The sequence below is a fragment of the Falco biarmicus genome, chromosome W (genome assembly GCF_023638135.1).
Source record: "Falco biarmicus isolate bFalBia1 chromosome W, bFalBia1.pri, whole genome shotgun sequence".
In the NCBI taxonomy this organism is placed as follows: domain Eukaryota; kingdom Metazoa; phylum Chordata; class Aves; order Falconiformes; family Falconidae; genus Falco; species Falco biarmicus.
The window spans coordinates 5,021,486-5,165,664 of NC_079310.1; the positions used below are offsets into that span (position 1 = coordinate 5,021,486).

Below are 144,179 nucleotides of genomic sequence, written 5' to 3' on the forward strand. Positions count from 1 at the left end.
TAACATTTTCCAATTCCAAACATACAATATTGTAGATAAAACAAAACCGACTAGAACTAATATCGAAAGAACAACAATGGGGTGACATAACTTATTTGGGATACCAGTAGTAGTAGGTGACTATCCAAAAAGTGCATCCCACCAGTTATGTTCTGCATCTTTCTTTATACTTTTCAGGATCCTGTGAATTTCCTTTATGTCATGGTGGACAGTTATCAGGGGGTTTTGTCCATTTTCTTGGACTTCCTTCAAAATTTTGAAGTCTTGATGTTTCACTAATTGTTTTACCAATATAAGATTCATTCCAATAGGTGCAGGTGTCAATCTGTGAAACATTGTATATTTGGACTGTATCAACTGGTGAGATATGATTGGTGCTAAATAAGAAAAGTCACACCCAACTATCTTAACAAAATTACAAATGCAGAAATAAGAATGGTTGTGATTATTCACAACTGTCTTGTCTATTGTTAGAGCTACAAGCAGTTCTCAAACACACATAACCTTGGCCAGTATATATGTGTTGTTTTCTGATCAGCGTCTGAATTGATTTCAAGATGACAGATATTTTGTTCAGTATCGAGACAAATGTCTTGAGTGTCAATTGTACTACTTTCACAAATAAATCCCTTTTGTTCTTTCATAATGCAGGATTCTAAATTTACAGTTTGCCATTTCTCATCTACTATCCGTGCCAGTGTTCTGTGTTCAAAAGGATAGAGTACAGTTCCATTGAGGTTCAATCCTAATGCAGTGATGGGGTGGACTTCCTGTATTGAAGTGTTACGAATGCTCAGCACAAAAGTCGTGTCTATCAGTGATGGGGCCATATGTAAAATTCGTTAGAGTCCACCAATACTGGAGTTCTTTTTCAAAGTCAGTGGCACTATCCCAAACAATTTTCCAAATTTTGGTAGGAAAAGTGCCTTCTTCACCTTCTCTTATAATTGAGGCAGCCACTGATTGCATCCATAATTGGGCCTATATGCACCTAAGGGCTAAAGAAATGTTATCTTGGACTTTACCAAGTGCATCTATTATCAATTCATGATCCTGTTCATTCACCTTCTTCCACTTGGGTAACACTTCTGATAACTATTGACTGGTTCCTAAAGCTAGTAGAGAAGGCTGTAAAGGTTGTTGTAGTTTTTCCAAATCATTAGTTGCAGCAACCATCTTATTAATATTTCTGAGTCAATTCCATTTAAAATACCTAATCCTGTTCCTAACACACCAGTTGGGTCTCTTTGTGTTCACCTTTTAAAGGGCACCTGTTTTCTCAGCCAGGTTGTCCATCCCTCGAAGGATGTTTTCAGGAAAGGAGAACAAGCTGGTTGAATTTCAGAGACATTGGTTTGTATTAACAATTCAACATGTCTGAGAGACCATTCTGGGTTGAACATCTGTTGTCCTGTTTTTCTGATCACATAGGGTCCAATTTCAAAAATTTTTAGGATTAAGCATTAATGGGGTCGATGGAATTGTGGTGGTGGGAGAAACGGTGGTTGGCATGATTGTTATTTTAATCTTATAAGTCAGAGCCGTTCTTGGTGATTCCTGTCCTAGGCATACTATAAAGACGGGCTCGGTTAAGGTAAAAGTATGCCAACATTCCCGTGAATTAAAGCATGAAGGTAAAAGTATGCCAACATTCCCGTGAATTAAAGCATGTGGCCGTATTTAGAAGGGTAAATTCTTTATCTACCTTTCTGATATTAATCAGAGTGTCTCCTGAAATTTTGGTGTTATCCCTTTTATTATATATTTGACACCCTACTTTTATCACCTAATTTTCCCCACAATCGGGCAACTCTGTCCTCATCATTCCGGTCCCACTGATTCCTTTGGTACACCTCATTTCCAGAAAAAATTACCATAGCTAGTTTTGTCTTTGGATCTATACTTCCCATTATTCCAGTGTGGGTTTTTTGAGCATGATTCCAAGGCCAGTTATCAGGCTCTTGGTTGTAGGCAAGAGGGAGGATACAAAAAAGCACTAACGGTCCAAACCTGTTATTGAACATTCTAAGAATCTAGATGTCCTGTCATCCTGACCCCATCCCCGCCCCCCCACACCCCATCGGTTGTCGGTTCTTGTTATGTAAAACCTGTCTTGATCAAGAATGTCTTTGTCTCAGTCGGAGTTTTAAAGGTCCAGTTTCCATTAGCTCCCAGTTGTTTAGAGGCTTTCTTCACCCTGGAACAATGTATCCATGACGGCTGTTCCTGTATTTTAACAGCTGTGTGTGTTGTCAGTAAGACCTGGAATGGTCCATTCCATTTTGGTTCCAAAGGTGAGTCTGAAAGAGATCTAACATATACATAATCACGTGGCTTTATGTAATGTATTGGTCTATCCAGACCCCGAGCACAAGTTCCCAAGACCAGTTTCTCTATTTTCCTAGGTTGTTTCTGTAAACTTAGCACATAATCAGTTAATACTTCAGTACCTACTTGTGTTGATATTCCTGCTTGGACCATATAAGGCAGGGGTCCTCAAATTTTTAAACAGGGGGCCGGTGCGTGGATTAAGTGGAAGGCAGTCATCTGCGGCTGCTTGGTTTCCCCCCCCAACCCCCGGTGGGGGGGGGGGGCGGGGGGGTTCTGTAAATATGGGGGGCCGGATTGAGGACCCTGGGGGGCCGTATCCGGCCCGCGGGCCATAGTTTGAGGACACCTAATATAAGGTCTTCCACATAGCATTTCAAAGGGGCTCAATTCCTCTTTAGTTCTTAGTTTTGTCCTGACTCGCCACAAGGCTAGGGATAGTGACTGAGGCCAGGTTAATCCAGCTTCCTGACCCAATTTTAAAATTTGTAATTTAAGAAGGTGGTTCATTTTTTCCACTTGACTGCTCGCCTGTGGCCTAAAAGGAGTGTGTAATTGCCAATCTATTCCCAGAAGTCTACTAACTTGTGTGACTTTGGCTACAAAATGAGGGCCTCTGTCTGAGGATATTATTGCTGGAATCCCAAATCTTGGTATAATTTCATGTAATAAGGTCTTAGTCACTTCCCTGGCTTTGTTTGTTCAGCAAGGAATGCTTCTGGCTGTCCTGAAAAGGTATCAGTTCATACCAACAGATATCAAAATCCCCTTTTCCTTGGGAGTTCCAAAAAATCAATCTGCCACCACTGCCCAGGGAGATTACCTTTCCCTATTTGCCCTACTTCAACCTTTTGGGTTATTTGAGGGTTATTTTGCAAACAAATGTCACACTGTTGTGTCACTTGTCTGATTGTTGTATACACATTATGGGCAACAATGTATTTTCTCAGGTGTTTATACAAGGCTTCAGCTCCCCAGTGAGTCTTTCTATGCTCAGCCATTATTATAGCCCAGAGTAATGTGCTAGGCACTATTACTTTCCCTTGTGGTGTTTTAACCCAACCATTTTTCTCTGCTATTCCCCTTAAGTCTCTAATCAGTTTTTGATCTTCTTTTGAATATTTAGGGGTTTGATCAGTTTGAATTTTACCATCTGGGATTAAAGACTGCAATTCCACTAGGCCTTCTTCAGCCACTTTTCTGGCTTCGCGGTCTGCCATGGAATTACCTACTTCCTGATCTGTAGTCCCCTTCTGATGAGCCCTGCAGTGTGAAATTACTACCTTTTCCAGTAGTTGGATTGCATCTAACAATTTAAGGATCTCTTCAGCATGTTTTATATGTTTTCCTTGGGTGGATGAAAGTCCTCTTTCCTTCCATACCGCTCCATGAACATGGACCACCCCAAATGCATACTTAGAATCAGTCCAAATGTTGATCTTCCCTTTTGCTAACTGCAAAGCTCAAGTTAGAGCTATGACTTCTGCCTTTTGAGCTGAAGTGTTAGGAGGGAGAGCCTTGGCTTCTATTACCTGGTCAGTAGTGGTTACAGCATACCTGGCCTTACGTTGACCTTGGTGGACAAAGCTACTGCCATCTGTATACTACGTATCTTCGGCATCCTCCAACGCTTGCTCTTTTAGATCTGGCCAACTGGAATACACTGCTTCGATGGTCTCCAGGCAATCATGGGTCACAGACTCCCCTATTGCTCCACTGAGGAAAAATGCTGGATTAACGATATTAGCAACCATTATTTGAATGTCATCTTGTTCCACCATAATGGCTTGGTATTTGAGGAATCTTTGTGGGGATAGCCAATGTCCCCTTTTGCCTCTAATACGGCAGAAACAGTATGTGACACTAGTACAGTCATCTTCTGGCCCATGGTGAATTTATGGGCCTCTTGGATGTTGGTCACTACTACAGCTACTGCTCTTAGGCAGCTAGGCCAGCCTTTGCTTACTTCATCCAATTGTTTAGAGAATTATGCCACTGCTCTTCGATCTGGCCCGAGGTTCTGGGTTAAAATTCCCAATGCAATGCCCTGCTTTTCATGGGAGAACAGCCAAAAGGGTTTTGTAGGGTCTGGTAACCCTAAGGCAGGTGCCTGCATGAGTTCTCGTTTTAAATTGTGGAAAGCCTGCTCGGCTTCTCCATTCCAAGTGAGATCCCTTGAGTTTGTTTTAATAAGTTCATAAAGCGGTCTTATCAAGAGTCTGTAGTTGTGTCACCGAAATCGGGAATCAAACCTCTTAACACCAATGCAGTGTTAAGCAGCAGGCACTCCTTTATTGCAGCGCTGGGTGCTCGGTGACATCTCCACAAATCAAGCACACCTGTGTAGATTTTACTGTTACATTTATACACAAAATTACAAGGTCGTACACTCCCAGTTAAAATAATTGGTTAGCAATTTGCATATAATTGTAATATTTGCTGTGTCATCCTTTTCTGTTACTACGCTTGTGCAGGGGAAGGGTCTTCACCTGGGCAAGGGTCTTCTTGACCTGTGGGCGTGATTTTTAGTATTATAATGAAGGTAGTTCACTTCAGGACACCTTAAAAGTAAGTTTTGTTGCCAAGTTGGACGGCTGGATATCGGCCTTGCCAAGCTGTCCAATAACTCATCCTATACACAATAGAACCAGGGTGCTCTGGTTATGGTCTAGAGAATAAGGACCTTATAAGGGTATGATGATCTATAGCATAGGGACTTCAAGTAACAGTCTCGAATAACAAGCAGCACAGTGATTCATACGTCATTGGTTAATAAGTGCTAACATAAGTCTAACATGGAGGTTAACTCCTTAAAATCAAAAGGCTCTTATAACTAACTGTTGCATAAACACAAAATATAGAAAGATTCAGTAAAATCTTAAAATAATCTGCAACAGCTGTAGATCCACAAATGACACCAACCTGTCATTCCCAAGAAGGTTCTAAGTTCCTTAACCGTTTGTGGCTTGTGAGTCTGGCAGATGGCTTCTTTCCTTGCTTTTCCCATGGTCCATTCACCAGCTGTGATTTCATATCCTAGATAAGTCACCTTCTGTTAGGCTATTTGAGCTTTCTGCGGAGAGACTCAATAACCGCTTAGTCCAAGAAAGTTCAGTAAACTCACTGTCCATGTTATATTCTGTTCTTTTGTTTCAGTGGCTATGAGAAGGTCATCCACATATTGCAACACAGTTTCATTTCCAGATGGTGATTCCCATTGCTCTAGATCCTTTGCTAGCTGGTTGCCAAAAAGAGTGGGGCTATTCTTCAAACCTTGTGGAAGTACAGTCCATTAGCTGCGTTTTCCTCCCAGAATCTGGATTTTCCCACTCCAAGGCAAATAACAACTGGCTTTCTGGGCTCAAGGGTAGGCAGAAAAAAGCATCCTTTAAGTCCAAGCTGGTAAACCAGGCCAATTCGTGTTTTAATTTGGTTAACAAAGTATACAAGTTGGCCACCACAGGGTATAAATCCTCAGTTATTTTGTTAATGGCCCTAAGATCCTGGACTATCCTGTATTTTCCATCTGTCTTTTTCACTGGTAATATAGGAGTGCTATATTCAGATTCACACTCCGCCAGCAGTCCATACCTTAAAAATTGTTCTATGATCGGGCAAATTCCTTTTCTGCCTTCCATCCTCAAGGGATATTGTTTCACCCTTACCAGTCTGGTTCCTGGTTTCATTTTGACTGTTATTGGTAAAACTGTTCTTGCTTTGCCAGGTATTTCAGTGGCCCATACCCCTGGAAATACTTGGTCCTGAATCTCCTTTGGTAATTCTCTCTTTTCAGAGGGACTTATCAAAGCTAAACTTAAAAGCTCAGTTAGCTGGTCATTCCCTACCTTAAATTCTATTCCTTCCTTTACAAATTTTATTTCTGCTCCCAGTTTTTCCAATAAATCTCATCCCAATAAGGGCTTTGGTGAATTTGGCATATAGAGGAATTTGTGTATTCCTAATTGTTTACCTAATTTGAATTTCAGGGGCTGGAGGAAATATGCCTTTTCATTTTGACCGGTAGCTCCCTTTACCATCACAAAACCATTATCAATAGGTGTTAAAGCCTGGTTTAAGACCGAAAACGTCGCCCCAGTATCCACTAAAAATTCTAACCCCCATTGTTGTTTCCCTAGCTTTAATATAACCAGTGGATCCGCCAGGGTAGATTCCTCAGGTTTCCGTCAATCATCACAGTCTCCTGCCACAGGGGCCTGGGTTCTAGGGGTGTTCATGATTTTCCTGCCTCCTTGTCTCCTTTGAGGACAATCCCTCTTCCAGTGTCCTGTTTGTTTACACCATGCACACTGATTCATCCCCAACGGGGGTCTCCAAGAGTCTCCACCTTCCAGGGTCATCACTGTTTTCTCTCTTGTCAGGACCCCCCTTGTAAGGCTGCTATCAAAGTTCTCCTCTCCCTTCTTCCTTCCTTCTCCATGGCTTTACAGTCTTTTTTTTCTTTTCTTCCTTTTCCCTATTATTAAATACTTTCCAAGCCTCGTTGAGAAGTTTTTCTAAGTTTTGCCCCTCGGGCATGCCCAGTTTCTGTAGTTTTTTCCATATGTCTCTGGCCAATTGGCCTATAAAAAGCAAGACTTAACTGCTGAATTACCACCTCTGATTCAGGATCTAAAAGAATTTTTCGCCTCATCGTGTCCCGAAGTTTTTCCAAGAACTCTGATGGAGATTTGTTTGGCCCCTGTCTAGTTATGTATAATGTTGACCATTTTATTATTTTGGGGATAGCTCTCTATATTCCTTGTGCTACCCAATCTCGATATTGTTCCAATAGTTGCGTCTGTGCAGCTCTATTGGGATCCCAGCTGGGGTCTTGTAGGGGAAAATGATCTTTTGTATCTTCCCCTGACCCTTTAAGTTGTTCCTCAGCCAGCTCGTGGGCCTTCTTCAGTATCAATTGTTTCTCGGTTTCAGTTACATGATGTAACATTAATTGAATATCCTTCCAATCAGGGTTATGTTGTCTGACTAAGTACTGGAAATGTTTTGCCACCCCTACAGGATCCGTTCTATAGCCCCTTGCCTTTTTTTCCCAGGACTCTAAATCCAGCGAGGTAAAGGGTACCCTTATTACAGCACCTCCCAACCACCTCCCAACCACTTCCAGTGCCTGGATGGGTTTAGATTCAGGTTTTAACTCTTTCCTGGCCCGAGTACGGGAAGCCACAGGCATTTCAGGGGCACTATCAGAGTCTGACTCCCCGGAGGTTTCCTGGCTTTCCCGTGCTGTTACAGGGGGTGGCCTCTCATATTCAGGTAAACTTTTATTCTGTGCCTTTTGAGTCTTGTCTGGGTTCGTACATCTCTGTCCGATACTACATGAGGAACAACGCCTCTTCAATTTACCTTTTCTTCCTTTTAGGTTTTCCTTTTCTAATGCTAACACCATGGGGTCCTGTGGGGTTTCATGCCACAAACTTTCTGGTACTCTGGGTGATTACGGAGAGTAAAGAATAGGTTGGCATATGAATACCCTTCGCATTTTCACTCCCTCCTTAAAAATAATGCTAATTGCAAAAAGGGTATTATAGTTTAAAGTACCATTTATCAGCCACTTCATCCTCTAATTTATAGAGGGGCCACCACTGATTACAGTATTTTATCAATATCCTTTTACTCATTGAGCCTCCATGCTCTACCCCTGTCTTTTTCCAGTGTTTTAATATGCAACCCAAAGGGCTGGCTTCCGGACACTCTTTACTTGATTTGGCACCCATTATTAGACTTATATTCTAGACTTCCTTCTTATAATTTCCACAAAAACAGTCCCTAACACTTGCTTATTTCACTAATCCTTGGGAATGTCCCATAAATCAGGTAACAGTGATTCTCACCCACAGAGTAAAGTTATAATATCAGTCTGATCCCGATGGGGTTAAGGGGGAGTGTGACAACAGGCAGATAACAAGCATAGGAGCAGCTATATAAAACCTTTCCACACCCTAAGCATCTAAGTCCATGTTCTGTGTCTGGTATTTAAGTCTTAAATTCCTGTTTGATTCCCTACCATACATTAAACAACAAGAAAGACAGATTGCATTTATAACACTAGACAACGACCTCTCGCTTCGTTCGTCTCTGGCTGTTTCCCTCGCAGGAGAACAGAATCACGGATCAGAACTCCACAATCACTTTGTGCTTAATTGCACATCTCAATCACGCTATCACACACTCTCACACAAAAGCGCTTTCACTGTTCAGTTTGGTTTTGGATTTATGATATTAAGACACATTCTCACTGATGTTAAAATACACACAGTACCGAACACTTAGAGCTATCCCACACAGCACTCCAGCTATCCCAGCAAGGAGTGCACAAGTTACTATTCCACCACAACTTACAGGATCTTGGGTGCTCCCTCACCCCGCGTGGTTCTTTTTCTGTTGGGCCCAACAAAACCAAGGGGCGAGCAATGTTGCTTCCTCACCCTGCGTGGGATACCTCCTCACGTCTTACAGGGTCTTGGTGAGCGTTATTACTCCTCACCTCACGTGGGACATCTCCACAAGGCTTACAGGTTCTTCCCCTGCCCCCCTGCAGGTATTTTAAATTCACATACCTTATCCGCTGCTTGCTGCTTGCTGATGGTCCTTGTCTACCCCTGCAGCAGCCGGAGGAGCAGGGAAGTTCCTCCAAGAATCCCCCAGGGCACGCCTAGGACCGTCCCCCTCAACCAACTATGCAATCAGGCAAAGAGGCGTCCCATCTGGATTGCCAAATTGACGTGTGGAATTAAACTTTGTAACTCAGGATAGATTATAAAGCAGGTATGTTTAATTCACTGGCGGGCATCAGGGTGGATAATTCAAAAAGCACCTGCTGCCCTGACTTCTTTGTGCATGTGTGATTTAAAGTATACATTCATACATATTCAACAGATGCCCGAGAATAGGTTGGGTTAGGATAATTAGTCTACCAAGAAGTCATTAACATAAGTTTCCTCCCATTTGCGCTTGCGCTCTATCTCCTTGCTGGTGGTTGTGGGGGTCGTTGGGGATGAAGGCTTAGCAGTCTCCCTTGCTGTGAACTTTTCACCTTCACTTTTCACGCAGACTCAGTCGTGTCTTGAGTTTCTTCCAAACCATAAAACAGGATAGATCCAGTTTTCCTATCTAAAGGCACAGATGTTCGCATACCGGTGTCTTCTTTTTGGCACACAGAGCATCCCAGGTCCACCTTATTAGTACAAAGGGCCCCAGGACCGGGCCTAATTTGCAAAGTTGTACTCTGAAGCTCCTTGCCTAATTTGCAAAGTCACACTGTGAAGCTCCTCTTTATACATATAATGAGAATTTTAATTATTCTAAGTTTTCCATATCCTATTAATCTAGTTATTTCTAAGCTTTCTATCAGTTGCAGGTCCCTTCCAACTGAAATATTATATTCCTATTCCTGCCTGTATCCCTATTCTTTCAGCCAGTCCTTGAGGTTTTTGCACATAAACACTGGTAACTTTTTCCGGTTTGATCCTTCTTGTGCTGTTTTAGGTGAGAATTGTCACTGGAAGCTTGAAGCTTATTGTTTATATTATTTGCCTGTGAGTTTTGTTTAGCATTATGAAACCACTTGCAGAAGTGAAGGTAGCAAAAAGAAGATGCTGAGTTGTAGGTCTAGAATTTAAATTTTCGTAGAGCTTTAGTGTTACTGGAATCTCGGAATGAAGAACTTATCGACACCAATGTGATGTAGATAAGCAGACACTTCTTTATTAACGGCCGGGTGCGTGAGCGAGTCCTCTCACGATCAACGCACACCAGGTCTCAAAATCAGACACCATATATAAAACTTATTCATACATATTCATTAAATATTCATGTGTAATCATAATATTTCCCGTAAATCATTAACATATTCTCCTCCCATATCCGATTCTGCGCAGTAAAGGTTAGAAAGGTCCAGAAATGGGTCTGGGGTACGATTTGGGTAGGTGGTATATGAGTCGGTGGTCGCGATCTCCCCCTGCCGGAATTACCTTTTACTAAAGTTCACGGTTTCTTGGCAGGTAACTACAAGCTGTTCCAGTCGACTCTCCCCAGTTTCCATTAATCTCATATTCTGACATCTCAATACACTTTCTACATACAGAAGACTGGTCAAATACAAAGAAACCTTTCAAACCCTAAATTTATTACCTAAGTTTTAACAATGGTTCTAGCCCCTTCTTCTGGCCTTGGTACAGGGTGTACAGAAGATCTCATAGCAGCTTTTACTGTGCAACTATAAGTTTCATTAAAATATTTCTTATCCTTCTATATTTCAATTTTATAAAATGATTTTATAAAATCAATTAATCAATCAAAGTCAATCAATCTTAACTTATTAACAAATCGATAACATTAGCATTCAAAATTTAAAAATGCAGAGATACGCTGTATGATACTTCAAGTTGAACTTTCTGAAGGCCTCATTTTCAGCAAAATCACAGTAGCAGTGGTTAGGAAGACTAAAGCCCTAATAGAATTACAACTGGCCGGGGACATCAGGGGCAACAAGAAAAGCTTCTGTAGATACATTAGTAATAAAAGGAAAACTAGGGAAAACATGGGCCCTTTCTGGAAGGAAACAGGAGACCTGGTTACCCAGGACATGGAGAAGGCTGGGGTACTCAATTACGTTTTTGCCTCAGTCTTCACTGGCAAGTGCTCCAGCCATACTGCCCAAATCGCAGAAGGTAAAGGCAGGAACTGGGAGAACGAAGAACTGCCCACTGTAGGAGATGATCAGGTTCAAGACTGTCTAAGGAACCTGAAGGTGCACAAGTCCATGGGACCTGATGAGATAGATACATCTGTAGGTCCTGAGGGAACAGGTGGATGAAGTGGCTAAGCCTTCCATCATGTTTGAGAAGTCGTGGCAGTCTAGTCTGGAAAAGGGGACATGTAATCCCCATTTTTAAAAAGGGAAAAAAGAAAGACCCAGGAAGCTACAGGGAAGTCAGTCTCACCTCTGGGCCCACAAGATCATGGAGCAGATCCTCCTGGCTAAGGCACATGGAAAATAAGGAAGTGATTGGTGACAGCCAACATGGCTTCACTAAGGGAAAATTGTGCCTGACAAATTTGGTGGCCTTCTATGATGGGGTTACAGGACTGACAAGGGAGGGAAGAGCAACTGATGTCATCTACCTGGACATGTGCAAAGCTTTTGACACTGTCCTGCATGGCATCCTTGTCTCTAAACTGGAGAGGTGTGGATTTGAGGGGTAGACCACTCAATGGATGAAGAATTGGCTGGATGGACACGTCAAAGAGTTGTGGTCAATGGCTTGATGTCCAAGTGGAGACTGGTGGTGAGTGGTGTTCCTCAGGGGTCTGTATTGGGACCGGTGCTCTTCAACATCTTTGTCAGTGACATGGACAATGGGATCAAGTTCACCCTCAACAAGTTTGCTGATGATGCTAAGCTGTGTGGTGCAGTCAACATGCTGGACAGAAAGGATGCCATCCAGAGGGACCTTTACAGGCTTAAGAGGTGGGCCTGTGTGAACCTCATGAAGTTCAACAAGGCCAAGTGCAAGGTCCTGCATGTGGGTCAGGGAAACCTCCAGTATCAACACAGGCTAGGCTGAGAATGGATTGAAAGCAGCCCTGAGGAGAAGGACTTGGGGGTGCTAGTGGCTGAAAAGCTCAGCATAGCCCAATGATGTGTGCTTGCAGCCCAGAAAGCCAACTGAATCTTGGGCTGCATCAAAAGAAGCGTGGCCAGCAGGTTGAAGGAGGTGGTTCTCCACCTCTGCTTGGCTTTTGTGAGACCCCACCTGGACTACTGTGTTCAGCTCTGGAGCCCCCAGCATAAGAAAGACGTGGACCTGTTGCAGTGAGTGCAGAGGAGGGCCACGAAGATGATCAGAGGGCTGGAGCACCTCTCCTATGAAGACAGGCTGAGAGTTGGAGTTGTTCAGCCTGGAGAAGAGAAGGCTCTGGAGAGACCTTACAAGTGGCCTTTCAGAATTTAAAGAGGGCCTATAAGAAAGATGGGGACAAACTTTTTAGTAGGGCCTACAGTGATAGGACAAGAGGTAATGGTTTTAAACTGAAAGAGTGTAGATTTAGACTAGACATTATCTTTCCTGTGAGGGTGGTGAGGCACTGGCACAGGTTGCCCAGAGAAGCTGTGGATGCCCCATCCCTGGCAGTGTTCAAGGCCAGGCTGGATGGGGCTTTGAGCAACCTGGGCTAGTGGAAGGTGTCCCTGCCCATGGCAGGGGGGTTGGAACTAGATGGTCTTTCAGGTTCCTTCCAACCCAAACCATTCTATGATTCTATGAATCGTATTTGTGGTAATGCTGAACGGTTGTAGGTACCCACATTTATCACTCATTATTTTGCTGGGGTTTTTTTTCCTCATGCAGATTATATTAACAACAAATTTCAAAAGAATGAATCAAGGTCATGATAAAGTTTAGAAGACCATCCTGTGAAAGCGAGTGTTTGAAGAGAAGTGTGTTGGACCTAGGCTTGTAAAGAATGGAAGAATACAAAGTGTTGAAAATACTAGGAGAGGGATCCTTTGGCCGAGCTCTCCTAGTTCATCATAGAATCAGTGACCAGAAGTATGCAATGAAGGAAATAAGACTTCCCATGGTAAGTGTGACACATACATCACATCATCCACCACTTTAAAAACAAAAAACAAACCAATATAATTCTGGATCTATTTTTGAAATGCTGAACATTTTTGCTTAGAGTTTTGTGTATTAGACAGGTGTATGGTATGGCTACTATGTAACTATGTCTGAATCAATGTTGATAATAAGTAAGGTAGCAAAATCTGATCTGTTTCAGAAAGCATGTGGCTACATTTTGGGAAGTGTAGCACATAGGAAGACACTTAGAATGAAACCCCTGTTCTGCTGATGCCCTTGGCTGCATTCCCATTGATTTCACTGGATAGACATCATCTGCAACACCTAATGAGGAAATTAGCCTCATATTATTGCTGGTAATCAGTTATTCAGGTTACCTTCTCTGCACTTAGCTAAGCAAAAAAAAAATAATCACAAAATGAGAGGCACTGGCTTTATTGAGGCTGAAGCTCAGTTAATACCTGAGCACTTGGCTTTATACTGAGTTCATGAAGTATAGACTGTCATCTGTTCCAAAGTCTTTGTGCTGCTTTGTTACATAGTTCTGCATTTTCAAAACATAAAAAGTAACTAAATAAAGTAGCAAAATATCCTCTCAAATTAATAAGAAACAAAACCCCACACACCTCCCCCAAAATGAAGAAGTCTTCAGCTAGTAATAAACCATAGATTAAAAAATGATGGGGTTTTCAAGTTTATGAATGTCTTATTAAAATAACTGAAGAATAATTCTTAAAAATGCTTTCCTTTTGGAAAGTGAGGTGCATCATCTATGTATGAAAATTTGTTAGTGTGACATTTATATGAGCATACTTACATTTTCAGTCTTCATCTGATGTAGAGAACTCTAGGAAGGAAGCAGTCCTTTTGGCTAAAATGAAACATCCAAATATCATTGCCTATAAAGAATCATTTGAAGGTAAATATAAAAACTTAAAATACCTTTGTTTATAGTTGCATACTCTCAAGAGATCAAGATTACTTTTATTGTTGTTTATAATACATTATAAACAAAGTACATGTTTATTGTAATATTTAATACATAGCATGTAGTCGGAGCTTTATAGTAAAAATAACATACTTACTCCGCTAACGAAAATACTAATTATTCTTAAATTACCTAAAATTTAGCTGGTGGACATCTGTATATAGTGATGGAATATTGTGATGATGGAGTTCTAATGCAAAAGATAAAACACCAAAGAGGAAATTTGTTCCCTGAAGAAAAGGTAAGACATTGTTTTGAACCAAGGACCTAGGAATCCTTTTTCATGTAAACTGAAGCATGCTGCATTGCATAACACAAATTATAGATATACAAACACCTTAAATGAAACAAGGACACTTATAGAAACATTTTTGATTTGATAATTTCCAGCAGAACAGCTGGACTGAAAGGAATAAAAGACAAATTGCTGTCTATATCTGAGAATTGTGCAGGCAGTGTGAAAAAACAGAGTTGGGTTTGCATGCATAAATTTATGCAATTAAGTAAGGATTTAACACAAACTTCAGCCATAATTTCAAGCATGGGAAGAGGTACTGCAAATGGAAAGTAAATAAAGCATTCTGGTAAGATAAATGAAACTAGCCAGGAGACTAAATACTTGCATTTTATGTATCAGTTAAATGTTTGAACCATTCAGCAGGCATTAACTCCTTTTATCAGATAGGATATAATATTACTTAGGAGAAGGTCCAAAGTGGCATTGTAGTGATTGAAAACTGCTTCCTGCCACAGTTAGAAGCATCATCTTAATCAAAATGAAAAGACCAGTATCCTCCCCTAATATAATATTTAGGTTGGCCAAACATCTCCAAGAACTTTATTTTGTACTTTTAAAAAGAATACATTTCCTTTTAGAAACAGTATGTTATCTCAGTGTGGATTTTTTTAATTTGCTAATTTACTATAAAATTGTAATTCACTTGCTTATAAAATGACCGTCAGGTAAAGTGCCATGTAGTGACTCCCTAGCTTCATTATTTTTATGTATTATTAGTTTTCTAGACACAGGTAGTAAACATTTCTTCTGGCATGTTAAAATATACTTTATCTTGAAGAATTCAGTCTTTCATGCTAACTGGGGGCCATTATGCTACAGTTACTTTTAACTGCCAAGTATTCTGAACATGCTTTTTTTTCTTAATGGTTTTTTATCTATTAGTAAAGCATTCATTATATGCAGCATTGAGCTGTTATAACTCTTACTCTTTTCAGATCCTTCATTGGTTTGTGCAGATGTGCCTGGGTGTGAAGCACATTCATGATAAAAGTGTGTTGCACAGGGATATCAAATCCAAGGTGAACAGAGCAAGTTTTGTTGCCATTAATAAACTCTCTTCTGCATGCAAAAGTTCAAATCCCTCTTTCACAATTTCCTGTTACTGCTGCATGCTGTGTTTTTCATTTAGGCTTAAGAATATTAAGTAAATGAAATTGTGGAGTGTATGGGATGACATAATATTGTGGGTGTAAACATCGTCTAAGTATACCTGTACCCTTCATGTCCACACTGCACCAATTGCTTGTGACAGACTGCATATAATTTAAATCAATAATAGATGTAGAAAATGTGTATGAAATATGCAGTTTGTAAATAACTTGCCTCTCACTTTTTCTTTGTTACTCTTTCCTAGCAGAAAGAGACACATTCAGAAGAAAGTGTGACCTTAGTGATTCGAGTACAGCATAGAGATAAGGCATTTCTAAACTCTGATTCTTCTCTGTTCCTGATGCTGGAGCTTTAGGCCCATATAACCTTTCTATTTCCCTTTAAACATAGTTCTTAACTTTTTTTTTTTTTTTCTTTTGGTGGAAATGTTAGGAGAAGCAAGGAAAAGGAAATATAAGGATAAAATATCAGAAGTGATAGTTGCGACGAGCGAGGGAAAGCAAGCAGCCGACTCAATATGAGTGATAAAGCAAGCTTCGATTTATTACAGCGCGATTATGTCTTATATACAGTTCCAGTTAATTATGCCTACTAGTCATCTGCTGATTGGCTAAGCTCTAAAGGGTTACATTTTCATACGTCCTCCTACTTGCGGTTTCTGCGGATAGCTAGCTACATATTTTTTTTTCCTCTCTTGTCTACGTGAATTCCTCAAAGTTATTTACAACATTAGGCACAAGGTCAGTGTTTTTCTCAGCTTCCTTATCAGCATGCCTCAGCATAGCTGCAAGGCCTGCTCCAGCTAACTTACGCTAACTTTGTTTCACAAAGATCTTTAAGGGAGTCATGGCCGTGATCACACAGCCATTCTGCAACAGATAGTCACTGTTTTCTGTATATACAAACTGCAGAAATGTTTCCTAGAATAATGTTTAACTGTGTTAATCTATGCTCTTGAAATGCAGAGCATCTTCCTCACTCAAAATGGAAAAGTCAAATTAGGAGATTTTGGATCTGCATGCCTTCTTGCACAGTATGTGGATATCTCCACTGATCTCAGTGGTGTAAAGTTTTATTTTACCACTGATAAATAGTACAGAGTTGTTAAATAATTACTTTTCATCTGGCATTTCTTCTTTGTCATTTCAATAGTCCGGTGTCATATGCTTGCACATATGTGGGAACTCCTTATTATGTACCTCCAGAAATATGGGAAAATATGCCATACAACAACAAAAGGTATTAGTGTTTTCAGTGGTCACAAATAATGCCTGACTAATGTATGTCTTTTTATTGTTGACTCATTCTGGTTTTGTTTCCCTAGCTTTAATATAACCAGTGGATCCGCCAGGGTAGATTCCTCAGGTTTCCGTCAATCATCACAGTCTCCTGCCACAGGGGCCTGGGTTCTAGGGGTGTTCATGATTTTCCTGCCTCCTTGTCTCCTTTGAGGACAATCCCTCTTCCAGTGTCCTGTTTGTTTACACCATGCACACTGATTCATCCCCAACGGGGGTCTCCAAGAGTCTCCACCTTCCAGGGTCATCACTGTTTTCTCTCTTGTCAGGACCCCCCTTGTAAGGCTGCTATCAAAGTTCTCCTCTCCCTTCTTCCTTCCTTCTCCATGGCTTTACAGTCTTTTTTTTCTTTTCTTCCTTTTCCCTATTATTAAATACTTTCCAAGCCTCGTTGAGAAGTTTTTCTAAGTTTTGCCCCTCGGGCATGCCCAGTTTCTGTAGTTTTTTCCATATGTCTCTGGCCAATTGGCCTATAAAAAGCAAGACTTAACTGCTGAATTACCACCTCTGATTCAGGATCTAAAAGAATTTTTCGCCTCATCGTGTCCCGAAGTTTTTCCAAGAACTCTGATGGAGATTTGTTTGGCCCCTGTCTAGTTATGTATAATGTTGACCATTTTATTATTTTGGGGATAGCTCTCTATATTCCTTGTGCTACCCAATCTCGATATTGTTCCAATAGTTGCGTCTGTGCAGCTCTATTGGGATCCCAGCTGGGGTCTTGTAGGGGAAAATGATCTTTTGTATCTTCCCCTGACCCTTTAAGTTGTTCCTCAGCCAGCTCGTGGGCCTTCTTCAGTATCAATTGTTTCTCGGTTTCAGTTACATGATGTAACATTAATTGAATATCCTTCCAATCAGGGTTATGTTGTCTGACTAAGTACTGGAAATGTTTTGCCACCCCTACAGGATCCGTTCTATAGCCCCTTGCCTTTTTTTCCCAGGACTCTAAATCCAGCGAGGTAAAGGGTACCCTTATTACAGCACCTCCCAACCACCTCCCAACCACTTCCAGTGCCTGGATGGGTTTAGATTCAGGTTTTAACTCTTTCCTGGCCCGAGTACGGGAAGCCACAGGCATTTCAGGGGCACTATCAGAGTCTGACTCCCCGGAGGTTTCCTGGCTTTCCCGTGCTGTTACAGGGGGTGGCCTCTCATATTCAGGTAAACTTTTATTCTGTGCCTTTTGAGTCTTGTCTGGGTTCGTACATCTCTGTCCGATACTACATGAGGAACAACGCCTCTTCAATTTACCTTTTCTTCCTTTTAGGTTTTCCTTTTCTAATGCTAACACCATGGGGTCCTGTGGGGTTTCATGCCACAAACTTTCTGGTACTCTGGGTGATTACGGAGAGTAAAGAATAGGTTGGCATATGAATACCCTTCGCATTTTCACTCCCTCCTTAAAAATAATGCTAATTGCAAAAAGGGTATTATAGTTTAAAGTACCATTTATCAGCCACTTCATCCTCTAATTTATAGAGGGGCCACCACTGATTACAGTATTTTATCAATATCCTTTTACTCATTGAGCCTCCATGCTCTACCCCTGTCTTTTTCCAGTGTTTTAATATGCAACCCAAAGGGCTGGCTTCCGGACACTCTTTACTTGATTTGGCACCCATTATTAGACTTATATTCTAGACTTCCTTCTTATAATTTCCACAAAAACAGTCCCTAACACTTGCTTATTTCACTAATCCTTGGGAATGTCCCATAAATCAGGTAACAGTGATTCTCACCCACAGAGTAAAGTTATAATATCAGTCTGATCCCGATGGGGTTAAGGGGGAGTGTGACAACAGGCAGATAACAAGCATAGGAGCAGCTATATAAAACCTTTCCACACCCTAAGCATCTAAGTCCATGTTCTGTGTCTGGTATTTAAGTCTTAAATTCCTGTTTGATTCCCTACCATACATTAAACAACAAGAAAGACAGATTGCATTTATAACACTAGACAACGACCTCTCGCTTCGTTCGTCTCTGGCTGTTTCCCTCGCAGGAGAACAGAATCACGGATCAGAACTCCACAATCACTTTGTGCTTAATTGCACATCTCAATCACGCTATCACACACTCTCACACAAAAGCGCTTTCACTGTTCAGTTTGGTTTTGGATTTATGATATTAAGACACATTCTCACTGATGTTAAAATACACACAGTACCGAACACTTAGAGCTATCCCACACAGCACTCCAGCTATCCCAGCAAGGAGTGCACAAGTTACTATTCCACCACAACTTACAGGATCTTGGGTGCTCCCTCACCCCGCGTGGTTCTTTTTCTGTTGGGCCCAACAAAACCAAGGGGCGAGCAATGTTGCTTCCTCACCCTGCGTGGGATACCTCCTCACGTCTTACAGGGTCTTGGTGAGCGTTATTACTCCTCACCTCACGTGGGACATCTCCACAAGGCTTACAGGTTCTTCCCCTGCCCCCCTGCAGGTATTTTAAATTCACATACCTTATCCGCTGCTTGCTGCTTGCTGATGGTCCTTGTCTACCCCTGCAGCAGCCGGAGGAGCAGGGAAGTTCCTCCAAGAATCCCCCAGGGCACGCCTAGGACCGTCCCCCTCAACCAACTATGCAATCAGGCAAAGAGGCGTCCCATCTGGATTGCCAAATTGACGTGTGGAATTAAACTTTGTAACTCAGGATAGATTATAAAGCAGGTATGTTTAATTCACTGGCGGGCATCAGGGTGGATAATTCAAAAAGCACCTGCTGCCCTGACTTCTTTGTGCATGTGTGATTTAAAGTATACATTCATACATATTCAACAGATGCCCGAGAATAGGTTGGGTTAGGATAATTAGTCTACCAAGAAGTCATTAACATAAGTTTCCTCCCATTTGCGCTTGCGCTCTATCTCCTTGCTGGTGGTTGTGGGGGTCGTTGGGGATGAAGGCTTAGCAGTCTCCCTTGCTGTGAACTTTTCACCTTCACTTTTCACGCAGACTCAGTCGTGTCTTGAGTTTCTTCCAAACCATAAAACAGGATAGATCCAGTTTTCCTATCTAAAGGCACAGATGTTCGCATACCGGTGTCTTCTTTTTGGCACACAGAGCATCCCAGGTCCACCTTATTAGTACAAAGGGCCCCAGGACCGGGCCTAATTTGCAAAGTTGTACTCTGAAGCTCCTTGCCTAATTTGCAAAGTCACACTGTGAAGCTCCTCTTTATACATATAATGAGAATTTTAATTATTCTAAGTTTTCCATATCCTATTAATCTAGTTATTTCTAAGCTTTCTATCAGTTGCAGGTCCCTTCCAACTGAAATATTATATTCCTATTCCTGCCTGTATCCCTATTCTTTCAGCCAGTCCTTGAGGTTTTTGCACATAAACACTGGTAACTTTTTCCGGTTTGATCCTTCTTGTGCTGTTTTAGGTGAGAATTGTCACTGGAAGCTTGAAGCTTATTGTTTATATTATTTGCCTGTGAGTTTTGTTTAGCATTATGAAACCACTTGCAGAAGTGAAGGTAGCAAAAAGAAGATGCTGAGTTGTAGGTCTAGAATTTAAATTTTCGTAGAGCTTTAGTGTTACTGGAATCTCGGAATGAAGAACTTATCGACACCAATGTGATGTAGATAAGCAGACACTTCTTTATTAACGGCCGGGTGCGTGAGCGAGTCCTCTCACGATCAACGCACACCAGGTCTCAAAATCAGACACCATATATAAAACTTATTCATACATATTCATTAAATATTCATGTGTAATCATAATATTTCCCGTAAATCATTAACATATTCTCCTCCCATATCCGATTCTGCGCAGTAAAGGTTAGAAAGGTCCAGAAATGGGTCTGGGGTACGATTTGGGTAGGTGGTATATGAGTCGGTGGTCGCGATCTCCCCCTGCCGGAATTACCTTTTACTAAAGTTCACGGTTTCTTGGCAGGTAACTACAAGCTGTTCCAGTCGACTCTCCCCAGTTTCCATTAATCTCATATTCTGACATCTCAATACACTTTCTACATACAGAAGACTGGTCAAATACAAAGAAACCTTTCAAACCCTAAATTTATTACCTAAGTTTTAACAATGGTTCTAGCCCCTTCTTCTGGCCTTGGTACAGGGTGTACAGAAGATCTCATAGCAGCTTTTACTGTGCAACTATAAGTTTCATTAAAATATTTCTTATCCTTCTATATTTCAATTTTATAAAATGATTTTATAAAATCAATTAATCAATCAAAGTCAATCAATCTTAACTTATTAACAAATCGATAACATTAGCATTCAAAATTTAAAAATGCAGAGATACGCTGTATGATACTTCAAGTTGAACTTTCTGAAGGCCTCATTTTCAGCAAAATCACAGTAGCAGTGGTTAGGAAGACTAAAGCCCTAATAGAATTACAACTGGCCGGGGACATCAGGGGCAACAAGAAAAGCTTCTGTAGATACATTAGTAATAAAAGGAAAACTAGGGAAAACATGGGCCCTTTCTGGAAGGAAACAGGAGACCTGGTTACCCAGGACATGGAGAAGGCTGGGGTACTCAATTACGTTTTTGCCTCAGTCTTCACTGGCAAGTGCTCCAGCCATACTGCCCAAATCGCAGAAGGTAAAGGCAGGAACTGGGAGAACGAAGAACTGCCCACTGTAGGAGATGATCAGGTTCAAGACTGTCTAAGGAACCTGAAGGTGCACAAGTCCATGGGACCTGATGAGATAGATACATCTGTAGGTCCTGAGGGAACAGGTGGATGAAGTGGCTAAGCCTTCCATCATGTTTGAGAAGTCGTGGCAGTCTAGTCTGGAAAAGGGGACATGTAATCCCCATTTTTAAAAAGGGAAAAAAGAAAGACCCAGGAAGCTACAGGGAAGTCAGTCTCACCTCTGGGCCCACAAGATCATGGAGCAGATCCTCCTGGCTAAGGCACATGGAAAATAAGGAAGTGATTGGTGACAGCCAACATGGCTTCACTAAGGGAAAATTGTGCCTGACAAATTTGGTGGCCTTCTATGATGGGGTTACAGGACTGACAAGGGAGGGAAGAGCAACTGATGTCATCTACCTGGACATGTGCAAAGCTTTTGACACTGTCCTGCATGGCATCCTTGTCTCTAAACTGGAGAGGTGTGGATTTGAGGGGTAGACCACTCAATGGATGAAGAATTGGCTGGATGGACACGTCAAAGAGTTGTGGTCAATGGCTTGATGTCCAAGTGGAGACTGGTGGTGAGTGGTGTTCCTCAGGGGTCTGTATTGGGACCGGTGCTCTTCAACATCTTTGTCAGTGACATGGACAATGGGATCAAGTTCACCCTCAACAAGTTTGCTGATGATGCTAAGCTGTGTGGTGCAGTCAACATGCTGGACAGAAAGGATGCCATCCAGAGGGACCTTTACAGGCTTAAGAGGTGGGCCTGTGTGAACCTCATGAAGTTCAACAAGGCCAAGTGCAAGGTCCTGCATGTGGGTCAGGGAAACCTCCAGTATCAACACAGGCTAGGCTGAGAATGGATTGAAAGCAGCCCTGAGGAGAAGGACTTGGGGGTGCTAGTGGCTGAAAAGCTCAGCATAGCCCAATGATGTGTGCTTGCAGCCCAGAAAGCCAACTGAATCTTGGGCTGCATCAAAAGAAGCGTGGCCAGCAGGTTGAAGGAGGTGGTTCTCCACCTCTGCTTGGCTTTTGTGAGACCCCACCTGGACTACTGTGTTCAGCTCTGGAGCCCCCAGCATAAGAAAGACGTGGACCTGTTGCAGTGAGTGCAGAGGAGGGCCACGAAGATGATCAGAGGGCTGGAGCACCTCTCCTATGAAGACAGGCTGAGAGTTGGAGTTGTTCAGCCTGGAGAAGAGAAGGCTCTGGAGAGACCTTACAAGTGGCCTTTCAGAATTTAAAGAGGGCCTATAAGAAAGATGGGGACAAACTTTTTAGTAGGGCCTACAGTGATAGGACAAGAGGTAATGGTTTTAAACTGAAAGAGTGTAGATTTAGACTAGACATTATCTTTCCTGTGAGGGTGGTGAGGCACTGGCACAGGTTGCCCAGAGAAGCTGTGGATGCCCCATCCCTGGCAGTGTTCAAGGCCAGGCTGGATGGGGCTTTGAGCAACCTGGGCTAGTGGAAGGTGTCCCTGCCCATGGCAGGGGGGTTGGAACTAGATGGTCTTTCAGGTTCCTTCCAACCCAAACCATTCTATGATTCTATGAATCGTATTTGTGGTAATGCTGAACGGTTGTAGGTACCCACATTTATCACTCATTATTTTGCTGGGGTTTTTTTTCCTCATGCAGATTATATTAACAACAAATTTCAAAAGAATGAATCAAGGTCATGATAAAGTTTAGAAGACCATCCTGTGAAAGCGAGTGTTTGAAGAGAAGTGTGTTGGACCTAGGCTTGTAAAGAATGGAAGAATACAAAGTGTTGAAAATACTAGGAGAGGGATCCTTTGGCCGAGCTCTCCTAGTTCATCATAGAATCAGTGACCAGAAGTATGCAATGAAGGAAATAAGACTTCCCATGGTAAGTGTGACACATACATCACATCATCCACCACTTTAAAAACAAAAAACAAACCAATATAATTCTGGATCTATTTTTGAAATGCTGAACATTTTTGCTTAGAGTTTTGTGTATTAGACAGGTGTATGGTATGGCTACTATGTAACTATGTCTGAATCAATGTTGATAATAAGTAAGGTAGCAAAATCTGATCTGTTTCAGAAAGCATGTGGCTACATTTTGGGAAGTGTAGCACATAGGAAGACACTTAGAATGAAACCCCTGTTCTGCTGATGCCCTTGGCTGCATTCCCATTGATTTCACTGGATAGACATCATCTGCAACACCTAATGAGGAAATTAGCCTCATATTATTGCTGGTAATCAGTTATTCAGGTTACCTTCTCTGCACTTAGCTAAGCAAAAAAAAAATAATCACAAAATGAGAGGCACTGGCTTTATTGAGGCTGAAGCTCAGTTAATACCTGAGCACTTGGCTTTATACTGAGTTCATGAAGTATAGACTGTCATCTGTTCCAAAGTCTTTGTGCTGCTTTGTTACATAGTTCTGCATTTTCAAAACATAAAAAGTAACTAAATAAAGTAGCAAAATATCCTCTCAAATTAATAAGAAACAAAACCCCACACACCTCCCCCAAAATGAAGAAGTCTTCAGCTAGTAATAAACCATAGATTAAAAAATGATGGGGTTTTCAAGTTTATGAATGTCTTATTAAAATAACTGAAGAATAATTCTTAAAAATGCTTTCCTTTTGGAAAGTGAGGTGCATCATCTATGTATGAAAATTTGTTAGTGTGACATTTATATGAGCATACTTACATTTTCAGTCTTCATCTGATGTAGAGAACTCTAGGAAGGAAGCAGTCCTTTTGGCTAAAATGAAACATCCAAATATCATTGCCTATAAAGAATCATTTGAAGGTAAATATAAAAACTTAAAATACCTTTGTTTATAGTTGCATACTCTCAAGAGATCAAGATTACTTTTATTGTTGTTTATAATACATTATAAACAAAGTACATGTTTATTGTAATATTTAATACATAGCATGTAGTCGGAGCTTTATAGTAAAAATAACATACTTACTCCGCTAACGAAAATACTAATTATTCTTAAATTACCTAAAATTTAGCTGGTGGACATCTGTATATAGTGATGGAATATTGTGATGATGGAGTTCTAATGCAAAAGATAAAACACCAAAGAGGAAATTTGTTCCCTGAAGAAAAGGTAAGACATTGTTTTGAACCAAGGACCTAGGAATCCTTTTTCATGTAAACTGAAGCATGCTGCATTGCATAACACAAATTATAGATATACAAACACCTTAAATGAAACAAGGACACTTATAGAAACATTTTTGATTTGATAATTTCCAGCAGAACAGCTGGACTGAAAGGAATAAAAGACAAATTGCTGTCTATATCTGAGAATTGTGCAGGCAGTGTGAAAAAACAGAGTTGGGTTTGCATGCATAAATTTATGCAATTAAGTAAGGATTTAACACAAACTTCAGCCATAATTTCAAGCATGGGAAGAGGTACTGCAAATGGAAAGTAAATAAAGCATTCTGGTAAGATAAATGAAACTAGCCAGGAGACTAAATACTTGCATTTTATGTATCAGTTAAATGTTTGAACCATTCAGCAGGCATTAACTCCTTTTATCAGATAGGATATAATATTACTTAGGAGAAGGTCCAAAGTGGCATTGTAGTGATTGAAAACTGCTTCCTGCCACAGTTAGAAGCATCATCTTAATCAAAATGAAAAGACCAGTATCCTCCCCTAATATAATATTTAGGTTGGCCAAACATCTCCAAGAACTTTATTTTGTACTTTTAAAAAGAATACATTTCCTTTTAGAAACAGTATGTTATCTCAGTGTGGATTTTTTTAATTTGCTAATTTACTATAAAATTGTAATTCACTTGCTTATAAAATGACCGTCAGGTAAAGTGCCATGTAGTGACTCCCTAGCTTCATTATTTTTATGTATTATTAGTTTTCTAGACACAGGTAGTAAACATTTCTTCTGGCATGTTAAAATATACTTTATCTTGAAGAATTCAGTCTTTCATGCTAACTGGGGGCCATTATGCTACAGTTACTTTTAACTGCCAAGTATTCTGAACATGCTTTTTTTTCTTAATGGTTTTTTATCTATTAGTAAAGCATTCATTATATGCAGCATTGAGCTGTTATAACTCTTACTCTTTTCAGATCCTTCATTGGTTTGTGCAGATGTGCCTGGGTGTGAAGCACATTCATGATAAAAGTGTGTTGCACAGGGATATCAAATCCAAGGTGAACAGAGCAAGTTTTGTTGCCATTAATAAACTCTCTTCTGCATGCAAAAGTTCAAATCCCTCTTTCACAATTTCCTGTTACTGCTGCATGCTGTGTTTTTCATTTAGGCTTAAGAATATTAAGTAAATGAAATTGTGGAGTGTATGGGATGACATAATATTGTGGGTGTAAACATCGTCTAAGTATACCTGTACCCTTCATGTCCACACTGCACCAATTGCTTGTGACAGACTGCATATAATTTAAATCAATAATAGATGTAGAAAATGTGTATGAAATATGCAGTTTGTAAATAACTTGCCTCTCACTTTTTCTTTGTTACTCTTTCCTAGCAGAAAGAGACACATTCAGAAGAAAGTGTGACCTTAGTGATTCGAGTACAGCATAGAGATAAGGCATTTCTAAACTCTGATTCTTCTCTGTTCCTGATGCTGGAGCTTTAGGCCCATATAACCTTTCTATTTCCCTTTAAACATAGTTCTTAACTTTTTTTTTTTTTTTCTTTTGGTGGAAATGTTAGGAGAAGCAAGGAAAAGGAAATATAAGGATAAAATATCAGAAGTGATAGTTGCGACGAGCGAGGGAAAGCAAGCAGCCGACTCAATATGAGTGATAAAGCAAGCTTCGATTTATTACAGCGCGATTATGTCTTATATACAGTTCCAGTTAATTATGCCTACTAGTCATCTGCTGATTGGCTAAGCTCTAAAGGGTTACATTTTCATACGTCCTCCTACTTGCGGTTTCTGCGGATAGCTAGCTACATATTTTTTTTTCCTCTCTTGTCTACGTGAATTCCTCAAAGTTATTTACAACATTAGGCACAAGGTCAGTGTTTTTCTCAGCTTCCTTATCAGCATGCCTCAGCATAGCTGCAAGGCCTGCTCCAGCTAACTTACGCTAACTTTGTTTCACAAAGATCTTTAAGGGAGTCATGGCCGTGATCACACAGCCATTCTGCAACAGATAGTCACTGTTTTCTGTATATACAAACTGCAGAAATGTTTCCTAGAATAATGTTTAACTGTGTTAATCTATGCTCTTGAAATGCAGAGCATCTTCCTCACTCAAAATGGAAAAGTCAAATTAGGAGATTTTGGATCTGCATGCCTTCTTGCACAGTATGTGGATATCTCCACTGATCTCAGTGGTGTAAAGTTTTATTTTACCACTGATAAATAGTACAGAGTTGTTAAATAATTACTTTTCATCTGGCATTTCTTCTTTGTCATTTCAATAGTCCGGTGTCATATGCTTGCACATATGTGGGAACTCCTTATTATGTACCTCCAGAAATATGGGAAAATATGCCATACAACAACAAAAGGTATTAGTGTTTTCAGTGGTCACAAATAATGCCTGACTAATGTATGTCTTTTTATTGTTGACTCATTCTGGTTTTGTGGCTTATCCATATTTGGTTTAGAGAAGATATTGAGCTGAAGAATATTTAGAAAGAGGTAATTACAGGTTTTTTAAGATGAAGAGGCATAAATTCCTCCTTACTTGGGTAACTAAGAGTACAGTGTCTTTAGTCTTACAAGTTTGAAAACTGGTGTGCAGACCTCTCTCTGTGTTTGGGAGAGTAAATATATACATAAAAACATACACACGTATGTATGTATGCACGCACACATATATATATGTATGTGTTTGTGTCTTTTTTGCTGGTCTTACTTTTTTGGCTGGTCATATTTTTTTAAGCTCTCCTTGCCAGTCCTGATAATGCAGGGATAATGGCTACAGGACTGATGAGATTTATACAGCCCAGTTGTTCTGGTCTTTATGCAAGAACTTCTGAGAGCGTCTTGATAGTATGGTGTTTACATCTTCCTCCTAGACTCCCAAAATCCTAAGTCACTTTACATTCCCTCCCCTAGATGTGTTCTGTGACCCTACTTGTACCTGAACCAAGTGATTTATTTTCCAGAGGAGGGAAGAAACCTTCTAGCACTTAAGTTTTTTTCTGCTCCTCTTGCAAGAAAGGCATCAGTTGCTTCTTGTGCAGGTGGCACTTTTGATGGAAGACGAAGTTTTTTTTCTCAGTAGGAGAACTCTTAATGACAAGGCCAGAATTCCAGCTCTCAGGATTAGGATTGTGTGCCTGCCTTCTGATGTTAAGGGCCAAGGTATACAAAGGCTTTCAAGTGTGGAAGGATAAATATTTTTGCATCAAATCATTGAAGAGGTATTCTAGGAATAAAAAGCCAACTACCACTGTATGATAGTCATCCTTTTTTACATCTGGGTAGGATAAAATAAGCAAGATAATTTCCACTGGAGAGGTTAAACCCATAATTGTATTGTTTTTTATGGTTGCTTACATTTCTTTTTAGTTTATTCAATTCAGTTATGTACACATATTAATTTCATTTTTTCTAGGCAGGATATTAAATTGTAATTTTTGGCTCAAAATTTCTCATCTTTCTCTATACCTACAGTAATATATGGTCTCTGGGATGTATTCTATATGAGCTGTGCACTCTTAGACATCCGGTAAGTATAGTTTTCTTGCTATCAAAAAAGGTTTGGAATTCCTTAAAACTTAATTAGCAGTTAGGTGTAGTTTGGTGGATACACGGTCAATTATATATTTGACTGACATGTTTGCTTGCTGCTTCTGAAAGAGGGAAGTATTGCTCCACCCTTCCCACCCCTCTTCCACTACATCTTCTGTTTTTCAGCAGCTCTTGGGACCTATTGGACCCTTCTGTAAAACACTCCATTTTCTACACTGTTAGAAAGCAATTATTTTTTTCTTTCTTGGTTAATTTTCCTCAGTATCAGTGAGGTGATATGGGGCTTATTAAGGAGTCTAGCAGCTGCCAGACTGGTTCCAGATATCTGCAGGGGTATTGCAATGAGCACTGTGTTTTACAAGATCGGGATGATCACAGAAGGTGGAGGCAAGGACACTCAAAATCTTTGCTAGTGAGAATATATTGTGTGCAAGTATAGCAAAATGTAGTGAGCTATAAGCAGTTTTGTACCTTGCATCAGTGATATATCTGTTTGCTTATTTTTCAAATCAAATAAGTCACTGTCCAAGCACTATCCTGCTATTGGGACAGTGGGAGCCTTGATGGATGGTTCTGCCTTTCTGTTATTTCTGGGACACTGTCTTTTACAGTGTTGATGCTATGCTTCTTATTTGATAACTTCCTCTGGCTTCTATATACAGACACATGGCTAACATGAGAGCCCTTATCAGGGTGTTTTGCAAGACAATGAGATCATCCTAACTTAAGGTTATTTCATCTTAGTTTTTTTAATCATCAGTTTCCTTTCATTGAGCTAATCCTATCCTATGAAATCCTGTGTATCAGCAAAAGATTCTCTACAGCTGCAACTACTAGCAGTGCAAGAGTTTAGTTTACACTGTACGTAACTGAGTGATAAAGGAGTCTGTGCATAGATGTGTGTTGACCTAAGTAGGTCTGTGGCAAGATGTTGGCAGTGTCATAGCTATTCAGGAAGTGCTCAGAGCTAAGATACCAAGGAGTGGAGTATTTTTCCCTTTTCAGCAGCAGTGAAACATTATGTGTCTGGTTTTATGTGATGGTCATGTGTTCTTGCATAATCTATCAGAGGTGATATAAAAGGATGCCACACACCACGGATGCTTGGCACTCTGCAGCCAAGCCAGTGGGGTGTGCCACGAGAAAACTTTCTTCATGGGGATAGAAGTTCTCAGCTGTTTTCTCTCAGGCTGTTGCCATCCATAGTTATAGCTGTCCCTGCTGATACTGCAGTTGACCAATGACTTATACTTGGAAGCAGTAATTCCTGACTGAAGACGGGTTAACAGTTAGCTGAGGAAAGTAAAAACTTCAGCCATTTCATGTAGATTTGCAAGAGGAAATTTGTACCTTTACAGGCTACTTTTGATGATTATTCTTTTTTAATCAAAGTCTGCATCTTTCCTGGCTTATAGTTTCACTCTTGCAGTTCGCTTCTGATCTCAAGTATACAAAGTAAAGCACACCAAGATGATCCAAATTTCCTCCAAATTCCTATAAAAATAAAATTTGAACAATCCTAAATTTATTGGAGTAACTCCCGCCTGGTTTCCAGTTGTACAGGTTAGTTTGCAATGTCTGTTATGATCTGGTTTTAGACAAACTTTGTATGCAAACTATGACATTTTCATTCTCAGCAAATTTCTGTCAGTGTTAACATAATCAAAAGCCTATGTAATAGCCCTACAAAATGTAAAGCTACTGATGTATTGATTCAGGGTCATCATTCCCCACCTCTGAATTAGAGCCCTGAAACTGTCAGACTGCGTTCCAAATCAGTATGGTAATAGGCAGCCTACATAAATACATACCAAGCATTTTTATATAATAGGTGTTAAGGTTGGTCTTAAATTGTATCAGCTTTTTTCTACCTTATGCTTAAGCTCCGTGCTCTAATGTTTGTTTGTTTTTAATGCAGTTTCAAGCCAACAGCTGGAAACAGCTCATCCTTAAGATATGCAAAGGGTCCTATAATCCACTACCATCTCATTATTCCTATGAACTTCATTATTTAATAAAACAGATGTTTAAGAGAAATCCCCAGAATCGTCCATCAGCCAGTACTATTCTTGCAAGAGGTTCCTTAACCAAACTTGTAAAAAATTGTTTGCCTTCTGAGGTATGGTATATTCTTTATCTCTAGATTTAAGCAACAGTATGTACATTTTAGATACTAAATCAGTTTCTTTTGTAGTTTGTTAGTGTATCACAATATGAAAAGTAGTGTTGTGTAGGTCCTACTCTAAAAGCCATAAATATAGCTGTAGACTTCTCAGAAAACAGTTTTTAGAAGGGTTTGTTTTGAAAATAAAAGTTGAATATTGACATGATGCTGCTAAAATTAAATATTGTTAGCTGTTATCCATTACAATGCTTTTGTATAGCGAGTTTATTTTTAACAAATAGCATATACTGTAATTTAAGAAAGTTTAAAATGGTACAATACTTGCATCTCTTCATACACATTCCAGATGGCAAATGAATTTGACCAGGTATTAAAGGAAACCAAGAAACTTGAAGGCAATGCAGCAAGGCCAAAGGGTAAATCAGCAACATTTTTATTTATGTAAGAAATTATAAAATGGCTAGGAATTGTAAGATCTTAAACACAGCTAGAAACAGTATTATATGTTCAAATCTACTTTTAATTATTTCAAAATCTAATATTATTGAATCTATATGGAAAAATGCTTGAAGGGCATAAATTATATTCCCACATGAGAAGTACAGTGCAAAGCTGCAATGCATACATTGTAGGTCTTAAGATTTGTGTTAGAATTAAACTTTTCAATTTTAAAATAGGCAAACCTTTCAGCTGTTGCATATATGTTAAATATGATGGTGCTTTCTTTCCCAGAACACAGTGAAGCAAGTTATTTTCATTATTTAATTTTTAGAGAGAATGTTGGATTTTTTCTTGTGCATAAATTTAGTTACACCAAAATTTGTACACATTTGGAACTCAGTAGAGGGACTCCCTGTTGAGAATGAGCTACGTTGACTGAATTGTGAAGAAGCTTTCACATAATTTTCATTGCTTGGTTCAGTGGTGTTGCTGTCATACCTCTAGAATACCACTGTACCACAAATGCTTGCTAAAGGCATTAACTCTTGAATCTGTTCCTTAACGTATCAGGTAATGTCATGGCTGCTGGAAGCTCAAATAATAAGAAAGAAAATAGGGTAAGTATTCAAATATACATATAATATTTGTATTTTAGTAATTTAGAATGTTCTGTATTACAGAAAAGTTCACATGGAAATTTATTAGTATGCTGAATCATAGATCAGCCTACTAGGTCAGCTGTCATCTGTGTTCAAATTACAGAGTTTTCCTGTGCATTTCCCATGTAACTTTTTTATGCTTCACATTAGTTTAGTTTCAAAGAGGATTTCCTTATAGCCCTGTCAAACCCTGTGCCCCCCAAAAAACCCTCTCCTATTTTTCTAAGTTTTGGGATACTGCAAAAATTGATGCATTTTCTTTGCTTTAGGGACACATTTTGAACATGCTGCTGTGAAAATGGTCTAATCTGGACATAATCTTCAGTGGGTTTTAGGGCCCATGTGAGATTTCAGGTGAGGAGAATTAAGTCACAGGTGGCCAAGAAGTCATCCATGGGTACATTACAGCACAGCCTAGTGCAGCCTTATTGAGTATATTTTTCAAAACATGTTGCCAGCAGCACTTCTTTTTTTTCTTTTGATAAACCTGTCAGTCTGAGGAGCTTAATATTTGGGTGCATCTTCCTTTCCCTGGGAGTATGACTCATTTGTCTTTATATTGCTGCTGTTCTTAAATGTAAAAAAAACTAACTACAAACTGCATCAAGTAACTACATATGTGTAACTTGAAACATGTCAAAAAATGGCATGCAGTGTGAAATGCAGTGCAATAATACATACAGTGCAATTGCAATTGGCTTCATGGTGTCAGTGGATTCATTTTCAGACCTTTAGACCACCCATTTTACAGCAAAACTCAAATAATGCCATGTTAATGTTACGGCTTTGTTTTTCTTGACGACAAGGATAATGATTAATACAGTCTTTATTCTTTTAAAGCAAAGTAAAGATGAAAGTAGCAAGCATAGCCCCTTAGAAAGGAAAAATATTACTAAGGATTTGAGTGAAGGCATAAAGGAACAAAGGAAGTCCAATGAAAAGGGTAAGTTGTACAGTTTTAAGACTGATGCATTTCCATCTGTGTGGTGATATCTAAATGTCAGCAATCCAGCTGTTTAAACAGGTAGAGCATACAAGTCTGCACCTATAGAAAACCATGCCACTGTTACTTATGTGATGATATTGATTCTTACTGCTTATCTGAGATCTAAAAGAAAAATTAAAAAAAAAAAACAATCTTGGCCAAAGGATTAGAAAATGACTGAAAACATTTGGTGTAGAGTAAATGTATGGTGAACTCTTACCAAGTTCAGATTTGTGCCCATAGAATCAGATATCACTGTCAGCGAAGTGCTGTATGCTTAGTAAGAGTTTGCATGGACAGAGAATGAAGTTAGATACTGTTTATCATCCTTTTTTTGTTGTTGTTGCAATTGCAGTAGAAACTTCTGATGTCCTCCCAGGAATTACTGATGTGTCACATCCCCACAGGAGGCAATGGGAAAAGAAGATATCCAATACTGTAGTGGATATCCTGGAAAATGCATCCTTGCTTTCCTCCAGTTTTACATCTGAAGAGGCTAAAAGTAAGATTTATTTAAATATGGGTTTAATTCAAGTAATATCAGTGATTCTTTACAGATTTCAAAAGCCAAAACTTTACAGGACATATTTAAAATGATGCCAAAATAATTTTAAAATATTTAGTAACAAACACTCAACAAGTCCACTGTGCTGAAGAGAATTTCTTAGTGGTTTTGTGTGACAAGAGGACTGCAAAGAGCAAGAAAGCCACAGATAACATTAGCAACCCTAGAATTACAATCATTGCTAAGAAACTGTCCTATCAACCCTCCTCTTAGTATACCATTTGTGGGTGTAACACTGAGGAATTAATCTGATGCAGAATGCCGCTGCCTGTCTTTCATTAGGAGCATATAACATCCATACCTCTACTTCTGTTGTCATTTAACATACAGATAATGCCAATGACAAGAACTATTAATGATATACTTCAGATGTGAGGCAGAGATTTTGCTTCCACATCAACAGCTTTTAATTAGAACATATAACATGGGGTTTCTCCTGAAAAATGATTTGGTTTTGAAATGCCCTACACTGTATGCAATTATTATAATTATTTTATGTGATTATGGATAGGTATTCTAAGTAAATGTGAATAGATGCTATTGAAATAAATAATCAAGATATGAGTAGTTAGAAAATTCCCAAGCTGTGGTAGGAACATTACATGATAATTATATGCAGGGCAAGGGAAGAGGACAGAAGAATGCATGTATTCAGATGTTCTGCTATTAAAAGGCACTCCCTGATAGCAGAAGGTTCCACTGTGGCCTTCTGACATTTTCTTTCCTCTTAATGTTGGTAATGTCAGCCTCAGTGTGTTGAGAGGTCAGTGGTGCTGCAGACAGAAACATCTAGACTCTTTTCTTCCTGTATTTCTCTTTTGAATATGGTCTTTGTAATCCATGCTGCTAATGCGATTTTATGTAAGTAGTATTTATTAATGATTTTATACCTAGGTGGCTGCGTTATAAACTACAGTGAAAACAAGCCACGTAAGCAGTGGAACAAGGAAACTCCTCAGACCCTGATGGACATTCTCAGTAACGCAGATGTCAGCTTAGCATTTAAAACATACACAATTTATAAACCAGGTAAATCCCCAGTTTGTGAGCAAACATTTTTGCAAACAGGTTTATTAATAAAGACTGGTGGGGGTTTTTTTACACGCATAGCCCCTATGTATAGAGATTGTGCATTTGAATTCATGTCACAACAGGCTATTTCAGGTTTTTTTGTTTACCAAATGAAACGTGGGCTCACAAAAAGCCAGGTTTAGAATTCACAAGTGACTGTACATCTCTACTACATCTCTTTATGATGGACTTTCACTTGCAGCTCAATAGCTGAATGAGGTTGTGGCAAAAATGCAGCCACTGTAGAGCTCTATGTTCCCCATCCTGCTAAGCAGCCTGGTGTATGTGTTAGGGAGGTGCAATAAATACACGGTAGTCCCATCAGGTAAACCCACCTTCACAAAGTCAGTAGTGTCTTATCTTGATGACAGGATGGTAAGATGGCACAGCTAAACATAACTGTCATCTATAGATGTGCACAGCCACAGTTGTAAATACTTGTTCTGCACATCAGCTGCACTATTAATTTATCTCCCCACTTAGAATAGGTAACAGCTTGTACTGGGATCTGCTAAGAACCGCAGGCAAATTAGAAAGACTATATCATATTCATATTCTTAATAATTTTATTTTGAAAATTATTTTGGTAACATTTTCTAACATTTTCATTTTTGTGTTTTAAAAGCTTCTGAAAATATATTAAAAGGTCCACTTTCTGATGAAACTGAAGCATCTGATGAAGTAGATGGTGAACATGAAGCTATTGTCATAGATTCTGAGAGACTTGAGCCTAGATCTGATGATGATGACACGTATGTCCAAATGACATCCTTGCATTTTTGTTTTCTTTGGTTCCTCAAAGTGATTCTTCCAAAAAGACATTCCCCTGAGAAAAATCAGTATTTTTCTCAGCATCTAAATCCATCCCTCTCCTACGTAATGATACTAAAATTTGGTGGTATTTGATATCTTACAGGTTTTCTTTGCTATATTTATGGTTATTGATGATGTTGAGATTAAACAAGTTGCTTGTTATTAGCAGATTGCTAATAATTTGCTGATGACTTTGCAAAAATGAAAGCACGAGATGCAATTAGATCCACAGGAAAGTGCAAAACCTTCTTGCGTGAAACATCTTTGCACTCTGACCTTGGAATCATAACCAGTGGCAAAACCACTTGCCTAGCAGTATGTTTGCTGTATGTGTGTGCTCTTTCATGCACAGTGAAATAAAATCACTTTGGTACCTTATTACTGAGGCATGTTTGTAGAAACTTTTTAATGTTGGTGACCTAGCTTTGAAAGAGCAGAGTGTACATCAACACACTCTGAACAGAAATACTGTATTTTACAGATGTGTGTATGATTTGGGGGGGTTCTTGGGTTCTCAGAATCTCAATTTATGTCATTGTTTATTTCTGTGGCACTTGGAGATAAACTTCTTAGGCATGTATTACTGCAGTTCAGCTGCCAGCTATTAATATCAACACATTTGCAGTCTCCTAGATGCATTTGCTTTTGCTTTTGATAAAACTTATTTGGGTAAATTCAAAAGAGAATGTCTATTGGGTCCTTAATCACCATGCTTCAGGAAATAAGTCTCTCATGTTGATATTTTTAACATAATTGCTCCTAGTTGTAGGGTAATTTTTTGGGGGGGAAAGCAAATACAGATTTATAAATTTGTATTTTGTTTTGCAAAATAACATTCTGAAATCTATTTTTAGGGACTTTGAGGAAGATGACCCAGACTGAGTGTCAGAACTGAAAATGATATTGAAACACAGTGACTGAAAACTTGAATTTACCTACAATAACTGAGGTTAGGCTTGCCAGTATTTATAATCCAAGTTATTGTTGTTAATAGTTGTAGTTATAAATAAAATTATTTCAGTCAAAAAAATCTGAGTGGGCATGTTTTCTGCATCACAAAACGGAGGGTGGAAAATGCATGACAAACTTTTTTAGCTGGAACACTTTCAAATAACTAAATAAGCCTAGATATTAAATGTATTTTGAGTTGGTAATAGCTTTGCAGAAATGTTTAGTCAAAAGCATTAGCACTAATAGCATTGTTCAGATCCCCTCCTTGTCATGTTTCAAAGAGATGGTGTAACACTGTGAGAATGTGTAAAGTTTTAATCCTTGACCACATACAGAAATATTACATTGTGGTGGGTTGACCCTGGTTGGATACCAGGTGCCCACCAAAGCCGGTCTGTCACTTCCCTCCTCAGCTGCACAGGGGAGAGAAAATACAACAAAAGGCTCACAGGTCCAGATAAGGACAAGGAGAGATCACTCATCCAGTAGCGTCATGGGCAGAGCAGACATGACTTGGGGAAATTAGTTTTATTTATTACCAATCAATATTAGATTGAGATAATGAGAAATAAAACCAAATCTTAAAACACCTTCTCCCCACTCCTCCCTTCTTCCTGGGCTTAACTTTACTCGCGATTTTCTCTACCTTCTCCCCCTACAGCAGCACGGAAGGACAGGGAATGGGGCTGCGGTCAGTTCATCACATGTTGTCTCTGCCACTCCTTCTTCCTCAGAGGAGAACTCCTCACACTCTTCCCCTGCTCCAGAGCGGGGTCCCTCCCATGGGAGACAGTCTTCTGTGAATTTCTCCAACGTGGGTCCTCCCCACGTGCTGCATTTCTCACACCTTGCCCCAGCCGGGTCCCCCCACGGGTGCCGTCCTTCAGGCACAGCCGGCTCCAGCCTGGGTCCCCCCGGGGTCCCCAGCCCCGCCAGCAAACCTGCCCCAGCCCGGGCTCCTCTCCCCGCGGGGCCACAGGCCCTGCCAGGAGCTGCTCCAGCGGGTCACAACCTCTTTTGGGCACCCGCCTGCTCCACCATGGACCTCCACAGGCTGCAGGGGCACAGGCTGCCTCACCGTGGTCTTCAGCATGGGCTGCAGGGGAATCTGCTCCAGCGCCTGGAGCACCTCCTGTCCTCCTGCACTGACCTGTGGGGGGGTGTCTGCAGGGCTGTTTCTTTCATGTATTCTTGTTACCGATTAGTTAATAAGTTAAAATTGATTGATTCTATTTGATTAATTAATTGATTTTATAAAATCATTTAATAGAATTAAAATGTAGAAGGCTAAGAAAAAAAAATTTATAGGAAACTTGCATCTACGCAATAAGAGACGTTATGGAATCTTTTGTACGTCTTGTACCAAGGCTAGAAGAAGGGCCTGGAACTATTGTAATAACTCTAGGGTTGGAAGGTTCCATTGTATTTAACCAGTCTTCTGTACGCAGAGGTGTATTGAAATGTCAGAATATGAGATTAATGGGAACTGGGGAGAGTCGACTGGAACAGCTTGTAGGTGCCTGCCAAGAAACTGTGAACTTTAGTAAAAGGTAATTCCGGCAGGGGGAGATCGCGACCACCGACTCATATACCACCTACCCAAATCGTACCCCAGACCCATTTCTAGACCTTTCTAAGCTTTGCTGCGCATAATCGGATATAGGAGGAGAGTATGTAAATGATTTACGGGAAATGTTATGATTATGTATGAATAATTAATGAATATGTATGAATAAGTTCTATATATGGAATCTGATTTTGGGACCTGGTGTGCGTTGATCGTGAGAGGACTCGCTCACGCACCCAGCCGTCAATAAAGAAGTGTCTGCTTATCTACATCACATTGGTGTCGATAAGTTCTTCATTCCGAGATTTCGGTAACAGTTTTGGCGACCCAGGTGGGACCTCGCTGAAGGAGACCGGAGGAGTCGGGGACCTGATCGGTTCTGGCCGGCACCGAGGATTTCTCGGGGACACCCATCGATCCCCCATCCGTAAGGCTCTTCGCGACGTTCCCTGGATATTTGGTAAGACACTTCTTTTTTTAATTGTAGTAAGTGGGTGGGAGTCCCACTAAAGTAAGTAAGTGCGTGCACTGGAGAAAGTGGGGGGGAGTCCCACTATAATAATTGTATGGGAAAGAGTGGGATGGAGTCCCACCAGTGGGTTGGAGTCCCACTGAGTAAGTCTACCTGTCAGACGCGGTGAAAGAGCTGCGCAGGGTAGGACTAGGAGTCTGCCCGTAAGACATAAGCAAAAGCTATTGCAGGGTTGGACTAAAAGGATCCTTGTGGAAGTGGAAGCCTAGGCGTCTGCCCGTAAGACATAAGCGAAAGCTATTGCAGGGTTGGACAAAAGTGTAGACAAGAGAAACTATATGCTATAGTGTTCTCTAAGGTAGTGCCTCTAACAAGAAGTTAGAAGAAGTTTTTGGTGTTCCTTGTTGTTTTGTGAGTTTGTTTATTAAGAAGAAAATTAAGAGGTATAATATTGTGTTATATGTTTGTTTAAAGTAACTGTGGGAAAGTGTGAGCGTGGCTGTAAGGGTGAAACGTATAATTGAGAACGAAAGCGAGTGTGGAGTGTGGATCCGCGGATCGGAGTGACAGAGTTGAATAATTGTGTATTGTACTGTGAGTAATTACACCATGGCAACTAAGTTAACTCGGTTGTTTAAAAGTAAAAGCATGGGTAATCTTGCTGTAAATGATAAAATCCCGAAAAATTCTCCATTGGGATGTTTACTGGCGCATTGGGGGGATTTATATGAGGATTTGCCAAAGAGCCAGATGATTGAATATTGTAATAATTGGTGGCCACTATATATATATTAGAAGATCAGGAAAAGTGGCCCACGAATGGGACACTGAATTATAACACTATTTTGCAGTTAATGCTGTATTGTAAAAGAGAAGGGAAATGGAATAAAATGCCAGATGTGGATTTGGTTTTTTTTTCTTAAGACAAAGAAAGGATTGGCAGGATGAATGTAAGCTAACTATTAGAGATAATTTGGTAATAGCTATAACTTCTGATAATAAGAAAGTGGAAAAAAAAAATGTTGTTTAAATTGTGAGGTTGGGAGTGGATACAGGAGCGACATTTTTTTATTAAATACCTGTAAAGGAGAAACTGGAACAAAAACAGGCCATTCCTGCAACCCCTGGATTTGAAATTTGGAAATAAGATAATTACACATGATTTTTTGTATGTATCAGAATGTCCGATACCCTTCTTAGGAAGAGATTTGTTATCCAAATTAAATGCACAAATTGTTTTTGACGAAGGAGAACTTTTCTTGAAAATACCTGAGTGAAAAACGGGAGAAATCCTGATGATACAAGAAAAAGTAAAGGAACAAGAAATTCCACCGGAGGTGGATTTGGCAGTGATCCCTACTGTATGGGAAACAGATATTCCTGGTAAATCGAAACTAGCAGAGCCTGTTAAAATAGATTTGAAGGAAGGCGCAGGAACAGTGAGAATTAAACAATATCCAATCAAACCGGAAGTGAGACAGGAACTGAAGAAATTGATTGATAAATTTTTGGAGTATAAAATTTTGGAAGAATGTGAATCTGAGTATAATACTCCTATTTTACCAGTCAGAAAACCATCGGGTGAATATAGACTGGTACAAGATTTGAGAGCAGTAAATCAAATAGTTAAGGACATTTATCCTGTAGTAGCAAACCCTTATACACTGTCAAGAGCGTTAAGGGAGACTTATCAATGGTTTACAGTGCTTGATCTAAAAGATGCTTTCTTTTGTATACCTTTGGAAAAGGAAAGCAGAAAACTGTTTGCTTTTGAATGGGAAAATCCTCAAACCGGGCAAAAGATGCAGCTGACATGGACTAGATTACCCCAAGGATTTAAAAACAGTCCAACTATTTTTGGAAATCATTTAGCTAAGGAACTTGAAATCTGGAAACAGGACAAACCAAGATCTGGACATTTATTTTTATAATATGTGGATGATATATTGATTGCTATAGAAGAAAGATTTATTTGTATACAGGTGACTATTGACCTCTTGAATTTCCTGGGACTAAATGGATACAAAGTGTCCAGGAAGAAAGCCCAAATAGCCTGCCAGACTGTGATATATCTCGGCTTTGAGATTTAAAAGGACAACGACAATTAGGAAAAAATCGCAAAGAAGCTATTTGTAGTATACCTGAGCTGAGAAATATTCATGAACTCAGAACATTTTTGGGAATGACTGGGTGGTGTCGCCTTTGGATCATGAACTATGGGCTAATAGCTAAACCGCTGTACGAGGCCCAAAAGAACTCTCCCTTTGTATGGGGCCCACAACAACAAAAGGCTTTTGTAGAGTTGAAACGTGCCTTAATGTCTGCACCTGCCTTGGGACTGCCGGATCTAACCAAAGATTTCCAGCTGTTTATACATGAAAGACAACACCTTGCACTGGGCGTGTTAACCCAGAGGATAGGAAGCTGGAAACGACCAGTCGGATATTTCTCTAAACAACTGGACACAGTGAGTAAAGGGTGGCCAAACTGCCTTCGAGCAGTGGCAGCAACAGTGATGCTCATACAAGAAGCTCGGAAATTGACTTTGGGAAGAACAATAACAGTCTATGTTCCACACATGGTGATAACTGTCCTAGAACAGAAGGGGGGACATTGGCTGTCCCTCAGCCGAATGATGAAGTACCAGGTGGCATTGACTGAACAAGATGATGTGATTCTAAAGACAACTAACCTGGTAAATCCTGCAGTGTTTTTAAGCTCCATACAGGAAGAAGGACGACTGGAACATGATTGCTTGGCTGCCATCGAGTATGTTTATTCCAGTCGTGAAGACTGAAGGATGTGCCCTGGGAGCGACCAGACTGGGAATTGTATACTGATGGAAGCAGCTTTATGGAGCAAGGAGTCCGATACGCTGGATATGCGGTAACAACAGAGACTACAGTTATAGAAGCAGGAGCATTGGCGAGTACCACATCAGCACAAAAGGCAGAACTCATTGCTTTAATTCGAGCCTTAGAACTAAGCAAAGACAAGAGAGTAAATATCTGGACTGATTCGAAATATGCTTTTGGGGTAGTGCATGTCCATGGAGCTTTGTGGGAAGAGAGGGGGTTATTGTCCTCTCAAGGATCAAACATTAAGCATCAAACAGAGATTTTACTATTATTGCAAGCAGTTCAAAAGCCAGATCAAGTAGCAATCATGCACTGTAAGGCACATCAGAGTGGGAATACAAAATAATAGCTGGGAATAATTTAGCTGATAAGACTGCAAAAAGGGTAGCAAAGAAACAAGCATTGCAAATGGCAATAATTCCTTCTAAAACAGTAACCCTTCCTAGGGAAAAACCGAGATATTCAGAGGAAGATGACAAATTGGGTCAGTTATTAAATGCTAAGAAAAACTTAGCGGGATGGTGGATAACTCCTAATGGACAGGTAGTAATTCCACCTCTTGTGATGAGAGAGATAATTCAAATGAGACATCAAGAATGTCATTGGGGGGCAGAAGCCTTAGTAACATTTTTACGAAAGCAAGTAATATCAGTTAAGATGTTGGGAATAGCCAAAATGGTAACTGCAAAGTGTGAAGTATGTTTGAAAAATAATCCAGTGATTAAGAAAAAGGTTCAAATGGGTAGACTGAAATCTGGTACAGAACCTGGAGATTATTGGCAAGTAGATTTTTCAGAGCTGCCTAGACAAAATGGGTACTGGTACATCTTGGTAGGGGTTGATACTTTTACAGGATGGCCAGAAGCCCTTCCCTGTCGCACTACACAAGCAAAAGAGGTTGTAAAATGGTTATTACAAGTAATAATTCCGAGATTTGGAGTTCCTATTGGAATTTCCTCTGACAGAGGTCCACACTTTGTTGCTGAAGTAGTCCAAAGTGTTAGCAAAGCATTGGGTATTAATTGGGATTTATATTCATCTTGGAGGCCACAATCTAGTGGAAAAGTGGAGAGGATGAATCAAACTTTGAAACGACAAATAAGTAAAATTTGTCAAGAAACCAGTCTAAAGTGGCCTCAGGCACTTTCATTGGCATTATTATGAATCAGGGTACAGCCAAAGAGTGGAACCTCAGTCAGTCCTTATGAATTATTATATGGAAAACCATATGAGTCTCTAGAACCAAATCTAAACATACATGTAAAAGGAAAACAAGATGTGTATAACTATTTGCTTTTTCTAAGGAAAACTTTGGCTGCAATTCGGAGTGCAGTAATTTGGAATAGACCTTTACCCCTGGAAAATTCAGTGCATGATTTCCAACCAGGAGATTATGTCTATGTGAAGACCTGGACCTCCGAACCTTTGCAGGAGCACTGGAGAGGACCCTTCCAGATACTGCTAACCACTTTTACAGCTATCAAAATTGCAGAATCGGATGCTTGGATACATTATACTCGAGTGAAGAAAGCATCTACTCCGTGGAAGATTGTGAAACGTAACTCAGAGACTTAAAAATTGACTTTGAATCATGTTTAATTTTGCATATCAGGTTATGATTGGTTTTTGGATTTTCTTTTGGTTGGTAGTGTTGGTGGGATCATGGGCTGACTTGGTGGACAGGAACAAAAGACAAATAGAAACAGAACAAGTGATTGACATTCCCAAACAAATGGCTGAGGAAAATTTGATGGTAGGATTGATTAAAGAATTTGCCAATTTACAAAACATCACGCAGATCACTGCTTGTTTGCAGTAGGTGAATCTATTCCATGGGGAATTTTAACTATGAATTTGACTAACCTGGAACATAAAAATGAAACCAATTATTGTGAACAGAGGCCAGTGACTCAATGGTATGAGCAAGTAAAAGTCACTAGAAAACAGTGGAAAACTCCAGGTAATCTGGCGGATTGTGAAAAATTGTTAAATTATGTTTTTACCAAAATAGGAAGATTTAAGACTGTGGGATGGTGTTCTTATGATGAACAATTTAAAATCAACGTGAGCAAAAGTGTTATGGAATGGAAGTGTAACGAAACTGGCCAGAGCACCCAATTAGTAGAACAACGGGACTCTATATGGTCTATGTCCATATTTTCTCATTTTTAGTATATGGCAAGAACTTCTTGGTGTTTTACCTGGGACGGGAAAGTTTTTTTCAGTATTACCCTGGGTCAATGATAGGTCAACTACATCGGGAGAGAAGGAAAATAAAATAGTGCCATGGTGGAAATGTGAAAAAGTGTATGATTGTAGTAATGCAGACTTAGTAATCCAAAGAATTCCTCCGTAGGCCACTGTTTTAAAATATGGTTATTTTTGTCGAGGTCTTAAGAACACTCTCAATTTAACCAGCACTTTTATAGTTAGAAAAGGAACTTTGTTTAGTTGTAGTAAAACTACTATTTGAAGTCCAGGACATTTAGTTTGGGCATTAAGTGATGGAACCTGGACCACACATTTACCATTAGATGGTAAGGTGAAACAAATTACTTTAGGCATGCCAACATTGTGTCCAATTTGAAAGAAATCACCATTTAAAGGATCCTTAGAGAATTTAGAATTGAAACGAATAAAGAGATCTGAGACAAATGATGATATTTGGAATGAGCCATCTACAGGAGTGAAAATTGGCTGGGCACTTGAATCACTTTTAATCCTATAGCTTCATATAGAAACAGAGCATGGCTCTATCATTTAACTGGTCAAGTGGAAAAATTAGCAAACGTTACCAAGAAGGGGTTTAAGGAATTGAATATATAATTACAGGCGACCTCCAGAATGACTTTATAAATAGAATGGCACTAGATATGCTCCTACTTAAAGAACATGGAGTATGTGGATATCTCAAGGATAAACTGGACCACTGTTGCATCCACATTCCAAATGTCACTCAGGATGTGGAACATGATCTAGATCTATTGGGAAAAACTGAAAAAGAAACTGAAACAATTCAAAAGGATATGTCAGAAGATTGGCTTGGGAAAATTTTTAACAAACTGGGATGGAATTTGAGCTCTTGGATACAATCTATAATTAAGACTTTGTTTCTGTTACTAGTTGTCTTTTTGATGAGCATGCTGATATATGCATGTCTGAAGAAACAGTTTACCAATAGAATTGCGGTGAGTCGTATGATTATGAGAGAAGTACCAACTATTTCACCAAGACATGATCCATTACCCAAATATGTTGAAACAAAAGATATATGAATAAAGTGAAAGTATTGAAATAATGATTTTCAACACTTTCAAAGGGGGGAAATGTTACCGATTAGTTAATAAGTTAAAATTGATTGATTCTATTTGATTAATTAATTGATTTTATAAAATCATTTAATAGAATTAAAATGTAGAAGGCTAAGAAAAAAAAATTTATAGGAAACTTGCATCTACGCAATAAGAGACATTATGGAATCTTTTGTACGTCTTGTACCAAGGCTAGAAGAAGGGCCTGGAACTATTGTAATAACTCTAGGGTTGGAAGGTTCCCATTTGACCAGTCTTCTGTACGCAGAGGTGTATTGAAATGTCAGAATATGAGATTAATGGGAACTGGGGAGAGTCGACTGGAACAGCTTGTAGGTGCCTGCCAAGAAACCGTGAACTTTAGTAAAAGGTAATTCCGGCAGGGGGAGATCGCGACCACCGACTCATATACCACCTACCCAAATCGTACCCCAGACCCATTTCTAGACCTTTCTAAGCTTTGCTGCGCATAATCGGATATAGGAGGAGAGTATGTAAATGATTTACGGGAAATGTTATGATTATGTATGAATAATTAATGAATATGTATGAATAAGTTCTATATATGGAATCTGATTTTGGGACCTGGTGTGCGTTGATCGTGAGAGGACTCGCTCACGCACCCGGCCGTCAATAAAGAAGTGTCTGCTTATCTACATCACATTGGTGTCGATAAGTTCTTCATTCCGAGATTTCGGTAACATTCTCACTCCTCTCTTTGGCCTCAGTTGCAGTTTTCCCCTTCTTCTTAATACGCTATCCCAGAGGGGCTACCACTGTCACTGATGGGCTCGGCCTTGGCCAGCGGTGGGTCCATCTCGGAGCCGGCTGGCACTGGCTCTGTGGGACAAGGGAGAAGCTTCTGGCATCTTCTCACAGAAGCCGCCCCTGTAGCCCGCCCCCCTGCCTCGCCATGCAAACCCGATATGTACATAGTAGGAATAACTGATCTTGTCTGAAGGGCATACTATGGAAAACATTTAGCTATACTACATATCTGAGCCTTGAGTTCATGCAATTATAAATCCTGTGAAAACTCTTTGAGGCTGAGCTGTTACCTTAATGACTTCAGTCGAGATTTTTATATATGCCATTGCATGTGTGGAAGGAGGCTAATTGTTGGTAAATAAGGATGACTTTTCCAATTTTGATGAGGAGACACAGTCCTGCTGCCAGAAAGCATTATTGGCCGTGTGGGGTTTGTGCTCTGTGCTGGCTGCTGCATACTGGATAGTCGTTTCTTGAGAGAAGCACAGCAGGGGAGAGCAGAAACACTCTCAGCAGAGTTCTGGGGAAGCTGTTCCAGTCTGTGTCCACGTAATAGAGAGTAACACACCAGCAAAGCTGTAGGAAATCTGTGGATCTGGTACAGCGACATTTCATAGCGCACCTGCCGCGCTGCCCGTGGGCAGGTTACGTGAGGCTCCGCCGCGGGTGCCAGACCTTGCGGCAGCCGAGATCTTCCTTCGGGCCGCCCCAGTCCCGTTACGGGCCACCCGCGGCGACAGCCGCTCGTCGCGGGGGGAAGGCGCGGTCTGGCTGAGGGGACTAATGCTCCCGCTGCTCCCGGCGGGGCCCCACCGCCCCAGGGCCGGCCGCGGGCGCTGCCGCCGCACCTCCGCCGCGGGGGCTCCTCCTCCCCTGGCCCTCGGCGGCTCCGGAGCGGCGGAGCGCTCGCAGGTACCGCGTCCCCCGGCGGCGGGCCGGGCCGGGCCGCAGTCGCGGGAGGCCCCGGTAAGGGCTGCCCGCTCGGCGCCATGGCGACGGCGGCACGGCCGGGGAGGGAAGGGCGGCGGAGGCGGGCAGAGAGAGGCCGCCAGAGGCGCCTGTCCCAGCCCCCGGGCGGGAGGCTGCGGACCGACACGCGTGGCTCTGTGTAGGCCCTGCTGCGAGGTGGTCCCCCGCGGCGGGTGGTGACCGTCGAGCCCCGCCGCCCTGCCCGAGGCCTGGCCCTGCCGGCCGCACCTCTCCGGCGCCCCGCTTCCATCGGGGTGCCCGCAGGGGCAAGGCCCAGGGCGGTGAGGGGCCTGGCGGTGCCGCGGGCCGAGGGCAGCCGGGGGTGCGGGGGCAGCGCACCCCCGTCCCGGGGCAGCCCCTCACGCCTGTGCGAGCACGGCCGCCCGGTGTGGCACCTTCCCGGCAGCGGCTGCGAGCAGGAGCTGGCGCTGCCCCGAGCGCCCGAACCGTGAGTGCCTGGGGGTCACCCAGCGCCTCGGGAGCTGCCAGCACCGAGCCCCCCGGCTCCCGGGGCAGCTACACGGCTTGCCTGGCCTGCCTGGGGGGGAAAGCCTGGCAGTAACTTAGCAAATCTCCCTTCCTACAGCTCAGGCCAACGAAGAACAGGTTTATACCGGCTGCTCATATTTATGTGTGCAAGGTTGCTTATGGATACGCTGCAAGTACCCGGTGACATTCCCGCTTCTGCCAGAGGCTTCCAGACGGCTGCTGATGCCCGACGGCTCTTGGCAGTGGGCTCCTGCAAAATGCAGCAGCTTTGCATTTTGCTGCCAACATTAGGTCACGTTAGTTGAAACTAAATCAACATGAAATAGATTATAATTTTATTTTTTTCCATTAAAAGAACAATTCTGCAGTATTGTTAACTTCAGGAAACAATGAGCCAGACTTTGCAAAATCACATCATGGTCTTACATAGTACTTTCTACTGGTTTAACTTCATGGTGTGTCAGGACTAAGCTTCAAACTTTTCTTTATGACACACTCATAAACTTGCTGCTTGTTCAAAGTGTAGATCAGCAATAAATTGCAGACTTCCAGGAGGTGGCATTCAGGAATAATCAACATCAGAAATAAAAACGTGATAAAATGTAACCAAAATGTGACGAAAATGACAGTCTTAAAAGGTAGTGTCCATTTCAGTAGTACAAACTCAGATGTTACAGCATTGACTACATGCAATATTCATTTGGGGACCTTTTTGTTTTAGCCACTGCTTTAAGACGAAGACACCATGGATAAATATGAAATCATTAAAAAAATTGGAGAAGGATCTTTTGGCAAAATATTCCTGGCAAAGGGAAAACTGGATAATGAGCAGTGTGTTATCAAAGAGATCGATTTAACTAAGGTAAACCAGCAAAACCTGGATGGTAATGGTAGCTATTTACCTGATTGTGCTACTTACATTTAGCTAGGGTATGAACTTGGGTTATGTTTTGTCTCCTTTAGAGTTCCATCTTGATTATATAGAGTTAAACTTTCCAAAGACTGTATGCTTTGCTAATTTAGTGATTTTGCAAGCATAGGCAAAGCAGGTATTTTGGTATTAACAGTCTTTACTTTTTACTGCATTTTTGTTCTTTTCAAAACTTCTCTCTACTTACATGTGACACTACCTAATTCAAATTTTATAACAGATGATTCAACTACGATGAAACTATTGCCGCTGAAATAACAGATCACAATTTTGTGATACATTTCCTTAAGCTTTTTCATTTCCTTTTTTTCCCTCTCATCCATATTTTCAGACATGAGTAATTCACAACGGAGTATTTTCAGTTCTCACTTCTGTTTATGGCACTTTGATTCATCTCAAGAGTTAGGGTAAGAAACTTTCTATAAATACAAGAGAATGTTCTGATGGATGGGTACTTAGAGACATGAATTTTTTAGAAGTAATGTCGATGAAAGTGTGATCACAATGAACCAAATAGAAGTTTTCCATTTAATGTAACAGGGCAAAGAGTTTGTCCGAAAAATTGCAAGAACTAACAACACTGTAAAATGAAGGACTTCTTTTCTTTTTACTTCATTCTTTTGAGATCACCTATATTAGGAATAAAGAATCATCTAGACCCTTATTTTTTTATACTTAAGGGAAGTTTAACTTTAGAGTTTAACTATTCATCAGGTAGCTTAGCAATAGCATTTGTGTAAAAAGTTTAAAGGTATACATTTGCCTGTTTGTAAAATATCATAAGTTGTTCTAACTTTGGTAATATTCTGATATATTTCCGAGCAAGCACTGCAAACTGCTATTTTACATCTTATTTTATAATATTTCTGCATCCCCTTGGTACACAGTCTTTTTGTATTTGTGGGACTGGTTTGAAAACAATATAACTATTTTGTAAAAGAGTTAAATATATTATTGCTAGCATATAGTTACTTCATTCCTTGTAGATGCCTGTGAAAGAAAAAGACCCCTCTCAGAAAGAAGTTATTCTTCTGGCCAAGATGAAGCATGCAAATATTGTAACCTTCTATGCTTCTTTGCAAGGTTTACTTTTAAACATTTTTCTTTTATTTGTGATTATAGGCAGCAAAACTTACCTTGTTAATATTGTCCAACATTAAGCCTGTCCCTAGCCCCTTACTCACCAGTGGGAACATGTCCCAACTCCTAAAAATGAACATAAGGAATCAAATTCAGTCATCACTTGCCCTCTCCATATGTGTGGGTGGGACCTAAGGTATTGTGGCATGAATGCTAAATCCTGGCGTGTCTGCATTGCTTAAGTTGGACTTTAGTCTTGATCTTCAATAGAAGTCCAGAGTTTAATGAGACTTTTCTAGGAGGTTCAATGGAAGAAGAGAGCTTTTGAGTATAGCAAGAAACAGGCCCTGTTGGTCTTTTGTTGTGAGCCATATTTTGAGGTATCACTCAAGGATACAGAATTCTTCAGGACCGAGAGAGAAGGAAGTCTGTTCTCCATAAAGCTAAATCCCTATATTTATTTTTCCTGCTGACATCTGTCATAAGCAATGCCTTATGTAACAAATGCTATAGTTACAGCTTGTGTTCAAATTGTTTTCTGTGATCAGAACTGTAAATGTTTTAAGGGACACATAAATCTGGTAGTCTTCTGGACCCCAGAGAGTTAAGAATAGGGTGAGTTTCCATACTAAGTGGCCCCTGCTGTTTATTTCTGCTGTTTGGACGCTGTCTACTTTTAACCTTTTCCCTAAGCCTAACTGTATATTTGGTAATTATTGGGGAACAACCTCAGCTGTGAGGCATTCTACTAAGCATTGCCTGTAAGAACATTTGTCTTTCTATCAGTGTGGTCTTTTGAGGATTTTCTCATGTATTTAAGATTTTGGTGAATCTCCATTTAAATATATTTTCACATCTTAGTTTTGCATCAGGTTTCACTGGAAGTGTCCATTTTTTCTTGATTACTCTTTGAAATGGAGGCATAGGTAGAGGTTTAACTACTCCCTTTTGAAAGAAGGACTGTATAGAATAAACAGAATTTATTGCTGTATTAACGAGTAATAAAGGAATAAAGGAAAAATTATACTTTTCTGTCGGGGAGAAGGGTTCGCCGGAGTCAAGAAGACGCTCAATATGAGTTATGCATCTTGCTCAGCTTTATTAGTTTCTAACACTACTTATATAGAACCGATACACATGCATATTTGTAAAGCAGAAATATAATTGGTTAGTAGTCTCTAAACGCGAGCGGTTCCCACACCCCTAATTATCATGACTAAAATAAGCATTCTATCCATGTAGCTAATTGTGTTGCTGTGCTTCAGCCTTGTAGTTTGTTACTCCCTATATTCCCATACCGCTCCCTATCCCTATCTGTAGCTTGTTACAGCCACGGCCTGTTGGCACAACATAATTACTTGGTCTCAGGATTCAAGAATAGCTCAAGGCTACCTTTCTTGTTAACTTCAGCACAGCAACTTCAGCACAATTCTGGTTACAGGCCTATTCTAATACCAGGCCTGGATTGTGCAGATCTTCAGAGATTCTAAGGCCATGCTTCTGCAGCCATTCTTCTACACTTTTCCTTTCAGAAAAGAACAAGCTATATATTGTGATGGAATACTGTGATGGTGGAGACTTAATGAAGCGGATAAATATGCAGCATGGAGTGCTCTTTGATGAGGACCAGGTGAAAGAAGATATATTTAGAGGAAAGAACATATCATGTAAAACATATGGTTTGAATTGTCCGGTACTAGCTACTGTTTCTTTTCTGGCCTATTAAAATTATTGAATGTTTAAAAGAAACTTCGGTAATTTTAATGGGAGTTTAGAGTTTGCGTTTCACACTGCTGTGAGACCTTAAATTAATTCATTAGCAGTATTTTGATGCCGTTTTTATCCACCCTCCCTCCCACTGCTGCTTCCATTGTGGATGTACTTTTTCTTCGTATTAGTAGTACACCTACTAAGCCATACTTTCTTTTAAATGGTATTTTAGAATTACTGGGTGATATATTGCATATGAATTCTTCATTTTATGCTATTTGCATCATGACATATCCTGCTTTATATTGAAATCAGTGGTAAATCTCTCATTCTTTTCATTTGGGTCAAGATTTCTCTGATGCCATTTAAATTGTTAAACCAGCACAGAGAAACAAGCCCATACATCTGATTGCTTTTGAACCATGTTCACTTACATTTTATTTTGTAAATAGGTGAGTAAGATAAGTACTGCAATTCACAGAAACAGAATTTCCCACTATTCCTTACTTACTCATCTTTTTTTACTAACTCTTAAGCTTTCTGAAGGAAATTTTCTCTTACATATTGGACTTAGTGTAATGAGCTCTGAGGTTATTTAATCATGCATAGTCTTCTACTTTTGCAGGTACAATGAAAATTTACCTACAAACTAGACAGGTAGTATCAAACCTGTTAGTGGAAATATACTCTAGAGCGTAAGAGGGGGGGGAAAAGAAGTGTTGTGACTTTTTTGTTTGTTTGTTTTAGTAAAAGAAGAACTCCTTAGTGTAGAAGTTAGTTGGAAGTGAATTACTGGTTCAGTAATAATGAATTTTAAGATCCTATTGTGAGCCATACTAGAGGTAGAGAGAACATGAGAGCAAATAGAGGACAAAACCACATATCATGAAAACACAAAAGAGAGAACTGACATACAAAACCCCTTGACAATGAGACAGAATAATACATATCCAAAGAAATGGAAAGGAAGTACAGACAGAAGAATGGATTATAGAACATGTAAATATATAAATATATATAGAACATATAAAGATACATCTGCCAGTCAAGAAAGGAAAGAAAATTGCTCAGTGTAACATCATGTTAAAATATCTATATTTTCAAATGTATACCTAAGAAAGTATCGTTTGTGGCATCAGCCCTATTCAGGAAATTATCTGCTTAATGTGAAGCATTAACTAAGTAGAAGATTATTACTTGAATCACAGTCTTTCATGGCCATCAATTTTCCTAAATAGAGAAGCATATAAACACATTGTATTTTTGTTTCTGAATTGAGTCCAAAAGTCCTTATTCAATAAAACACATGTATAGTTGAAGTTAAATATATGCTTAAGAGCTGTACTGGGTCAAGGATAAACCTGTGTGCTTACTTATTATGCAGGTTTTTTCATACCTGCATTTCACCACATTTCAGTCCTTCACCCTTTTTTTCTGTTTTTTTCTGGACCACATTCAGTAAGAGTACTAATATTATACCTAGGTGGTTTGACTTCCGCCACTGAGGATTAAGAAGCACTTCCCAGTTCTGTCTTGGTTGTTATTTGAACTCACTCATTTCTAAATAAAGGTCTAGTATTCTTAGTGTCCTTTGATGTGATTCTTCAGTCCCTGTTCAAGTACTTGTCCTGTCACAGTCAGTGAAAACTTGATGGGGATAAGGGAAGTAGAGCCAATATCTGTTTTCATTTAGTTTTGTGATAGCACTAAAAAAGGAAAGAAAAAGTCTATGACATTAACTAAAAAAGTATTAATTTCTACATTTTACATTGCATATGCTCTACATATTTTAGATTTTGTTGTTGTCTTAATTTTATGTATTTCAGTAATATGCCCCATTGGACATTAGTCACACAAATTTATAGGTATCTGTTCCCTTTAACTTTCACTGCAGATTCTGAGTTGGTTTGTGCAGGTCTCCTTGGGCTTGAAGCACATTCATGACCAGAAGATTTTACACAGAGATGTAAAAGCAGAGGTAGTAAAATTAGTATCAGAAAGGGGGTGATTTTGTCTTGTAAAAAATATGCTTAAGAAGCTCTGCTGTGTTTTCTTTTCACATACCAGTTTTGGTTTTATTTGCAGAACATTTTTCTTAGCAATAATGGAAAGGTAGCAAAACTTGGAGACTTTGGCATAGCAAGACAGTTGAACAGGTAAGCGCCTTTTTTAATTAGTCTGTGACCTACACCAAATAGGACTGTTTATGAATGTTCAAAATGCAACCTGAACGTGCGCAACTGCTTGTGGATTGTGCTTGTTCAGGAGGTTGGGATACAAAGTTTCTGACGCTACATTTTTTTCTGTTACCCTAGAACATGCCATTCTGCATGAAACCACAGTCATATCTAGCTTAGTAACAGGACTTCTGTGAGGTATACGAATGAGGTAGGGTGGGGAAGCCCCAGGCTTTCCCTGTTTGTGGAACTCACTTAAAGAGATTCTGGAGGCACAGCTCCTGTTCTTGCAGCCATTGATAATCATTTCTAGCACCTCATAGAAAAGAAAGCGAAGAGCACTACAAACTTTGGAAAGAGTGTAAGAAGAGTTTGTACATATTTTCTTTGTATGTCCTCCAAGACTGTGCCTATATTAATTTTTTTAAAAGGGCCAGAACTGACTCTCTGGGCCTGAGAGGGAGTGGCATGGGACAGCATGGCATGCATCCATACAGCCAAAATGTGTTCTCCCAAAGAGGGTGGCCTTATCTTTACTGACTTTGGGGGCAAGGTTGGCCTGTCTTGCATAGTGGCTAGATGTTGTCTAGGAAGAACGCTTTTTGGTGTGGCCAAAACATGCCAGAGGGCATGCTGACAATGGGACAGTTCTTGAATTTGATCTGTTTTTCAGCTGCTTGATTATCTTTGACCTTGGCAGGATATTGTGGCAAAGAAGGTCCACCATTTAGGTTTTCTGTGGAAAGGTAATTTCCTCTGCAGATTCTCCTTTAGCATCAGTCCTTCTCAGTTGCTTTGTACTCCATGTGCTGCAAGTCACTTGTTAAAACTTTTTCTATCCCTAAATTAGGTCAGTGTAAGTTTAACCACATTTCTGTCTACACAGCATCAGTAAAGAGAACAGATAACTTTAACCAACATAGGCGATTTGCTCATTTTCTTCAGATGTACCTAACTGTGTACGTGTATTAAGTACACAGGTGGTTTTGGATATCTGCTGCACCATGGACCTCCACGGGCTGCAGGGGGACAGCCTGCCTCACTGTGCTCTTCACCACAGGGTGCAGGGGAATCTGCTCTGGCATCTGGAGCACCTCCTGTCCTCCTTCTGCACTGACCTGGGTGTCTGCAGGGCTGTTTCTCTCACATATTCTCACTCCTCTGTTCTGGCTGCAGCTTCTATTGTGCAGTTTTTACCCCCTCTTCTTAAATATGCTATCCCAGAGATGCTACCACCATCACTGACAGGCTTAGCCTTGGCTAAGTGGTGGATCTGTCTTGGAGCCAGCTGCCATCAGCTCTATGGGACATGGGGGAGGAAGCTTCTAGCAGCTTCTCAAAGAAGCCACTCCTGTAGCCCCCCTGCTACCAAAACCTTGCCACACAAACCCAAAAAGTTTCTTAGACTGTCTTTTCCTCCTCCTCTGGGGTATAAAAAGGCATTTTCATTGCAGTTCTCCAATATGTAAGATAGTGTCCAATACTTTTACTTGCAGTGTCTGTGGCACCTCTGGTACTCAGACTTCACATACTCTGTAAAAAGTGTAACTTACAACTTTATTGACATCTAGTATAGAGTGAGAGGAATCACACTCTGTGAGTACCTGTTTCTCTCCACTGACTTCCCAGTGACTCTTGATGACATCCACAGAGTAGATACCTGAAAGCAAGTGAAATTAATCCAACTGGTGTTATTTGGCTACACCTTTACAAGTTCCAGAGATGGAACTAGAATTCATTTACTCATTTAGTTTCTGAACAGTACGTCCTCCTTCCACAGTTTCTGACTTGTGTGACTGATTACCACCTCCCATATTCTTACTTCAGCGAGTATGTTGGAGACTTCTAATATTTTGCAGTGTCTTTGACAGCTTTCAGAATTCTGTGTTAATGATAAACATTCCTTGAAAATGTTGATTACAGTGCTGGTGAAAAGTAGGGAAAAGGGAATTCTGTGCTTTCTGTTTAAGTGCAGACACTCTCCACTATTAGAACAGTTGGTCATTTTTACACAGAACTGGGAAATACTTAAGTAGTTCTTGGGGTGTTCCATTATTCAACTGTTTGGAGAACAGAAATAATGTCCTCTGTGGGCTTTTCACCTGGAGTAGAGAAGCCTCTTGTTCAATTGCGTGTAAACTTTTTCAGTGTGTAAGCCATTTTTTTCATTGTGTTTCATTAGCACTATGGAGTTTGCCCATACCTGTGTAGGGACCCCCTATTATCTGTCACCTGAGATCTGTGAAAATCAGCCATATAACAATAAAACGTAAGTCTCTGTCTTTCTTTCATATGCTTGTGCATGAGGGCATGCAGGCATGAGAGAACTTATATTAGTGATATCGTGGTTTAAATCAGTATTTCTCCAGGGCACCAGGAATTTCACGTCACCCTTTGTGAAGTTTTGTGTTGTGTACATTAATTAGGTGTATCAATTGTACACAACAACTATGTTATACTGTACAAGTCAGTTGAATTTTGACTTAGTGTCCAGAATATAGCAATCATTAATTTGTTGCAATTCATTTACAGGCTTAACATAATTATATATTTTTTAATAAAATTATTGTACTTTAAAGTTTAATGTCATTCTCTTTTAATACTCCTTATTAGTAGTGGCATGAAATGTAAAATAGATTTTTTTTTCCCTTTGCTTTCTCTGGCTCTCCATCAAATGCTAAATTTTTCTCTTGTTTCCGACATGTAACAACCAATGCAAGTATGTGTCTTTTCAGTTCCAAGTTTATTAATTTTTGATACACTCATTTGTGATTTATAAAAATACACTGAAATTAATGCTGCTAGATTGGCAATTCTGTAACTTTGCAGTAGCCACCTGCAGGAAAGACAAATAGGTCTGAGAATTTTAAAGGCTCACTCAGGTTTAACACAAAATACTAGATGAGAAGCACTGAAAAGTTGAGCAGGCTAGACCCCCTTTATGTGGGAAATGTGATCAATACCAAATGTTCTGGAGCCCAGACTAGCATCTCAGCTCTAAGGTGCTATTCACACAAGTTTACTCCCTTATTGTCTTCTCAACAATCAAGTTAGCCAGAGGCAGCTTTGCCCTTCATCCTGCTAGGAATAGTAAGTAGACATTCTTTATGTCATGTGCCTTTTCCAGTTATAATTATAATACCTAGTTAGGTATCATACAAATATTGGTACCAGAACAAAAAAGAAATTTCTAGTTGTTCTTTTCAGTGCATCTTAAAGAAAATTAAAAGTTGCACCAATGTTGATCTGTAATGGACTAATGTTAATAAATTTGAGAGCTGAGAAGAGGTACTGACTATATGTATGAAAATATTGCAGTCTTTTCCATGAAACTTAAATGACTTTTTATTCACAGAGATATTTGGTCTCTTGGCTGTGTGCTTTATGAGCTATGTGCGCTAAAGCATCCTGTAAGTACCACAGAATCAGATCATTATCATATTATTGAAAAAGATAGTGGACAGCTGGGAAAAACTGTAGTAATAATAGCATTCATAGTCAGCTGATAGAATTATTTTCAGCTCATTTATTGATATTAAAGAATGACTGCTGGTGTTAATTTTTTTATATTGTGTCTGTTGTGTATATATTAAGGTACAATTTATTATGTTGTATTTCTGCAATGTGTGTGTGTGTGTGTATACACACACTGAACATATATTTACTCTTTAGTAAGTACTAAACTTTTTCAAAAAGCAGATGAACAATGAAATGAATTAAAGCCAAATTTCAAGATTAGGGTCTAGGCATATAATTTTACTCATTTCTATTTGAAAATACCAATCTATGCTTTCTAAAGAATTTGAAGCCCACATCTCCCCAGAAAGCAGTTTGACGTTCCTCAGAAGCATTTTCCTGAAGGTTTGCACATTCATGTAAGAAAATAACAGACTGATAGCATCTTCAGGAAGCTGTGTTGTCCTCGGCCTGATGTGAGCCTCAGATAATCCTCAGCCTGTGAGTATTATGTGGAGAAGGGAACACAGCAGAGACTAATCCCAGCAACAGGAAAAGGATCAGGTTCCTGGGCTCAGCAGAAGTTGACCTTTTGCTGAGCTTGGATGTGGGAGATGGCAGAGCAGCTCTGATAGGGAGAGCAATTGGGCTGAGCTGTGAGCAAAGGGATATTGCTGAAGAAAATTTCAGATTTCACAAAGTGAGAAAACATTAATATTAATTCTTATGCATATTATATGTTTTATTCTGTATTGCTGCCCATTTTTTAATTTGAAGGCAGGGACCAGATGCTGATGTAGACAGGAAATGCAAGTGAAGCTAAGGCAAATTTTGGTAACACCACCTTCAAAACAGCCATGTAAATAAAATGGTAATTTTAGAAAGAACTTGCTTTCAAAATTATTTTTGCCTGTCTAAGGCCCTAAAAAACTGTATTGATGTTGACCTGTTAAGAGATCTGCTGAACTGAGAAAGCTGATTTACCTGAGTGGCTTTAGTTGTTAAAAATTAAGATTGTACCTTGGTGCCTGAGAGAACACAGAACACAGAGGCTAAGCTGCGTGGAGTGAAGTTTTGAAGGTGAACACTGTGAAGACAGTATGCATGCAGGTCTCTGTTGAACAGCTTTTGGCAAAATAAATCATGTTTCATTCTGGAAAAATTGCTTCTGTTTTACTATATGAGAGCAGAGTATGAATAAAAGCCTTCCAGGTACAAAAGCTGTCAGACCTCCTAAGCTGTGCATCTGAAACAAGTAACCAGCAAATACAGTCAGAGAGAGTGGTTATATTAATTTTCCACAGCAAACTATGGTTAGCAAGAAGGGATTTGTATAGCACAGGGCTTCTGTCAGCAAGTACTTTTTTCAAGTGGGGGCATCTAGTCCGTCATTTCCAACCAGCAGTACTTACTATCCCCTTTTTACTGTTTTCATTAAGTTTGAAGGCCATAGTTTGCACCAGCTGGTGCTGAAGATTTGCAGAGGATGTTTTCACCCAGTGTCTCCCAGCTATTCATATGATCTGAGGATATTAATTTCCCAGTTGTTTAAAATATCTCCAAGAGATCGACCAACTATCAATTCTATTCTAAGGAAGCCCTTCTTGCAGAAGCTTGTTCTCAGGTATTTGCCCCCTGAGGTAAGTGCCTGTACTGCTGCTTGCTGAGAGAAAAATACATATCAAAGTAGTATAAACAGTTCTGTCAGGTACCTTTTTTCTTACACATGACACAGGAAGAACTTGGTCACACTGTGATACATAGAAAAAGACCTTCAGCATCACAGTTTGGGGCCAAGCTGATACAAGGTAATGTTAATAATATTATTTAACATTAGTTCTACACTAACATTTGTTAGTTGTTATATATGTGATGGCATAACTTTCTCCAGCAGTCTTTATTGCACATTTGAATACAAGAGTTTTGCACAAAATTAAAAAGAAAAAGAGAACTGCAACAGCAGAAACATTCACCCCAGGCAGTGCATCACTGTCCTGTTTAGGGAAAGACAACTTTAAGTCCAGCTCATTAGTAACATTCAGCTAGAAAAGCTGCCACAGGAAAGTGCTGAAACATTAGTCTTAATTCTTTTAAGAATGGAATTTACAAAACTGAGAGGCTTTGGTCTAGATGCAGTTTAGGTCCATCACATGAAAAACATCCTTACTTAATTTTTCCAAGCTATGTGTAAAAATCTTGCAAAATGTGCTCCATGGTATTTTAAAAAATAATAAAAATGTATTTTACAAAATATTATAAGTTAGATTCAGTTGTGAGAGACAATGAAATCTGTGTGGATTTAGTGCTCATTGATAGATCAGATTACATAGGCGCATTCTTAGAAAACATGAATGAGACTAAATGGTATCTCTGTATGAAATGCTGAACATGTTTCTATCAGCATAACTTTTTCCTAATTCTATATTATTTAGTATATCATAATTATGCCTTAAATTTGTCTTTGGAAGTATTAATTTAAACAGATTTGTGAAAATAAACATATGTAGTTACTTAACTGCACTATGAACATTTTTTTTTTCCTCGAGAAAAGTACTTTGTAGTTTAAGAACCCATGTTATTTTGGAAGTTACTTCCAGTGAGATTACCTGCCTTCAGGACTCATGCAATTTGGACAGAGGCACCTGAACACCATATCACTTAAGCATTTAAAATATATCTATGGTCATATACTCATAATTTTCATATATTTTATCTCCCAGACATGATAGTCTCACAGTCATTACTCGGGAAATATTTAAAACTCAACTTAGAAACTACTTAGTCCTAGCAAGGACATTACTATTGGTTATTGCAGCTAAGGTATTTGCTAAATACTGACTAACCAGACTGGAGTGGTGTGTACTTGTATTCTCCTGCATGGGAAACCGATAAGGTAAATTTTTCACTTTTCAGCCCTTCTTTCCAGATTTCACAGGTGCTACAACATTGTCTAGCAATTTGTAGAATACCGAGGGCTAGATTTACAAAAGGGAATGCCTAAGCAGGTAGACACCTAGCCTCCAATGAAATCTGAGCCTAACAATCAGACCTTCTTTTTTCTGTTATTGGTACTAGCATGAAATCAGCATTCTGATATAGAGGTTTCCCTTTTATTCAGTGTGCTTTGCAAAACTAATCAGTGAAATCCACTTTACACGAGTGTGACAAATCATAAAGTTTTCAAAAGGATGTCATTCTAAGAATGAAAGGCAGAGTGCCTAGGAAATGTGAAATATGGTGATGATGGTGATGATGATGAAGGGATGTAAGGAGTGTTTGTTAGCCCAGCCTGTCAGTGTTAGGTACATGCATTGTACTGTGGTTTGCAATGCACAGAATGTAGCCTTTTAATGTTTTGGTTTTAAAAAGCATATAAACTTCAGAAAAGGAGAGTACAGGACCTAGTTTCTCCAGAATCTGGAATGGTGCTGCCTGTCAAGAAAAAAGAATTATTTCAAAGAAATGAATGGAAACCTACTTCAAGAGGGCAACAGCCTATTTTTCAGGTACTGTGTATCTGTGTTTTTGTAATGTTTAATCATCTTCAGAAGCCAAATTTTTGCTCTTAGAAAAGACCCTTTGAAAGGCTTCATTAAGACATATTAAATGTAGCTTAATGCCTACACCAAGTCAGTAGAGACAGTTAAGCACTCCTGAAGCCTCAGAAGAGGTGTTTCAGAAAGTCTAAGTGGGAAACACTGAATTTAGTCAGCTTCAGTATGGTTCTTTGTAACAAAAAAAATGAGGCATGCTTTGCATTTCTATTTGCACAAAGGCAAATAAACTCTGTGTTTGCATTTTTGCTATAGAAGCAAATACACTGAACCTCTTACCTCAGTCCTTCTGAGAGCCCATTCACAGGCAAAACCACTAGGACCCACTGCCCTTGTCTCAGATACTTAGTACAACAATCTGGGATCAAACCCTACAGCAGAAAGCCCCTGTTCTTCACAACCACTTGTGTCCCTCACTCATTTTCCACCTCCTTCTTTCCTTAGGCTGGATATCAGCTGTATACTGTGTCCAGCCTTTTACTTGGCATCACTTCATACCTTTGTATTTATCTTCAAGAGCATGTAGTACTGCCTTGGGTGCTGGTGAACACAGAGCAAAGCACATTTAGGATCTGGGAGTTCCCAGCAGTAATTGCACATTGCAGTTATGGTAGATTAACTGACGGTAGGGAATGTGGAGTTCCCAGAGCTGCACCCATCAAGCAATCACTTACACTACCAATGGATAATACTGGTCCTGTGCAGAATATAGGACTTAGTTTTCCTCATAGTTACATTTATGTGTATCCAATGCAAATCCAGGTGGATGAAGTTAGGAAGGTTAAGTTTCCTTTCATTGTGCACTGCTGTAATCAAAGGCAGAATTTTGTCCACAGTGTTTTCATCTATGCGACATACTCTGATATTAACACTGGGAAAGCTCCCACATTCTTTCAGCATCCAAATGAAGCAAATGGTTTGCAGAGTTGCAGGGTCATACTTTGAACGTGTTGCTTCAGAATTCATAGAATCACAGAATGTTTGAGGTTGGAAGGGACCTCAGGATGTTATCTCATCCGCACCCCTGCTCAAGCAGGGTCCTCTAGAGCTGGTTGCCCAGGATCATGTCCAGACAACTTCTTAGTATCTCTAAAGATAGGGACTCTACAACCTCTCTGGGCAACCTGTGCCAGTGCTCGGTTACCCTCACAGTGAAAAAGTGTTTCCTCCTGTGTTTCAGTTTGTACCCATTGCCTCTGGTCCTGTCACTGGGCACCACTGGAAAGAGCCTGGCTCCGCTGTCTTTGCACCCACTCTTCAGGTATCTTGATAAGATCCCATCTGAGCCTTCTCTAGGCTAAACAGTCTGAGCTCTTTCAGCCTTTCCCTATATGAGAAGTGCTCCAGTCCCTTAATCATTTTTGTGGTCCTTTGTTGGACTTTCTCTAGTATGTTCATGTTTCTCTTGCACTGGGGAGCTCAGAATTGGACACTGCACTCCAGGAGTGTCCTCACCACTGCTGAGCAGAGCGGAAGGATCATCCCCTTGACTTTCTGGGAATGCTTTGTCTAATGCAGGACAGAATACCATTCACCTTCTTTGCAGCAAGGGCATGCTAATGGTCGACTTGGTGTCCACCAGGACCCCCAGGTGCTTTTCTGCCAAGCTGGTTTCCAGCTGGGTAGTCCCCAGCATGTACTGGTGCAGTGTAGGACTTTACACTGTTGTTGAACTCCACTGAAGTTGTCATCCCATTTCTCCAGCCTGTTGAGGTCCCTCTGGATGGCAGCACAACCCTCTGATGTTCTATGGTATGGAATATCCCTTTGGCTAGTTTGCGTCATCTGTCCTCGCTCTGCTCCCTCCTGGCTCCTTGTGCACTTGCTCACTGGCAGAGCATGGAAACTTGAAAAGTCCTTGATTTAGAGTAAGCACTACTTAACAATGACTAAAACATCAGTGTGTTATCAACATTATTCTTATACTAAATCCAAAACACAGCACTGTACCTGCTACTAGGAAGAAAATTAATTCTATCCCAGTTGAAACCAGGACACCTCCTGAGCTGCTTAAAGCTGTCTTCTTACACTTCTTGATGGTAGTATTCTTTACATAATAATTGATTCTTTTCCATCTAACCACTAGGAAAATATAAGCTGTTTGCATCTGGTTCCATCTTGCATAAAGTGGTTAAGACTTGCACAAAAGCTGATGTTCATAATCATTTTATAAACTATGGCCTTAATTTCACCTACTGAGATCAGAGGAGTTACATCACTGAACAAACTAATGTTGGAAGACAATAGATCCTCACATTTACAAAACAGAGAAAATAGTGATACATGTACTATTCATGTATGTATATTCATTGTCCGTAAGTCGTACTAGGACATTTAGAGTGTGATATAATAGTATGTGATCATACTACTTCCCTGGTATGTTACAACTTTTGGAGATCATTTTATACAGAAACAATATACTTTTCTGGTTTAATTTTGGGTGACAGAGAAAACAAACTGATGCTTCGCTCTTAAATGAACACATGTAAATACATTTAATCTTCTATCTTAGAGTTATCAGAAGGTTCCAGAATAAATATGAATATATCAACTTTTACATTATGGTCAGACTTTGGCATAAGAACATACTCGTCATGTGTTGCAACGGAGGGAAGACACAGTCACTCAATATGAGTGATCAGCAGACTTCGTTTATTGTCCCTTACAGTCACCTTTTATGCCTTGTTATAATTAGCTCATACATATTACAAAAGTTAAGCTCATTATTGGTTAGTTGCCTAAATACCAAGCCCGCCCCTAGTTTCTCTTCTGTAGTTATCTGTTCCCACCTGCAACATTCTTTTCCCACCAAAATCTTCCTGTTACTGTGTAACAAGAACAGCCAAGGACAGTGTATTTTGCTTTACTTCAGATAAGCTGAGAGCGATGTGCATTTTTGTCCAGCCAGCTGGACTATGTCTATGTGACCCTTTTCAGCTAGCCAGTTATCCACAATTCCCCCGTTTTTATTTTGGGCGACATAGGCCTGGTTGACCATTTTCAATAACAGCGTTTTAACACAGGAAAATACACAGCCAACTTATAAAATCTCAATTCAGAAGTATAATTCCTGAAATACTTGAAAAATAAAGTTAGCTTGAAGCTTTAATTCAGATGCTCTTTCTGTTCCAGTGATATAAAAAGTTTAAAAAATTCAAAGGTAATTTTACAGTTCTGAACATGGACTAATGCAAGCTCAAAACCCAAAAAGAAACCAAACTGATGTTTGACCAGGAATATTTGCAAATATTTTAGTGGAAAATCCCTGACCATTAACAATTTTCTGTCCAAATAACAACTGCCCTTATGCAACCAACCAGTCCCTACATTTTCTGAAGAATACCTCATTGATATCAAAGAATTAACAAAGGGAAAAAATTAGTTCTAAGCTATATACATTCATAAGTGGATTTTTCAATAGTTACATACAGATTTACACACTAAGCCATAATGGCTTGTAGGTGATACACACAAGAAGAGTACGTTGCTTATCTGTCTGAATGTCTATGCTAAATTTGACAACTATGCCACAAGCCAAGCCTACATGGGTGCTGTGTGTTATGCACGTTCCTTAACAAACAGAAGTATAATAGACAAATTCCCAAGATCTAGTCCCCAACCTAATTATATTATTTTGTAGCCAATTAAGGAAAATAACACAAATGTGCATATCTACATGTGCACACACCTTTTAGTTCAGAACCAATCTGTGATATAAGGCCTTAGCCTTATGGCATCATCGAATCTTAACGAGTACAGTAATTAAAAATGCAGTCTTACTGTAAGTGCGATTTATGCTGACATTCCCTCAAATGCTACACGTGAGTATTTCTCACTCAACTGCCTCAAGGTAAAATAGTAGTATTCGTTAATATGTATTAAAAAATCATTAATTCTCTACAATAGCAGTTGACTTCCATAACACTATGTAAGCAAAAGAGGCTTAAGATGGGTTTTCTGAATGCTAACAATTTATTTTAGACTGTCTAAACTCGGGTCTTGAAAGATTTCACTCTGCCAGACATAGAAACACTGTTGCACTCCAGTTGTGATATCCCTTTTCCCAAGTTGTCACATGCACATCTCGTTCAAGCAACATTATTGTCAAAGTTTCTCTCTGCTACATAAAAGCATATTGCACTTGTAGATATAAAAGACAGCACCCTTACTTAGATTATTACCTTATTACCTCATAACTCTTAGTATCTCTGATTTCATCACTTCAAAAATTCACCAGAAGCAGATAAAACCACAGCATCAGACTAAACTACACCTTAACTGCTGATTCAAATAAAGGCATTCTCTTCAGATATGCCTAATGCTTACAAATAATTTTGGCTGGTTTTGATCAAAAAACTATTATTACAATAATGATCAAAAATAATAATCCCGTTTGCAAAATGCCTTTAAGCCAGCCTCCTAGTCCCAACCAATTTCCACATTCAGAATACAGCATAAATACAGAATACAGCATAAATTATCTCCATCAAGGCAAAAAGGCTTCTCTTTAAACACAGAGATGTTTGCCAGTTCAAGGCAGAAACCCATTTCTTGTAGGGGACATCTGAAGCACTTTTTTGTTTGTTTGGTTTTTTTGGTGGGTTTGTAATCAATTCCGTATTTTCCCTTGAGAAGCTTAAGCTGTTCCTCTTGTTTCAGGAGTGTTTCCAACTCTGATTTGTCGAATAGGTGCGTATTTCCCAAAGATATCATACATTTCCTCCGCTGTGATTTCATACGGCAGGTTCCGAATATAAAGGATCCGATTGACCTCTGGGGGCAGCCGGATGTCAGCTCGCTTGGCCGCTTGCATCGCCATGGCGCCGATCGGAAGGGGGGGGGGGTGCCGCCTTGGAGAGAAACCGCGGCCGGGACGGGGCCTGCCGGGCTGCGCCGCCGCTCGCCGCTGCCGCGGAGGTCCCGGACGCTATCCCATACGCTAATAACCCGGGTAATGCCTTTTTACAATCTATGTCCTGAACGCTCCGCTTTTCTAAAAAGCATATGAGCGAATCGTACGTCGCTTGTCTCTCCATACCTTCGTCAGCGCTGTTGCAGCCTTTGCGAGACTTCGGCGACGCGTGGCCGGCGGGACCCTCTGTAGGTGCTCCCGGGCGCGGGGACTGTGCCCTTCCGCCTCCTGCGCTGCTTTCAGGACCGGTACCCGAATCTCCGTCGAACCGTGGCTCGCAGGTTCAGCCCTCTCTAGGGTCCCTGTTCGGGCGCCATTTGTCGCGACGGAGGGAAGACACAGTCGCTCAATATGAGTGATCAGCAGACTTCGTTTATTGTCCCTTACAGTCACCTTTTATGCCTTGTTATAATTAGCTCATACATATTACAAAAGTTAAGCTCATTATTGGTTAGTTGCCTAAATACCAAGCCCACCCCTAGTTTCTCTTCTGTAGTTATCTGTTCCCACCTGCAACATTCTTTTCCCACCGCAATCTTCCTGTTATTGTGTAACAAGAACAGCCAAGGACAGTGTATTTTTGCTTTACTTCAGATAAGCTGAGAGCGATGTGCATTTTTGTCCAGCCAGCTGGACTATGTCTATGTGACCCTTTTCAGCTAGCCAGTTATCCACAGTCATGGACATATTCTTCAGAGACTTTTGCTGTTAAATTTCACAAAGTCTGTCCTAAATATGCCAAAAAATTAAATTTTATAGATTTGTCCTTTTGAAACATGGGCAAATTGGGATAACTCATATAAGCAGTACAGAGATGTCCTTAACATAAAAACTATGTTTTGGCCAAATTTGAAGTTTTTGCTACAAAGCATAGGAATGTTGAAGCTTCTTCAAGAAAAGATTACCAGGTTTTGTTTCATTTTGGGGAGCCGGTTGTAATACAATAAATATTATATAATATTTTGTCCTCCTAATTTCCAGTCCTCTATATTTGGATTGCAACCTTAGCATCATTACTCAGCAAGTCCTTAGGTCATTCTTGGAATTAGCTGGTTTAGATATAACTCTGCAGAAAAGGTAGCATGAAACTGTCTGCAAAACTTCAAAAAGGTTAGTCTGAGTTATAACTCAAAAATGTCCTCTAAGAGGAAGTATCAGGCAATCTTTAAAGCTGGCAGTAAAGGATAAGGATCCCTTTTTCTCATATATACACAGTTTGATATCCATATAATATTCTGTTTAGCTAGTGTTATTTCTGTATTTCTAATATATATGTGTTCTACCTTACTGTTCTTTAATAGGAGTATCTGAAACAATTGCAGAAGATTCGGGAAGAATACCACAGTGATATAAAAGAATTCAGATTTAGAGCAGGAGTACTCCAGGTAACAAAGCTCAAACATACACCCAGTCATACTTCCTCTTTCTTTTATAAGTTAGTACACATAATTAGAAATTGAAATTAACATTTGATAAAAATGTTCCCTAGGAGAATCAAAAAATACAAGATAAAACCTATGTTGTGAAGCAAGGAAAAGCTGAGGACCAGTCTGAAATCAAGGATACAGCTGGAACAGGAGAAGAATCACTTCAGGTATCAGTATCATCTCCTAGTCTAAATAGAATTTTTTATGCAAGTCCCACATGGTCTTTGATTCACTCTCTGTGACAAATCTGAAAAATGGTAAAGCTTAAATCTTATCTGATGCTTGCACCATATGTAAAAGTCTCCCTAGGTTCCCTTCATGAATAACCTGGAAAATTTCTTTGGTGGAGCCCTGACTTGTTTTGGTAATTCTGTTTCATCTGTAAATATTAGGATGTACTTTTACTTAATTTATTTTTGTTGTGTGTTTCTTTTCCTTGCTTTCTAAGCAAAGAAGCAACCACTCACAGTGCAAGTCTTTTATGAAAATTCTGTACCGAAGGTACAGCGATTCATGACAGCCCAGAGTAGCACTGTGTGGGAAGTTAGAATTCAGTTTTATGTGGAGTCCTTAGTCCTTACTTAAAAATTTGGGAGAAGCGGGAGGAAGAGACAGAGCCAAAGCTTTCCAGCTACAGCACTCCTTCACTTCTTTCTCATCAAGCACTACCAACACACCTGCTGGAATTGTTTCCAGCAATTGGAAAGTTTCAGAATTGTTCCACTTTCCCAATATTGACATTGTGAACACTGGATGAGTTTTCCAGACCACATGGAGTTCTACAGAAAGAAGTCCACTTTTCTTCAAGTGAAATGAATGCCTCAATTTATGCAAATTGATCTCAGTGTGAAAATTCCCAGTCTATTCTGAAGGGAAAATAGCCCTGGTCTAGCTACTAGGATTCTTCAGTCAGGATTTGCCTCATTTTTTTTTGTTTTGTTTTGTTTGATGTAGAACTTCCTGCACTGTCCAGTAGCAAGAGGGAGACTGCCACATAAACTGGTGACAGATTCTGCTACCCTATTGCACCCGGAACTTGGGCCAAACCTGACCATATTAGTAGGATTCTATTCAGTGGTTTTCACAGATCATGGATCTGGCTTTTACTAAAATGAATTCACACATCATGTGATGTAGGTTGTAGGCAGCCAGAGCCATGATAGGACAGAAATTATATTCCCTGTGATTTAATGGGAAACACATGATAATGAAAAAGAAACACTAGATTTTGCACCTGCTTGATGTCACCTTAGTTCATGGGCACTCAGTCTACTGGAGAAACTGTATATATGTTTTAAAAAAGTAAAATCTGTGAATTGTAGTCGTTTCATCTGAGGCTGAGGATGTGCCCTACTTGCAGCAGATCACTGAAGGAGCAGCATACAACTCTTTACTTTGCTTTTATCTGACAGGTTCTAACATAGGATAAAGGAATATGAAAAGGAGTAATTAGGTATTTTTCAGGTGCTACCAGAAAAGAAGATACTATGAAACATGGCTATACTTTCTGCAGGCATTGGTTTCTATTATAATCTTGACTTTCATAACTTCCAAAGTTTTCCAGAATGAAATCAGCATGAGTCATCTTGCTCATAAAAAATAAAAGATGTATTACTTTTTTCTTGACACAGTACTGTATCCTCCTAACATAGGTTTTTGAAAAATCAGAGGTTTGCAGTTTATGCTAGGTTTCCCATTTTTCTATTTGCCAGATAAGCCAGAATTATAATGTCTTTCAGTATTAGAGTCTAGATAAGGCAACAAATGGAATATTCTTACAGATACATATACAAGGAAATCAGTGACTACATTTACTACTTAAGTCTTTTTTTACAGGGTATAGACATAAACTGGTTCCAGAGTGTGTTTTAAAGTTGGGGTTTTTCCTCCTTCCAGGACATGGAAAAAAACTTTAAACAAGTCAGACTCCAGTATAGTCAAGACCAGCAAATCTTAGAAAAGAAACATAAACCAAAGGTAACCATCCTCATTTCTGTATTTTTTCCACTTTCTTCTTATGTCTGTATGTTTCAAATGATTGTGTTATCACAGTAGCTCTGGAAATCAAGTTATTTGTGAGTCAATTGAGAGTGCTCGTCAACTGTTTGTTAGCAAAGTTTATATGAGAAGATAGAATCCCTAAGAAAATAACCGAGGTTTTCAGATCATTTGAGGGAGACTCCCTTTAGATATTCCCAGATAGTAATCAATCTCTACCTACTCATCTTTATATCAAACTGCATTAGTAGTGTATGGGAACTCATGTTTGCTCATAGTTTAAGTGAAGTCAAGTCAGGCTGCTAATTTTTTAACATTTTGTTATAGAATTATTCTCTATAGTGCTTTTTAAATTATAGAAGGGGATGGCAGTTGAATGGAAATGCACATAAGATATCAGGAAAGTTTCTGAGATTATTATGAAGTGGACTCAAGGTCTGTTGTGAAATATTGCACGAAAGCAGTACAGTATTCAAGTTTTAATACTGGTTGAGAGCCAGCTGTAAGAACCAACTCTGTGTATTGCAACGATTTGAATTAAATGATTATTAAAGACACCTTTCCTTAAAATCAAAAGTGGATGCAGTCCACTTTTTTTTCATTTGAAAATATCCATAAATTGTATTTAGAGAAGTCTATTTTTTTCCAATTTGTTCAACTTTGATTTTGTTAAATAGAAGAAAAATATTGTTAAATAAAATGTATTTTCAATAGAAGAATAACTTTCAAGTTTGTAGTACTATATAAACTGTGTACATTTAATTAAATGTTTTTATTTAATAAAATGAATTAATGAAGTGTGATAATTTTCTTCAGGGAGGAGTAAAGTTTGAAATTAATTTAGATGTATGTGTTCCTGAGGAAGACAGTATTCAAGAAGCAGAGGTATGTTGTAGTTATATTCAAAGCATTTACATTAGTAATCTGAAACATGACAGTAGCTCCAGTATCTAAGGTTTGTTTCCATTACCATAATCCTCTACCTTTGTTATAATGAAGCTTCCTATTGAGGATTTGTTGACATATTGCATATATATGACCTTCTTGAAGAAGATAATTACTCAGAGGAAAATTGGATAATATATGGATCAATCCTTCACATGGTAAAAGATGAAAGGAGTGCAGATATTTAAATTTTTTTAATTGGGCTTGAGGGGAAGAACTCACCTCAAAATTGAGTTAGTCTGAGAATGCCAAATTTGATTTGAATTGTTTTAGTACATTTATGTTTATTTTCACTAGTATTGTATCACAAAGCAAGAATAACATTGTGATGAACCAGTTGTTATGTAGAAAAAGTGGAAGTGAGACTACAGAAAACATGTGTGATTTCATTTATTAAAATGACATTTGTGGCTGATCAACATGTAACAGGTACCTATTAAGATTTTTGTTAGTATATTAGAATTTTTAAAAATATTTGTAACAGCAACATCAAAAATACAATTTCTTTCTGGTATATATATTCTTAATTTATCAAGCACTGTTTTGTCATTCTGTTGTTTCACACCTCTGCAGAGCTCCATGCAGCCCTCTGATACACAACTCACAATGTGACTTTTGAATTTTGCTGCTTCGCTTTTTGTTACATAGTTTTCCCGTGCATACATGAGAATGGCTCACAAACACAGTAAAATAAGAAGTGATTAGTTATTGTACCATATTTGTTTTCTCTTTCCAAAGTAAGCTATTGTTTTTTCAGGTACTAGATAAACTCAGTAAGACTTTAACTTTTGTGGATGGTAAGAATCTTAAGGAGAAAGTGGTGGAAGTTTATGAAGCTCATATGGACAGAGCTTTGGAAGAAGTATCTGGATACCAAACAGGTATTTCTTGGGGAAATGCAGTGCTGAGTATTAATCCTGAAAATTACATAGGAGTTAGGTACATTCAGTAACTCCAGGCTAGAGCAAGTTTATCTGATGAGCTCTGTTTTTATATCACATAATGTTACAATCACACTGAAATCTACTTTAAAAAAAATAATAATAGCTTTGCCTTCTCTTTTTCTTCCCCTTAGAGTCCAATGACATAGATGATAAGAAAGAAAATATTGGCAAGCTGGAGCACCTCAGACATTACTGAATTTTTTAGCTGATGTTGATGTCACATCTGTATGTCCTCCTATGGCTGAAAACGAACTTGGTAAGAAAGTTTTGGTTTTCAGTGAAAGTAAGGAGCTGGTAAAATTCAGCCAGAATACTTACAGATCTTTGCCAAAACGATTCCATACCAGAATGTTCACATGATCTGGCAGGCTTTTAATTGCAAGACTTCATAATAACTGAGGTTATTGTATGTGTTAAATCATAGAATGCAGTTGTCATTTTCCCCTCTAATATTGCAGTCATGTTGTGCTGCTCATGCATGTTAAGAGGGCTGCATTTTGTGAATCACTCTGTGGCCTGGGTAACGATGGCTAAAAATACCAGTCTATGCAACTAACCATCACCACTTTCTTGGGCCTTGAGCTAATGAACAAGAACTAGAGAAGTCAGTTGCCAACGACATCCCAGGGTGTGGGGGGGTTTTGGTCTCTCACCCCACACACTAGTGTCGCTGCAGGGTCACAAGCACAGGTGCGTGCTCACACAGGTGTGGCTGTGGTGATGCTCCATTTCAGAAGAGGCTAATCACTGGGTTTGTTACAGTAACAGTGCATATGTTCCCAGGCAGCCAGCTGTCTCCAGTGACTGGTTGCTGCAGTCACTGGAGTGACTTCCAGCATTCCAGCATGCTCCCAACACCCCAGATACACAGAAATAACCTGAAGAGTTTGCATAGACAGCGATGACAAAGCAGAATATTATTAATGTGCCACTTCTTGTTCGTTCTGGCTTAGATAAAAGAGCTTAGGGTGCAAAAGAAACAGGAAATTCTTTGAAGATTTTTCAGCCTGAAGAAGCCAACAAGTTTGAGAGCAAGGACTGCTCAATAAAGTTGCACCTGTCTATTCCAGGCTTAAAAAGCAGTTACTTGAGCATTAAAACTGGTGTTAGAAATTTTATCTGACAGATAGTCCAAACTATTTTTTTCTCTACGGTATTGATCAGATAAAATACTTACTGAAAACTAATGAGTATTCCACAAAGGAAAAAAAATACAGGTGCCAGCATTACCAAAAAGGAAGAAGTCAGTGTCAAGACTAGAAAGTCTGAATCTGCAAAAAAGACAGTGCCAAGCTACACTCATGCTTTAGTGACCCGAGAACCTTGCTGTTCTTCAGCTGACCACGCTTATCTGCCTGAAGACATCCCGGAAAACAGGAAGCAGTGGAAACAAACACCGCCAGGGACACTCCTGAATATCTTAGCAAAAGCAGAACTGTCTAATGATTCCTTCACCTGCCTTGAAGAAGAAATAGGTAGGATGTTTGTTACTGTAAACTCTGCAAGTTTCTCTTTAGTGTATTACTTCTTCTACCACTGGCAAAGGGTCTGTGATGAGAACCAACATTTTGAAGCACTAGGCAAACTAGAAAAACATGGGCAGCCTGCCCCAGCATCCACTGCTCTGTCCTGTGGCAGCGAAAGGCCTCTTTCAGGATGCTGCTGTTTTCAATAGCTGGGAAAAGGGCAAGCCCTACCTACTGGCTATTACTTTCATATGTCGTGTTTTCATTTGCTTGGGTAGACAGAGGTAAGCTACTACTGCCAGCAAGTCGGCAGGTACCACAAACCTGGATTTAGCCCCTGTAACTGTTGAGGTTGAAGAACCGTATGCTGTAGAAAGCATTTATGCAAATAAATGTATTTCTGTACAACAGCTGTAAATTGTAGTGCATGGCGACTTAAACTACAGTGGTGACTTACTTTACAATATGGTCCATGCTGATGCAGCAGACACTGAAATTCTGAAATTGAGTTGAACTCATACTGCAGTGCACTTTCCTAAAGTAACAGACTGTTTTAAAATTGACATTTTCTTTGCATCAAAGTTGTTTGCTAAAAAGCCACAGTATTTTCCACAGAAAGATGTTGTAAATATAACTGGACATTGTGGTTTTATGCACAATTGCCAATCTACTGAATGTATAATTGGATGACAGGCCTTCTGAGCCAGCTAACTTGCACATACCAAGTTTCAACAATTTTAATGGATTGTGAGAAATGTCTTTCATTTGCAGCTGTGCAGTCAGCATTCTCCTACTAATTTTGCCTCACATAGATGTTTCCTTAGAGCATAACAAGCTCTTTTAAAACTGCCCCATCCTGAAGCCTAAACCAGCTAAATGTACCACCTAAATTTCTCTCCAAAGACTAGCTTTATTGCTTACACATTAAAAAAAACCCAAACTCAAACCCCAAACCAAAATGAAATTCAGACCACTTTTCACTGATGTCAGCAGTTCATAGGCCAAAGCAAGAATAAGTACACAGGTATTCTAATTGCTGTTACTTTTATTAGTTACATTTATTAAAATATGGCACTCTCTCAATACCCCATTCTGCCCTGCTACTAAAGCTGACGTTGTGGAGTACAGCATTACCCAAACTGACAGATCTCTGTTGGATCACATGCAGGGTTTAGTCTTTATATTAGAACAACTCTTAGCATTGTTCTCCCACCTTCAGATTAAGGTTGCCCTTCAGTCTTCGAAAGTGAGCATTTTTAGGTAACCATAGGTACATCCAAGCAGTAATTTTCAGTCTTTCTCAAACAATATTCCCCTAAGTTTTCCATTGAAAATGCAGATCCCTGTATTGGGAACTTAAACATACTAACATTATATCATCTTTCTTTCTTTTATAGTCCTTTGGTTATGATCTACAAACACATTAGGTTTCACTATGCAGAAGTTACAAAACACTAACTAAAATGTGTGATCAACAGAAGCATGGTATTAACATAGTTGTAATCTGAACAACAACCAAAAAAAATAATCAAGCATTTACATATTTGCTATTACTTTATGTAGACTTTTATAGTTAGCTAATACACAAATAAAGGAATGTTTCTCTTCCTTTCCAGAAGAAAGATTAACTATGTTGCCTCCAAAAGAAAACAAGGAAGATGATTCAGAAGCATACTTTGCTGTTGCTGTTGATGAAGGCAGACTTGAACCAAGATCAGATGATGAAGACACGTAAGTCAAGCACATTAGAAGAAAAAATGCATACAACCGTTTTCATGAAATGACAGGCTGCATTGCCTAAAGCTTTTCTTCTGTTCTTTTAAATTCACAAGTGAAGAAAATTTACTTGGTTTACAGTCTGCTAATTTAATTTTTAATTCTGTAAATTAGTAGGTCACATACCAACATGGTTATTAAAAAGGTTATGCAGAAGTATTAACATGGCTTTGCAACTCCTGTTCTCTTACCTTATAAATACAGGTAAACAATCTTACAGAGGAAGAAGAAACAGTTCATATTGTGTGTGTTGCTTGTATATTCTTTATAAAGTATTTAAAAAAATCTCAAAGACCTTGAAAGGGGAAAGGCTTGTAACAAGGATGTATTTAATTAATATAATTATCTTTTTTTTTACTGTACAGAAATTTTGAAGATTCTGAAGATGAACTCAGACATGAGCTGGAGGAATCTCTGGAAAAAGTGGCAGCTTCTCCAGCAGAGAGAAGCATGGAGTCTCCCATCCTTTCAATAAATAAAGGTCAAACAGATGAAGAAAGGATGAGTTTACCTCACAAACTACTTGGAAAATCTAATGATGATTTAGAAAATAACCATGGGTCATTTAGTGCTGACACATACAATGAAAAAAGTAAGCAGGAAGCAAGAGCTACATAGAACACCAGCAAAGTAACTGTTTCAAAACTTTAACTTGCTTGAAATTTCAGCCACATCAGTAACAACATTTAAGGATAGATGAGATTAAATGCCAAGTAATTCAACTGCTTTTCAACTGTGCTAAATGCTCAATTAAAATTAATAGAAGGTTGTTACTATTTTGTTTAAAAGGAAGAAAATCAGGCTAATTGTCATATGTCTAAATGTTGAAAAATCCTCATCCAGACTGGAGTGCACTTTCATCTATTATTCTAAACTACCTGGGACATCTCTGACAAGACTTCCTTGAGCAAATTCCTAATTACATACTCTCTTTAACTGTATTTGTATCATGTAAGAAAGTTTCCTAACCAGTATATTATATTTCCCTAGCTCAATCAGCTTCTTGTTATAAAAGAAGCTCTTACAGCCTTTCATAATCTCCATGTACTGCTAATACAGCTTTATAATCCATAGTTTCATTTGCACAGTACTACATAGTACCACCAACTGCTCAGCAGTTTTTTATAGTAGAAGTAAAAGCATTTATTAGAACCATGAGAATTGTGTGTTCCCCGTTTCCTAATAAAACATTGGACAGTAGGTTCCTCTAACTGTATTTTTTCATATTAAAAATTTCATATAATCCAGATAAAACTTAAATAGAGGGAAAACCGCATTCTATCAGTAGCTTTTTTATAGAATCATAGATTCATTTAGTTTGGAAAAGACTTTGAGGTCACTGAGCCCAACCATTAACCCAGCACTGCCAAGTCCATCACTAAACCATGTCCCCAAGCACCACATTTACACATCTTTTAAATATCTGCAGGGATGGTGACTCAGTTGCTTCCCTGGGCAGCCTGTTCCAATGCTTGACAACCCTTTCAGTGAAGAAATTTTTCCTCATATCCAATCTAAATCTCCCCTGGCACAACTTGAAGCCATTTCCTTGTTACCTGGGAGAAGAGACCACACACCCCTTTCAGGCAGCTGTAGAGAGCAGTAAGGTCTCCCCTGAGCCTCCTTTTCCCCAGGCTGAACAGCCCCAGTTCCCTCAGCTGCTCCTCATCAGACTTGTGCTCCAGACCCTTCCCCAGCTCCGTGGCCCGTCTCTGGACACGCTCCAGCACCTCAGTGTCTGTCTTGCAGTGAGGGGCCCAAAACTGAGCACAGGATTCGAGGTGCGGCCTCACCAGTGCCCAGTACAGGGGGACGCTCACTGCCCTTGCCCTGCTGGCCACACTGTTCCTGATGCAAGCCAGGATACTGCTGGCCTTCTTGGCTGTCTGGGCACACTGCTGGCTCATGCCCAGCCAGCTGTCAGCCAGCACCCCCAGGCCCTTTCCCACCAGGCAGCTTCCCAACCGCTCTGCCCCAAGCCTGTAGCGCTGCCTGGGGCTGTTGTGACCCAAGTGCAGGACCCAGCACTGAGTCTTGTGGAACCTCATACAATTGGCCTTGGCCCATCAGTCCAGCCTGCCCAGATCCCTCTGCAGAGCCTGCCTGCCCTCCAGCAGGTCAACACTCCCCCCAACCTTGGTATCATCTGCAAACTTACTGAGTACATACTCGATCCCCTTGTCCAGATCACTGATAAAGATATTAAACAGAACTGGCCCCAGTACTGAGCCCTGGGGAACACCACTTGTGACCAGCCACCAGCTGGTCCATTCACCACCACTCTTTGGGCTCAGCCTTCCAGCCAGCTTTTTGCCCAGTGCTGAGTACACCTGCCTGAGCCATGAGCAGACCGTTTCTCCAGGAGAATGCTGTGGGAAATGGTGTCAAAGGCTTTACTAAAGTCCAAGAAGACAACATCCACAGCCTTTCCCTCATCCACTAAGCAGGTCACTTTGTCGTAGAAGACTAGATTCATCAAGCAGGACCTGCCTTTCATAACCCCACGCTGGCTGGGCCTGATCCCCCGGTTTTCCTGCACATGCCATGTGATGTTTTACAGGATGACCTGCTCCATAACCTTTCCTGGCAGCGGGGTCAGGCTGACAGGCCTGTAGTTATCCAGATCCTCGGCCCTTCTTGCAGACAGGTGTCACATTCACGCGCCCCCAGCCAGCTGGGACCTCCCTGGTCAGCCAGGGTTAGTGACAAAGCGGCTCGGTGAGCACTCCTGCCAGCTCCCTCAGTTCTCTCCGGTGGATCCCGCCTGGCCCCATAGACTCATGTGTGCCTCGGTGGTATAGCAGGTACCATTTCACCTTGAGTTATGGTGGCTTCATTCTGCTCCCCACCCCCACCTTCCAGCTCAGGGGGCTGGGTACCCAGAGTGTCTCACTATTGGAGACTGAGGCAAAAGCAGCATTAAGGACCTCAGCCTTTTCCTCATCCTTTGTCACTATGGTTTCCCCCACATCCAATAAAGGATGGAGATTCTCCTTAGCCCTTCTTTTGTTGCTAGTGTATTTATGAAAACATTTTTTATTGTCTTTTATGGCAGTAGCCAGTTTAAGTTCTAGTTGGGCTTTGGCCCTTCTAATCTTCTTTTTGCATAACCTCATTTCATCTCCTAGCCCTCCTGAGTTCCCTGCTCCTTCTTCCAAAAGTCATAAACCCTTTTTTTCCTCAGTTCCAGCCAAAGCTCTCTGTTCAGCCAGGCCCGTCTTCTTCCTCACTGGCTTGTCTTTGGGCACATGGGGCCGGCCTGCTCATGTGCCTTTAAGAGTTCCTTCTTGAAGAATGCCCAGCCTTCCTGGACTCCTCTGCCCTTCAGGACTGCCTCCCAAGGGACTCTGTCAACCAGGACCCTAAACAGGCCAAAGCCAGCCCTCTGGACATCCAAGGTAGCAGTTCTGCTGATCCCCTTCCTTACTTCTCCAAAACCTGAAAGTCCTCGTCGTCGTTTCATGATCACTGTGCCCGAGATGGCCTCCAACCACATCACCCACAAGTCCTTCTCTGTTTGCAAACAACAGGCCCAGCGGGTGCCTTTCCCAGCTGGGCCCCTCACCCACTGTGTCAGGAAGTCACCTTCCACACGCTCCAGGAGCCTCTGAGACAGTTTCCTCTTTGCTGTATTGTATTTGCAGCAGACATCTGGTAAGTTGAAGTTTTTCACTTCTCTGAGTTTGCTAAAGTATTAAATACCGCTTCGATGGCTCAAAAAAGAACTATATGTTTTTCCACTTTTGATACAAAAGCAGGTGTCCAATTTTTGAACATTTTGTTCAGCGTTCTGGTTTATAATAAGCAGTAGTTTAGGGCTTTAATGTTCATGTTTGTACAGCATTTACTTATGCCCTTGAATCTAGACCCTTCTATTCCCTAGAACAGAACAGAAAACATTTCAGGAGAGTAGAGTGGGAAAAATACCATTAAGCTGTCATACTGTGAAAGGGCATGAGGAAATAGCTAACGTAAGTATCATGGGCAAGTGCAATTATTACACTATTAAAAAACAAGCTAGCAAAACCACCATATCATTAACTTAAAGGAATCACTGTAGGTAACGAAATATCCAGAACCACAATTAAAATCCCACATAATAGGATTTTGCCACACAACGGGGGACAGCAATTTGAAAATGTGCTGCAGACTCTAGAAACAAAATCTCGGGTAAAAAAAGCTATCAAACAAAAGCGTTGCCTTTAAAAAGTGTGACTATGGGTGAAAAGTCATTAAATGGGTGGAGACTGAAAGTATTCAATAAATAAAAGAACTTCCAGATGTAGTTCTGTTACCAAGGAAATATGATGGTTCTGTGAATCCAGAGGGTTTTACAGTGCACCACACCGTCACATAGTCAACACAGAAAATTTTCAGGAGTGTTTTTTTCCCAGTAGAAGAATCTCTATTACATAAAGCAGATACCCTGACAGAAAGAAAAAAATCTCTTTATTGAACGGGACCAAGGGATCATAGATTAGATACATTTATAGGTGACACATAGTCAAATATAAAAAGTTAATTTTATTCATACACCTTTTTATTTATATACATTTATTTAAATAATGGCTCCACAGATAACAGGAACGTCTCTTCAAAATGCTGGTCAGAAAACCTATGCACAGAGCGACGAGCATTTTGTCTGATCTCTAACCTTTTTTCAGGAGACAAAGAAAGGATATAAGCCATCATCTCGGCATAATTGTCCTTGTTTTCTGCTAGGAAGCCAGTAGTATGTCCTTCATAGGGTATCACAATATCTAATTTGGGACCTCCAGAATTGTGAGCCAGGATAACAGTGCCAGCTGCCATACATTCAACTACTCCTGTAAAAGATACAAAACATGCTGACATGAGTGTGCACATCATACTCTGGCTTTCTGTGAGGCATGGAAAGTTAAAACCGCAGTACAATTCACCCAGAAGTTACTACAGACTGCTGTTGTAGATCAGTTTGAAAAATACAGAGTAAATGGTCTCAGAAGAAAAACAAATTTAAGGTTTTCAGTCCTGAGGACTGAAATTATAAGTTTCTCTTAAACATATAAAATTTAAATTAGAAACCAGGTATAACTGGTTAAGCTATATAATAAGTTTATATATAAAGTTATAACTGGTTAAGTTGCGGTTCTTGTAACATACTTGATTCAGCTGAGAGAAATTGTATCACCAGTATATAATGGTGGAAAAAAAGCCAGATATTGAAACAAATGTGAAGGTACAAGGGAAGGTAGCTCTACAACACTGCATAGTTCTGTTCTGCTCTGTGACAGAACACTGCAACGCGCGTTTTACGGTTTGGTGTCAGCTGCAAAAAAAAATTAAAAATTACAGCTGAATGTAACTTCATTTTCTCATTCACACTGAAGATTTTTAACATTTAGAAAGATACTGAGAGAAAAGCTGACTATGCATGTTTCAATCAGATGATATTCAGAAGTTCAGTATTTTGCAGATTAACAAATCTATAGCTTTTGACAACTCAGCAAGACAAACTAGTAAAAATTGTTATCACTACATCTGTATTTTTGATGAAAGAAGTTTTAATGGAATGGGAATCTGATAGTAAGCTTTCCTCAGCCAAAAGCAGAGGGATAGGAATAGCATGTAATGTATACATCACTTCAATTCTCCTCCACAGTTCCAGAACAGACCTCAGAAATCACTTTAATTGCTGATTCATCTCAGTTCTGATTTGGTTTTTCAAAAGTTCCCCCAGCACAGAAATTGCCAACTATAAATAATGCTTTTGGAACATGTTTTTTACAGATAAAATTGGAGATGAAGGTGAAATCATGCTGAAATTCAAAATCACAGTGTGATTGTGTAACATTTTTTTAAACTTACTTAAATTGTTTTGTGGGGGAAGAAATATGAGAAACCCATTATTTCCATTTTGTCGCAGTTGCTTCTGGGAGACACTTCAGAGTAAATTTTTTATACCAAGCTCCTACAAACTAATAGGGTTGATACTTACTTAACTTGTAATAAAGTCTGATGACATAAACTGCAGTTTAGTCACATTATATCCATCTGTTTGGCTGCTAACTTACCTTGTAGATTTATGACAGATGGGTCATCTTACATTCCATTTCAAGGTCAGGACCCAAATAATCCCAGTAAACTGAGCCCAGTACCTTAATTCTGTATGACAGCACATTGCAAACCAGGTCCCAGCTCCTCTTTGGTATTCTGTTCCATGCTATGGTGACTGATCTAATTGCCTTACAATGGATTTAATTGCCTTAGCACAGTGGCCTAGTGCAATGAGATGACCAACAGTAGGTACCTGGTGGCATCTACACGGGGCTTACAAATAAGAGACAGAATCTGTGGGAGACTCACACCTCTGAAACAGCAGATGGAGCCCCATGACATTTACTAGACATTTCAAATGGCAGCTGAGGCAGGTAATACACGATCACAATCTTTACACATGAATGTCTATGTATGAACTACGTCTAAGCTCCCTCTGTGGTCAGCGGAGCCAACAGGGCACAATCTAAGGTGCTTAAACAGAAGTACCTGCTGCCTTTTGAGGCTCCGTTGGGTATGGCTGGCATCTGTGCAATGAGGCTGGCAAACTTAACATGGGACCTTAGGGCGACCCATGACCTTGCAGAGGGACAGCTGGAGGTCAGTCAGGACATCCTGGGCAGCACAGATGGGACTAGCTGTCTGTTTAGGTGACCAGAGGATGTCCATCATTATTAACAGTCTAAGATGCTTTGGCTTGCGCTACAGTAGCACCTAGTGGTTAGTCACCTGAATTGGTCCTGTAGGCTTTACCTCAGCTAGATAGCCTGTGACAGGAATGTGAGTTGGACACCTGCCTGGCATGCAGACCTCTCTGCTTAGACACCTGTACTGAGGAGCCTTAATCATGAACTGAAGCCCTCCCTGTGTCCCCAGCTGGGACAAATAGCTGAACACTGAGGAAAAATACTGACCGATCCCGAAGAGCTCATTCCACATCGTATGCAGGCCGATGGTGGCCTCAGCCAGGTGTCTCTTTAGCTCCTCAAAGGAAATGTTTATTCTGAATATCACATCGTTACTAACTCCCAGCTCATCACAAAGGTGCTTAAGGTTATTTACACGCTCTTCATCTTGTTGGTTACGACAGCCTCCAATTAAGACAAGTTTCAATGATGGCTGCTGCCCCAGTCTCTTCTCTTCCAGCAATTTAGCAAAGGCTCTGATTTGCAATGGATGATCTTTTTCAGGCCTGAACTGGCTGACAGAAACAATGGAATATTCACTGGTGCTCTTCTCTTCCAGTGGAATATCCAGGAAGGTCTGAACATCACACGGTGGATGTACAACACAAGTGCAAGCCCCAGCTATCCAGAGGGAAAGGATGTGATTTAGCGCCCAAGAATTAACCATAATCACATCACTGCAGGAACCAACCAATCCATACATGAAAGCAAAGAAGTAGTAATAGACAAGTTTAAATTTGCTGAAAAGAGGACTGTTTGTAGTGAAGGCTGCATTGTTAAATCTGGTATCCTGATTCCTGATTCCAGTGTAAATAACACACGTTACATTTCTGTACCTGCAAGAGTAAAGAAAAGAATTTAATAGATTCTTCAAATTTTTTAACATGCAACTAAAATATTATCCATTCAAAATTACTCAAAAGATATGTGAGAACAAATGTCTGGCCTAGCTCTGAAATTATTTTAACTGAATTATACTTTTCCTTATACTTCCACAGTTTTTTCTGATCTGCAGAAGAACATATGGCTGAGGACCTGGGGAATGTTTTTTTTTAAATAAAAAGGGAGCTTAGTATTATTCTACAGACTTAAGAATGCCTTGCCCTACATTACGAGATGTCTGTGTGTGCATAGCATGACTAAAATGCAGAAAACTGTGCAAGCCAGTGTGTGTGCCAATGTTAAACCCACTTTAGATGTTAACCTGTTTTGCCTCCTGCACCAAGAGGCAAGTATCAAAATCATCATTTACCTACTGATGAGTTATGCCCATACAAAGCTCCATACCAGTAGTGGAAAACCAATGAAGTAGGAAGGGTTCTCCCAAGGGGAGAAAGAAGTGATAGATGCCACAGCAAGAAAGATCAAAATCCGGATAAAGGGATGAAGTGGAATGGTGCAACCAGGTGAAACTCAAATGCAAAAAAAACCCATAGGACTGGTAGATAAATGACACCTATTTAAATATGTAAAATGCCAAAATGTGCATAGATAATACCATCAGCAGCTGAGAATGAAATATGGTATTTAATAAACATATATGCTTACTTTTTCTGGAGTGTTCTAATGGAACACCATAAGACTCTCTCCCCTCCACCACCTGCATTGCAATATGGGTGAAAAAAGGCAACCAGCAATGGCCGCTTCCCATCTTCTCCTGCTGAGGTCAACTGTTTTTTCCTTTGTTGTATCCACAGCCGTATTCCCCACAGCAGTACCACCAAGCAGACACATAAAATTCCACTTAGAAATAATGCAGGGATTAACAATGAGCACAGCAATCTGAAACAAGCCAGAAATTTTAAAATACAAAACTGCTTTGAAAAAATACTATGTACAAAATTGAGAGAGAAGGGCTTACAGGTAGTTACAGGGAGTTCAACAATTTCTTGAGTTTTCATCTCAGAAATCATAAGCATCCCTGTATCATTTCAACAATTACCAAAAAAAAATATCACTATTCTACACTGTTTAGCCAATTTTTTTCCCTACTATGTGCCACATACACTATAAAGGTTGCACATCCTTACCAATGTGGCAAAATGCAACTAGCAAAGTGATTTCTAAACAGATTTGTAAGAGTTTTCTTCAGTCCCAGTTCATGTTTAGCCTATTAGTATGAACTGCTTTGGTGCAGAGCTACTTGAGCCAGCCTGCAGTGCATGTCCCAGAACCTGCATTTTCCATACCCCCGAGATTTGAAGATGCATGTCAATTGTCCAGAAAAGCTCCGAGCAGTTTCTGTTTAGAGACACCTGCTTCCTCAGATCTCTGAAGCACTCTCTAACAGGGGAATTCCCTTTGCAGACCACCTCCCCGCACAGCTCTCCTAACCCACAAACGGGGTCTCTCTTCTTGGCCTGCACAGCTTAACAGGCAACAGAGCCCGGTTTCTGATGCTGTGCTACCGTTACGATAAACACCTTTTACTCGACATTAAAGGAGCTGCCCGCGGCGAGCCACGCGTCACGACTGACACGTAAGATAACATTCCTTCCGGGATGAAGCGGAAAAGCAACATTAACCCATCCGAGGCCGGCGGCTGGGCGAGAAGGAGCCGGGCAGGGTCCCATCCCATTTCGCCCTGCCCGGAGGCCTCCTCTCCTCAGGGGGTGGGGCGGGGCGGGGCGGGGAGCGCGACGCCCGGGCAGGCTCGGGGGGCACGGGGGAGAGCGGTTGCGGCTTGGCAGGGGGCCACGGAGGCACGGGGTCTCCTTCTCCCCTCCCCCTCCGCTGCCAGGACGCCCCGCCCCCACACTGCCGCCCTCGCACCCCCGGTAGCCCACTGACCAGCCCACACAGACACAACTCTCCTGCCACCACCTTGGATAACGCCACACCTTTCCGCCGGAAAGGGCGGTACCCGGCTGCGCGGGGGCGGGGCCAAGCTGGTATTGCCTCCCTCTCATTGGTTCCGGTGGGAGATAGACGGAGGGGAGGGGAACGGAGAGGGGCTAGCAGAGGCACCGCCCCGCCTTGTGGGAGGGAGCGGCGAGGGGGGCGTGGCCGTGCCTGAGGGGATGGGAGGGGCGCGAATTGCGCTGGCTGGCGGCGCCCCGGAGGGGCGGGAGCGAGGCTGGCACCGCCTCCGCCACCTCCCCCGCCGCCGCCGCCGCCGCCGCCGCCGCCACCGCCTCGCCTCGCCTCAGGGGGCGCCGCCTCCGCGCGGGAGCCAGGGCCCGGCCGCTGGGCAGGGCAGCGCGAAGCGCGGGCATCGCGGGGTGTGTGAGGGGGCAGAGGCCTCCCCGGGACAGGGCGTTTCTTCTGCGTCCACCACATGCAGATTGTGTCTCTGTAAATAGTGGCCCTTACTTCGGCCAGAGGAGGGTGGTGTTCTGTGTCCTGTCCTCCCGCCCTGCTTTAATCTCCCGTTTGTAAGTGAATCCCTCTTCATGGAGAAGCACCTGTCAACTCGCAAGTCAGCTGCGAGGCCGAGGGCAGGGTGTCCGGATCCCCATGAACACGCTCACTGGGAACAATTTCCACTGGAGAGTGTCCAGGCTGTCTCTGGCTAATACATACTGTCTCCCATTTTGTTTTGATTGGGGATTATATGCACAGACCAGAGGATTAGTGTAGAGACGTGACTAAACAGAGCTGTTTTTCAAAATGCCACTAATGATGTGTCAGTGAACAGCAAGGCTTGTATTTCTAAAATGGCTTCCCCTGGAACAATGTAGGAAACTCCTGCTCTCCCAGATGCTGGGAGGTGTTGAGTGAAAATACCAGACTGTAGGTGAGGAGGGGCTTAGGCAAAACAGGCCAAAACATTTCTGATCTCCTGTCACATCACTAGGTGTTTTTTTCCCCTACCACATTCTCCATTTAAAAATAATAAAATGCTTTATGTGGCAGATTTGATACAAATAACTCAGTCTCCATTCTCTTGCAGAGTTGAGTTTGTCCAAAATTTGAGGGCATTTTGAACTCTGTTTCTTAGAACTGGGCCTTTTCAGAACCTGTGATCTTTCAGCCTCTTAAGAGATCAACATGATCTCTTTCATGTCATAGCCACCTGTGCATTTTGAGGTCTTGAAGCTGTTAAGAATGTTTATGAATGTCATCCTGTCTTCTTTGGCAGAAGAGTGCTGGTTGGAAAATGTTGGATCATTAGTTTATGTGGTCATTGCTATAGCCTGAAGCACAGAGACAAAGTCTCTGCTGTAGTGGGAGTGAGAAGAATTCAAGTAATAGTTATTCGATTCTGACCTGTCTGGATTGAGTTTTCCACTTATGAGGACTCACCATGTGGGAATGGAACTGGAAATCTGTTAGGCCCTCAAAGTTAGAGTTTTATTGGTAATTTTGCGGCATTTTTATTTAAATATCTTCACTGTCCTAAATACCACTGACTATAGGTTTTATCAGGGCACCTCGGCCTTTATGTAAGCAGGTAAATTGGAAGAGTTCTGCTGAGAGGTCCAGCAAGCATGACCTAACATTTCATTTCCGAACCAACAGCACTTGTAAGTAGAGTGCCACAGGCGTTGGTTTCTCTCCCTTAATCTTTTTGCTCTTCCCTGACAGAGCAATTGCCTGAGAAGCATGTGTGGTGTATGCAGAAGAGACCTTCACTGCACTCACATCTCTCAAATCAAAACACCTCTCTTGTAACATCAATATTGGAGGATAATTGCCTGGGTTCAGAGAAGAGGCACAGTTCTTCTAGGGAACAAAAAGTCCAGTCTGTTTTAGATGGTGACATTTGCGTGCCTCCCCACTGACTTGAAAAGGAGCATATGGCCACTCCCTTTGAAGGTATGAATCTTAGATTGAGTGTCTTTAGGAATCTGAAGGATTACAGGTTAGCCATGGCTTAATTAAGAGGAGTCTTAAGTAATGGTGAAGAGTTCCAGGAAGCAAGAAGAGCAATTAATGAGGGAGACACCTATGTACCTGGCTTTTGAGTTCCACTTGCTTGTTTTAGGGAGAAATCTGCGTGATGGTGGGAGTATCAAATTATTTTCTCAGTTCTAATAATTTATAGTTCACAGAATCACAGAATGGTTGAGGTTGGTAGGGAACTTTGGAGGTCATCTTGTCTAACACCCCTGCCCAGGCTGGGTCATCTACAGCCAGTTGCCCAGAACCGTGTCCAGATGAGTTTTGAATACCTCCAAGGATGGAGACTCCACAACCTCCCTGGGAAACCTGTGCCAGTGTTTGGTCGCTCTCCCAGTGAAAAAGTGTTTCCTGGTGTTAAAACAGAACCTCCTGTGTTTCAGTTTGTTCCCATTGCCTCATGTCCTGTCACTGGGCACCACTGGTAGAGCCTGGCTCGGTCCTCTTTGCACCCTCCCTTCAGGTACTTATATACATTACCAAGATCTTCCCTGAGCCTTCTCCAGGCTGAACAGACCCAGCTCTCAGCCTTTCCTCACGGGACAGATGCTCCACTGCCTTGGTCATCTTAGTTGTTTTATTTTTTCTTAGTCCCTGTAGTGATAATTAAACCCCAGACATATTAATACTTTCAAAGTTCTTTTGTTAACTTTTCTTTAATCACAGGGTGTTTAGCTTCTGCCGAGCAATACAAAGACTGTGTTGCTGACAGCCTTAGAGACATAAAAGGATACCTTTAATGTGTGAAAATCTGACAGACTAATTGAGTTGTCACCACTTAACAACTTCCCCACCTTAATACATATGTAGCAGATGATATTGTATGCATGCATTTAGGGTATTGGCAATAACGTCAGCAAAGGCAGTGCTGAGCTCTCTGTGGTGTTCCCACTCCAGCCATGAGAATGCTATTAAAACCCTTGTCTGTAGGAATTCCATGTGGCTGACATGCCAGCAAAATTAAACTAGTCTTGCCATGAAGTCAGCTTTGTTTTCAGCTTCCCAGAGATGCACCACATGTTTAATCTTTTGCTGCCTCTGCAAGCATTTTTGTCCTGTTTTAATTGCTTTCCTTATTAAATGCCCTTACTCTGAAGTTAAATCCATGCAAACAGGCCTTCTGAAGTGAGTATTCAGAACAAATAGCAGAATCCACTCAGTTTGTTCTCTGCAAGCCTGCAAGGCATTTGACAGTTTTAAAGTACATTTTTGTCACTCTTACTCTTGCTGAGTACTCCACATATGAGTAAGTTGGTAGGATAAAACCACTGGCAAGTAGTAACACAAAGAAACTGGATTAATATTGTATAAGGATACTCATATGACGGTCATGTGGTCTTTTGTATTTTCTTGTACAGTTGGTTACTTTCTTTTGGAAACATGCCCTGTGTTGCATTGAGTCTCTCATTCAGGGCTGTGGTCTTAGTTACCAAAATGCTTGGGACTGTTTTTAGTATAAGGAATCTTAGATCATTTATAAACAAAGCAATTTTTTTTTTTCCTTTTTGCAGGTCTTGTGATAGGCTGTTGAATGTTACAGTACATTTGTTCTTCATTGCATAATAACAGAAGGCAGAAATAAAGTTGCACTAGTTGTATGCAAAATATTTACAAAGCAAGAAACAAGTATTGGAAATAAATTGTGGCACTAATGTATCTTGAGAAAAACACTATGGGCTTGTTTGTACTGATATGTCATAATATTAAAGTTGCTAAATGCAAGCAATTCTAGTAAAAATTTTTCTTAACTATCATCTTTACTTTTGAGCTAGATGTTCTAGGGCATGGGTGCTCACACCATGTATCTGCAGAAGCCACCCTTTTCTTTGGGCAGAAGCAATGAGGAATTAAGCAGCTTGGATCTACACAGATTTTTTTGCAAGAGCTCCTATAAACCACATTTATTTGTATCACCAGGCAATTTAAGCAGATTGAACCTATAGCTTTTGATTAACAGAACATTATTTTCACACAAGTTGTCCCAGCTGGGCAAGGACCACATAGGAAAAATCAGTTCCACTGCTGGGAGTTTCATCCTGTAGATTATGCTGTGTTTTAATCTCCTGTGGATTCTTCTGACAGTTCTTCTAAACAGCCATCAGCAGGAAAAATCAAAGTGCCTGCCATTTTTTAGGGTGACTGAAGGAAATGTTTTCAAGCAACCCAGAGCACAGGCAGAAATGAGATAACAAATGATGTAGCCCTACTGATAATATCACTGAATTTGCAAAGTAACATGTAGACTCACTTTAAGTCCCAGCATTTTCAGCCGAAAGTTTGGAATTCTTGAGAGGCTCGAGACTGTTTTTGAATGTCTGTGATAGCAGACTTGAACACTTCTTGCTTTTCTTTCTCCCTTATGCAGATACTAATGTCTCTGTGGCCATCTGCACCTAGTCGGACATGAAGGAGATCATAAAGGACCACCTCTTTCACAGCTGTACTTTAACATCTGTTTAAATCAACTATGAAACTGCTCAGGAAGTTGCAACAATTCACAGTGTGAAATTGTTAGTGAGTTAGGCATCTTCATTATCAAACATTAAAGGGTTTACATATTGAAAAATAAATACCCTGCACTAACTTGTTCAAAGTGCATTTGTGCACGTGTTTGTGTGTGCTTCTCTTTGCCTGCCTCAGGAAGCAAGGGAGAATGCTATTTGGATAAAAATCCAAATTATTTCACATGAAGCCAGGACGAGTCAGGATTTGCATTTTGTGCTCACATCTGGCTTCTTGGCACTGACCAAGACAGAAAAGAGCCAGAAACTGCCTGCGGAACAGGACAGAAGTGAGTTACAATTATTGGATGTTATAAACGATAACAATTAAAACAAATTTATTTTGGGTTCAATCAATTTAGGTTGAGAAACAATAAGCAAAAACAGCGCTGGGTGCATGGAGAACTCAATTAGTTCCACCACACGCACACCTGAGTCCTAAAAGCAGCTTCTTTTATCCCCGGATCTTGACCAATCTCTTCTCGCCGGATGTTCGTCCTGCTCTTTCCCCATTGGGTCATTAGGGTACACCTTCTCCTCCTATTGGCTCTCCTTTTGTTATCGATTTGTTAATAAGTTAAGATTGATTGACTTTATTTGTTTGATTATTTGATTTTATAGAGTTATTTTATAGAATAGAAATATAGAAGGATAAAAATATATTTTGAGGAAACTTATGATTGTTTAGTAAAAGCTGCTATGAGACCCTCTGTACATCCTGTACCAAGGCCAGAAGAATGTGCTGGAATCATTGTTGAAACTTAGGTAATAATTTAGGGTTTGAAAGGTTTCTTTGTATCTGACCAGTCTTCTGTATGTAGAAAGTGTATTGAGATGTCAGAATATGAGATTAATGGAAATTGGGAAGAGTCGACTGGAACAGCTTGTAGTTGCCTGCCAAGAAACTGTGAACTTTAGTAAAAGGTAATTCCGGCAGGGGTAGATCGCGACCACCGACTCATATACCACCTACCCAAATCGTACCCCAGACCCATTTCTGGACCTTTCTAAGCTCTACTGCGCAGAATCGGATATGGGAGGAGAATATGTTAATGATTTATGGAAAATATTATGATTATGCATGAATATTTAATGAATATGTATGAATAAGTTTTATATATGATATCTGATTTTGAAGCTTGGTGTGCGTTGATCGTGAGAGGACTCGCTCACGCACCCAGCCGTCAATAAAGAAGTGTCTGCTTATCTACATCACATTGGTGTCGATAAGTTTTTCATTCCGAGATTTCGGTAACAGTTTTGGCGACCCAGATGGGACCTCGCTGAAGGAGACCAGAGGAGTCGGGGACCTGATCGGTTCCAGCCGGCACCGAGGATTTCTCGGGGATACCCATCGATCCCCTATCTGTAAGGCTCTTCGCGACATTCCCTGGATATTTGGTAAGACACTTCTTTTTTTAATTGTAGTAAGTGGGTGGGAGTCCCACTAAAGTAAGTAAGTGCACTAGAGGAAGTGGGTAGGAGTTCCACTATAATAAGTGTATGGTAAGGAGTGGGTTGGAGACCCACCAGTGAGTTTGAGTCTCACTGAGTAAGTCTACCTGTCAGACGCGGTGAAAGAGCTGCGCAGGGTTGGACTAAAAGGATCCTTGTGGAAGTGGAAGCCTAGGCGTCTGCCCGTAAGACATAAGCGAAAGCTATTGCAGGGTTGGACAAAAGTGGAAACAAGAGAAACTATATGCTATGGTGTTCTCTAAGGTAGTGCCTCTAACAAGAAGTTAGAAGAAGTTTTTGGTGTTCCTTGTTGTTTTGTGAGTTTGTGTATTAAGAAGAAAATTAAGAGGTACAATATTGTGTTTTATGTTTGTTTAAAGTAACTGTGGGAAAGTGTGAGCGTGGCTGTAAGGGTGAGACGTGCAATTGAGCACGAAAGCGAGTGTGGAGTGTGGATCCGCGGATCGGAGTGACAGAGTTGAATAATTGTGTATTGTACTGTGAGTAATTACACCATGGCAACTAAGTTAATTTGGTTGTTTAAAAGTAAAAGCATGGGTAATCTTGCTGTAAATGACAAAATCCTGAAAAATTCTTTGTTGGGATGTTGGCACATTGGGGAAATTTACATGATGATCTGCAGAGCCAGATGATTGAGTATTGTAATAATTTGAGTATTGTAATAATTGGTGGCCTTTATATATTTTGGATGATCAGGAAGAGTGGCCCATGAATGGGACACTGAATTATAACACTATTCTGCAGTTAATGCTGTATTGTAAAAGAGAAGGGAAATGGAATAAAATGCCAAATGTGGATTTGTTTTTTTATTTAAGACAAAGAAAGGATTGGCAGGATGAATGTAAGCTAACTATTAGAGATAATTTGGTAATGGCTATAACTTCTGATAATAAGAAAGTGGGAAAAAAAAAATGTTGTTCAAATTGTGAGATTGGGAGTGGATACAGGAGCGACATTTTTTTATTAAATACCTGTAAAGGAAAAATTGGAACAAAACCAGGCCATTCCTGCAACCCCTGGATTTGAAATTTGGAAATAAGATAATTACACATGAATTTTTCTATGTACCAGAATGTCTGATACCCTTCTTAGGAAGAGATTTGTTATCCAACTTAAATGCACAAATTGTTTTTGACGAAGGAGAACTTTTCTTGAAAATACCTGAGTGAAAAACGGGAGAAATCCTGATGATACAAGAAAAAGTAAAGGAACAAGAAATTCCACCGGAGGTGGATTTGGCAGTGATCCCTACTGTATGGGAAACAGATATTCCTGGTAAATCGAAACTAGCAGAGCCTGTTAAAATAGATTTGAAGGAAGGCGCAGGAACAGTGAGAATTAAACAATATCCAATCAAACCGGAAGTGAGACAGGAACTGAAGAAATTGATTGATAAATTTTTGGAGTATAAAATTTTGGAAGAATGTGAATCTGAGTATAATACTCCTATTTTACCAGTCAGAAAACCATCGGGTGAATATAGACTGGTACAAGACTTGAGAGCAGTAAATCAAATAGTTAAGGACATTTATCCTGTAGTAGCAAACCCTTATACACTGTCAAGAGCGTTAAGGGAGACTTATCAATGGTTTACAGTGCTTGATCTAAAAGATGCTTTCTTTTGTATACCTTTGGAAAAGGAAAGCAGAAAACTGTTTGCTTTTGAATGGGAAAATCCTCAAACCGGGCAAAAGATGCAGCTGACATGGACTAGATTACCCCAAGGATTTAAAAACAGTCCAACTATTTTTGGAAATCATTTAGCTAAGGAACTTGAGATCTGGAAACAGGATAAATCAAGACCTGGGCATTTACTTTTTCAATATCTGGATGATATATTGATTGCTACAGAAGAAAGATTTATTTGTATACAGGTGACTATTGACCTCTTGAATTTCCTGGGACTAAATGGATACAAAGTGTCCAGGAAGAAAGCCCAGATAGCCTGCCAGACTGTGATATATCTGGGCTTTGAGATTTTAAAAGGACGATGACAATTAGAAAAAAATCGCAAAGAAGCTATTTGTGGTATACCTGAGCCGAGAAATATTCATGAACTCAGAACATTTTTGGGAATGACTGGGTGGTGTCGCCTTTGGATCATGAACTATGGGCTAATAGCTAAACCGCTGTACGAGGCCCAAAAGAACTCTCCTTTTGTATGGGGCCCACAACAACAAAAGGCTTTTGTAGAGTTGAAACGTGCCTTAATGTCTGCACCTGCCTTGGGACTGCCGGATCTAACCAAAGATTTCCAGCTGTTTGTTCATGAAAGACAACACCTTGCACTGGGCGTGTTAACCCAGAGGATAGGAAGCTGGAAACGACCAGTCGGATATTTCTCCAAACAACTGGACACAGTGAGTAAAGGGTGGCCAAACTGCCTTCGAGCAGTGGCAGCAACAGTGATGCTCATACGAGAAGCTCAGAAATTGACTTTGGGAAGAACAATAACAGTCTATGTTCCACACATGGTGATAACTGTCCTAGAACAGAAGGGGGGACATTGGCTGTCCCCCAGCCGAATGATGAAATACCAGGTGGCATTGACTGAACAAGATGATGTGATTCTAAAGACAACTAACCTGGTAAATCCTGCAGTGTTTTTAAGTTCCATACTGGAAGAAGGACAACTGGAACATGATTGTTTGGCTACCATCGAGTATGTTTATTCCAGTCGTGAGGATCTGAAGGATGTGCCATTGGAGCGACCAGACTGGGAATTGTATACTGATGGAAGCAGCTTCATGGAACAAGGAGTCAGATACGCCGGATATGCGGTAACAACAGACACTACAGTTATAGAAGCAGGAGCATTGGCGAGTACCACATCAGCACAAAAGGCGGAACTCATCGCTTTAATTAGAGCCTTAGAACTAAGCAAAGACAAGAAAGTAAATATCTGGACTGATTCAAAATATGCCTTTGGGGTAGTACATGTCCATGGAGCTTTGTGGAAAGAGAGGGGGTTATTGTCCTCTCAAGGATCAAACATTAAGCATCAAACAGAAATTTTACTATTATTGCAAGCAGTTCAAAAGCCAGATCAAGTAGCAATCATGCACTGTAAGTCACATCAGATTGGGAATACAAAATAATAGCTGGGAATAATTTAGCTGATAGAACAGCAAAAAAGGTAGCAAAGAAACAAGCATTGCAAATGGCAATAATTCCTTCTAAAACAGTAACCCTTCCTAGGGAAAAACCGAGATATTCAGAGGAAGATGACAAATTGAGTCAGTTATTAAATGCTAAGAAAAACTTAGCGGGATGGTGGATAACTCCTAATGGACAGGTAGTAATTCTATCTCTTTTGATGAGAGAGATAATTCAAATGAGACATCAAGAATGTCACTGGGGGGCAGAAGCCTTAGTAACATCTTTACGAAAGCAAGTAATATCAGTTAAGATGTTGGGAATAGCTAAAATGGTAACTGCAAAATGTGAGGTATGTTTGAAAAATAATCCAGTGATTAAGAAAAAGGTTCAAATGGGTAGGCTGAAGTCTGGTACAGAACCTGGAGATTATTGGCAAGTGCGGCGAATGAAGAGACGGGACGCAGCTTGATGCAAGCAAGTTGTCCATTTATTAGTGATTTTCTTACAATTATATACGTTTCTACCTTCTACATATTACACACTGATTGGTTAAATCTTAAGCGTAAAAAACACTGATTGGTTGATATTTAAGGCACGCCGTTAGAACAATAGGAACTTACTAGTTTATCTTGACATAGCAATAATTTCTATTCCAAGGTTAGGGAGTTTCTTTCTACGCGGCTTTCTTGATTACATATTGGTGCCATCCGTTCCCTTATCTGGCTACTTGTTTCTCTGTCCATCTGGTTGCCTCCTCAACTGTGACGGCTCAGGGGTCTGCAGTTAGCTTGTTCCTTTGCTCCCAGGGCTTGTGCCCTACAAGTTCTAACAAGTCTCTATTCATCAGGCTATCAGTACTTGGACTCTTGTCCTTGAGGCCTTGTCCTACAGCAAGTAGATTTTTCAGAGCTGCCTAGACAAAATGGGTACCGCTACATCTTGGTAGGGGTTGATACTTTTACAGGATGGCCAGAAGCCCTTCCCTGTCGTACCACCCAAGCAAAAAGGCTGTAAAGTGGTTATTACAAGAAATAATTCTGAGATTTGGAGTTCCTATTGGAATTTCCTCTGACAGACGTCCACACTTTGTTGCTGAAGTAGTCCAAAGTCTTAGCAAAGTATTGGGTATTAACTGGGATTTACATGCGTCTTGGAGACCACAATCTAGTGGGAAAGTGGAAAGGATGAATCAAACTTTGAAATGACAAATAAGTAAAATTTGTCAAGAAACCAGTCTAAAGTGGCCTCAGGCACTTCCATTGGCATTATTACGTATCAGGGTACAGCCAAAGAGTGGAACTTCAGTCAGTCCTTATGAATTATTATATGGAAAACCATATTAATCTCCAGAACCAAATCCAAACATACATGTAAAAGGAAAGCAGGATGTATATAACTATTTGCTTTCTCTAGGAAAAACTTTGGCTGCAATTTGGAGAGCAGTAATTTGGAATAGACCTTTATCCCTGGAAAATTCAGTGCATGATTTCCAACCAGGAGATTATGTCTATGTGAAGACCTGGACCTCTGAACCTTTGCAGGAACGTTGGAAAGGACCTTTCCAAGTAATGTTAACCACTTTTACAGCTATCAAAATAGCAGAGTCGGAGGCTTGGATCCATTATACTCGAGTGAAGAAAGCACCTATTCCATGGAAGATTATCAACCGTGACCCAAAGACTTTAAAATTGACTCTAAAACATGTCTAATTTTTTATATCAGATTATAATTGTTTTTTGGATTCTATTTTGGTTGATAGTGTTGACAGGATAGTGGGCTGACTTGGTGGAAAGGAACAAAAGACAAATAGAGACAGAACAAGTAATTGAAATTCCCAAACAAATGGCTGAGGAAAATTTGATGGTAGGATTGATTAAAGAATTTGCCAATTTACAAAATGTTACGCAAATCACTGCTTGTTTACCAATACCGAGGGCAGTAGGTGAATCTATTCCATGGGGAATCTTAACCATGAATTTGACCAAATTAGAATATGAAAATGAGACGATGGATTGTAAACAATAACCTAGGGAAACTTGGGAACTGCAAAAGGTTAAAGTTGGAGAAGAATCACCAGTATATTCAACCATGTGGGAATGTAACGGACGATTTGTAGCTAAACCGGGATTAGAGGGAGATTTAGGGAACAAGGGATGGTGTTATTACCCTAAAATGGCTACAACAAACACCAGTGTATGGGTAAACGAGACAAAATGTGAGAAAAAGAATCGAACCCTACAGGAAAAGGAAATAGTTTGGGATTCAGTTTGGTCTATGACCTTATATTCCCATTTTCAGTATATGGCAAAAACTCCTTGGTGTTTTACATGGGAGGGAAAAGTGTTTTCAGTATTACCCTGAGTCAATGACAGATCAACTTCATTAGGAGAAAAAGAGAATAAAATAGTGCCATGGTGGAAATGTGAAAAAGTGTATGATTGCAATAATGCAGACTTAGTAATCCAAAGAATTCCTCCGTAGGCCGCTGTTTTAAAATATGGTTGTTTTTGTCGAGGTCTTAAGAACACTCTCAATTTAACCAGCACTTTTACAGTTATAAAAGGAACTTTGTTTAGTTGCAGAAAAGCTACTATTCGAAGTCCTGGACATTTAATTTGGGCATTAAGTGATGGAACCTGGACAACTCATCTACCATTAGATGGTAAAGTGAAACAAATTACTTTAGGCATGCCAACATTGTGTCCGATTTGGAAGAAATCACCATTTAGAGGATCCCTAGAAAATTTGGAACTGAAACGAATAAAGAGATCTGAGACAAATGATGATAATTGGAATGAACCTTCTACAGGAGTGAAAATTGGCTGGGCACTTGAATCACTTTTAAATCCTTTAGCATCATACAGGAACAGAGCATGGCTTTATAAGTTAACTGGTCAAGTGGAAAAATTAGCAAACGTTACTAAAAAGGGGTTTAAGGAATTGAACATACAATTAGAGGCAACCTCTAGAATGACTTTATAAATAGAATGGCACTAGATATGCTCCTACTTAAAGAACATGGAGTATGTGGATATCTCTAGGATAAATTGGACCACTGTTGTATCCACATTCCAAATGTCACTCAGGATGTGGAACATGGTCTAGACCTATTAGGAAAAATTGAAAAAGAAACTGAAGCAATTCAAAAGGATATGTCAGAAGATTGGCTTGGGAAAATTTTTAACAAACTGGGATGGAATTTGAGCTCTTGGATACAATCTATAATTAAAACTTTGTTTCTGTTACTAATTGTCTTTTTGATGAGCATGCTAGTATATGCATGTTTGAAGAAACAGTTTACCAATATAATTGTAGTCAATCGTATGATTATGAGAAAAGTACCAACTATTTTATCAAGACATGATCCATCACCAAAATATGTTGAAACAAAAGATATATGAATAATGTGAAAGTATTGAAATAATGATTTTCAACACTTTCAAAGGGGGGAAATGTTATCGATTTGTTAATAAGTTAAGATTGATTGACTTTATTTGTTTGATTATTTGATTTTATAGAGTTATTTTATAGAATAGAAATATAGAAGGATAAAAATATATTTTGAGGAAACTTATGATTGTTTAGTAAAAGCTGCTATGAGACCCTCTGTACATCCTGTACCAAGGCCAGAAGAATGTGCTGGAATCATTGTTGAAACTTAGGTAATAATTTAGGGTTTGAAAGGTTTCTTTGTATCTGACCAGTCTTCTGTATGTAGAAAGTGTATTGAGATGTCAGAATATGAGATTAATGGAAATTGGGAAGAGTCGACTGGAACAGCTTGTAGTTGCCTGCCAAGAAACTGTGAACTTTAGTAAAAGGTAATTCCGGCAGGGGTAGATCGCGACCACCGACTCATATACCACCTACCCAAATCGTACCCCAGACCCATTTCTGGACCTTTCTAAGCTCTACTGCGCAGAATCGGATATGGGAGGAGAATATGTTAATGATTTATGGAAAATATTATGTTTATGCATGAATATTTAATGAATATGTATGAATAAGTTTTATATATGATATCTGATTTTGAAGCTTGGTGTGCGTTGATCGTGAGAGGACTCGCTCACGCACCCGGCCGTCAATAAAGAAGTGTCTGCTTATCTACATCACATTGGTGTCGATAAGTTCTTCATTCCGAGATTTTGGTAACACTTTGGCGCGCTTTTTCAAATCTCAAGGTCTTTGTCTCCTTCGGCGGGCCTTCTCTGGCAGGCCTTCCCTGGCATGTTTTGCTTTCCTTATATCCTTTTGGCGGGCTTTTCCAGGCAGCGATTGCCTCAGGGGAAGGGGAAGCCATCACATTGTCTAAAGGAGAACCACACGCGCCCGCTCACAACTGCAATACAGGTCCCAGATTTACACAGGGTACAACAATTACACTTATTACAGTACATTCCATTTTTGACATGAATCATGACTGCGTTTATCACAATTCCCCCTTTTGTTTTTGTTTACCTTATTGATTCATGTCTTAGTTTCCAATGCTCAAATCAAACAGGGACAAGTAACAACCCCCCAATATTCCCAGGAGTACAGCACTCACTTCGGTAACTCAATTACATACAACAATTGGTAAGATTAAATAGTTACCCTTTGTTATATTTTTAACTAGTTTTACAAACACATTTTTAGCAACTGTGGGAACTCCATATTTGACTCCCGTTTTCATCTCATGATAAAACAAGCTAGATAAAAATGATGGTTTTTTATCTTCTCCTTTCTTTATCCATCCCTCTGTTTTCTTAATATAAAGTTGGAAGTACAAAGGGTGTCCACACCTTCCCACAGGGTTCCAATCAGGACCCTTATCAAGAGAGGTCTGGTCAGGATCATAATGCTCAGCGGTCACCGCCCCAGGGGTTGCAGCCCTCGGCAGACCTTGTCAGCTGCAGCACCGATTCCCTCCGGTCTTGCCCTCTCCAGTTTTATCAATGTGTGCGACTCCCAACATAACAAACACCAACAGAGGTCTTGGAAAATTAGGGAAAAGCAGGTTCAATCAGCTACTAAAGATAACATTGGTTCTCTTGTACTTTAAATTTTTGTAAATTCAATTACCCTTTTACGGAAGTCAATATAAATTTCCCCAGCTGTTACATCAAGTTATTTTAAATTCAATCTTTACATTTTTAATAATAGGAACCCTGAAAGGTTCCCCTGTTGCTCCTACTACCAAAGCTGTATCTCTACTTGCTCGACATCCCAAAGGGATGTGCCGAACTGTAGACCGTTCAGCTCCAGTATCAACAAAAAAACCCCCAAAACATTACTTTCTCTTCTTGGGGACCAATCTTGAAATTTATCAAGGGCTCAGATGTTGTTTTTGTCCCCAGAATGTAGAGCCCTGATACACCTATTCATCTTCATTAAACATCTGTTTGTCCTTCATTTGTCTCCTCCAGTCCTTTTTGAAATGTCCCCTCTGCTCATAATGATAACATTCAAGCATTTTCCCCGGGAAATCCTCCATTTGTTGAGTTTCCTGGACTGCCGCTACAAACATTCTTGCTTTCTTTTTTTGTTTTTCCTCATCCCTCCGTACATACACTTTCTGAGCTTCCTTCAACAGTTCTTGTAAACCTCGTTCTTGCCAACTGTCCAACTTTTCCAGTTTCTTTCTTATATCCCTCCATGATTTTCCTGTTGTTCACTAAAAACTTTATTAATATTCTGCCCCCTTGGGACTGCCTCCTTGATTCCTTGGGTAATCAACTCTCTCAAATCTGACATATTTTGTCTATCACGGTCATTTTGGTTACTCCAGTTTGGGTTCTGGTTAGGCCATTTCTGTTCTCCAGGAGGGCCTTGTTGATACCTTCTTTCCCACATCTGTATCCCTGCCTGTCTAATCATAGACCTTTCTTCAGTTGTAAATAATATTCCTAAGATAGATTGCATTTCTTCCCAGGTATAGGTATTAGGACCTAGGAACTGGTCTAATCGTTCAGAGCCTCCCAAAGGATCATCTAATAGACGACCCATTTATTTTTTAAAAGATCTCACATCTCCTATATTCAAAGGTACCGATACAAATCCAATTCCTCCTATATCTCCTCCCATCGGTACCTCTCGGAGGGGAGCCAGAGCCACTGCTCCTTCTTTTTTTATAAATTTCATCTCTCTCTTTCTGTACTGTTTTACTCCTTGTGTGACTAGAAGGAGGAGAGAGTAGAGAAGTCGAAGGAACGGGGTCAGGAGGCAGTGGAGGATGTATCCTCCCCTGACGGCCTTCCACGTTTTGCCTTAAATAAGACGGGGGTAAATTGTCTAATGGCTCCCATGATGACGTGGTTGGTTTAGTTTCAATCTCCCCTGCCTCCCTTTCCCTCTTTTCTCTCAAAGGAAATAATGAAACCAATCTTCCTGTCTCCGACCCTCTCCACAGTGCAGCATATTCATTTTCTTCCTGATTAAAGGGGTCTTTATTATTCACATATAAATTTAATGTCTCACACATCCAATCATCAAAACATCCAAATATTGGCCAATATACATAATCGGATTGAATTTCCTCTCTCGTCCACATTCATACAGTAATGGACCATTTTTGTTTTAGTTTTTCCCTCTTGAGATGGTCAGTGGCCCCAATGCCTGAGCATTATGCCTAAAGCACTATTCAGGGGAATAATTTGTGGGTATTCCTTTTCTTCCTTTGTTTCCTCTTAAAATCTTGACTCCTGTTGGCCCATTGTATTAGGAATTTTGCGGCAATTCCTATAGCCCTTAGCAACCAAAAAGTGTCTTGCAGGGGTTCTGTCTCAAATCTGACGCCCCCCTACGATATCCGGGAGTATTATACCCTTGGTTACCGATACCAATGTCTACAGGGGGTTTTGGACCTATCACCCACCCGTGAATCCTAGGACTTTTACAGTGGCTTCCTATCGCCCTTAGTTACCGGTAAGAGTGTTCTGCAGGGGGCTGAACCCTTCACCCACCCACATACCCTATAGGAGTCATGATCCCACCCACGAATCCTATAGGAACCGCTTTGGTCCTTCACCGGCCAAGTCCCTCGCGGGAGTTTGGAACCACGGTTAGAAGACCTCCACACTCGCTTCGGAATTCAAATCCTAGCTCTGAACCTAGAGTCCGTTTCCAGAATTAGATTCCGTCTCAATCACACTCTTACACACAAGTAACCAATACCCACCCAACCGAATGGCTTCCCTTATACTCACGACTCCGTCGTCTTCGTTCGGATCTTCGTGCACCAGAATTACGGGTCCTTTATACTGCAGTTTTTCCCTTAGAGCTCCAATCCCTTTTGGTTATTGTTTTTCTTTTGTTCATTGATCTCCGGAGACTGACCTAGACTGCTACTCTCGAGCCACAATCTGTGGGGCGCCCCTCGAGAAGTCACAGTCCAGGAAAGCACAGCGAGATCACGTCAGGGTCACCAAATTGTTATAAACAATAACAATTAAAACAAATTTATTTTGGGTTCAATCAATTTAGGTTAAGAAACAATAAGCAAAAACAGCGCTGGGTGCGCGGAGAACTCAATTAGTTCCACCACACGCACACCTGAGTCCTAAAAGCAGCGTCTTTTATCCCCGGATCTTGACCAATCTCTTCTCGCCGGATGTTTGTCCTGCTCTTTCCCCATTGGGTCGTTAGGGTACACCTTCTCCTCCTATTGGCTCTCCTTGGGCTCGCTTTTTCAAATCTCAAGGTCTTTGTCTCCTTCGGCGGGCCTTCTCTGGCGGGCCTTCTCTGGCATGGTTTGCTTTCCTTATCTCCTTTTGGTGGGCTTTTCCAGGCAGCGATCGCCTCAGGGGAAGGGGAAGCCACCACATTGTCTCAAAGGAGAACCACACACGCGCCCACTCACTGCAACTGCAATACAGGTCCCAGATTTACACAGGGTACAACAATTACACTTATCACAGTACATGCTATTTTTGACATGAATCATGACTGCGTTTATCACATTGGAGGAGACTGTTTGGCTAGTCCAGACATGAGAGATGAAAACTGTGCCTCGTCACCTCCTCTGACTTATTTCTGTTCTGGGGATGAAGAAAGCTCGCAAGGTCGCTGATTTTCCCATGGAGTAGAGTCAATCAAAGATCCTCTTCTGGGGGGTGAAATAGGGCTGCTTAAAAGTAGTTCCCTGCCGCACTACCTTTTCTTTCAACAAGTGGAGGTACCAGGAGGGAATGGTAAATGAACTGAGCCCAAATTTCCATAGATTAACATCTCTGCTTCCCAGGAATTGAGTAGGTTATGGGATTCTGGTCAATGATATGCCCTTTTCTCCATTCTCGGGCATATGTGTACATATCCAACAATCAGTTTTATTCAGAATCTACAAGATTCCTTGCACCAGAAATATATGTGCATTCTTATTCCAAAAAGTTAAGTACAAATTTGGTAACCACCCGATTATAATTATGACCTGAAGAATCGTAGTCCTGTGGGTCTTGTCGGGGCAACGGCCCATGATTTCTCAGGAGCTTTCTTCACTCTCAAATAGTGGATCCAAGTGGCTTGCTCCCTAATCTTGATAGCGGTATGGGTTGTCAGCAACACTTGATACGGTCCATTCCATTTTTCCTCTAGGGGTTGTCCTGCTACCAGGTTTAAAGGAGTGGAATGGTTGATCTAACCCTCTGGCCCTTGTTCCCACTAAGAATCAAGAGCCAGGAGGTGGGCATTTAAATTTTCATGCCCCTTTAATGTTGGGTCCAATTTGTGGCTGCGCATGCGTTTGTCAAATGATTCATTGAAGTTACTTTGCGTCAAATACACGGTTTTCAAATAAATCCAAAGGGTTGGGTAATACATATAATAATAACCTACAAAAACAAAACCTAAAAACAACACTTATAGCTATACGTTTCACTTAAGTAATAATAAAATCAATATTATTTAAATGAACTATAAACACTATAGTTTCTTATCACATTCCCCTTTTTTTTTTTTTTTGACATGCGTCACTATCATGGCTAGACTATAGGGATTTCGCATGCGCGGTCTTTCCAGATTTTTTCAACACATTCCGTGGGGCTTTAAAATTGCGCATGCGCATGTTCAAAGGCATACACGGATCATTCATATGATAAAAAAATGGCTACTGCGTGTCCAGATGAAGTCCCGGACCCATTTCCCGAGCTTACCGCTCGGTTAAGTCTGTTAATGGTAACATTTATGGCACTGTGGTCAAACAACAGGTCCCTGCTTTCAATGTAATGTTTTCTCACCACCAGACCGCCATGTCACCTGCCAGGGAAGAAGGGTCTAGAGTGCACATTTCCCCCTCTGAACATTCTGTAAGGTGAGTGTTCTCAAAACGTATAACCTATATGGTTCATTAGAAAGGGGATCAAAATTTTTTTTTTCTTCCTGTTGTTGTTTAGGCAGAGGGTGCGTTTTTCTGTTGTCACACATCAAGAACTTATGGCGGAGGTGGAAAAGTATAAAAGGCGTTACCATATCCTCGTCTATGCATTCCTGGCGGGTTTTTTTGCTGCTATTCTATTTTTATTCTTACTCAGCCTACATTGTTATCTGAATTGTTAAGAGTCAATTGTTCCCAAATTCTTGTTGGCTATTAAATTGTTATTGTGTGTACATTTCGGCGTGCTACTCGAATTTGTTTAATGCCATCGGGTGAAACCATAGTAGCAAATTGCATGTTAGTTATAACGTGTTGAATTAATCTTATAAAACATGGAGCAGCACATGGCAAAAACAATAAGGTGGCTAATACACATAACAAATAAAATAGGATTCATTTTACCCAGGGGCTCCTGAGAAGCCAGGAAAACAAGTCAATATTCCAGTCTTTCCAAGTTCGGATGGGAACATGGGCTAACTTCCCTATCTCTGATGTGATTTGTTTAACTACCTCACCATTGTCATCAATTTTCAAACAACAATTGGAAACATTTAATTTACCACAAACACTTCCTTCTTCGGCTAGCAGGTAATTGAGAATCATCCTGTGTTAATAAATTGCATTTCGTATTTGAGTTGCTTGGTCTGTCAGACTGTAGATAGGTTCTTGAGCACCGCTAATGAGTTTATTAGGATTCCAAGTTGCAGTTCCATAATACTGTATGATACGTTGGGGTGTCCATCCATTTAATAAATATCGGTACCCCCCTTTTCTTGTGAGTCTGGAAAAATCAACTTGCCACTGTTGCCCTGGCTAATTTTCAAACACATTTCACATTGCTGAAGTCACCTGTTTTATTACAGTATACAAGTTCCGCCCTATCAATTTCTGATTTAGACTTTTATATAAATTATCAGCTCCCCAATTACATAAATGACTTTGTTTTACCAAAGGATCTCTTCTCTGTGTTCAGTTCACTGGGATATATGTGTTGCTTGTACTGGAGCCATGAAGAACATCACAAAGTGGTTTGCTTTGTTTTAATTCTAAATTGGAAACAAGCCATTTACAACAAGGCTTTCCCCTTTCCCACTAAAGCAAGCATGGTTTACATAGCTCCCTTTAATTTAGAAGTACCTGTTAAGGTCTCTAAGTTTTGTTAACTACAGTGTAGGCATCATTTTAGTAAGACTGGCTACAACTGCCTAAATCTTTCCCCATCGTCTGCACGGTTAGAGAAACCTGTTCCCAGACGGGGAATAGCAGTCCCTTGGCAGAAGCATTAGGGCAACTAACTTAGTATTTTGAAAACAAAAGCACCATGAAAGCTGCTTTAAAGTAATATTTTCATTGAATGTTGATATCCAGGTGGAGAGTGTGGGTTTTCCCTCATTTAACACTCAGGAACTGTTTGAAAAATAACAAGTTGTGTTCCAACCAGTTAAGATCTAATACATTTAAACAGTATGCGCTAACAAGATAGACAAGTTGCACTGAAATTTGTTAGGGAGGATGAGGGTTGAATTTCTGCCCACTCATAAGTGCTACTGTTGTAGGAATGAAATTGAAGACTCGGGACCTTTGATGTTGAGGTTGCTCTGTCCTCATTTTATTGTTCACTGGCTGCCTATAACAAACTGGGAAAGCATCTGAAGCATTTAATTAATAGTATGTGGCATTTCAGTTGTGTGTTACTGCCTGCCTGAGTCCAAAGCCATGAATCAGCATGGGTTGTGAAAGAATGAAGCAGGAAAACTAAAGCAAAGACACAGATAAGATAATTTTTTGGCAGTTGTGAGCTTGAAGATGAGGGGGCAACAGCTGGTTTCAGCCTGTGGAGGTACAGGGACAAAAGCAGCCCAAAACCTCTGGAGATACTGGATGAGAGGTTCAGTGAGATCTGGCATTCATGGATGAGCAGATGGGGAGAGGCAGAGGGGAAGGTGCGGAATGGGCTGGGCCCCATCTCCATGCCAGCCTGGCATTGTGGTGAGAAGTCTGGTGCCTGAATTTCAGGATATGGAAACTGGCATCCCTGCAGGCCAGGTGAAGGAGGGCAGGAGAGCAGTGCCAGTCCTGGGTGGAGAGCCTGGCTGGAGCACCAGAGAGGAGCAGCAGCCATGAGGGATGTCAGTGTGGGTGATGCTTGGGGAGCTGTGGGGTGTACCCGGCATGGCCTCAGCCTTGTGCTGCAGAGGCCAGGTGTTACAGTGGTGTTTTGGAGGTGGCTGCACCTCTTGGGAAGGGGAAGTGAGGAGGAGAGGGAAGGCTTTCCTGGTGACAAGTCACACCACAAGGTCACCATGGAGCACAGGGGTGGAGGCAGCATGGGAACCCAGTCAGAGGTAGCTGGAGGCTGAGGCCAAGGAGAGCACAAACCTTGTTGTGTTCACAGCCATGGGGTTGCATCCATGTCAAGGCACCATGTGTGCGTACATGAGGGTGTAGCCTAGTGCTGTGGTTTCCTCTTTGGTTTTTTTTCTCAGTTCAGTTGTTTTTCTCACATTTATTCTGTATCCCCTCACAGCTGTGTTAAACTATCAACCTTTGAACTTCTGAATGGGACCACCCAAAAGAAATAGCTCATTCTGGGGGACAGTGGGGCAGCCTGACACCAGGCTTCAGATGCCACACTCATGCACGTCAACAATTTCAGTTGCTACTCATCTTGGGTCCAGTTCAGAGCTGTCTCCTGTAGATACAAATGTTTTCCATCCAGTTCTGGTGCTTCCTTTAAAGCTCTCTGCAGCTACTGCTGTTTTTCTGTCAATGGGCTGCTTCTTAATTTTCTTTTCTTTTTTTTTTTTCCCTATTGTTTAAATGAGCTTTATAACACTGCTTTCTGTAGGGATTCTTAGTTTTCAGACTAGAGGCTTGCTCGGCTGTGCATTTTCAGTTGCAACTTTTGTGTGCAGAACAAGGGAGAGAAAGAATTGTCATCATTTCATGTTTTCATTATTTACGTATTTTTTACATAGTGTCTGCAAAAATATGCACGAGACTGGTAGAGCAAACAGACTTGGTGTACACTTGCCTTTAAAAGTAAGCAGGTCTCATTTGGTGTGAGAAATAAAATGGCTGGTTACTGTAGCCAGTTCCTTCACAGTTCCATAGGGATGTAGAATCAAAAGCATTTTCATTATTTGATTGGGATTTCCCTCTTGGCAGAAACAAGCAGGAGGAGCAATGCCTGGGAATCCCAGGTACCTTTTTTTGGCACTTTTGAAGGTGATTGCTTCTCTGATCCTCTTGCAGATGGTGTCTCTGAATTACTTTACAGCCCATAGGTGCCATTTTATGTGTGGGTGTTAGCTGGTATCAGGAAACCCTCTTCTGAGACCTAGCATGTGCCTGAGGCAAACTTCGGGCACATTTCTGTGTGCCTTGTCTTTGTGTCCTTATGTGAACCTGCTGTTTTCCTCTGATGTAGTGTAGAAACACCCCTTCTTGCAAATGCACACATAGATGTATTTGTGCCTCTTCTGTATTTTTTGGAAGCTGTTAAACAATACTAAAGGTTTTTTTGGGAGAAGCTTCTTCAATTTTTTTTGGTTGTGTTTTTTTAAAAGGGAAATAAGCCTTTTATTTTTTTTTAATCCATGTCCCCTCTCTATTTTTAACTTGTCATTTAAAATGTGTGCTAACATTTTTCTCCTACAGAGCATAAACATAAGGCTTTGTCAAGTAACAAGCAAAATATTTTTGCCAATTCTTCTGAATGTTGGTATAGCTTTTTATCCAAAATATAAAGTGGCAGCCAAGTTTTTATGTTTTTGTGGCTTACAATGCATTGAAATAGTAAAATCAGTCATTGCTTTTATGTTTTTCAAAAGACTGGAGGACCAGAAATACTCTTTAATGCTTTTGTATTATTATATATAGAGGAAAACTGAGGTGGTTGGTGAGCGTGGGGGTGGAGGGAACACGGTGGAGGACATAAGGCCAGTGATGGTTCCTGGGTTTCATCTACAAGTGGCTGACAGAAAACGCGGTGGAGGGGAGCAGCAGAGTGGAGGATGTTTGTCTCACTCATCTCTCACCGTTTCACCAAAGGATGCAGAAGGCAAATGCCTTTGTTGTAGGAGCCAAAGTAAATGAACAAGCTGAGCTCCTGTAACTTGCATGCAGATTTTTGCTTTACTGGGTGTTTGTGATAAGAAGAGCTGGCCCCTGAGAGCAGAGTGTCCTTGGGGCACTGGGGATGGGAGATAGGGAAGAGGAGACAGGGACAATGTTTATATAACATTTCTCAAGGTAGACATTACAATAAATGCAACTCTGAGTTTCAGCAGCATTTGAAATGCAGTGGGTGAGAGACTACACATCTTCAGATGGGCTTCTTTTCCATATACAAGGCCATATTGTTATTTTAAACTGTGGGAAGGCACAAATAAGAGGAAATAAGCATGTGGTCATCTTTGTGTGTGGTTAAACAGGGAACCACTTTTGCAGGGAGGTCCAATTAACTGTATATGCTTTGTTTTGGAAGGAGGGGCTAGCTATGCCATGTGTGTTGGGGATTTTAGTAACTTCTGGTAAGGGAAGTGCAAGGAGAGAGGTATGTACCCCCGGTGCTGCCAGACCTGTGGGGCTAAAATGTTCCCATGACTCTTCTTCACCAGCATCTCTGGAGCATAGCCTTGAGGCGAAGAGGAGGGGGAGGGGGCAGGGGGGAGAGCTCGTGGTCAGGATAGTGAGGGGCTGCACTGGAATGCTGAAGAGTTAAAGTTGCTCATTCCTTCTCCTGTTCTAATAAATAAAATATGGAGAAGGCTGAAAGCAAATTTTTCATGTTAAATTTTTGCTGTTTTGGTCATGACCCCAGCCCTCATTATTCCCAAGCTGTCTAAGTGTGAAACAAAATCAAGTTAATGAATTTTGAATACTGCATCAAATGAACTGGATGCAGTACAGTGTTAATAAGCACCCTAAATGCTTCTCATTCATGCTGTGGTACCAAGGAGGGAGTTTTCTTGTCGGTGGTAGGAACAAGATTTGTGGTACTGAGCCTGATCTAGTGCCCCTTCTCCAGCCCCTTCCTGCAGTAATGCCCAGCATCAGGTGCTTTACTGAATGCTGGAGAGCCCACAGCATTACAGGTGAGAGAATAGATTCGTTGTAGTAGCTTGCATCTAGATGTTTAGTAGTTAGAGCTGCCTTAAGTCATGGACATGAATTTTGATGTTCTCTGACAGTCTGGGACTTGTCCCTCCCCTTCTCAGTCCTCCATATCACTTGGGACCAGCAATGTCCTTTGGCAATCTTTGGAGTCTGTGCTCCAGTCACCTGTTCGGTGAGAAGCATTGCCATTATCAGTATATATTTTTTTTTAATATTTCATTTTCAATTGACTTCAGTGCATTAAACTGTAGAGTCTCAGTACTGTGGAGCCTGTGATTTGGCTGAGAGTCAGATAGTCCACTTCTGGCCAATCTGCTTCAGTATTGGCCATTACATCCTGAAAATCAGTGTTGGATCAAACCAGTGAGTTCTTGTAGCTCAATATATGGTCTTTCTTAGGTGCCTCACAAGGAGGCAGATGAAACTAAACCAGAGTGGAAGCATCTGCATATAGTTTTGTGTCTTTTAAAATCTTTATCAGATATAGATTTTAACTTAAATGTTTTACCTATATATAGGCAGACAGCCCAGGCCTTTGTGTGCATGTGTATAGCTCTTCAGATATCGTGCAACTGCTCCTCCCTCTGCCAGCTTGTTTCAGGCTCCTGGGAAATTCTTGATTCTGTTTTCTGTGAGGTTTTTTGTTTGGTTTGGTTTGGTTTGATTTGAGCTCCTTCTGAGCAGTAGCAGGTTGGCCAAGCTAAGCCAGCTTCTGACATTTGTGAAGAAGCGTTCAGCACACTCTGCTGTGATCCTTTGTGCCAGTGTGCTCTGAAGAGCAGGGCGTGGGCTGCATGGTGAAAGTGCCCCGTGGCTGCAGAGAGCTCAAGTTTTCAATGATTGGATTGGTGTGTGAATATTGAGACAAGTTTGCTTTTACATCCCTAGTGAATATTTTTTAAATTGCTGCTCAAGAGAAGTGGCAGAGGCCTGATTCATCATTGTGAGCAAAGCTCACTGTTAATATATTCAAAGTGTAAGTTAATGTTGTGAAGCGTTTTGGCAGTATAGGCTGACTTGAGAGCACTTCTAGCGTGTGCTTGAAAGCACATGCAGAATATTGCCCTCTAAAAGCAGGGCTAAAGTTACACACATTTTATTTTTATTTTTCCTTTTGCTCCCTAGGCTTTGTCCAACACTGATTCTCCTCCTGGCTGTGAGCTGGAGCCTACAATGAAACACAATTTTGCTTTTGACAACATGGGCTATGAGGAAAGCTTTGAACCTGTGCCCTCGTCATCTTCCCAAGAACACACTGTGACAATCAACATTGTGGGAATGACTTGCCAATCGTGTGTGCAGTCAATAGAAGGCCAAATTTCTAAGGTGAAGGACATTGTGAGTATTAAAGTCTCCCTTGAACAGAACAATGCTGTAATAAAGTATCTGCAGTCAGAAATAAGTTCTGAACAGATTTGCCAGGAAATTCAGGATATGGGCTTTGATGCCAACATAGCAGAAGAGAGGTTGACAACAGCGACCGTAAATTTGTCATGCTTGAGAAAAGCAGTAGTTAAGCTTCGGGTAGAAGGCATGACATGCCAGTCCTGTGTCACCAACATTGAAGGAAAGATTAGGAAATTGCACGGTGTGGCAAAAATCAAGGTGTCACTTGGTAACCAGGAAGCAGTTATTGTTTACTATCCTTACATCATACAACCTGATGACCTCAAGAGCCATATCAGTAACCTGGGGTATGCCTGCACTGTTAAAAGTAAATCAGCTCCTTTGAAGCTGTGTGTCCTCGATCTTGAGCGCTTGCAGAATGCAAACCCCAAGGAGACACCAGGAAGTCTTGGGTGTGATGGGGTGGATCCCTCGGTCGCTGAGATGAGTAGCACAGCTACGGTGGCTGTACGAATAGAAGGCATGCACTGCAAGTCCTGTGTCAGAAACATTGAAGGAAATATATCAGATCTTCCTGGCATACAAAGTATTCAAGTATCTTTGGAACATAAACGTGCTGTGATACAGTATAGCCCAAATTTGATTACCCTGTCAGCTTTGCAGCAAGCTATTGAATCCCTTCCACCTGGAAACTTTAAAGTATGCCTCCTTAATGGTTCAGAAGCAAATAAAGGAGAATCTCCATCATCCGCTTTCCTATGCGATCTCTTCAGAGAGCCACTGCAAGACACGACATGCACAGCTGTTATCAGGATTGATGGCATGACCTGCAATTCTTGTGTACAGTCTATTGAAGGGATCATATCACAGAGACAAGGAGTGCAACATATAGCAGTTTCTCTAGCTGGCAGAACTGGGACCATACATTATGATCCAGCTGTCACTAATGGAGAAGAGTTAAGAGCTGCCATAGAAGACATGGGGTTTGATGCTTCTGTGCTGACAGGTAACAGTGTTTTTAGTTTTGTGGGTAGTGTGCCAGGTTGGGCCATGCAACACCTTATTGAGACTCTGTTCTCGAGAGAAACTCTCGAAACATCCCATTGGCACTGTCTTTTCTAAGGAACTGTCCTGATCTGATCTCACTTAGCAAGGGAGAGAGATTTCAGATGTGGAGCACCTTATTTCAGCCCTTAATAACTGCACTAGTGGGTGGAAGAGTTGAGTTATGTTATGAAGCCAAAAGGTTTGGAAGTTGGTACAAGGTCTTTCAAATAGCTGATCCCCTTACCCACTGAAGTAGGTTTCCTCCTATGTCTACAGGCTGCTGTAAGTAGATCTATCAAACCAAATGTTTTCATTTATGTTCTAGAATACTAAACCCATGACAAACTTAATGAAATCTCTTTCATTTTAAACCTCTTCTTACCTAGTTAAAATCTCTTTTTAGTGTCCTAATCCTTTGACCTTTATTTCTTTATTTTTACTAGCCCTACTTTACTAAGCCTTATTTTAAGCAAGGTGAGTGGCAAGATGCAGGTACTCTTTGGTGGGAGCAGGTGCTTTTACATATCAGCTGCAGCACAGTTTGTACATTTTGTACATGTGCTCAATGTTTAAGAAGTTGCTATGGTGCACAACCTCCTCTCCAGTGAATTTCAAATGTGGCAACATTTATCTGCTTCAACTCATTTGCTTTGAGATACTGATGTAGTTTACCTGCAACAAATTAGGTTGATGGCAATAGCCCACATCCTATTCACTTTTCTCATGGGCCCAATCCCTCTGAATCTTTTATACTACAAATGAGGAGGAGACCATATGTGGTGGTTAATTATGATTTTTTTTTTTGTTTATAATTTGTTGGTGGAAGACCTTCCAATTCATCTGTGGAAAAGGAGGGCACCCCCTGTGTTTAACGTGTTCAGAAGCAACTCTTGCTCCTCTACACAAACCTCTGTGTTGACGGCGAGGGAAGTCAAGCGGGCAAACTCAATATGAGTGATAAAGCAAGCTTCAATTTATTACGGCGCAATTATGTCTTATATACAGTTCCAGTTAATTATGCCTACTAGTCATCTGCTGATTGGCTAAGCTCTAAAGGGTTACATTTTCATACATCCTCCTACTTGCGGTTTCTGCGGATAGCTAGCTACATTTTTTTTTTTCCTCTCTTGTCTACGTGAATTCCTCAAAGTTATTTACAACATTAGGCACAAGGTCAGTGTTTTTCTCAGCTTCCTTATCAGCATGCCTCAGCATAGCTGCAAGGCCTGCTTCAGCTAACTTACGCTAACTTTGTTTCACAAAGATCTTTAAGGGAGTCATGGCCGTGATCACACAGCCATTCTGCAACACCTCTGCCCAAAGGAGGCAGGTTGTGAATGCAGCTGGAGCTGTTGTGTGTCTGTACAGTATCTGGTAAGAACAAAAATTATTGCAACTGGCCTGCATGTGTGGAGGTCTTCTGAGTGCTGCAGATCCTTCCACTATTCATTTTGCAGTACTTGCAGTGTAAATATTGGGCCATAAAGAGAAAACTGTTGAGAAACTTGTCCTTTTCTTTGTCTGAGATGAAGTGCTATGAGTCCTGCATAGACGACAACAGGGGCAGAATGAGTATGACTGGACTGCCTTCTCTATGCTGGACAAGGACCCTATAGATACCGATGTATCTTTATCAAGTGGAGGTAGCTGTCAGGTCTAGGCATTGAAATCGGAGGGAATCATTTGCCATCTGAAAGTGGAAAACTAGTTCTGTAGAGTTAAATGGTCATGCAAGTGGTACTGGTGAGTGTATATTGTTATATGCATAGTAACAATCTATATTATTTCCATGAAGACACCGAGATTACCATGTCACCTCTCAAATAACTAAGAGACTTTGCATGACTGATAAATGTGACCTGTTTGTAGTTTTGCCTCATCCAATCACACTGTAAACAGTGTTTGTTCGGTGTATTGTGCATTTATTCAAGATACCGCCGCTGGAGAACATAGGCACCGGCCTGACACCAGCAATGCTGCCATGCAGCCTCAAGCTCCAGAACCTCCTCGCCACGGCTGTGGGTCAGCTGGTCTTCCAGACATTCCTCACCTCGATGTGCCAAACCAGCCCAGTGGAGCGAGAGCGGAAAAGTGTTTTTTACAAATCACAGGCATGACCTGTGCATCATGCGTGTCTACCATTGAAAGAAACTTGCAGAAAGAAAATGGTAGTAAATTTGAGATTCCTATAATGAGTCTATAAGAGACTATGGGATGGAAAAGGTATTCTATGTGATTAATGGAAGAGGGGATGGTACAACATCTGGAAGTTAAATAGACTTAATGCTCTTTTTTAGTGCTAATGTAACTATATCATTGTTTAACTATCCTACTGCACTGGTAGACAAACCCAGGGGACATACTTGTATTGTAACAGTAAGTTGTAATGTGATAAAAATTTCAAATAAGGCTCAAGGCAAGAACAGAGAAATGTTTCTTATTTAGTTTTCAGAGCCTTATTGCTTTATAGAGCAATCCATCTCTTCCAGATCTGTTGAGAGCTCTGACACGTGTGATGTGAAACTTGCACTTCAGGGCACATTTGCACAAGCAGTTACAAACAAATGTGTGGCTCCAGTTCCTGGATAATTATATTAGCTTAGGCACAGCAAAGCTGATTAGGTTAGAAGTCTGCAGGCTGGAGCTGCCTTTCCTCTGGCCATATAGAAGATGAACAGATGAGTCTTATTTAATTTGTGCAGGCATGCCTTTGGAGGGTCTTGCTTATCAATTACTGCACTCCCAGTGCCCCAGTGATGGTTTTACTGCCTTGATTACAAAATCCAAGAAACCATTAGCACTGAAGAACAATTTTTTTGCCTGTGATTTTTGTTTTGCTTTTCCAATTCTAAATTTATGTGTGTTTATTTATTTAAAAAAACCAAAAAAACCCCAAACAAAACAAAGGGAAAACCAAGAGAATAAAAAGGCCTAACATGGTGCTGGGGTGGGAGTGGGTGTGGGTTGTTTAGGGCTTTCCAAACTTACAGAGTCCAGGGTAGAGCTTGCATCAATGAGTGCAAAGATTGCTTCTGAACATCCATTTATTTTCATTAGAGCGTAGCAAAACTCACCTCCTTCCACGTGTAACTGTTGCAGTTCCTTTCATTGCTGAAGGGAACTGCAGTGTGGCTGGATCTCGGTAAAACCTTTGCAGTTGGGACTAGGGAACAACGCTAGAAGGAGGCAGAGGGAAATTATTAGGTTTATAACATCTCTAAGTTGTTCCAGCCCTCATTGGCAATCATTTGTGATATTTTATTTTTCTTACCCTCAAAGGAGCTGCATTATCTAATATTTTTTATTATTGACACTGCAGGAATTATTTCAGTGTTGATAGCACTGATGGCAGGTAAAGCAGAGGTAAAATACAAGCCAGAATTCATACAGCCTCTTGAAATAGCACAGCTGATCCAGAATTTGGGTTTTGAAGCTACTGTCATAGAACATCATGCAGAAACAGAAGGGAGTGTGGAGCTTCTTGTAAGTCATGTGGTTTTGAAATTACATGTTGGTTTTGGAAAAGTCAAGCCTGGAAGAGTAGTTTACTTGCAAATGCTTTTGTTTAAGTAGTTGCGGCTTCAGCAAGTCAGTTCTGGCTGGTGACACTATTTTTTCTTAATAGCTGAAAAGACAAAATCAATTCATCTTAGAAGAACCTGTCCAAAGGCAGTGAAATAAAACCTGATATTTGTACATATATAATAGACTTAGCAAGAAGAAATGAAACAGAACTTTTCTGTGACTTCAGTCAACAGTACAGACTCTGAGCAACTGAGAACATATCACCAAATGTGTGTTGATAATGCCTGGGGCTTTGTACAGAGGTCTGAGAACTTTGGGTAAAATTAATAATTTTTTTATATGAAGGACAGATTCTTCACAAATCTATTTTTGTTCTCTGATATACCCACTACAAGTCAGATAACAACAGTCTGCAGCTGTACTAATAGATCAGAAAGTGAGAACCTACTTACTGAAGCCACAGGAAAATTTAAGTGAGATGAAGTCATACATGCAGAGATTGAGTTTGGCAATGTTAATATAGCTGTTGATAGAACTGTATTAGCTATACCATTACACTTAATACAATGTACAAGTGCTGCTATACAAATATATAGCTGTGACTATAACTGCTGGTTACAGAATTTTTTAATTAAAGTGGACAGTTATGTTCTCAGCTTTGTTTCATTTAAGACAGCTCTATAAAATCTTGATGCTGAGGCCGTGGGTCAGTACCAGAAGAGCCTGAACAGTCATTAGCACCTTTGTGACAGTGGGAAGCCTTGTCTAAAATTCATCCACAAATATTGGGTGAATGTGGGGGACTGCTAACTGTACCTAAATTTGTCTTTTCTTTAGATTACAGGGATGACTTGTGCTTCTTGTGTTCACAATATTGAATCCAAACTCATGAGAACAAATGGCATATTCTACACCTCAGTTGCACTTGCTACTTGCAAAGCTCACATCCAGTTTGATCCTGAAATTACTGGACCTCGAGATATTATAAAAATTATTGAGGTAGGCTTTAGAAAATTTTTATGTATGAACAGTTCTAAGGTGAAGTTAAAAAGGAAATAAAGGAGCTGGTATTTGAGAGCTCTCACTGACTTTTGCAGATGCCATAGTTATTGCCATATATTTTTATGCTCTTGTGGTGAAGCTGTTATACTCCACAGTAGTGCATAGTCTCCCAGGTTGTTACTTTAAAACCACACCCTAAAAACTACAAAAAAGAAACTTTTTTTATTTATATCTGATAAAAGTGTCATATATTAATTCCTTGCAGTTCTGTGTAGAATCATGTGTCTCTGATTTCCAGTCATTTCAGTGAAGTGTTGATACTTCAGAAAATAAATTACCACTTTCTCTTGCCAGTGAAAGAGGTTGTAAAAGAAGTTTTGCAACAGCTCATACCACAAGTATTACACATCTCTGTATATGCTGGCATTTATTCCCACATCAATTCAAATAAGAACTTTTTAAACTGAAAGCTTGTGGTACAGCCACTAAAAGAAAACCATCCTGGCTTACCAGTAACCACACAGATCATAAAATCTGCCATTATCATAGCCTGGGTGTGAACAAAACTTTTTGCTTCTCTGCCCCACCAGAAGGGAAGAGAACTTACTCTATGAGGCGCATGCAGTGAGTGGTCAGGAGGACAGCAGAGACTGTTTGCCTTTCGTGTTCTAGAGTATTTACTCAGAAAAAAAGCTCCTAGACCACAGAATTGATGCAGCAGTAGTGATTAACGTGTTAACTAGTACACTGTTCAGGCTGGCAGAGTATTTCCGTAAAGTGTATTTTGCCACAGGAGCATCTCGTGATGCAGGTACAGTTTAAATGTATTGTGCTTGCAAGTGTGCTTTGGGTTTTTTGTGGCTTTTGACTTTTGGTGGGGGCCTTGTTCTGGCGCAGTAACTCACTGAAGCATCTGTCAAAACTGGCTTGCTACTTGTATTTGTTTCTGGGATGCTTTGCACTGTGGTTTGTTGTTTTACAGGTTTAAACTGATTCTAGTAATTTTGATTTTCAGCTTCAGGTGTATCTACTCACCTGTAGTGTTAAGGAGATGCTTGCAAGGTTGACTAGCCCAGTGGCTTGTATGTTTTTACTTTCCCTTGTGGTATTTCCCATCTCTCATACTTATTCCAGTGGAGATGAAGGGGCATTAATTTTCCTTGAGGAGGAGGGCAGCAGCCAGTGTCCTGGGACACTTACTGCATCTATACATTGTGTCCATGTATACATAGCAGAAATCCTTTGCAGTCCACATTTTGAGTACTGTCTGAAATATCCTCTCATGTTGGCAGAATCTAAAATAAGAAGTTAGCATTTATTAAATATGCAACACTGTCCTTTTCTGACATTTCTTATAGAAGTAGTGTAATTTAAGTATAAGTAATCTTGTTAATTTAATCCAAACTAACTCATCTTCCCTCCCCTTTCAATAAAAAGGAAATTAGCTTTCATGCTTCTGTGGCTAGAAGAGTTCCAAATGCACATAACCTGGATCATAAAAAGGAAATACAGCAGTAAGTATTTCTGTTTCTCTCTCACTAATGAACATGTATAGATCATCTGTTTTAACTCATCTTGCCCCTCACTCTTCCCAGATAATTTAGCTTATCCTGTGTAAAGTATATTCAATTTTACAATTTGCCATTTGATTCAAGTACTTTTATTACTCTCATTAGTTTCAGTTTTCAACTGATAGAAGTCTATACAGTTAAACACGTAGGAGACACAGAAACTGTCCCCAAATGTTGTATCTTTCCAAAATATCCCAAAGCTGTGTGTACAGTACTAATAGCTCAAGCTGTACACTGTGAGCACACTGTTTGGCCTGGGTACTGCTGGGTGTATGACAGTTGGGGATTTACAGCTTCTACTTTTCAGGTGGAGGAAGTCTTTCTTGTGCAGCCTACTCTTTGGTATCCCTGTCTTAATCCTAATGATTTATATGCTAATACCCAATGGGGAGCACCATGGGTCTATGGTGCTGGAACAGAATCTCATTCCTGGATTATCTATTTTAAATCTTCTCTTCTTTGTCCTGTGCACGTTTGTTCAGGTATGTCCACAGTACTTCCTAGGGGTTTGCTTTCTGTTCTGTAAAAACATGTGATAAAGAGAAAAGACCGGAAAGGTTTAGTGGATTAGGCTTGCTCTCTTGTCTGTACCACCTACACAGAATAAAGTGACGTTTTTCTGCAGGTTTTCCATTCTGTAATTGCTCACAGGACTTATTCCTGCCAAAGCTGCATCAGGTAGTTTTCCAAGTGGGGAAGGTAGTGTTAAAATGAAGAAATACCTGATCAGCTGCAAACTAATTGGGTAGCATAGGCAAATCTTTTCAACTTCTGTGCCTTGTTTACTTTTCATTGCTGAGGAAAAGGATGATATTTAGCTGGCAGAGTTGTTTTGAGAATGGGGAAGGGCAAGTGAGAGGATGACAATGGAGTCAGCCTCCTAGTAGACCAGTCAACTGAAGTTATAGCAATATAAAACTTGCATGGGACAGCAATGCTTTCCCTTATATACTACATGCTTATAATTCTGCTATAGGCGGCATCATGTACTCTCTGCTTTCACTGCTGTAATCTTAATGTGCGTCTGTCCATGCTTACATCAACAGTTTCTTGGTGGATGGTATTTTTATGTACAAGCTTACAAATCTCTAAAGCACAAGACAGCCAATATGGATGTGTGTGGATAACTGGCTAGCTGAAAAAGTTCACATAGACATAGTCCAGCTGGCTGGACAAAAATGCACATCGCTCTCAGCTTATCTGAAGTAAAGCAAAAATACACTGTCCTTGGCTGTTCTTGTTACACAATAACAGGAAGATTGCGGTGGGAAAAGAATGTTGCAGGTGGGAACAGATAACTACAGAAGAGAAACTAGGGGCGGGCTTGGTATTTAGGCAACTAACCAATAATGAGCTTAACTTTTGTAATATGTATGAGCTAATTATAACAAGGCATAAAAGGTGACTGTAAGGGACAATAAACGAAGTCTGCTGATCACTCATATTGAGTGACTGTGTCTTCCCTCTGTCGCAACAGATGTGCTCATCGTACTGGCCACGACGATTGCTTATGTGTATTCGTGTGTGATCCTGGTGTTAGCGATAATTGAAAAGGCAGAGAAAAGCCCTGTCACTTTCTTTGACACTCCTCCGACGCTGTTCGTGTTCATTGCCCTTGGGAGATGGCTGGAACACATAGCAAAGGTAACACATCTTCACACTAATTGTGTATTTGTGATGAAAGTAGAATAGAACTATTCAGAGGAATTTTGAGTCAGACGTTTATGATGTAGCCTATATTATAGAAGGTCATTTAGTTCATTGGGTTAAGTGGACATCAGCATTTATCTATCTCAATATATCTTACACACTCTTCTCTGTTTCTTAGAGTAAGACCTCAGAAGCTCTTGCTAAACTTATATCTCTACAAGCCACAGAAGCCACTGTGGTGACTCTTGGACCTGACCACTCTATCACCAGGTATATATTTATGAACAAAAACCCCTTCAGCCTGCCTGAATGCACAGACTAGGCTTGTTACAGTTAATGTGAAAGCTTGGTTATTCTTTTGAAGCTACCGGTGTAAACAATGTGTCTGTTCTACTTGTGTCTTTTGCAGTGAGGAGCAGGTAGCTGTTGAACTGGTTCAAAGGGGTGATATCGTAAAGGTTGTTCCCAGTAGATGGAAAGGTCATTGAAGGCAGCTCTATGGCAGATGAGTCTCTTATTACTGGTAACTTCCCTTACACAAAGAAGTGACATTTTCTAGAACTCTTTCTTACAAGGGAAGAGGGCAGACCCAACCCAAAAGCTGCAGTCTGAATAAACTCCCACCTTAATGGATTCTGTGCCTAGCCTTCTTGAGCTTGAATCCAAATCCTGCAGCTGCACACACCCTAAAATGCTGAAGAATTTCTGCTCAGTTTGGTCACCTTCACTAATGTACTGATGGGATGGATAGAGTTTATTCTGGAGATCTGGTGGGAGTTTCCCCTGGAATGTATTTGTGGAGATGGTACCTTCTCAGAAATAATATCTAAAGGGCAATGGGGAAATATTGTTGAGATGTTGGGTGTATATGCATGGGCACCAAACAGGGCTTCTGACAGCGATCTCCCAGTGAGCAAGGAGAGGGAAAGAGAGCCTCACAACTTGATGCTCATTAAGGGTCACGAGACTTTTTCACAGCTTCTGATATTTTCAATTAATTTTGTAAATATAATAAGAATTTCCTGCATCATGCAATTCTCAGAAATAAGGTAAAGGATATAAAAACTTTACATTGGCATTGGCATACTTGTTTTAGTTATGTATTTACTTTGCTTGGGAAACAGGGACGCCCTTAGCTTAAGAGAACCAGTCACTATCACTAACTCTAAAAAGAGAGAAAATAAAGATTTTGTTGAGCTAGTGTTTTTGGAGAGGCAGCATGAGAACAGGAGCTTTGCCACAGAGACAACTTCTCTAGTCTTTGAAAACTGAGGGTGGTGGAAATAAATTGTTCAAACTCCAAAGGCTATGCAAAGTGTTAATTGGAGAAATTCCTAGAAGCTGCTTTTACAACCAGTTTGCTCCTGGCCCTTTTGAGGGATGGCATACTGGAGAGTTAGGATCAAGAAAACAGCATTTGCTTTGAAACTAAACCTAGGAAGATGTTTGTAGAAGTACGAGACCACTTACATATGTCTTCACTAGACAGAGATACACAATATGTGATTTCTGGTCGTGCATACGGGTTAGCATTTCAAGTTAGCATACTGATTTTGCTACCAAAAAAATGAGCTGTGTGCTAATGGACTATGTTCACTGTTATTAGGGGTATTGGCTCATTTATTCTTACCTTTTCTTTCTAGGGGAAGCTATGCCAGTCACTAAAAAGCCTGGGAGCACAGTGATTGCTGGTTCTATAAATGCACATGGCTCAGTTCTTGTTAACGCAACCCATGTTGGTAACAATACCACCCTGGCACAAATTGTGAAATTGGTGGAAGAAGCTCAAATGTCAAAGGTAAAAATAATAGAAAAGAAAACCTTAGTCCCATATTTTGATTAAATAAGGAAAAGAGTCTATATTTTGATATATTTACTTGTTCAGGAAACTGTGTTTTTTTCCAGACTTCTAAAAAGAATCAGATTAAGACTATTAGATATTTTAATGAACTCTGCATATTTATGTGTTTTGATCATAAACATGAAAATACCTGTTTTTCTTTTTTATAGGCACCCATCCAGCAACTGGCAGATAAGTTTAGTGGATATTTTGTTCTATTTATCATCATCATTTCAACAGTGACATTGCTAGTGTGGATCACAATTGGTTTTATAAATTTTGATGTTATTAAAAAATATTTTCCTGTAAGTAATTTCATTAAGAGCTGGATTTTGGTGTTAGGATACCTTCCAGTGTAATTAACATACCATCTGTGGGTTTGATGTTGCAACCTGGCAAATACTTTTGTACAATGTGGTGTTTTCTACACAGAGCAGATAATTACACTAATTAAAATCTATCTGCAGGTATAAATATACCTTTGCATTTACCCCTTAGTTCTGAATGGGTTTTCTACAAACAAATTATTGGCAGTCTTTCTGGACTAAAAATAATCTATAGCTGCATGGCAAGGAGCTGAACCATTCCTATCATGGCTGAAATATTTCTGGACATCCTTGTTCCTGATGGCAGATAGTGATTTTGGCTTTAGAAAGAAGATGAGCTTCTATTATCTTCAGGATGTGTATTTGCTGTGCTCAGCAGCTGTGGGGATCTGTGTGCCTGGGAGTAGGGTTCTCCCTTGCTAAGCTATGAAGGAAATGTCAACAAGTTATATCGTCATCTGGCAGCCTGAGAGCAGAGTCAAGTATATGTGTGCCTGAGCAGGAAAAAATCCAGAAAATACTGCCATAAACAATTCATAACATTGACCTTTCTCTACCATTACAGTAACAATAATAGATTGCTTTCCTATACGGGAGGTTTCCAGGTAAATGTTTTTTGAAATGGCTATGGTTGATTGTACATCTGTGTTATCTTCTATTAGCAATCATCCATCTCTTTCTTTCTTTTTTTTCCCCCTTCCCTTTTCTTGCAGAATCAGAACAAACACGTTTCAAAAGCTAAACTAATACTGAGATTTGCATTTCAAACCTCAATCACTGTGCTGAGCATTGCATGCCCCTGTTCTTTAGTCTTGGCTACCCCCACAGCTGTGATGGTGGGCACAGGAGTTGCTGTGCAGAATGGTATTCTCATCAAAGGTGGAAAACCCCTGGAAATGGCACACAAGGTTAATAGTTTATTCTGTACTTTGGTAGCTTACCCAGCTGTTGCTACATGATATATAATTTCCCAGAAAGTCATGCTGGTGGAGAGAAAGACTGCAGGATGTTGTTTGGGTTTTTTTCTGTTGTTTGCTGCTCATTAGGTAAAGAAGACAAATCTGACCTTCTTTCTTCATAGTCACAGCAAAGTGTTGAGTGAGACTGCTAATTTTCTGCATGACCTCAGAGGTTTCTGACTTTTGTGCTTTCATTACCTTTTCTGCAAAAAAGCCCAATAATCCAGTGTTTTCCTTCTTTCTTCAGAGGAATGTTGTGAAATGTTCATGATCCGTAGCTTAAAATGTAGTATGTAAGAGAAAAACAGAAAGATTTGAAGTTAGTTTAGTGTATAGAAAAAAGATGGGAGGGAGGCAGAAAAAGCCCTTCAAAGACAGAAAAGAGATGAAAAGAGAAGGAGGAAATCTAAGAAGGAACAGGTTTGACATATTCACAGCCAGTGAAAAGAATATGAGTTTAAACCATGCTATGGTAGACTGGATTAGACATACGCAGAACCTTTCAAGTGAAAAGAGTGGTAAGAATAAATTAATCAGACTGGTAATTCTTGTTCTTACTGTACATTATAAAGCATAAACCAGAACTTTTTCCAAGGCTCTGCAAAAACCAAAAAGTTACTACTAATTAGTGTCAGAACTTTCTACCTTTTGAATTTAAGTGAGGCTAGCGTCAGGGCTTGGAAAATGAGGTGACCTGTTGGATTCTGCAAGGTCGATGGGTTGGAAGAGCTGGGAATGGAAATAGTGCCTACTTTATTAATTTTTTTTGGTTCTTGTGTTTCTCTGTGCTGTGTATTTTAGGATTAGAATTGACTTGGTTTGGGTTTCAGTGTATGTGGGGGTGTGTTTTCTGGTTCATTCCCGATTCCTCAAGACCCTTTGTGCTGGCTAACAAGTGATTGAAGATTCTGGTGAATAACATGAGGCTGGTTTTGGTTAGATTGTTTTTTCTGGAACCTGTTGCAGCTTCTTGTACTCTTCCTACCTGCTCTATCACCAAATAACTTCCTGAGTCCTCTTTCTTCAGTGCTATTGTTAATTGTTCAGAACAGCATTTGTAAAAGCCATCCTTGCATCATATCCCTTGTGGTAAAAGTGATTGAAGTGCCATTACGTGAGTCCTGCATGTGAATACATACACAAAGGACAGTACAAGTCCTGCAATGACTCTGTTGTCTGAGATCCTGATATAGGTACGGGATGGTGAAAGCAGGTGAAATCACCTGCTCTACAGACAGTTCAAAGTACATACAGGAATCTCTACTTTTGTAGGTTTATTATGTCTTGGTGTGGATATAGTCACCTTGTTACTAAGGTCTTGCCTGTATTTATGTGCCTCCCTATGCTTGCAGGGCTTAGGCAGTAGCTCTGGCTTAGGCAGTAGCACTGGTTTATTTCTTGCAGATCAAGACTGTGATGTTTGATAAAACTGGGACCATCACCTGTGGAGTTCCTAAAGTCATGAGAGTGCTTTTGCTGGGAGACATGGCTGTGCTCTCTCTGAAGAAGGTACTAGCAGTGGTTGGCACTGCAGAAGCCAGCAGCGAGCATCCCTTAGGAGTGGCAGTCACTAAATACTGCAAAGAGGTACTTAGCCTTCCTGTTTCATCTGAGACCTGAAGGGATCTGTGCAAATGTAGCAATGTTGCAGAAAAAAAGCAAGTCCCTGAGGGACAGGCCTGCCTGAAAAATAATAGGCTGGAAAGCTGGGAGATTTTATGATTGTGCATCTTAGTCTGGACAATACCAGAAGGCATATTCTAACCTTTGCTTTTCTGGTAATGCTGTGGAGTTCTCAAGCAAGATACTAAAAAGTTTTTCCTGAACTAGTGGGAAAATTCAGGTTTGTGGAATATGTGCAGGAGGGATACTTATGCTTCAAATAGCATTGTGAAGCAAATGTGTGTGGTGACATTTCATGTTACCTGACTCTAGTCTCTTCTATTAGTCATTTGCTTATCTGAATAGATTAGTCAAAAAGCTTTAAACCGTGATATTTGTGAGTTTCACAAATGAATTAATAGATCACTCAAATTGTTGCAAATTTTGCAAATGCTCAAAGGTCATTTATGTGTTGCATGTGTTCCTCAAGTGTTTCAGGAAGAATGAAAGCACAAATAGTAACCAAAATAGGAAGCGTGGTTTAAATAAACAATTTATTTCTGCTAAGACTAGTAATTAATTGATTCATGGAAAAATTCATTGGCAAGAATATATCAAATTTATTAGTGGTAGATCTTTCAGTGGTAAAATTTAGAAGCTAACATATAAATGTAGAAGTAAAAAGAGAGTATGGGTAATGACTCAGTTGCCTTTGTCGTATTTTACATTTTCTGGTTTCAGATTTGTCTTAGTACACTGCTGTAGTCATCCCATGCACTTCTTATTACTGGATCTGGCTTATATTAATTGCAATGCTATACTGTCTGCTAATATTCTTACCACGTGCCTTATCATCCCTGTATTGTAATAAGGTTACTGAAAGGTACATGTAATTCCAACTTCCAAAGACAACCCAGAATAACTTGTTTATAAATTATTATTTTCTCCACTCTTTTTGTAACTCAGGGTCCTGGTAATCCCTTTTCTCATCTTGAAGGTACTCACTGGCTTCTCTTTCTAATTCAACAGAAAGACCCAGTTTCCTTATCATCCAGCCAGATCACTCCAGGAATTAGATACAGCTTTTCACTATACTTTTACATATATATATATAAAAGGTCTGATCCCCCACAGCCAGTTGTCTGTGAGGTTAGTTAGGATTTGCATCTTTTCAGAAGCTGTATGGCTTATCGTACAGTATTTCTCTTTAGTTCCTAGTCTTGGCTGAGGCCATGAACCACTAATGTAACTGCTTTGTTCTTGAACTGCCATGAATAGCTGTCCTTTATGGTTTTCTGGTGCTAGGGCTGTGATCTGTATGGCTGTCCCTTTCTAGGAGTCTAAACCACAGCATGTCCAGAACATCCTTATTTTTAGTTCTGTGCTACTGATACTCCATGCTGCTTTTCAGTCAGTCGGTCATTGTCAAGGAGAGGAATGAAGCCTCTTTTCAGCAGGAGTTATCTAATATTTATACCCCATGTGGGCAGCACAGACTGATGATGGACTCTGGTTATGTCCACAGGAGCTTGGCACTCAGAGCCTGGGATACTGCACCGACTTCCAGGCAGTCCCAGGCTGTGGCATCAGCTGCAAAGTTGGAGGTGTTGAGGCTGTCCTGGGCATGGCTGAGGAGGGTCTCAGTAAGCTGGACGCTAACAGGAGCAGGGACAGCAGTGCTCCTCTGGGAGATAACGTGCTGATCACGCTCTCGGAATCACATGGTATGTCTGCCCCTGAAGTGACCGCCAGTCACAATGTGAGAGCTAATGAATCAACAGTCCTGACCCCTGTAAAACAATCCTACCAGACTAGGAACAACAGAAAGGTGAATATATGGCAGGAGGAGGCAAAGAACATGGTGGACAAAAATGTGCCTTAACAAAAATGGAAGCTCTCTGTTTCCCCTATTCTTGAGACTCTTGATCTCTCTGCAATTCAGAAATCTAAATAACAATTTAAATGCTACTGTGATGGGTACTCAGAAAGTCCTTACAATACATAGACAATAAGGCATACACAGCAATGTTCTTTTTGTGTAGAAGAATGGTCCAGCAGAGAGCAAAGTTTGCCAATTAGCATTATCTCCCCATTTAGAGCAGTTACCTTTAACATATGTTGTCTTACTGCAACTTCTTATATCCTACCCTTTAGTTCCCTATTAACTTGGACCTCTTGTTTTCTGTTCATATATCTCTCAAGGCACTTAATCAAAAATAAAACCTATTCAGCAGATGCACAATAAAGCATGTTACATCTGCAAACCAAGTTTCAGTGCCTGATGTTTTTGATTAGGCCAATACATTTGTTTTTGTTTCAGGGTCTGTGGAAGCCACTTTGCTCTTTTGTAGTGTAGGAGAGAAAGAAAAAGTATTTAAAGCCATCCTTAAGAAGCTTATCAGTTCTCTTCAGAAGGCTGTGGCTCTCCTGACCTTTTTGAGAAAGCTATTAGAAGAATTAAATAAAATAAGAACTTTAATCATCACAACTGTGCCATTTGTGAATGGTGTTAATGTAATATTTTTCTCATTTGCTTCATACAGCTCTTGTGAAGTTGGATTGAATATATAATGAGGTGCTTTACAAACTGTTTCATTCTTTGTTAGAACAAAACTACTTTTTTCTTACCAGAAATAGCCTTTATATGTGAAAGAAGTCATTAGTTGTGAGAACAAAGCAGCATGGCATTTATGAAATGTGCATACTGCATTTATTCAGAAAAACAATGTCAACTAGCAAAGGCAAATACAGGCAGATACTTCCATTAAGTATGTTAGTTCATGATGCAGTTCTGTGCATAAACAGGCACAGACTGAGTCTTGAAGGAGAAAAGTTTTATGAGGCTGTCTTCAGGTAGTGCCTATGCGTTTGTGTTTGGCCATGACAGCAGCACATCAACAAGACTAATTCTGTTTGTGTCTTGGTGTGAGCATTGCCAGTCTGGAACACACATACACAAAAAAATTTTAGGAAAACATCTTCAGAATAACTTTCTATAGCTAATGCAGCCAGACATTGTCCTCCTCAAACACTTCTGGCTTGTGTTCACTATTTTTGAGTTGCTCATTTTTCTTTATGTCTGTGCACAAAGGTCCATCAGCTTCTCATACATACTCGGTGTTGATTGGAAATCGTGAGTGGATGCGACGCATATTGCAAATGACGTGAATGATGCAATGACAGACCATGAAACGAAAGGACAGACTGCCATACTAGTGGCTATAGATGGTAACTGCTGTTCTTTGGAGTGACTTAAGAAATTGTCAGTTGATCCAACCATGGAACTTAAAAAGAAACTCTGGAGCAATTGATCAGTGACTTAGTGTCAAGAAACTACTGATCTTTTAGTGCAGAACTGCTTGTGAACTGCAAAGTATCAAGGTGTTCTTGAAAGAAGCCTTCACCTCAGAACACTGTTCATAAGATTTTGTTGGGCAGTTTTAAATTTAACTATTTATTTCTGGACTTCCTGTTGTCTAGGTCTGTTGCTCAGAAAAGCAGTGCTAGTGCAGCTAGTCCATCCTGATTTTACATCACGTAAGGATCAGAGGCCAACCTATTGCATCACTGACTTCAAAACATTTCATGAATAAACATGATGATTCATTAGATCATTAAAGTATAGATTTGACTAAAAGAGTTTTGCCAAAGGGGTTCTGTTCTGTGCTGTACATACAGAAAAAGATCCCAGACAATACCTCAACATGAGAAACTGCTGTAATGGTGATATATTACCAGTGCATTTGTGGTCTTGAAGTGAGGTCTCTGGTTCAATTACTGAATAAATATACTTGGTGCTCCTAGAGAGCAATTTTGAGAGGCATTTGCATGCCTTGGCCTGGGCTCCATCATCAGTCCAGTAGTACTGAATGCTCTTAACATGAAAGTAAGGGCTTTGATGTACAACTGGTGTTCCTATCACTGTTAATGATAGCAGATAGAGATGCAGGGGTACGAAACCTACCTAAGTCCTTTGAAAAGGTAACATGCAATGGTAAACCAATGTGAGATTTTTGTAAGTCACATGAAAGACATGTGGATGCACCTTTGAGTCACTATGTTGGAAGGCAGCTGCAACACTTTTGTATGGAAGTAATTAATTGTAATAGAGATCCAACCCTGAAAGATTAGGAGACATAATTCCAGATACTTTATATACTTCCTTCTGGAGGAATGGCTTCAACATGTGACCTGGACACAATTATCCAAACTTTCTCTAGCCCGCTATTGTATTTGTCTGTACCATAAAAGCTAGAAGTCAGGCATGTGTAAAAGCTACCTTCCTCCCCTTCCTCCTGGTCCCTAAACATCAAAGGTGTTTGTTGTTTGATCTGAAGCAGATAAGTGTGAAAAGTTTGTGTGTGTGTGTGTGTAAGAGACCATAACTTAGAAAACTGTAGACAGTTGTTCAGGTTTATGAGTGTCAATTTTGCCCAGAATGTGGGCACATGATGTGATGGAAGGAAGTCCTGTTCTCTCACTGCCTTTCTGCCTCCCACAGCTCTCTCTAACAGAGGACATTTCTTTGTGTAGGCGTTTTGTGTGGAATGATTGCAATAGCAGACACTGTCAAGCAGGAGGCAGCCCTTGCTGTGCACACGCTGAAAAACATGGGAATAGATGTGGTGCTGATAACCGGGGACAACAGAAAAACTGCAAAAGCCATTGCTACTCAGGTATCTGCTTCTTTACATTTTTTAAAAAATACATTATGATGTTCTAAAACTCTGCTTACTGCAGTGAATTTGGGGCAGGAAATCAGAGTTTCACTGAATGCATTAAATGAAGATTAGCTTTTCTTGGATTGAGGCCAGTGGCTGCCTCAAGATCCCACTGAAGACAAGCAGTCAGTACTTCTTCAGAGATACAGAGGTTCTTGCAGTAATTAATCTGTTGCTGAACTGAAGCCTCCTGCTTTCCTTCACTGAAGGGCAGTCATGTTTGGTTAGTGATGAAGGAAATTTGCTTTAAGGTCCAGTCCTGTTCCCAACAAGGTAAGTGGGGATTTGTCATTAAGGGCAACAGTAATAACAGTAAGAATTGTTAAGAAGCATAGCAGTCTAAAAGATGTTGGGTTTACATGAGATTTCCTTGATCTCAAACTATAAATGTTGCTTGAAAGGCAAAGCCAAAATCTCACTCCACCTTGCTACATTTCTATTCTCTCCACCTTAATTTTTCTCTTTCCCTTTTGCATCAATCTGCTTCTAATCTACTGTGTGCTACCTCGCTTTCCTCAGATATCTCACCACACAGCTAACTCAGCCAGCACTGTGGTATGCATGTTCTCGCATGTTGTGAGGTCTGTTTTTTAAATCAGTGTGATGCTTTAATCCTTCTATTTTGTTTCACACTTTCACTTTTGTGTTCAATTGTGGTAAAGTGCTTTCCTACTCAACTTTGTTAAGAGAAGTCTTTCAGAAACAAGCTTTTATTTATGGTTCCAGGCACTCAGGTGAAGTTTTCCAACAAGCTTAGTCTGTGCCAACCTATATTTTCATTGAATTTTTGGCACTTACTTTCTTTCCAATGGAAAAATAGTAAGCCAGTCCTAAAAACTTTTTAAAATGTTACTTTTTCAAAGGTTAAAAGAGAGCTCCTACCTTGTGTAGTGAAAAGCTGATCTCTGCCTGCTGAGGCAGCCAAACCAGGAGCATTATGCCAGCCCTCTTCTGTACACCACCAGTGCTAAAGCCATTGGTAACAACTCCTTATAAGTTGAGATGTGGATGGGTAGAAGTGTTTAGGCAGCCATCTGCTTGATCTTCATAGTCTCCTTGAGACTTGGACATACTTGGCATTTCTGTGTTTCCCCTACTGCAACTGCCTGATCATATGGGGTTCCTGTGTTGCATTATCTGCTTGAGAGCAGGAAGGCTCCACAGAGGGATCTGGGCAGGGTGGACGGATGGTCTGATGGGCCAGTTGTATGAGGTTCAACAAGGCTCAGTGCCAGGTCCTGCACTTGCATCACAACAACCCCACACAGCACTACAGGCTTGGGGCAGAGTGGCTGGGAAGCTGCCTGGTGGAAAAGGACCTGGGGGTGCTGGTCGACAGCCAGCTGGACATGAGCCAGCAGTGTGCCCAGGCAGCCAAGAAGGCCAGCAGCATCCTGGCTTGTAACAGGAACAGTGTGGCCAGCAGGACAAGGGCAGTGAGTGTCCCCCTGTACTGGGCACTGGTGAGGCTGCACCTCGAATCCTGTGCTCAGTTTTGGGCCCCTCACTGCAAGACAGACACTGAGGTGCTGGAGCGTGTCCAGAGACGGGCCACGGAGCTGGTGAAGGGTCTGGAGCACAAGTCTGATGAGGAGCAGCTGAGGGAACTGGGGCTGTTCAGCCTGGAGAGGAGGAGGCTCAGGGCAGACCTTACTGCTTTCTACAGCTGCCTGAAATGGGGGTGTAGTGAGGTGGGGGTCGGTCTCTTCTCCCAAGTAAAAAATGATAGGATGAGAGGAAACAGTCTCAAGTTGCACAAGGGGAGGTTTATTAGGGAAAATTTCTTCACTGAAAGGGTTGTCAAGTGTTGGAACAGGCTGCCCAGGGAAGTGGTTGAGTCACCATCCCTGGACATATTTAAAAGATGTGTAGATGTGGTGCTTGGGGACATGGTTTAGTGGTGGACTTGGCAGTGCTGGGTTAATGGCTGGACTCGATGATCTCAAAGTCTTTTCCAACCTAAAAAATTCTGTGATTCTGTGGTTTCACTGAAAATTTTTTTCATGCTTCAAGCAGCATGATTAGCTGAAATCTGGCTCTTTTAATCATCAAACCTTTATTGCCAGGGCAGTAGAGCTGTAGAAGCAATGTGGGGCATGATGCTAATGACAGAACATGGTTTGCCAACACCTCTGCAGTAAAGATGGAAGGGGCTATAATCAGTCCCTTTCTTATGCCAAAGACATGTTGCTTTTCAGCTTCCTGTGTAGATTGCAAGTGTTGTCTCCAGTGGAATTGGTTTAGTTGGTCTTCCTTTGCTTCTCCTTCACCCAGAATAGCAAATGGCTCTTCCTTTCAGCATGAAGCATATCACCAACTGGATATGTTTTTTCTTTGTACATAGGTTGGGATCAAAAAAGTCTTTGCTGAGGTTCTTCCTTCTCACAAGGTTGCAAAGGTCCAGGAGCTCCAAAATGGGAGGAGGAAGGTTGCAATGGTTGGTGATGGAGTCAATGATTTCCCTGCACTAGCCAGGGCCGATGATGGAATTGCAATTGGAACGGGCACCGATGTTGCCATTGAAGCAGCAGATGTTCTTATCCAAGTGAGCACTAGTTTTGACCTGTCCTATCTTATCACTGACACTCCTCTTTTTGGTTTGTTTTCTGAAGACTGCATGTGGAAAACTTTCAATGCTCTTCTGTCTTGCAGAATGACTTGCTGGATGTAGTTGCCAGTATTCACTTATTAAAGAGAACAGTTTGAAGAATACGGATAAATCTGATTCTTGTCTTAATTTATAATCTGCTTGGAATACCCATAGCAGCAGGTATGTGACTGCCAGAGCTCAGCTTGTTGAAGACGGCAGCACAGTTGAGTTCTGTGGTGCATCTTACAGGATCTCCTGCTCAAGGAACCAAATAGAGGTTCATAGAGTAGTTGAAACTTAGCAGGAGGAGGACAGAATAAATACGTTCTTTTTTTTGTTTGTTTCTCATGTTGTAGAAAAAAAATCTTTGTTTCCCAAATTTTAAACTCTTAGGAAAAAGTTCTCATGCAATGAAATTAAAACCATGCTCTTATTTCTCATAGCGGTACTTGGGGATTAGTTTCTTTATATTCAAAGCCAGCTCTAATCAGAGATACTATCTGACTTCTGGGTGCTCCCTCTTTTATTCACCCTGAATCACACATTTTCTCTTCTACTTCTTGCATTCTCTGTTTCTGTCAGACATCTCATGCTCCAGATTCCTCTTTAAAACTTACTTCAAGCATTCTTTCTTTATGAGTAACTTCTCTGTCCTTTGCCTGGACTATTGCCTTGTCTTTCTGTTGCTTTTGCTTTGTTTCATATGTGCAGAATAGCTGAAGGGGACAAACAGTCTTACCTTGTGGCCGCAGTCTTGTAACTGAACTGGTGCTAAGGTCATCCCTTGCAACAGAAGGGACATTTTAAAATAAGTAAGTAAATATATATCAATCTAGCTCTGTTTATGGAGATCTCCGCAGGTCATGTTGCAGAACTGCCAGTCTGTTCTATAATGTCCAGGGACAGAAATGTCTGTATCGGGACAGGCAGCTCTAGCTCATGCCCGTATGTTTTTTTGCTAGGTGTGTTCATGCCTGTTGGCCTTGTGCTTCAGCCTTGGATGGGATCAGCTGCAATGGCAGCTTCTTCTGTGTCTGTCGTGCTGTCTTCCCTGCAGCTGAAATGGCAAGTTGTCTTATACTAATCAGCTGGGGACCCTTAGGTAGCTCTGCTGCTGGGACTCAAGTGAGAAGTTACTTTGGGCTTTGTATACCTAAAAGTACCTGACAGTCCTTTAATGTAGCGTTGTTCTGTCTAATCCTTGGCTCCAAAGAGACATGTGTCACTATCATGAACAGACCTGGAGTAAGACAGTACTGAGCATTCTTTAACTAGCAGCTAAAAGTGTAACTGGATGCCACTGTGTTGGAGATGTAATTCAGTACCAAGGGAGGTAATGATCAACACTGGGTTTGCTGTGAATATCAAGTGAACAAATCATTCAAAATCTAGATTTGTACATGGTTTTATTTTTTGTCTATTTAACTTAGCCAGAGAGAAAGACAGCAGCAGTGTATTTATTCTTTTGCACCTTACTGTAGATAAAGTATCTTACTCTATTTTTTTGGAAGTGAACCAGTTTCTGAACTGTAGCAAGATTTTTCAAATTGATAGACTCGCAGAATGCTTTGGGTTGGAAGGGACGTTAATTTTATTAATTTCTTTAGGCTAGATTTTTGAGTGCCCTTTTTGGATGCAGTTACAGTGGGCCTGTTTTTAACAGCATTGTGAGCAAACAACTTTCAAAAATAAGACTCTTTACAGTGTCTGAAATTAGTCCAAACCTTCATGTGTTCCTACAGCACCTGGGGTCTTCTGTAGTGTCGTGTAATTTATAGTATAGTGTAGTACAGTATAGTATAAACTAATATAGGAAATCTGTTGCTGCATCATGTTTCTGATCCTGTAAATGCTCAGTGAGACCACAATCTAGAATGAAAACTACACATGTGCTTATGTTTGTTTGCAGAATCAGCCCTACCACTATAGAATTTTCATCCTAAGAACTTTCTGTGTGTAGTTATGCAAAGGATGAGAAATTTCTGAGAAGGGATTCCTTTATTCTCCAATCATTTTGATCTTCTGCTGATTACATTAAGTATCAGACACAATCATGGTTAGATATTGAGAACCCCCCAAAACATACTTGGCTTCAGACTTATGGAAGCTGTATTCCAGTATAACCTGTAGGCCAGTAATCTTTCTTGAAGCTTTACATCAGCTGAATAGAACTTCAGATTCCAAAGAACACGATAATACATGTATGTGAAGAAGACCATGCAAACTTGCCCTTGCTGTTTTTTTTTGACCTAGAATACATTGAATGGGTCATCAAGTCCATTCCCCAGCAACTGTCTGCTATGAACCCTTTCATAATTCATAATTCAGCAAACTCATATTTTTTCTTAAGGAACGTCGCTTTGAGAGTCCTTCTCTTTTACTACTGAAATGTCTTAGTGCAATGGGACCAGTACTCTCAGTCATTAACATTGTGTCTGAAGTGCAGGTAACATTTAGGTTATCAGAAGTTTCAGAGTTGTTCTAATGCCAAAGACACTTCTGCACATCAGTTCCAAACATCTTTTCTCTTTTTCCTCTTAGTTACAAGAAGCCAAACACAGAAAGTTATGAAGCACAAGCTCAAGGCCGCATGAAGCCACTTACTCCTTCCCAAATCAGTGTTCATATTGGAATGGATGATAGGAGGAGGGATTCATCTAGATCAGCTCCTTTGGATCAGATTAGCCAAGTGTCTCTCTCTTCCTTGACTTCAGACAGGCTACTGAGATGTAATGGTTTTGTTGAGGAGGAAGGGGACAAGTGGTCATTGCTCATGAATGGAGGAGATGAAGAACAGTACATCTGAAGCACTGTATTTTTAGTACTGGAGGAAACATTCCTCCTCACTAGCAGTGGGAGGGTCCGACACTTCATCAAGAGTTTCAGGGCTCTAAGTGAAAACGTTCCTTCAGCTCATAAAGCAATTGCAACTCAGCTCAATGTTGGGTTGTATGGACTGTGGGGTTTTTTTCAGGTCACCAGTTATTTCTAGTCACAGAAAGAATCTGTGACTTTATAATTAACTGGCTCCTTTGCACACAGCAATTAGTGACATAATGTAAAATTGTAATTTTCAGAGTCTAAAAATGCTGCTGTCTTCTGGACTGTTTGCTGGGCATCAAATTTCATACTTTTCACTCTTTCTAACTTTACTCTTTTAAGAGCACATGAAACAAAAGCATTTTCAGAGCCGCCAAATACCGTTCTCTGTCTCCGAGTGAAAATAGCCATGGCACAAGAAGCTCTGTGGTCAGAAGTTTTATTTTTATACAGAATCCTAACTAGTCATGTCGCTGTGAGAGCATTTTGTATTTAGGATTCATGTGCATGTCCTTGGACCAAAAAAGCTTCAGTGTTTCACTGACTATAATTCTCTGACAGGTCTCTTTCAAAGCTTTTCACTTGCTTTCAGATATCACATCCTTCTGATGCACATTTCCATTGCTAAACTTGTTCTGTGATTCCCACTGCTCTCCTAGATTTTATCTTTTGCTCCATATCAGCTGTTTTCCCCCTCTTTTTTTTTTTTTTGCGCAAGATATCTTCTAGAGTTACTTATGTTTATAGATATATCTGTTTTGGAAAAACTCTGTTAAGTCACCAGGAACTTTTCTGTTCCTATTGAAGCCCACAGAGGCAGAGCAATTCCTGGTTCAAGTTAGCATATCATTTTCCTGTGGATACCTTGCAGGACCCCATGAAGCTCCTGACAGTTGGGCAGTTATCTGTGTCTTCCTTCTAGCAGAGTGAAGAATTTATGCCAGTGTGAACAAAGGTGGTACTTGCCATGGTGTGACTGAGAACAGAACTAGCACTGGTGTGACTCCAGCACGGCTGAATGGAATGAGTTTGTTGCATAAGTTAAACCCAGGTTGATGGCTGCTTAAAATGGAGCCAAAAGTTTAAATGGTAAAGGTAGAAAAACAGCCTTAAAATGTGGGGCTTCTATTTGCTATCATATAAATAGCCTTTTCTGATGACAGAGGACCTGAACTAAGAATATTTGTAATAGCTTAAAATTTGATGTCAATTTGTTTTGAATTGTTTTAAATTTTCCTCTTTGCTCGAGTTTAATGAGAACCAAGGTTCTTCACTTTAACATCTTTACCAAAGCTTGCAGTAACTTGATCACTGTGAATGTCAATTTCTTCCCTTAACACCTTTTAGAATCACAGCAGTAGGAATCAATGACTTTGGTGCACCGAACCCGATCCTGGCGTGCTGTGTTGCTCAGCTGTAGGACTGTGAAGTAAGAAGACCACAGTTTTATAGTCTAATCTAAAAAGTAAAAGAAGAGGACTTACCATGCTAAACAATGTGACATAACCACTTACTTTCACTAACTCAAATATAGAGCTGTTTCCAGTATGGGTTCAAATCCTGCTCTTCCTAATGTAAAAATGAAAAACAAGTCAGAGAGGAAAAGAATTGTGCTGAAAGCATTGGGCAGATCTTCCTATTATCTCTTCCTCTTAGTATTAACTTGAGCTCTCCTTAGTAATCATTGATGGCACTGTCTTAAAAATGATGACAAATCAGTTTTAAAACGGATAAAATCTCTTTATATGTATAGAGACTACTTTCACAGCACACACACTTTTCAAACATGTGGTAGGTGCCTACACATGTCCCTGTGAGGAAGATGGTTTACTGTTTCACTGTTTTATGTTTTCTTACCCGTGCTTACAGTAAAACTACTGTGTTAAAAAGCAAAAACCCCCAAACCAAACAAGCAAACAAATAACTTTGTGTCTTTGTTTTTCTCTTTTTTCAGAGGGATACAGAAAAAAAAAAAGACTGTAATCAGTGATTGTTGGATTGCAGGATACATATGCACAAGAGATTTTGTGACTGCTTTGTGATCTATTTCAGGCAGGATATATAGCAGAGGGAAAGGAGTGTTGAGGCACACAATATACAATTGTATATTGAGGTACGTGAGGTTGCAAGCATGTTGAAAGGTGGAATTAGGATTCAAAATCGTCTTGAGAATTTGGGCAGAACGGACAAGTTTTGCAAACAGGAAAGGGGAATAAAGGTCAGCTTGGCAGAAAAAGGTCAGGTAGATGGCTGGCATTTCATTTTGTGAGCCATTATAACAACATAGTGATGCTGAAAAATGAACAGAAACATTAAGATGTATAAAAACTATATCACAGAATAATTTAGGTTGGAAAAGACCTTTCATATCATCCTTATGACGTGAAATACTTCTTTCTGTTCAGCTCTGAAGAGGCATCAGCTGAAGTATCAGGTCTAGTATTGTGTGTCATACTTGTTAGGAAAAACCAGAGGCAGTTCAGAGAAGAGCAGAGATTTAACAGAAATCTAGAGAACATAAGTACATGAGAATGAGAAATACAAGAAAATTGAAGGAGTTTGAGTAGGTTTGCCTACAGAATACTCAAAGGAAATACAAGTCTCCAAACAAAGAGAACAATTTATTCCTTTCATGTTTTCAGTGTCTTTTGTGTTTGTGGTGGCTAGAACAAGAAAGAATAGGCTCATTGAGTCAAAGAATATTTTAGATTAGTCACTAGGGAGGAACCATGTAACAGGAAAGATTGTGGAGTGCTGGAAGAGATTGCTGAGGGGGGCTCTTCAGATGCGTGTGGCAATCAGGCACGTACCTGATGAAAATGTGTTAGCTAAAGGTGAATCCTGCCTTGGGGCAGACGACTGTCCTGGACAATCTCCTGACCTTCTCTCCTGCCAGGCTTTCTCTTCTTTCTGTGAACATACAATGAACTAGAAAATTACTGGAGTAGAGGACTGATCACAATATCCTGCTCTCAAGAGGTGCCAAAGGACTGGAAGAAAGATCAGCTTTGACTTTGTTTAATAACTCAAAAGGAACTAGAAAATACGTTAAGCTTTCCTAACTATATTTGCATAATGTCTTAGACCGTAAACTGCTGTGAAACTTGCATAAATGCCTAAAGGAAGTTAGAATAACTACAGATAGTCAAGAAAAAGAAATATAAGTGTAGTGCTGACACTTGTGATCGTGTGCTCTTGTTAAACTGTTGAACTTGAGCTGACTCGCTGGAGGGGCATATGAGGTGGAGGACAGCATCTGCATTTCCATGTAACATAATTATGAGCTTTCCTTATCTTCACTAGGTCCATCCACCTGTGGAGCCTCTGGCAGAGTGAAGTGCTGGCCTGTGGCTGGGGCTCCTCTGCGCTGTGATCCCAGTCCAGTAAAAGGGCTGGAGGAAAGTGCCCAAGAGGACAGGCTCTTGGGGTAATCCCTAAGCTCAGTGCCCTGGCTGCTCGCCAGTGCACCATGCTTCTCCTTTTTCCCACGACTATTTAGATGGATTAGACAGTGTGGAGGAGCTTTTTAAATCCCAGTTTTGGTCTTAGGCGTCTACATTCTGGACGTTCTCCCAACATGACTCAGTCATTGCTGATCTGACTCTACATGTTGATATATCTGATGATTTAAATGGGATGTCTAGTTATTTTGCCCTGGGAAAAGTTCATGAGTCTTTTTCTGTAACTTTTTTCTTTAACGAACACAGAAGATGTCTAAGGAATCAGATCTTTTACTTTGGCTTTCATGTTATTTTTAGTGCAATAGCTAAGGAGCAGTGTTTCCTGTGAAGCTTTTCAACTGTTTTCCTTCTCATGCTATAGTTTTGCCATAAAATTTTTGGTGCCCTAGGTTCACAGGAAATAAATTATTCCATTTAATTTCCTCCTCCCTTCCCCCTTTTTCAAGCAAATTAACTGTCTGATTTCTATCCAAGCTGATTACAACCTTTCTCTGACTAAATATTCTTCCAAAGATTGTATTTTCTCTGAATGCACTTGCCTGTGAAGAAAACAAGTGAGTAGGTGGTGAAATTATACAGTGGTGTACAGGGATGGGAAATCAGATAACACTGAAATGCTGGATTTAATTTCCTCTACTAAGATGCCAACAGCAAGCGTGTTGGTTTTCAGTGGGAAATTGTTTGAGAGTCACAACAAAAGAAGAAGTGGTAAAGCGCAAAGCATCCTGTTCACATGTGAGTTTCAGACAGGCACAAATGTGGGAGAAGGCAGGTTAATTCCTTTCCTTGTCTCAAATTAAAAGCACCCAGACTTTGCGGGCAAGCACGGCCCATCCACAGACTCTCCATGTAATGATCTGATTTTCATGATTTGTTTATCTTCATGATTTCTGAAGTTTCATGTGGCACTGCAGGGGAAGGGAAAGGGGGTGTCGCAGGAGGAGGTGTGTGTTTGTTTCCCCACTTGGGCATTTAGTTGCCCCAGGTGGAGGTAAATCCCCTGGGAGATTTGTGCTGGTCAGTGCTGTGGTCCAGGGGCATTGGTGCGAGGTTCAGGCTGGGAGGCTATGCTGCCTGGTCCGCCGGCACCTTGCTTCATGGGGGACCACGAGATGTCACTGCAGGTCCAGCCCCAGCCAGAGAATCCCCTTAATCTGTAAAGCATTTAAAGATACAATACATTCACTGCTGGTTAGCAGTGAGGGAAAAAATGCAAAGGGGGAAGTTTAAGTCACATAATTGGTGTCTGCTGAAATTATTGTTAACTTTCTTTTGCCTTCAACAAGCTGATATTCAAGAAGAAAAGCAGTCCTGCAGGAAGGCAAAGCATGGTGCCTGCACCCTCAGAACAAACCTGCACAATGTGAGTTTAAACTCCACAGGCAGCTGAGGGTGCAAGACTGCTTCTTTGGTTGGGTTTTGTTTTAAACAAACTCTTACCTTCGGGGAAGTCGCCATCTAGACCTGCACCGTAAGGCTCCAGGAACGTGTTTCTGTTCAGGAGAGCATCAAAGCACAAGTGTAAATCCTTCTGGAGTCAATGAAGATAAGGTGACATGCGCAGTGCTTCTCTGAACTACAGCTGCATGTGTCTCATGACAGACAGACAAAAAAAAATTAGGCATAAATCTGAATATTTGACACCCCTAAACACTTAGGGAGCTACCCCAAATCCAGATGACTATCTGTAAAATGAATAAATAGGCTGGGTTTGAAAGAAGTTCACCAAACTGGTTTTTTTCTCCACTGCTACCTCTTTTTAAGTGTGACACAGTGCATGGCTCATGTCCTGCACGCAGGTTACAAGCAGGTTAATCCTGACAGTGCTCACACCTACTGCATCCAGCTCATGCAGGCAGAACTGGCAAAATTTTACTCACCAGGGGAAATGAGACCTGTGTGGGGGCTTGCTCCAAGGCCTGTCTGTGCTTTCCAGCAGTGCCGGGAAGGGAAGGGCGTGCAGAGTTAGGCCCTGCTCCAAAAGACTCGCCTGCGTCCCCGCAGAAAGGGGCATCGCTTCTAAGGGTTAAAGTTATTTTAAGTTATCTCTGCATTGCAGTTGCAAATCTGAGCAGCTGGGAACAACCTGCTGAACAGGAAAAAACTCATTAAATATATACTGTCACTGATTTATAAAAAAGTGCGGAGACAATGTAATTACTGTAATTATGTCAGATACATGCTGCAGAGTTGCCATTTGTGTTGGGAATTTTATCCTCTCACTATGTCAGGAGAATTAAAAAAACCACATACACCTGCCAATATATTCGTGCCATGAGTAACTTACTCAGAAGCTGTTGTTTGATTGTCCTCTTTGCAGACCATGGAGCTCGTTAAGCATATCATCATCTTGGAGATGAAGGGGAGAGAGGCAAGGCTTTTGGGTAGCGTGCTGCTTGCTTCACACCCATGAGGGAGGCAGATTTTGTCTGTAAAGGTGGCCTGGGCAATGCTACCCTGGGCAAGGCCATGTTGCAGCAAGATGGTTTATAGCTGTAGCTCACAAGAAGCTGTTGAAAGGGAAGTTTTGGGTGAAGATGCCTGCACTCGCCTGCCTCTGCAGGTGCAGGTACCCACCGCTGGGACGGGTGGGCTGAGAAAGCCAGCAGTGGGTGCTGGGCGTGAGCTCCTGCTGGACCTGTCCTGCCCTGCCAGCCGGCAGCACTCATGGAAGGATGTGGTGGCCAGAGTGCCTCTGCCCTAGCTTATCTCCCTTTTCCATGAAGGTTTGCTGTAGCCCACTCCTGGCCTCGCTGGCAGGGTCAGGGACACCAGGCAACTCCTGTCTATGCTGACAAAAGGCTGCCTGATTTTCACTCATGACTGCCATGGCAGGTGATAGCTGAGCAGCCAGAACTGTATGACTTGTATGGTCTATGGACCGTAAAATATGGGCTTATATGGGACTATTGGGTAAGGTGGGAAAGGGAAACTACAAGGAGAAACGTTTGCAAGGTACACAGGTATCGTAGGAGATGCTCACTGTGACCTGTGATGAACAGAGAGAGAATAGTAGAATCACAGAATTTTTTAGGTTGGAAAAGACTTTGAGATCATCGAGTCCAGCCATTAACCCAGCACTGCCAAGTCCACCACTAAACCATGTCCCCAAGCACCACATCTACACATCTTTTAAATATGTCCAGGGATGGTGACTCAACCACTTCCCTGGGCAGCCTGTTCCAACACTTGACAACCCTTTCAGTGAAGAAATTTTCCCTAATAAACCTCCCCTTGTGCAACTTGAGACTGTTTCCTCTCATCCTATCATTTTTTACTTGGGAGAAGAGACCGACCCCCACCTCACTACACCCCCATTTCAGGCAGCTGTAGAAAGCAGTAAGGTCTGCCCTGAGCCTCCTCCTCTCCAGGCTGAACAGCCCCAGTTCCCTCAGCTGCTCCTCATCAGACTTGTGCTCCAGACCCTTCACCAGCTCCGTGGCCCGTCTCTGGACACGCTCCAGCACCTCAGTGTCTGTCTTGCAGTGAGGGGCCCAAAACTGAGCACAGGATTCGAGGTGCGGCCTCACCAGTGCCCAGTACAGGGGGACGCTCACTGCCCTTGTCCCGCTGGCCACACTGTTCCTGATGCAAGCCAGGATGCTGCTGGCCTTCTTGGCTGTCTGGGCACACTGCTGGCTCATGTCCAGCCAGCTGTCAACCAGCACCCCCAGGGCCTTTTCCACCAGGCAGCTTTCCTGCCACTCTGCCCCAAGCCTGTAGTGCTGCCTGGGGCTGTTGTGACCCAGGTGCGGAGCTAAGAGGAACTGAGATGTGTGGGTGGCTTTTGTAGGGAGAGGACACCCAGATTTTCAGGCCACTGCAGCACTTCTCTCTGGGATCCCAGAGGGTGGAAAGCCTCAGCTGTTCAGAGGGCTGCTGGGGTCTGGCCGGCACCCACTGCAGCTTACAGCTGGAGCTGGGTGCACCCCAAACCCTGTGATTTCCAGGCAGGTTTCACTGCAGAGGCAGCAGGTTAAGTTTTTTCTCTGCACAAGCCATTAACCAGTTATTAATGGCTACAGCAACAACTCCATGTGCTTAAAAAGAAGGGAGAAAATGAGAATTTGACAGAGCTTTCCCTTCTGAACACACTGGGCTGTAAGAAAAGATCCTCTTGCTTAAATAGTAAGCAGGTTGGACCAATATAAGTCAGTAGAAAAATAGGCTTGCTCTCGAGAGATCTTCAGAAGTAACAAGAAAAGCAGCTTTGCTCTGCAAGTTTCATCCCAGGATCTTGGCCCAGGGAGGGCAAGGCCTCTACAGCACTGCTGGGAGGGAGAGATGGGAAGGGAGGTGAAAACAAGGCTGAGCCCAAAGCAGCCTCACTATTTTCCTCCTTTGAAAAGTGTCAAATTCTATGAGAAAGCACACCACTGATTTAGTAATGCTGTCATTGCTGTTGTTATTTAACTCCCTGTGCATTTGTTAAATGTAAGCCCTGAGATAAAGGTGTTATACAGCAATAAAACGTCAAGCCACTTCCACGAGGAAAGAGCTGATCGCATCTTACACAAGGCTGAGCTGAGGCACAGGTGATGTGACCTGAGTGGTGTCTGACCCCAGCAGGGACTGGGACGTTTTGTGTTTCAGCCATGCCTCTTCACCACCATCTTGCCTTGTTCTCCTGATTGCTTGTCTTGTTTGTAAAAAAACCAAATAAAATAAAAATTGAATTTAAAAGAACTCACTTTTGGGTTCATAAAAACAAAGGAACGTAAACATAGCTCACCAACAGACAAGTTACTAGTCTCTGATTCAGACATGTATGATTGTTTCCCCAACAACTTCTTCCCCCTCTCCATTCTCACTAGCTCTTCCATCATTTTCAACTTCTTGTGTAAGTCAGAAAAGAGACACGTTGAAAAACCCCATTATAAGAGACCTGAAGAGTAATGAAATGAGAAGATTACAAGTTCTGCTACGAGGTGTGTATTCTCTGTGCATCACGTTTACCCATCTGTGCTGATGACAGCGGTCCCTCTGCACGCTCTTCTGCTTACTTCTTTATTAAAACACATGTTTAGAAATGGCAGTAGGTGTAATGAGAATGACTGCACCTATACCAGTATTAACACTCTCACCATTTAATTTACTATGCTATATGTATACACATCCGGCCACAGTATTTTTGCAATGCATAGAGTGGCTTCAGCAAAAAAAGTGTTTTTAACACCCAAGAACCAAAAAAAAAAAAAAAAAAAGAGGCATAAATAGCAGACCACAGTAAATGATATATTCTCTTTATTCTGGTGAGTTGTTCAGACAGGCACTGGGGCACAGAGCAAGACAGAGCAAGCCATGAAACTCCAAGCAATTCCAGCTCTGGACACAATCACCTGCATACAGGGCAGTACCAAAGCAATAACTAGAAAGTGGTAGCACATTTCCCAGAGGGCTGCTTCACCTGCATCAGCTGCTATCACGTTTTATCCTCTGTTAATATGAGAGAACATTAGTCCTTTTTCTTTTCTTTTTGGTTTTCTATTGATCCCAAGGTTCCTGTTTACAGTTTGGTGCTTTGATGACCATAATTTCTCCTCTGATGAGGGTGTCCTATTGCCTCAGAAAGAAAATTATATTTCCATTTACTTAATAAGGACACTCCAAGCTTAAGTCATTGGCCTGGCAAGAGGATGTACGTAGGCCAGTTAAATTCGTAATACTTTACTCCTCTGTTTCTCATCTTCCCCTACAGGTTTAGCTGGTGTCCCGTGTGTAACATGCTTTGGAATTTGTGTGTGGAAATGCAACAGATACTGCCACATGCATAGCAGCTCAAGGGCAGAGTCTGGAGAAACCAAACCTAAATTGCCAGGCTCTTATGCCACTTCTTCTGTTTTACTGAGAGAAAAAGCCTCCTTGTTGCCTCTGAAGGTGGATTCCAGCATCACCAGTGGATTATGTGCAGTTTTTGCAGATCCCAGTGTCAACTTTATTTTTTCAGTGCTATGGGGCGCACAGACTGGAGCAATGCTGACACTGTTGGCCTGGGTCATCATTCACTGGCTTCAGGTCCACCTCCCCTTTCTTCACCCTGCTAAGGTTGAAGTGGACTAGTGTACCTTGTTCAGAAGTGTGGAACTCAGGTGTATTATCCCCAGACATGTAATTGGGGCTGACATATGCCTGGGTCTTTTCCACATGCGGTGGTTTCTTTTTCTGCCTAGAAACTTGTGACAGCATTGGAAGATTTTGAGCATTTGCCCATAGCCTCTGGATATTCACAGTAATTCTGAGCCAGCTGCCAGACACAGCCGTGTCCTTGGCAAATGGCCATTGTCCATATGCAGGTCAACTTCATACAGTATGTGCAGGAAATCCCACACATGCATACTGTATCAAACCTTGTAGACATTTGCAAGGCATCTTTTAACATATTTCAGACCTGGAAATCCCAGACAGAGACATAGCTGGAGACGTGGAGCAGAGGAATAGGAAGGACTTTCAAACTGCCTGGTTTGAGTAATTCTATTTGTATCATTGTCTTGGTTTCAGCTGGAATAGAGTTAATTTTATTCCTAGTAGCTGGTACAGTGCTGTGTTTTGGATTTAGGATGAGAATAATGTTGATAACACACTGTGTTTTTAGTTGTTTCTAAGCAGTGTTTGTACTAAGGCAAGGACTTTTCATCTTCTCACCCCACCCCACCACCAAGTAGGTTGAGGGGCACAAGAAGCTGGGAGGGGACACAGCCGGGACAGCTGACCCCAGCTGACCACAAGGATATTCCATACCATACGGTGCCACGCTCAGCATATAAACCAGGGGCAAAGCTGGCCGGGGGCTGCTGCTCGGGAACTGGCTGGGCATCGGTCAGCGGGTGATGGGAAACTGCATTACGCATCACTTGTTCTGTATGTTTTAATTCTATTATTATTATTATTATTATTATCATCTTCATCATCATTATTATCATTATTATTATTTTCCCTTCCATTTCTGTCCTATTAAACTTCTGTCCTGTTATTACCTCGGTCCATGAATTTTACTTTTTTTCCCCAGTTATCTCCCTCATCCCATCCCACTGAGGTGGGGGCAGTGAGCTAGTGGTGATGTGGTGTTTAGCTATGTGCCAAGTTAAATCACGACTGTCTTTTCTGGGTGCCCAACACGGGGGCAGGAAGGGTTGAGATAACCACAGATCTGACCACAGTGTGTTAAAACAAATTTGCTATAAACATTTATTATATTAATTTAATAGTTGCTGGTCACAATGTTGATTTATTTGCCCTCAGAGCTGTTGCGCTTGTTCTCAGGGTTGCACTGTCCAACACCTCACTTGCTGTATATGTTTCCTGTTGTGCTGTTTATCACCTCTGGGGGCTGGGTTAAGGTTATCGGTTTGTTGTACTTTGTAACACTGGCTTATGCTATGATAGAATTGCTGATCATGAAACTAATCTGGTATTTGTACTCAGCATTGCCATTATCTCTGTGCTTTGGGAGCTGTTTATCAGAAAACATTAGTAATTACACCTTTTACCTTTTCTCCTCAGAGAGCCAATCTATGGGGGAGACACCTTCCTCCACCTTCCCCCTCTCCTTCAGGCTAATTACAATAGCTTTTGAGAATTTTAAATATCCTCCGGATGTTCAAATCAGCATGTTCCTATTGCTATGCTTCCTGAATGTGTTCCAGGTCTTGTTTAAGGTTAAAACAACTATTTAAGAATACCACCCAGAGATCTGCCCTGAGTCTGGCTACTTATGAGTGGCAGGGTGTGTGGGGTAGTATGGGCAAGTGCCTAGGACAGTGGGCACCTCTAGTGGTTTGGAACTTCACCCTTGAGCGAGCCCAGAATCCAGAAAAAGTAGTACAATGTTTGGGAGAAGTAAGTTGTCACCCTGTTTGAGAAGGGGAAGAAAATAGTCCAAACCCTTCTGCAAGCCAGTTTTGCCATGAAACAAAGCAAGGTCAAGGGACCTGTACAGAAGACCCAGTTTTCAGGAATAAAATGGCAAGATGGATGTTGTGAGATCCCAACAGATGTGATCAATAAAATAACAGCAATGCCTCCACCAGCTAGTAAGAAACAAACACAAGCTTTCTTGGGCGTTGTAGGTTTTTGGACAATGCATATTCCAATTTAGAGTCTGATTGCAAGCCCTCTCTGTCAAGTGACTCGGTTCTCTCCCTTGTTCCACCCTGGGTGGGAGGGCTGAGTGAGCAGCTGTGTGGTGTTTAGCTACTTGCCAGGTTAAAGCACAATAATAATTCTGGCTAATGGCAGCCCACCGTCAAGGGGCGTGAAGGCAACTAGTTATTTCTCAATAACTTAGTACGGATTGTAAGAACACTTTTTATCAGGGTGATTATACATTTCCCTTTTCTGGTCTTTACAGCTCTCATCTGTTTGTCCCCAGCAAAGTTGTCTGCCTTACCCTCTCCTGGACTCTGAAACCCAGCAATTCCAAACAACTGATTTAAAAAAAAAATAATTAAAAAAATGCTTCTAATAGAGGCTGGGTGATTTGGAAAAAGAGGAGGCTGTCAGAGCTTTCCTGAAATATGGAGGAGACATTGGCAAGACCTCCATGTTATTTATTTGCACATGAATGGGAAGGTTTCAGGGAAGCTGTTATTCATGCCTAACAGAAGGTGCATAAAGTGAGGCGAGCATATTTCTATACAGCAAAAACTTGAGAACCTGGCTGCCAGATAGTAAATACCCATGTGCTGGATGAGCCATACACTTTGACTGTTACTCCAAAATAGGATTGAAAACCTTTGGGAAAAAAAGAGCTGACAATCCACATGGTCTCATTTGAAATATACAGACCACCAGTCATCCCAGTCACTAGCAATGTGTCAGCACAGGGATTTTGTCTACCACTCACCCTGCCGTCCACTCCCCGGTAGCTCTGTGTGGTCAAACAGTTCTCATTACCTTGGCTTATTGCTGCTCTTGCAGGTGGGTGTAGGATCAAAACCACCAGCCCCTCTCATTTATTTAACCTAAGGCCAGTCATGACAGCACAACATACAGCCCTGCAAGCCCCTGAGTCCCTATATCTCTTTTCTATCTGATGCTTAAAAAATATTAGGCAGTCCCCCTGCTTGCATGGGTTTATTTCCATTTTGCCTTTCTCCCCATCCTATTTTCCACGCTAAGCAAGTTATTTCAGACTAAACAAGATATTTCTCATTCACTCTGTTAGTACTTTCAAGTTCTGGCTCAGGCTTTCCCACTGTACGGCAGTCTTTCCTCTTAGATCAGTTTCTCTTTTAAAATACTAGTGCAGGATTTGAGTGATGCCATTTGCAGAAGGAATGGAGAGCTCAAGTGTGAAAAGTGACTGCAAAGGGCTGCAGAAAGATGTATCCATCTAGTTTTGTGAAGAAAATGTTACAGTTTTTAAACTGCTGGTAAAGCTTTTTCATTGCTTCATGCATGGCCCAGCTCCCGTTTCCATCTGACTTCGTTAGCATTTGGCTGAATCCCAGTTCTTTTTGAAAATAATTAATTGCAGAAAATCTATCCTTATTAGTGCTATTCAGCCCCAACTGTATTTACCACAAAAGCAATTACCAGGGATCTGGGAGCTGGCTTTCCTACTCAAAAAGGTTGGTTTGCCTACAGGAAGAACCAGGAACCAGCATTTCCCATGGCCTCAGAAAGCTGGAGAATGTGTTTCAGCCACAAAAGGCCATGTGGACATCCTGTGCCTCTGTCCACGTCAGATGCGCTGTTGCCACCATCGCTGGTCCCGTGCCGAGGATCACGTATCACCGTGTTGGGAACACACATTTTCCAGAGACAGTCCTGTTGCCATATGGGAATGCACTGCTTGTCCCTGCCTCCAGAAGTTGAGAACTGGAAAGAGGTAATAAACGTCAACCAACATTTACCAGCTTTTCTCCATGCCACCTCATTGCTAAGAAAGTTTTAATGTGAAAGGGTAATGTGTTAAGAGCACATGCTGGTGGAGCAATTAGATTCACAGAACTACAGATCGGTTCAGGTTGGAAGGGACCTCTGAAGGTCTTCTGGTCCAATACCTCATGCTCAAGAAGGGTCACCTAGAGCCAGTTGCCCAGGACCGTGTCCAGACAGCTTTTGAATATCTCCAAGGATGGAGACTCCACAGCCTCTCTGGGCAACCTGTGCCAGTGCTCTGTCACACCCCCAGTGGAAAAAAAGTGTTTCCTGATGTTCAGAGGCAACCCCCTGAGTTTCAGTTTGTGCCCATTGCCTCTGGTCCTGTCACTGGGCACCACTGGGAAGAGCCTGGCTCCGCT

At 40.8% G+C, this 144,179-nt stretch overlaps 5 protein-coding genes across 5 annotated transcripts; 4 read left to right on the top strand and 1 right to left on the bottom strand.

The window, feature by feature from the left end:
- The first annotated feature begins 12,696 nt into the window (after nucleotides 1–12,696).
- Nucleotides 12,697–16,637, top strand: LOC130142149 (serine/threonine-protein kinase Nek3-like). Its single transcript, XM_056323630.1, has 6 exons — nucleotides 12,697–12,930; nucleotides 13,758–13,851; nucleotides 14,064–14,161; nucleotides 15,154–15,237; nucleotides 16,294–16,361; nucleotides 16,481–16,637. Exons 1-6 carry the CDS (start codon nucleotides 12,814–12,816, stop codon nucleotides 16,572–16,574), a joined length of 555 nt encoding a protein of 184 aa, XP_056179605.1. The 5' UTR covers nucleotides 12,697–12,813; the 3' UTR covers nucleotides 16,575–16,637.
- A 6,253-nt stretch (nucleotides 16,638–22,890) lies between these two features.
- On the top strand, nucleotides 22,891–34,699 carry LOC130142116 (serine/threonine-protein kinase Nek3-like). Its single transcript, XM_056323560.1, has 14 exons — nucleotides 22,891–23,118; nucleotides 23,946–24,039; nucleotides 24,252–24,349; nucleotides 25,342–25,425; nucleotides 26,482–26,549; nucleotides 26,669–26,755; nucleotides 27,870–27,924; nucleotides 29,866–30,066; nucleotides 30,419–30,488; nucleotides 31,084–31,130; nucleotides 32,013–32,115; nucleotides 32,513–32,659; nucleotides 33,617–33,751; nucleotides 34,419–34,699. Exons 1-14 carry the CDS (start codon nucleotides 23,002–23,004, stop codon nucleotides 34,697–34,699), a joined length of 1,587 nt encoding a protein of 528 aa, XP_056179535.1. The 5' UTR covers nucleotides 22,891–23,001.
- Nucleotides 34,700–46,263: 11,564 nt separating this feature from the next.
- Nucleotides 46,264–73,527, top strand: LOC130142117 (serine/threonine-protein kinase Nek5-like). The gene is given in 20 exon segments (XM_056323561.1): nucleotides 46,264–46,853; nucleotides 47,909–48,005; nucleotides 49,535–49,632; nucleotides 51,607–51,690; nucleotides 51,798–51,868; nucleotides 54,072–54,158; nucleotides 55,245–55,299; nucleotides 56,785–56,985; nucleotides 57,081–57,153; nucleotides 58,715–58,851; nucleotides 65,113–65,196; nucleotides 65,301–65,405; nucleotides 67,135–67,215; nucleotides 68,053–68,121; nucleotides 68,924–69,062; nucleotides 69,257–69,286; nucleotides 69,289–69,381; nucleotides 70,463–70,600; nucleotides 72,208–72,322; nucleotides 72,733–73,527. Coding segments are annotated over 20 exon segments (2,127 nt in total). The 5' UTR covers nucleotides 46,264–46,736; the 3' UTR covers nucleotides 72,986–73,527.
- A 3,344-nt stretch (nucleotides 73,528–76,871) lies between these two features.
- Nucleotides 76,872–81,998, bottom strand: LOC130142118 (GDP-Man:Man(3)GlcNAc(2)-PP-Dol alpha-1,2-mannosyltransferase-like). Its single transcript, XM_056323562.1, has 3 exons — nucleotides 81,880–81,998; nucleotides 79,318–79,925; nucleotides 76,872–77,193 (listed from the first exon to the last, which is right to left on the bottom strand). The coding sequence occupies exons 1-3, from the start codon at nucleotides 81,996–81,998 to the stop codon at nucleotides 76,922–76,924; spliced, it is 999 nt and encodes a 332-aa protein (XP_056179537.1). The 3' UTR covers nucleotides 76,872–76,921.
- Nucleotides 81,999–106,602: 24,604 nt separating this feature from the next.
- On the top strand, nucleotides 106,603–131,780 carry LOC130142154 (copper-transporting ATPase 2-like). The gene is given in 23 exon segments (XM_056323636.1): nucleotides 106,603–107,827; nucleotides 109,800–110,036; nucleotides 111,188–111,351; nucleotides 112,231–112,392; nucleotides 113,833–113,909; nucleotides 114,274–114,448; nucleotides 115,013–115,085; nucleotides 115,444–115,610; nucleotides 115,795–115,886; nucleotides 116,026–116,076; nucleotides 116,078–116,139; nucleotides 117,260–117,414; nucleotides 117,627–117,761; nucleotides 118,496–118,690; nucleotides 120,146–120,328; nucleotides 121,869–122,067; nucleotides 123,435–123,491; nucleotides 123,494–123,571; nucleotides 124,877–125,019; nucleotides 127,409–127,609; nucleotides 127,717–127,834; nucleotides 128,617–128,719; nucleotides 130,196–131,780. Coding segments are annotated over 23 exon segments (4,272 nt in total). The 5' UTR covers nucleotides 106,603–106,647; the 3' UTR covers nucleotides 130,461–131,780.
- Nucleotides 131,781–144,179: the final 12,399 nt, after the last annotated feature.

Coding starts and splice junctions, on each gene's coding strand:
- LOC130142116 (XM_056323560.1), top strand. CDS start 23,002: ATGGAAGAATACAAAGTGTTGAAAATACTAGGAGAGGGATCCTTTGGC. Junction 25,426..26,481: donor ACAGGGATATCAAATCCAAG/GTGAACAGAGCA, acceptor CTTGAAATGCAG/AGCATCTTCCTCACTCAAAA. Junction 30,067..30,418: donor AAAATTGTTTGCCTTCTGAG/GTATGGTATATT, acceptor TACACATTCCAG/ATGGCAAATGAATTTGACCA.
- LOC130142149 (XM_056323630.1), top strand. CDS start 12,814: ATGGAAGAATACAAAGTGTTGAAAATACTAGGAGAGGGATCCTTTGGC. Junction 12,931..13,757: donor AGGAAATAAGACTTCCCATG/GTAAGTGTGACA, acceptor TTACATTTTCAG/TCTTCATCTGATGTAGAGAA. Junction 14,162..15,153: donor ATTTGTTCCCTGAAGAAAAG/GTAAGACATTGT, acceptor TACTCTTTTCAG/ATCCTTCATTGGTTTGTGCA.
- LOC130142118 (XM_056323562.1), bottom strand. CDS start 81,998: ATGAGAGGGAGGCAATACCAGCTTGGCCCCGCCCCCGCGCAGCCGGGT. Junction 79,926..81,879: donor AGTTGTGTCTGTGTGGGCTG/GTCAGTGGGCTA, acceptor TTACTCTTGCAG/GTACAGAAATGTAACGTGTG. Junction 77,194..79,317: donor GAATGAGCTCTTCGGGATCG/GTCAGTATTTTT, acceptor TATCTTTTACAG/GAGTAGTTGAATGTATGGCA.